Source organism: Gossypium raimondii, chromosome 2 (assembly GCF_025698545.1).
Source record: "Gossypium raimondii isolate GPD5lz chromosome 2, ASM2569854v1, whole genome shotgun sequence".
NCBI lineage: Eukaryota > Viridiplantae > Streptophyta > Magnoliopsida > Malvales > Malvaceae > Gossypium > Gossypium raimondii.
This window is the reverse complement of record NC_068566.1, coordinates 20,547,888-20,692,066: the sequence shown is the minus strand read 5'-3', so window position 1 is coordinate 20,692,066 and position 144,179 is coordinate 20,547,888. Positions and strand designations below refer to the sequence as shown.

The 144,179-nt window shown below is 34.9% G+C and overlaps 3 protein-coding genes, 1 long non-coding RNA gene and 1 other non-coding gene across 5 annotated transcripts in view; 2 read left to right on the top strand and 3 right to left on the bottom strand.

The window, feature by feature from the left end:
* The window catches only part of LOC105789618 (uncharacterized), a 20,506-nt gene extending 4,905 nt beyond the window's left edge, over positions 1 to 15,601 (bottom strand). The window contains exons 1-5 of the mRNA XM_052622441.1: positions 15,329 to 15,601; positions 14,743 to 15,136; positions 14,370 to 14,502; positions 13,389 to 14,273; positions 12,706 to 12,989 (exon numbers count right to left, since the gene is read on the bottom strand). Coding sequence (XP_052478401.1) covers positions 12,706 to 12,989; positions 13,389 to 14,273; positions 14,370 to 14,502; positions 14,743 to 15,136; positions 15,329 to 15,601 — 1,969 coding nt within the window. The remainder of the gene's footprint in view (positions 1 to 12,705; positions 12,990 to 13,388; positions 14,274 to 14,369; positions 14,503 to 14,742; positions 15,137 to 15,328) is intronic.
* Positions 15,602 to 46,502: 30,901 nt separating this feature from the next.
* On the top strand, positions 46,503 to 47,840 carry LOC105789619 (F-box/kelch-repeat protein At5g60570-like). Its single transcript, XM_052622437.1, has 3 exons — positions 46,503 to 46,553; positions 46,669 to 47,281; positions 47,319 to 47,840. The coding sequence occupies exons 1-3, from the start codon at positions 46,503 to 46,505 to the stop codon at positions 47,708 to 47,710; spliced, it is 1,056 nt and encodes a 351-aa protein (XP_052478397.1). The 3' UTR covers positions 47,711 to 47,840.
* A 6,840-nt stretch (positions 47,841 to 54,680) lies between these two features.
* On the bottom strand, positions 54,681 to 75,355 carry LOC105788376 (putative elongation factor TypA-like SVR3, chloroplastic). The gene is made up of 14 exons (XM_012615255.2): positions 75,058 to 75,355; positions 74,858 to 74,967; positions 73,386 to 73,589; positions 72,337 to 72,513; positions 71,829 to 71,981; positions 70,917 to 71,006; positions 70,466 to 70,600; positions 70,212 to 70,328; positions 69,746 to 69,897; positions 69,593 to 69,677; positions 57,973 to 58,067; positions 56,478 to 56,643; positions 55,990 to 56,185; positions 54,681 to 55,290 (listed from the first exon to the last, which is right to left on the bottom strand). The coding sequence occupies exons 1-14, from the start codon at positions 75,275 to 75,277 to the stop codon at positions 55,151 to 55,153; spliced, it is 2,040 nt and encodes a 679-aa protein (XP_012470709.1). The 5' UTR covers positions 75,278 to 75,355; the 3' UTR covers positions 54,681 to 55,150.
* LOC128036008 (uncharacterized) lies at positions 57,023 to 57,966 on the bottom strand. The gene is made up of 2 exons (XR_008192781.1): positions 57,698 to 57,966; positions 57,023 to 57,247 (listed from the first exon to the last, which is right to left on the bottom strand). It is a non-coding gene; the product is annotated as an uncharacterized LOC128036008 (long non-coding RNA).
* A 49,943-nt stretch (positions 75,356 to 125,298) lies between the features above and the next one.
* On the top strand, positions 125,299 to 125,405 carry LOC128039454 (small nucleolar RNA R71). The gene has a single exon (XR_008193958.1). It is a non-coding gene; the product is annotated as a small nucleolar RNA R71 (small nucleolar RNA).
* The last annotated feature ends 18,774 nt before the right edge of the window (positions 125,406 to 144,179 follow it).

Sequence of the window (144,179 nt, the reverse complement as noted above, 5' to 3'; positions counted from 1 at the left end):
GGCAGTACAGAAAACATCCCATGTAAGACTATGTCTGGGACATAGCTTTGGCATGTATTATCAGACAGGAGACCCGAGTATCCTTAGTATTCCAAGTGATTCAATGGGTTAGTAAATAGACCATGTTACATGAAAGTTCAGATAAAAGCATAATAATAAATTCAAGTGAGTTATAAGGATTGAGAATATCTCAGTTATCAGTTGAGAAACAAATTTCAGCAAGGGAGGAGTAAGTTATAATCATGAGTTATTTAAGTAAGCAAGTAAGTGAACAAGTAAGTGAGTAAGTAAAGAAGCGAGTAAAGATTCTAATGTTTGATGAAATTTATGAGTATGATTATTTATGATAAATGTTGTTATTTATTTACTTGTAAACTTACTAAGCTTGATGCTTATTTTTTTTATTTTCCTTATTTTTATAGTATTACCAAGTCAGTTCGAGGATCACAAGGACGTCGGAGTTCATCTCACACTATCTACAGACATCTCGGTATTATGTGATTTCGAAACGTGTAAAGCTATGGCATGTATAGAGACTTAGTCATTTTGAGTGTGTTTATATGATATGGCTAATGGTTAGCTATTGAAATGGCTAATTAAGAACATGTGTGGTGTTATGAATGCCTAGGTGATAGTTTATACCTAGAAAATATGAAAGAGTAAAAATTTGCAATGAACCAGTTTTGTGACAGCAGCAGTGACGTGACTTTGAAAAATTACCAAGGATAGTGTAAAATGAATTAGAGAGTGAATGATATATAGAATTAAATCTTATCGAGTCTGTTTTCTTCGAAAAATAACGGTATGGGTAAATGAATTTTATATTCTGAGATATTTGAATTTTGGTTAGATAGGGTCAAAATGGTTTTTGGAGTCCCCTATTCTGACTTTATAAAATCATTAAAAATTGTAAAAAAAATAATTATGAGTTATAATTTATATGTCTAGATTCCTTAGTGACTCTATTTTCTGTAGAAACAAGTGAGAACACCATATGAAAATCATACGATGAGAAAATTGATTTTTAGTGAATAAAGGTCAGAACCATCAGGTAGTGAAACAGGGGAGAATTTAAGGAATAAACTGTACTAATTAGCTAAACCAAAAATTTTGAAAATTTTATGGTGAGCTAATATATGAGTCTAGTTTTAGGAAAAAATTATGGATCTAAATTTTGAGTTTCGTAACTCGAGTTATAGTTAAATTAGTGAATGTTGCGCAGGTGCACAACATTATGATGAACAGTGAAATAAATTTTAAAAGCAAATTTTTATGCCCCGAACTAATAAGTTAAGTCAAGTAACGCCCCATGCTCAACTCCGGCAACGGTCTCGGGTAAGGGGTGTTACAAACAGAAATTGTTATTAGAACCCTTTAATTGTCATCTTATTGTGTAACAAGAACTTTTCATCAGAACTTGCTTACCTTAACTTTTTTATTTTATCATTATCTTTTATTATTCAAAAAAGGCTCAACATAGACTTAACAGAACGCATAGAATATACGAAAATAGTACAGTAATACACTGAAGTGAAAATATAGAATAGTAAAGCACCGAAGTGTGTATTTAAAACAGGACAACACCGAAGTGCGTATTTAGAACAGAGAGCACGCTAAATTTTTCTTAATGGCATGCCATCTATATCCTATTAGTTCCCGTCTCGTCTGCTCGGACAATTATATCATAATCAATTTCATTTCCTTATTTCAAAATAGAATTTAAATACTTTGGACTTATTTCAATTTAGTCCACATTGTAACAATTCAAAAATAGAATTTCCATCTTTCTTTAACACATATAAAATATCTCACTACTTAATAAAAATTTCATAATTCACTATTAAATGTTACCATATTTCTCATATGTCACTTTTGCTTATTTTGCAATTTATTCATTTTTCGTTTTCATAATTCTTTCATTTTACTAAAATAATTCACATAATAAATATAATTTAATATCTATTTCTATCATTCACTATTTTAGTAATTCAATCTCACTCTCACTTTTCATACATATACCATTTCATCACACTTTCTTACACATTCTATTTATCCATAATATATTTCACAATTTAACTACAATTTTACACCTTTTTTCAATTTAATCCTTATCTTTCCACAACTTAAAGAAAAATTGTAATTTGAATTACAACAATCATGAAAATTTTGCATTCTCTACTACCTTCTTCACTTATCAAATATTTTATTGTAAACTTTCATAAGTTTTCAATTTAGTCCCTTTTTCATAAAAGTTCAATATTCACTAATTAATCATATCAAATCAATTTTATTTCTAGTTACACTTTAATCACATAATTTAACTCAATATCTTGTTTCACATGTCAATTTTTTTATGTATTTTACTTCTATTATTTCATCCACATATTTTCTCAACTTTGGCAATTTAGTCCTTATCATCATAAAATTCCATATTTTTCCACAATTTCACTTTTATAATACTTTATGCATATTTCATCATCTCATAACACTTTCATTAAACTTTTAGCATATTTTTCTTATTTACATATTAAATTGATTTACACTTTATTTTACTAATTTACCACAAAATTTCGCTAAGTTTACATTTTAATCCTTAAATAACAAGAGAATTCATGGGTACTTACCTTTTCCAACTTCAAATCACTTGCTCTTCTTTTTTCCTCGTCACTTGATTCATTTTCTCAATATCTTTCTTCATCAACATGGCAAAAACATAAAAATTTCTATAAGTAAACTTTACTTTAACATCATTTCCATACTTTTTAACAATATGAAACTTGAAAATATATAAAACCTTAATATTCATACCTTGTTCTCTTGGAATTTAGTTTTAGCTTTATTTTCTCTCTCCAACTTTCTATTTTCTTGAATCTAAATTGATATTCTTACTCTCCATAGTCTCCTTATCATTTTCTCTCTTCATGATTATGGAAATTCCTTTGATTTCTAGGTGAAAATAATAGATTTTTTATGAAAGGACCAAATTGTAAAGAAAGTAAAACTTTCTTTCTTCTCTTTTCATGGATGTTGGAAGCCTTGGTGAAAGATGAAGAACTTTATTCATCTTTCTTTCATTTTATACCAATTTTAATTAAATAAAATATTAATAAATATCTTATAATAAAATAATAAAATATTCAACCAATCATGTTTCAACACTTTTCTTCCTTAATTATTACATCATATAATTATTTAATTTGGGTAATTATCATTTTACCCTTCATGTTTCTTCAAAGTTTTATTCTTGAATCATTACTCACTTTTGGTCAAATTGTGATTTAGTCCTTTGTATTTCTCCACTTATTTAATTTGGTCTCTACACACCAATTTCATGTCATAAGAAATTGGGTTATTTTCACTTTTTGGTCCTTAAATTTTCTCATGTTTATGCTTCAACCCCTCAAATTTTGAATTATTTTACTTGAACTTCAAAACTTTTTACATCTTTATGCCTTAGTCCTTACTTTAATTTAGTATACTAGAACATACTTCTCAATTCAACTTTCTTTGATACTCCTCAACTTTCTTTGATACTTTAGGTGAAAGGGTCACAAAGAAAAGCAAAGGTGCAAAATCACCAAATTACGCAATGTGTAAACATTGAGGTTTATTTTTTAGAAGCATGATTAAATTAATGCAAAGCATAAATAGTGAGGGTTAAAGTTGTTATCATGCAAATTTTAAAAGCTATCATATAATCTTTCCGTTGGCCATTTAATAAGTGGTGAGCAAAAATAAATAAATAGTCAAAAGAAACTTACTAATAGTTGGGCAACTACTATTGTAGTTTACCTTTGAATATTTTATATGTTTTGAATTTTCAATAAATTTTACAATTTAAAAATAAAAACCACTTAATCAATTACAGTTAAACAAGTTGAAAAATAAGAACATTTGTCTAGTCCAATCATTTGTACTCAATTGTAATTCTAAAATGCATTTAAATTAATTATAAAATATATAAAATAATATTTTTTTATATTCGATGAATTCTTAACCTAAACTAAGTCAAAATTTATTATTTAATTTTCAAGGTAAAGTACAAATATGATCATTAAACTATTGCCTGCGTTCTATTTTGGTCACTGAATTTTTAATATTTTTTATTTAGTCACTAAACTATTCGAAATCAAAATTTTTGGTCACAAAACGTTAACAGTCGCTTGAAATTTGACGAAAGTGTTGATGTGGGCTTTTTTATTGGTCTAATAGCAAATAAAGCCTTCTAATGTTTACACATTCTATCAATTTGATCCTAAATATAAAAAATTTAACAAATTTAGCCTTCAATATTTACAAATTTTTTCAATTTAACCCTAAATTATATATATTTCAAAAATTGAGTAAACTAATGTCGAACATATACCCGTATCCAACCCTCACCTCAAGCCCAAGTAGCCAAAGCTAAACAATGGAAGGAAAAAAATGTGAAATGTACAATGAAACAAACCAAGGAAAAATACGAGGAATGAAATTTAGTACCTTGCTAAAGAGCAACATTTTTGCATAATTGGTCCATCTAAGAGAAACTTACAGGGAAACAAATAATTTTTTCCCTGGCTAAAAGTGCTTCAAAATTAAATAAACCCACAAATATTATTTTTATATATACATGAATATCTATATTAAATTACATTTTGCTTCTTTAAAGGAGAATGTAAACTATAAATTATAATGCAATTATCAAAATTAAATTGATATTTTGATAAACTGAGTAAATTAATACTAAAAATGCACAAATAATTAAATCAAATTCAATCGTGAATGTTGAAAGTTCTTTGTAGGGTTGACCAATGAAGCAAATCATAAAATAATTACAAATTTCATTAAAAATTCAAATTAAATTATGCTAAAAACCCAAAAATATTATATATATATATACCCATATTAATTTACATTTTTCTTCTTTAAAGTTGAATATAAACTATAAAGTATAATGTAATTATCAAAAACTAAAATGATATTTTGATAAAAATAAGTAAATTAATACTATTTTTTAATTTCAATTAAATTCACTTTTTTTTAAAAAAAAATACACAAATAACTAAATCAAATTGAATCGTGGTTGTTGAAAGTTCTTTTAATTTATTGATTTTTTTTGGATTGAGCAATGAAGGAAATCCTACAATAATTACAAATTTCATTAAAAAATTTAAATTAAATTATACTAAAAGGAAGGTATTGTATTTTACTTTGACGAGGCGAGAACAAGTGGAGAAATTGAAGGCGAGATCATCGATGGAGGTCATTTGGGCTGTGGTGACTTGGACTGAGTTGGATGCTACCATGGTTGACTTGGCGCTTAACTATACCATTGAAGGGTTACATGGCTTGATCTAATTGAGCAAAAAGGGAATAAATTATAGAATTCTTAAAACATAAAAAGGGAATAAATCATTTTAGAGGACTCAAAAGAAAAGTTTGGTAAATATTGATTGCTAAATTTATTGGAATTTTAGAATTTGAACTAAAATGTCAAATTTTGTAAATTTTGATAATTAAATTTGTCAAAAATTTACATTTAAGATAAAATTGATAGAATGTGTAGACATTAGAGGTATAAATTTGTTATTAAACCAATAAATTTAATTTAGAATAGTTTAGTGATTAAATTTAAAAATTTAAAAGTCAAATAACCAAAATAAAACAGGGTAATAGTTTAGTGACATTTTTATACTTTACCCTAATTTTTAAATTGGAAAGGAGTGGAATTTCGTCATAATATAAAATATCGTGGTATTATTGTAAATATCTGTGTGTAATTTAGGACTTTGGTCAATGTCCTTTTCAATACGTTCGCTAAGCGCTCCGCAATTTGTTGGGCAAGCGGCCTTAGATACAGTGGCTCATAGTTTGGGCATCTAGAAAGCAATCAATTCCGAAAATTCCGTCAGAAGCAATGTTAAAATAATCCCCATTTTCGATTTAATAAATTGAATGGATTATATATATTTAACATAAAACAATAAAATGGTTAATAGTTAACAAAATATATATGTTTTAATGCTATCTTCATAACAAATTAAAGGTTTAGGATTTAAATATTATTAATTAAAACTAAATTATTTCAAAAATTATTTTATCCATTCAGTCTGATTCTTAATAATTTTTATCAGTTTAACTGATTCTTTACTAAATTCAAATTCCCCCGTTGATATATACCCTTTACATCATACAAATCATACTTTGTAATTCAACCAATTCCTAAAACTATTCCATCCATTTATTGAGAATTAAACTTATTCAAGTATCAAGGTATTTGCCTATAATCAAAGGGTCGTTTTGGACTATTAAATCTGAAAAATATATTTGAAAAAAATTTGTTAAAAATATGTGTTGGGTTTGGACTCGAACATTCATACTTAAGCTTAACTCAACTTATTTTTAATTTAATAATATTTATATTATATTATATTTAAATATCATGTAATTTATAACACTTAAAACATTAAAAAATTGTTAAGTTGTTTATATATAAAATTTTAATAAATGAAATTATTAAATTAAAATGTTAGAAATATTTTTTTAAAATACGAAGCGAACCTAAAATAAGTTTATAATAACTATTTACAAATATAAATGAGCTTGAGTAAAGTTTTAGAACCATATTTCAGGTCAATATAAACTAGCACATGTACACTTTTATTGTCAATAAGATAACTAAATGTATCTTATATAGAATAAAGTCAAAACCTTTGGTAAAAAGGAAAAGGATAATAATGTGACACGTGTCATTAGGAAATATATATTTGTTTATACCTAAAACATTGTTTAAGAATTTTCTTGCATTAAATAATATTTTTGAAATAAAATACACTTGTAAAAAATAAATTTCCTTTTAACGATAAATTTGAAGAACAAAAACTTAACTTTGTAATAAGGATTCAATTAAAAAAAAGAATATTTTTATGGTCAATGATTAAACTTTTTGTCCTTAATGTGAAATTGCCCATCACTTATGCAAACGATTCTAAAGTACTTGTCTCTGAAGATTTCAATGACACCACCCTTTAAAGTTGCACACTTCAAAAAAGGCCATGAACTTATGAAATTTTACTCAACTTTTTACTATACAATAAATGAATCTGAAGCTTTAGAGTAGAAAATGTCAATAGAACAAAAGGCTTAGAAAATTGGAACAACGAAGAAATAAATCTTAAGAATCTTGAAATGTTTGAATAAAATCTCTCATCTTTTCTAATCATTTCTTCTTTATCATTACAATATTAGGAGAGGGGGAGGAGGATAACATAGTTTGAACTCATTTCATTTAGGTGTTAGATGTGAGCTTTAACCACGACTCCAAGCAAATCTTGATCATCCTTTCTAATCACCTATTTATAGGATTTAAGGGATCGGAACATTAAAAATATATACATAATATTCATAATACATGAATGCACCTAATTCAGTAATATTCATTGTAATAGCTCGATTTTCAATAGTGCCAAAAAAAGCGATTTTGGAACCTAATTTCTATAAATCGGGTCTATAAATATTAAATATGAATATTTATGGAGTTGGTATAAAAAATATATTAGAGTTTGGACTCGTACTTTTTTAATTAATAGTTAATTTAGGTGTAGGGACTAAATTGTAAAATTTCAATCGCTATAGATTTTTAATTAGCTAAAGACTTAGGGACTTAAATTACAATTAGCAAAAGGTTTAAAATGGTAACTAAACAATTTTTCAGTAGGATTTTTTGGATGATGACACATCCCACTTAGGCTTTGTTGACACCATTTTTTTGACAAAGCGGGGTCGACTTGGATTTTGAAAACGAAAACGAAAACGGGAGTCGCCACCAATCCTTTTTGATAAGGTGTGATCGGATCACCTTGAAAAGTGGTTGTTTTTAATAAACGATTTAATTTTATTAAAACAACAATTTTGGTCCACGAAATTCAGAAAAACGGGTTCGGGATTCGGTTACGTACGAGGAAGGATTAGCACCCTCGTAACGCCCAAAAATTGGTACCTAGTTGATTAGTTAATATCTTAATGTCTAAAATTGAAAACTTTAAAGAGATTTAAAGTACGATCCTTAAAAACTCGAATGTCATGGATTAAGATTTAAGAGGATATTTGGCTATTTGGTCGAACGAGAAACCGAAACCCAGCACATTAGGGCACGTTTCTCAAATTTTCAAACGCAAAATATAGTCTTACTTTGAAATTTTAAAAGGTTATTTGACTATTTGGTCAAACAAAAAAATCGAAACTCAGCACATTAGGGCACGTTTTCTCAAATTTGCAAACGCAAAATATTACCTTACTTTGAAATTTTAAAAGGATATTTAGCTATTTGGTCGAACAAAAAAAATCGAAACCCAGTACATTAGGGCACGTTTTCTCGAATTTCCAAACGCAAAACATTCCTTACTTTGAAATTTTAATAGGATATTTTGCTATTTGGTCGAACGAAAAAAATCGAAACCCAGCACATTAAGACACGTTTTCTCAAATTTCCAAATGCAAAATATTTCCTTACTTTGAAAAATTTTCCTTTTTGAAGCATGGTGTTAATATGCATAATGTAATAATAAACATGATAATATGAATGAAAATAATATGAGCAAAAACTAAAAAAAAAAACAAATCAATCATGTATATACAATAACAAATAAATAAATAACTAAAACATAAAAAATGGACATATGAATAAATAAATAAATGAACATAAAGTAAAATACTAATAAAGAAAATAGATAAAAATACAAAATATGAAAATATGTATGTACATATAAAGGAAATATATATGTATCTATATACATAAAATTATAAAAATATGAAATATATATATGTTTTAAAGTTATTAAATATAAAAGGTTATGTAAGTATATATATATACATGTATATATATATAAAATTATAAAAATATATAAGTATGTATATATATGTATTCGTGAAAGAAAAAAATGTATATGGATTTATATATAGATATGTAGATAAATTATAAAATATATAAAAAAATATGAGTATGTATGTATATATTAAATAAGTTATAAAATATATACGTGTACATATATATAAGCAATTATATAATAATAATATAACAACAAGACACATATTTATTTTAATAATAAAATAAACAAAATAACAAAAAAAGGGCTAGATTAGATTTTAAAACCAAAATTCGGGGCCAAATCTATAAATAAATAAAAGAGGAGGGACTACGTTGAACGCGCGAATAACATAGAGGGACTGGAAGGGAAATTCTACCTTCTCCTCTAAAACGGCGTCGTTCAAATAGGACCAAATTGAAATCGAAAATAAACTAAAGGGGCAAATTTAAAAATACAAAAAAATTTGATTGAGAAAATATTAAAAAGCGGAGGGACTAAAACCGCAATTTACCCCTCCACATAAAAACACGCGGATCCTAGGCGGTTCGGGTCGGGTCAGGTCAGTCCAGGTCAAAACGACGTCGTTTTGGGTGTTTTGGTGCTGAGCCAAAACGGCGCCGTTTCACAAGGGTATAAAAATCAGTGTTTTGAGAAAAAAAACATTTAAACACTGAGAAGAAAAAAACAAAAAAAAAGTCCCTCTGGACAAGGTCTAGATTTCGGCCAAGGCCCGCCGCATCGGCGTCGTGCCGGCGTCGCGGCGGCCACCGTGAAATTTTAAAAAAAGGTAAATTTTTTTATACTTTTCTCTTTATATTTTTGCACGAATATGAAATGTTTTTTGGAGAGAAAAAAATAAAATAAAGATAAAAGTAAATGAGTAATAAAAAGAAAAAGAAATATAAATGAAAACCACCTTGGAGTAAATCTATTCATTTGTTTTTGAATCTGTTTTGTATTTTCTTGCTAAAATGTTCTTACAAAATCTAAAAAAAGAACCCCCCAAATTACAGAAAAATTTGGCTTTTATAGCCGATTCCCCTCCCCCTTTCTTTGTTTTGTTGCCTTCTTTTATTACTTGTAGGGACTTGAGGTGGTGCAAGTAGGGCATCGGTGGCAAGTGGGGTGCGCCGCTCACGTTGATGCGATAGAGGCGGCGCTGGCAGAAGACCAAAAGTCGTCTGAGCTAGGGACCCCTAGGTGCGGCGCACCTAGGGTTTGGTTTGACTCTGATGTATTTTTTTGGGCTAGGGTTAGGTTATTGGGCCTGTTGGGCTTCGGGTTTAGTCTTGGGGTTGATTTAGGTTGGTTTTGTAATGGGTTTTGGGCTGGGCAGAATATTGGGCTGTACAGCTACCCATCTTTGCTCGTTGTCGTGTAACGAGAACAGAGCAAAGACTTAGAAAGACCAATTTTGCCCAGCCCCGCCCAGTCTCGACTTCTTTTGACGCTTATCTTCTTCAAGTAGCCTCTTTCAGTCCATTATGTCTTGTTGCTTCAATCTGCTCTACTGCAACGTCTATGAGATAAGACTTGTTGTTTCAACTTGCTCCACTGTGACTTCAGAGAGATAAGATTTGTATCTCTTAGAGAAAACACTTGCTATCTTCAGTCTGTTACACTGCAACCTCAGTGAGATAAGACTGGATACGATCTGCTCTACTGCAACTTCAGAGAGATAAGATCTGTGGTTTTGATCCGCTCCACTGCAACTTCAGGGAGATAGGATTGTTTTCTTCTGTCTGCTCCACTGCAACTTCAGGGAGATAAGACTATATGTGATCTGCTCTACTGGAACTTCAGAGAGATAAGATCTGTGGTTTTAATCCGCTCCACTGCAACTCTAGGGAGATAGGATTGGTTTCTTCTGTCTCCTCCACTACTACTTCAGGGAGATAAGACTGGATGCTATCTACTCTACTGCAACTTCAGAGAGATAAGATCTGTGATTTTGATCCGCTCCACTGCAACTTCAGGGAGATAGGATTGGTTTCTTCTGTCTGCTCCACTGCAACTTCAGGGATATAAGACTGGATGCGATTTGCTCTATTGCAACTTCAGAGAGATAAGATCTGTGGTTTTAATCCGCTCCACTGCAACTTTAGGGAGATAGGATTTGCTAGCTTTGATCTACTTCGCTGCCAATACAGGAATACAAGATCTGCTATCTTTGATCTACTTCGCTGCCAATACAGGAAGACAAGATCTGCTATCTTCGATCTACTTCACTGCCAATACAGGAATACAAGATCTGCTATCTTCGATCTGCTTCACTGTCAGTACAAGAAGGTAAGATCTGCTATCTTCACTGATCTGTTCTCCGGGGAATATGACCTGTATAATCTACTTTTTGAACCTAATTATGCCTAGTGATTAGGATGGAATGATCAGAATGAATCAAATGCTCCTAACTAGACGTGTATGAATGACATTTGAATGAATGCAGAATGTCATTTTTTCGAGAATGACCCTTCTTTATCATTTAAGTTACCATTACTCAAACTTTTTTAAGGTTTTATCACTGACGTGCTACAACGCCTTCTTGCTACGCCGGCATGTCCAAAAAAAACACTTAATCAGATTGCCCCTCACTATGAACGTCAAAGTTCAATCCACTGTGATGTAAAATTTATACCATCATTCTCCCACTGTAACCCAATGGTAGAAAAATATGGCTCTTTCTCAAACTTCTTCTATCGCAATTCGAGGATACAGAATACGAAGCACTTTGGACTTTTACCTCATTCCCAGGTATCATACAAAACGCTCATACCCTAAATTTTCTTCTCCCAGGAAACCTCTTCTTATTGCTTGGTGAACACCGCCTGTCTGTTCATTGAAGCTCTAGCATCTTGTCATTTTGTTCAATCAATGTTTTGACAACAAAATCCAAAAGAATGGTCTTAATTTAGACTTTTCCTTCTTAGATATTTCAACCTTTAAACTTGGTGTTTTCTAAACAATAGTCCTATTTCAGGTTCCTGTATTATTTAGAAACTTCTAGAATAATATGCAAAACTTCCCTTGTGAAAGTATTATTAGTCCATTAATCATTATTCTAATGCAACATGCTTGCGAAAAGAATATAATGATAGATAAAATAGTATTGATTTAAGAGAATAGCTCGAAGTGAATAAATTAGCAAGGATATTAAGAATAAAAGAGGAATTTATTTGGAATATGTATTTTGAAAAAGAATGAAGTATTCCAAGAACAACAAATTTAATATAAATAGTATGAATACTAGGTGCCCCAGATATCGCAGCTTGAACTTCTTTGTACAAACTTTCTGAAGACCTTTCTAAGTTTGACATGTGTTTAAGAGATCTATAGTACTTTGTCGATGCCCCAAGATGTCGCCTACCCTTTCCTGTCGATTCAGGTATAGCAAGATCACCATATGCTCCCAATCTAATCAAAATTTGAGCTAAACTGATCACCTCCTGCCCCAATCTTGATTAAAATGTTGAGCCGCCCTTTTCGGGTTTTCAACTCAAATCCCCTTTGGTCTCAAGGCGCCCTTTACGGGTTTTCACCTTGGCCCTTGTTTTTTAGAGCTTAAAGTGCCCTTTGTGGGTTTTCACCTTAGTCCTCTTTCTTCAAGTGAAGTATTTCTTGACTGAACCCGAGTTTACATGATTTGGCAGGCTTTTACCATCCATCTCCCTCAAGATCAAAGCTCCTCCAGAAAAGGCCTTCTTTACAACATAAGGTCCTTCCCAATTTGGCATCCATTTCCCTCTAAAATTCTTTTGTAGAGGAAGAATATTTTTCAACACCAGGTCCCCTTCGTGAAATTCTCTGGGACAAACCTTTTTGTTATAGGCTCGCATCATTCGTTTCTGATACATCTGACCGTGACGAATAGCTTTTAGCCTCTTTTCTTCTATCAGGTTCAGCTGGTCATATCGAGATTGAATCCATTCGGGCTCATCTAACTTTAGCTCAGCTAACACCCGAAGAGAAGGGATCTCAACTTCAATTGGCAATACTGCCTCCATCCCGTAGACTAGAGAAAAAGATGTTGCCCTAGTTGAAGTCCTAATAGATGTTCGATATGCAAGGAGAGCAAAAGATAATTTCTCATGCGACGAATTATGGTGTCTGATCTTGAACTGATTACAAACTTCCGCTATTAAGCTGTTGTTCAAATTCAGCGCATTGTTAGATATGATCCTTTCAGGCATTCCATATCGACATATAATCTCCCTTTTCAAGAACTTGCTAACTGCTGGCTTCGTGACATTAGCATATGAAGTAGCTTCCACCCATTTAGTGAAATAGTCAATAACCACAAAAATAAAACGATGCCCATTAGAAGCCTTTGGTGATATTGGCCCGATGACATCCATTCCCCATATGGAGAAAGGCCATGGAGAAGTCATAACGTGAAGAGGTGAAGGAGGCATATGGATTTTGTCACCATAAATTTGTCATTTATGGCACTTTCTAGCATAATTAATGCAATCTCCTTCCATGGTGGACCAATAGTACCCAAATCTCATAATCTGTCTAGCCATTGTGAAGCCGTTGGCGTACGTTCCACAGATACCTTCATGAACCTCCTCCAAAATTTTTTTGGCCTCCCCAGCATCCACGCATTTTAACAGTACTTGATCCTTTCCCTTTTTATACAAAATCTCTCCATCTAGGACATAATCAATGGCCAGTCTCCTCAATGTCCTCTTATCATTTTCTGTCGCGTGGTTGGGGTATTCACGATTCTTTAGATATCGTAGTATGTCTTGATGCCATGGATAGTCATTGTTTTCCTCTTCGTCAATACTGTAACAAGGAGCTGGAGTCTCATAAATGCTGATTTGAATAGGCTTCATGTCTTCTGATTTGTTCACTTTGATCATACAGGCAAGAGTAGCCAAAGCATTATCGATCTGATTTTCGTCTCGTGGGAGATAACAGAAAGTGAAATTGTTAAACCCCACGATCAATTCTAGAACTAATTTTTGGTAGCGGATTAACTTTGGGTCTCTTGTTTTCCATTCCCCTTTGAGCTGGTATATTACCAATGCAGAGTCTCCGTATACCTCTAGTATCTTAATTTTTCGTTCTATGGCTGCCCGGATGCCCGTAATGCAAGCTTCATATTTTGCCATGTTATTGGTGCAATCAAAAACTAATTTGCTGGTAAAAGGATAATGATCTCCACTAGAGGACACAAGGACTGCCCCAATTCCATTGCCTATAGCATTCGAAGCTCCGTCAAAGTTTAGCTTCCAAGGGTGATTTTCGTGGGAATCTTCTTCAGCGATTGCCACATACATCAAATCTTCATTTGGGAAATCAAAATTCAGAGGTTCGTAGTCTTCTAAAGCTCTGTTGGCCAAAAATTCTGCTATCGCGCTCCTTTTGATGGCCTTTTGATTTACGTAGACTATATCAAACTCGGAGAGTAAGATCTGCCACCTAGCCATCCTCACATTCAACACAGTTGACTCCATCATATACTTTAGAGGGTCTAACTTTGAAATTAACCAAGTCGTATGATAGAGCATGTATTGCCTCAATCTACGTGTCGTCCAGATCAGGGCGCAACATAACTTTTCAATGGGCGAATATCTCATTTCACAGTCAGTAAATTTCTTACTGAGATAATAGATCGCCTTCTCCTTCTTCCCCGTCTCATCATGTTGACCTAGCAAACATCCTATGGAGTTGTCAAACACTGTTAAATATAGGATCAGTGGTTTATCTGGCCTAGGTGGCGACAACACTGGAGTATTGGACAAGTACTGTTTTATCTTGTCAAAAGCCTTCTGGCATTCTTCATTCCACACATCTGGATTATGTTTCTTCAGAAGACGGAATATGGGGTCACATTTCTCAGTCAGTTGCGAAATGAACCGAGCAATGTAATTCAATCTTCCTAAGAAACCTCGAACTTCTTTCTGGGTACGTGGTGGAGGCAAATCTCGAATTGCCTTGACTTTGTCTGGATCAATTTCAATCCCTTTTTCACTGACTACAAACCTCAGAAGTTTTCCTGACCTAGCTTCGAAGATACATTTGGCTGGATTAAGTTTGAGTTGGAACTTTCTTAATCTTAAGAACAACTTTCTTAAGACTCGCACATGTTCTCTTTCCGTCCGGGATTTTGCGATCATGTCGTCAACATATACTTCAATTTCCTTATGCATAATATCATGGAAGAGGGTCACCATGACTCTCTGGTATGTGGCTCCCGCATTTTTCACCCCGAATGGCATCACTTTATAACAGAAAGTCCCCCATAAGGTTATGAACGCGGTTTTCTTCATATCTTCAGGATGCTTCTTAATTTGGTTATATCCCGAGAAACCATCCATGAAGGAGAATAATGAGTGCCCTGCCGTGTTATCCATCAGGGTGTCGATGTGAGGCAAGGGAAAATTATCTTTCGGGCTAGCCTTATTCAAATCTCTATAGTCTACACACATTCGTACCTTCCCATCTTTCTTAGGGACGGGTACAATATTGGCTACCCATTCTGAGTATTTGACCGCATGTAGGAACCCAGCATCAAATTGGTTTTGAACCTCCTCTTTTATTTTTAGTACAACATCAAGCCTCATCCTCCGGAGTTTTTGCTGAAATGGCTTGCAATCCTCCTTTATAGGAAGAAGGTGAACTACGATATCGGTACTTAACCCAGGCATATCTTGGTATGACCATGCGAAGACGTCTTTGAACTCTCGAAGCAACTCAATAAAGTCTTGCTTTGCTTCTTCAGTCATGCATGTTCCAATCTTCACCATCTTTCCCTCCTCTAGGGTTACAGTCTCCACCTTCTCCTTGTGAGGTAGGATTTGTTTCTCCTCCCGCTATACCATCCTCAACAAGTCTGGAGATAGGTTACAATCTATGTTATCTTCAAAGTCATGAGATCCCTCTAAACACATATCCCGTTCAAAAGGATTTTCTGATTCCATAGTAGAGTCACTCATCTCATTGATATCTAGAGACCTGTTATAGGCACCAAAGAATATACAAAGAATGTATGAATTTAAGAATATTTATTTATATAGTATGTTTATGAGTTAATGAATGAATGACTTGGGAAGAAAATCCAAGAAAATGAAAGAATCCAAAATGACTATTAGTACAAAAATAATGAAAGAATCTTGAAACAATATCTGCTCAAAAATAATTGCAAAGACATATTCCATTAAAATAACGATGTTTAGACATATGCCCATTTCACAAAAAGTTTTCATTGTTCTCTAGGCTAAAACAACAAACATGTTTTGAATAATACTCTGAGAAAGCTCTAAAAACTTTAGGTATTTCTTCTACAGTCCAATTATTTAGAACACTCCTAGGTTTATAGGGACAGATATCTAACATAATCCCCTCTTCATTCGTATCTTCATGTATGGCATTATGCTCTCTTTCCTCAGCACACTTTTCTCAAGATGAATGATCCCCCCTGATACAAAGGTTTTGGATATGTGGGGAATTATCATTGGTTCCCATTTAATTTTCTCTCCATTTAGGCGTGCCTTTCTCCTTTCTTGCTTTTTTTTCTAGCTCATTCCTTCTTTGCTTTATGTCTGGCTTATATCCTAAGCCAAAGCGATCTTGTTTTTCCATCAACACTAGAGCCTCAGTTCTTCCTTGAAGACATCTCCCTAATCCTCTCCCGGGTAAGGCTCCTCTTCCCACTAACAATTGTAACCCCATCTTCGTGGTATTAGATATTTTCAGTAAATGAATTTTGCTCCCCTCAGAAATAAATGTTGCGTTTACAAACTCCAAAGATCGAAAAGAGCATTCAACTGCATCATCATTGGCTTCCACGTAAGGTGCGTCATTCGCTACAGCCGCTATGATATCTTCTTCGGCGTTTATTGTCACCAATCGACCCTCTGACACCAACTTCAGCTTCTAATGTAACGATGATGGTACAGCCCCCGCCGAATATATCCATGGCCTTCCTAATAGGCAATTATAGGAGGGCTTGATATCCATTACGAGAAAATCCACCTCGTAAATAGTTGGGCCGATCAACAAGGGTATTTCGATTCTTCCATGGCCTTTCTTTCTATGCCATCGAATGCCCTCACTCTATTTTGATATGTCTTCGTATGCGAACTATCCACAGGCAGCCTGTTAAGTGTGGATAGGGGTAATACATTCAATGCTGACCCGTTATTTATCAAAACTCCTGGCAAGGCATACTCTTTGCATCAGGTGGTAATATGCAAAGCTTTAGTGGACCCCATGCCTCTAGGTGGTATCTCGTCATAGTTAAAGAAGATAAAGTTATCGGTGCTTATGTTGTTGACCAACCGATCTAACTTGTTGACAGAGATGTCATTGGCCACATAGGTTTCATTCAACACTTTCATCAACGCCCTTCGATGCACTTCAGAACTTAAGAACAAGGCTAGCACGGATATGCGGGCTGGTTGTTTATGCAATTGCTCCACAACACTATATTCACTGTACTTCAGGAATTTGAAGAACTCCTTGGCTTCTTCCTCTTTCACTAGCTCGGTAATGGGTAACACAGGCTTGGCTATTTTTTCTTTCTCTTGCTCCGTCACTATGGCCTTTCTTTTTACCGGCTCGGCTGGAGGACTTATCAAGTCGTAGTGCTTCCCACTACACGTATAAGAACCCATGCCCTGATCATCTTTCACAGTACTGGCTAAAATTTCTTTTTCTTGGACAGTTGTGTTGCATTCATAGTTCCACGGGACTTTTTTGTTATCTTTGTAAGGGAAGGCTGTGAGCTTCTTAATTATTATCTTTAGCGTTACTGGTACTTCCACATCGTTCTTCCTTGGTTGTGAGATAATGACTACAGGATAGCTTATTTTTGGAACCCTTGTTGTTGGTTCTGACGAGCATATGCTTCCTCCTTCCTCGACTTCTTCATAGAACTCCACTTCTTTATCGTCCATCATGCTTTGAACTAAGGTTCTAAATTCTGTGCATTCCTGGATCTCGTGCCCTTCTTCGTGATGGAATTTACAATAATTTCTTGTCTCCCTGCATCTCTCCTCTATATTCGAATTGATTAACCTCCTTTCCACCATTTTCTTCCAGACCCATTTCAAAGGGGTTCTTACTTTCGCAATATCTGCCTTGACTTTCCTCTCTATGTTCCCACTTATCATGTTTACCCCTTTATCATCATGGTTAGGTAATGGATTTTCCACATTGGGAGAATCATCAATCTTGACAACGCCCATGCTAATTAGCCTTTCAACCAACTTTTTGAAGCCAGTGCAATTTTCTATTGAATGCCCCGTAATCCCCGCATGATAGTCGCATTGTGCATTTGCATCGTACCATTTGGGGTACGGAGGTTGTAGGGGTTTTAAATAGAAATGTGAAACAATATGTGCATCAAACAGGCTTTTATACAACTCCTTGTATGGTACCGGAATTGGCGTGTACTAAGGCTTTTCCGTGTTCTGTCTTGTGCTGGATTCTTGTCTTGATGAACCTCGTTGATTAGCAGCCACCTTTCCTGGTTTGTTCACCGTGATTGATTTTGAGTAACCCTTTTTATAGGTACTCACGTTGTTCACCTCATTCTCCTTTTTCCTCGGAGCCGCCTTTTAGTTACTTTCTCCAGCATCGATCCTCCCACTCCTTATGACGTTTTCAATCATTTCTCCATTCATAACTATGTCAGAGAAGCTTTTCGTGACACTTCCCAACATATGTGTGATAAATGGTGCCTTTAACGTGTTAATGAAGAGCATAGTCATCTCCCTTTCCAAGAGCAGTGGCTGGACTTGAACAGCAACCTCTCTCTATTTTTGTGCGTATTGTCTGAAACTTTCGTTAAGCTTTTTCTCCATATTTTACAGGGTAATTCTATCAGGGACCATATCGACTACATTACTGTATTGTTTCATAAATGCTTGTGCTAAGTCCCTCCATGAGCTAATCTGGGTACGACTTAATTGATTGTACCACTTAGATGCTGCCCCTGTGAGGCTATCTTGGAAGCAATGTATAAGCAGCTGGTCGTTGTTAACGTATCCAATCATACGCCTACAAAATATGGTAATATGTGCTTTCGAGCAACTAGTCCCATTGTATTTCTCAAATTCTGGCATTTTGAACTTATGGGGAAGTACTAGATCTGGGACCAAGCTTAGGTCTTTAGCATCAATTCTCCGATAATTCTCAATACTTTCCATTGCCCTAAATTTTTCATCTAGCCATTTACATCTTCCCTCCATCTATTTTGGCAATTCTTCTTTTGTTTTCTCTTTCTCAGCCACTTCGTCGAAATTGGGGACGATGGGATTGGTATGGTTCTCTCCGGGGTTAGAACCTACTCCAATTTGGAAGTTCATTGGCATTGAGGTGCCTGTCTCAAACTGCTGAGGTCTGATTGTAGCGGAGGATTTGTGTGGGTACACCTCATCTTGAGTCTACACATGCTGAGGGGTAAAGCCTGGAGGGAGAGGGGTCCATCATTATTTCCCACTTCAGCATTAACCACGGGGGCCTTTCTCTTGTCGTTTCTCACGGCCAACAGCTGCGTTAACCGAGCTATCATGTCATTCTGGGACTGCAGTATCTTTTCTGTCATATCTTACTGATTTTTTTCTAGCCGCTCTTGGATTTGGTCTTGCATCTCTTTTTGGAGCTGTTCGAGCCTTTCCATTGTTTGATCCATATTTTTTGATTTCGCTCGAGTACGGTAAGGATGTTGATTTTCCAGATTAACTGAAATAATTTTACTCAATTAGGGTCTTTTAATGGTCGTTAATGCGCATGATGTCATGTAATGCCAATGCGTGAAAGGAATGCAAGAAGACGTTGACTCTGATTCAATTCCATTTAGAAAAATCTACTAAAAACAAAATTCTTTACATAAAACAGATTACATATACGGTTGTACCCTAATGTTCAAAAATTTAATCTTCTTAAGTAGTGAAGCTAGCTCTTTCCCCCGGCTTGATTCCAGCTCATACTTCACACTTAGCGTATCAGCTTGCACTGCCAAAGTCTGCAGGTGATCAGCTAGCTCTCGGATTTGAGCCACGGCTTCTCCCATAATGTGATCTCTATCTCTAACCTGGCTCTGAAGAAGGTGAAGTTGTTCATTTTGACGATCTTCATTAGCCTCTAGGTATTTGATTGAGATCTCACAATTCCGCAATGCCGCTTCTAACTCTTCTGCTCTTTCTTTCATTTCTTCAATTTTACTTAAGCTTGCGTTCAATTCCATCACAGAATTTCAATTTTGATACCGATTAAGAAAGCCCTCCAATTCAGCCACTTTATCTTTTAGCTCGCCTTTTTCTTTTTGATTCTCTGACAAAATCTTCTCTAGAGCCTCATTTCGTGTCTGGACCTCTTGGGATCTCTTTTCCCATCTGTCGGTCTTGTTCCTTTCTTCTTGAATTTCTTCACGCCACTACTCTGAAGTTTTTCCCAACCCAGCAGTTCTCATCAATAGGCACAGCTTCTTATAATCTGTCTTCAAGCTGTCTAGATCCTCCTCAGCCATAATTTTCCCTTTTCTTAATCTTTCTGCCTCGAGTTTCTGAACATCTGCATCTAATCTCAAGTTCATCTTTTCTGCTTCTATTTGCTCTTTCTTCTTTTCTAATTCTGTATTTCTCTTTTCAAAATCTTACTTTATGATTTCTAATTCAGAAGGGACGACTCGTAAATGTTCCTCTATTGATCGGCTATTTTCGTAATTTGGCTCGGGGATATTGTCATTAATCCTCTTACTCCGCCACCCATGATATTCGGGAGTTATCGTTGCTCCTACGGTAAATCTTTTCATCTGGTGAATTTGTTTCCAAGCGTTAGATATTTCTCGAATCTTTCCCCTATAGTTATTCCCCCATAAGAAAACTCACACTCGACCAACCCTTGCGTTGCCGGTATGAACTGTCTTGATCTATATTATCTTAATACGAGTAGAGGAGTATATCTGATAGCTCCCCAAATTCCAAGTAAAGGGACCCAGTCGAAGTCCCCACATCGATACAAAATTTCGTTAGGCACCATCCAATGAGCTTTCCATTCAACATCTTCATCTCGGAGATTTTGAAGGATCGCCCTCCATCTTTCCCCTGTAATGTCATCACGTATCAGTGTCGCTGGTAATTCCTTCAACGGAGAATAATTTTCAGAGAATACTTTGTAAGAAACCTTATCCACCTTCCATAAGTGACTGTGGAACCAAACTAATAGGAGCTGTGCACAACCAATGAATCTTCCCTCACCCGTTCTCCGACACGCACTCAAAGATTTGAACGTTTTGGCCAAAATTGCTGGGACGGGTGTGACCCTCCTATCAAGTTGATCGAACAAATCTGTAATTGCTTCATCTATATGTCCTAACGCTTTAGGGAAAGTAACCATCCCGTAGATACTCAAAGCAAAAACATCGACCTTCTTCTTTGTATCAGGGTGTGCCAAAATCTGATCTCGCAAACTTTTCCAAGGGATACATTTGTTTTCTCCTTTTTTTTGATTCGTGCCGTGACCCATTGCCCGCTCATTCCGATGATTTTCGTAAACTTCTTTGTAAAAGTCAGAACATTGCCAGCTCTAGAATAAACTTTATCCACTTGGATTCTAGGACAACGAAGTAAAGCTGTATACTCCTCCACAGTAGGCACCATGTCTACCTCTCCAAAGGTGAAACAGCTATAAGCAGAGTTCTAAAATTGGACCAGAGCTCGAAATAAATGCTCATCCACCTTGATGTCGAGCAAATAGGGCAAATCACCATAACTATAATAAAACAACTATTTGACTTCATCATCCCATTGGACCCATATTTCTTTCAACTCTTCGTCAGGCTATCACCTTTCTCGAGTTGCATTTTTTCTGATCTTGTTCGGACAACCGCATTGTTTTCCACTTTATCAAGAAATTCGTTTTCCATGATAAGCTTTTTATCTAGTAATCGAATGTGAATCAACGCCTTTTATAATGAAATGCCATATAATCAGAATTCCATGCTACCAAAGCAAAAAACAAGTCAGTATCATGTATAACAATAAAATTTAATACAAACAGGGAATAATAGAGCACCTATCTGGGAAACTACTAGGGTTCGGCGCAGTTCTACCTAGGGCAAGTTCCTGAGGTTCACTATATGTGGTTTGGCTTCTAGACTAAAGGTACCTAAACCAGCAGATTCCTCAATCCTCACCCATTATAAGCTCATACGAACCGAGTTCAGTTCAAGGGAATACATTTCCTTATGGCTGCACGGAGATGAAAATCTCACGAAGACATAGGTACGGATGTATCCCGAAAGCGACCCACTATCCTACATGGAGGTGAAAACCTCATGAAGGAGTAGCTTCTCACTCCCACTTAGAAGGGTGTGACCAACGGTCATGCAATGCAATATGCAGAAAGATACCAAAACTTAGACTAACACAATAATTATAAACCACATTGATGAATATCGTAATAAAGACGGATGAAATGCAACAAAAGGATCGTATATTGAAATCAAGTTTTCAATTTTTGACAAAAAGACAAAAAATAATCAACACGTGGCTTGACTCTCTTATTTTGCAGTCCCCAGCGGAGTCGCCAAGCTGTTGACACCATTTTTTTGACAAAGCGGGGTCAACTTGGATTTTGAAAACGAAAACGAAAACGGGAGTCACCAACAATCCTTTTTGATAAGGTGTGATCGGATCACCTTGAAAAGTGGATGTTTTTAATAAACGATTTAATTTTATTAAAACAATGATTTTGGTCCACGAAATTCAGAAAAATAGGTTCGGGAGTCGGTTACGTACGAGGAAGGATTAACACCCTCGTAACGTCCAAAAATTGGTACCTAGTTGATTAATTAATTTTTAATTTCAAAAATTGAAAACTTTAAAGAAATTTAAAGTACAATCCTTAAAAAATCGAATGGCATGGATTAAGATTTAAGATGATATTTGGCTATTTGGTCGAACGAGAAATCAAAACCCATCACATTAGGGCACGTTCCTCGAATTTCCAAACGCAAAATAGTCTTACTTTGAAATTTTAAAAGGTTATTTGGCTATTTGGTCAAACGAAAAAATCGAAACCCAGCACATTAGGACACGTTTTCTCAAATTTCCAAACGCAAAATATTACCTTACTTTGAAAATTTAAAAGGATATTTAGCAATTTGGTCGAACGAAAAAAATCGAAACCCAGCACATTAGGGCACATTTTCTCAAATTTCCAAACGCAAAACATTGCCTGACTTTGAAATTTTAATAGGATATTTTGCTATTTGGTCGAACGAAAAAAATCGAAACCCAGCACATTAGGGCATGTTTTCTCGAATTTCCAAACGCAAAATATTGCCTTACTTTGAAAATTTTCCCTTTTTAAAGCATGATGTTAATATGCATAATGGAATAATAAATACGATAATATGAATGAAAATAATATGAGCAAAAACAAAAATAAAAAAAAGAATAAATCAATCATGTACATACAATAACAAATAAATAAATAAATAAACTAAAACATAAAAAATGGACATATGAATAAATAAATAAATGAACATAAAGTAAAATAATAATAATAAAGAAAATAGATAAAATTTATAAAATCAAAATATGTATGTACATATAAAGGAAATATATATGTATGTATATACATAAAATTATAAAAATATGAAATATATATATGTTTTAAAGTTATTAAATATAAAATGTTATGTAAGTATATATATATACATATGTATATATATATATAAATTATAAAAAATATATAAGTATGTATATATATGTATTCGTGAAAGAAAAAATGTATATGGATTTATATATAGATATGTAGATAAATTATAAAATATATAAAAAATATGAGTATGTATGTATATATTAAATAAGTTATAAAATATATACGTGTACATATATATAAGCAATTATATAATAATAATAATATAACAACAAGACACATATATTTATTTTAATAATAAAATAAACAAAATAACAAAAAAAAAGGGCTAGATTAGATTTTAAAACCAAAATTCGGGGCCAAATCTATAAATAAATAAAAGAGGAGGGACTACGTTGAACGCGCGAATAATATAGAGGGACTGGAAAGGAAATTCTACCTTCTCCTCTAAAATGGCGTCATTCAAATAGGACCAATTTGAAATTGAAAATAAACTAAAGGGGCAAATTTAAAAATACAAAAAAAACCTGATTGAGAAAACATTAAAAAGGGGAGGGGCTAAAAGCGCAATTTACCCCTCTGCATAAAAACACGCGGATCCTAGGCGGTTCAGGTCGGGTTGGGTCGGTCCAGGTCAAAACGATGTCGTTTTGGGTGTTTTGGAGCTGAGCCAAAACGGCGCCTTTCACAAGGGTATAAAAATCAGTGTTTTGAGAAAAAAATCATTTAAAAACTTGTGTCGCATCATCGTTTAGAAAACATGAGTTTTAAATTTAGCTATATGTTATACCTGACTAAGTGTATATTTTTTCAAATATCACATTAATTTTACCAAAATTCAAAAAAAGGAAAATTCTTCAAAATAAGGCCATATTATGCATTTTGGGAAATTCGAGACCCTAACTTACGGGGTTTCGATTTTCTCGTTAGACCTAAATAGCAAAATATCCTTTTAAAATTTCAAATAAAAATCTCGATAAGGCAATATTTCGCGTTTGGAACTTTGAGAAAACGTACCCTAACATGCTGGGTTTCAATTTCTCATTTGACCAAATAGCCAAATATCCTCTTAAAACTTCAAAGTATGGGTTTTTGAAACCATAAGGTGATCTTGGATTCGATGGTTTAAAGTATCGTGTCCTAACGTTTTGGATGTGATATTCCTTTGGAATAAGAGAATCTTAAATTTCAATCCATGTTATTCGAGTTTTTTTAAGGATCGTATTTTTAAAACTCTTCAAAGTTTTCAATCTTCGACACTAAGACATTAATTAATCAACTAGGCACCAATTTTGGGCGCATCGAGGGTGCTAATCCTTCCTTGTACGTAACCGACTCCCGAACCTATTTTTTCTAAATTTCACAGACCAAAAAATAATGTTTTAATAAACCAAACTATTTATTAAAATGACCAAATTGCGAGGTCATTCGATCACATCTCATTAAAAAAGGTTGGTGGCGACTCCCGTGTTCGTTTTAATTTTTAAAATCCAAGTTGACCCCGTTTTATCAAAAACGGTGTCAACAGCTTGGCGACTCCACTGGGGATGTTAAAAAGAGACTCAAGCCACGTGTTGATTATTTTGTCTTTTTTTCGAAAATTAAAAATTTGGTTTAAATTTACAATCCTTTTATTGCATTTCATTGTTTTAGTTAGCATCATTTTGTTATGTATGCTTTATTTGTTCGAATCTCGATATATTTTGGCATATTGCATTTGCATAATCCTTCAATTTACCCTTTTAAGTGGGAGTGAGAAAGTACGCCTTCGTGAGGTTTTCACCTCCGCATGGGATAGTGGATTGCTTTCGGGATGCATCCGTACCTATGTCTTCGTGAGATTTTCATCTCTGCATGCCCATAGGTAAATGTGTTCCCCTGAACTGAACTCAATTCGTATGAGCCTATAATGGGTGAGGATCGAGGAATCTGCTGGTTCAGGTACCTTTACTTTAGAACCGAACCACATGTAGCGAGCCATAAGAACCCACCTAGATAGAGCTATGTCAAACCTTAGTGCTTACCCGAATAGACGCTTTATTTATTATTGTTTACTTTAAATCCTAGCTCTGTGTCTAATACTGATTTGCTTTGTTTGTGATTGCATGACATTTTCATTCTAAAAGAGGTGTCGATTCACGTTCAGTATCTGGATAGAAAGCTTATCATGAAAAAGGGGTTTCTTGATAAAGTAGAAGATAATGCAACTGTCGAATATGGGTTGAGACTATACTGTAAGAGAAAGGCGATAGTCTTACAGAAGGGTATGCTTCAGAATTGTGGGACTTCATCCGTATCAGTGTAATCCAAAATGATCTTCGAGAAATGAAAGAAATATCGGATTAATGGGACGAAGAGACCAAGAAGCTGTTCTACTATAACTACGGTGACCTGCCTTACCTACTCAGTGTCAAAGTGGACAAGCATTTATTTCGAGCCCTTGCCCAATTTTGAAATCCTGCTTACAGCTATTTCACTTTCGGAATAGTAGAGTTGGTGCCTACTGTAGAAGAGTATACGACCTTGCTTCGGTGCCCAAAGGTTCAAGTTGACAAGGCCTATTCTAGAGCTGCTAGTGTCTCGACATTATTAAAAAAATTGATGAACATCACAGGGATGAGTGAGCAGTGGGTTGCTGCCCAAATCCAACAGAAAGGTGACAGTAAATGTGTTCCTTGGAAAAGCTTGCAAGATTTAGTACTAGTGCACCCTGATGTAAAGAAAAGAGTCGATGTCTTCGCTCTAGGTATCTATGGATTAGTAATCTTCCCCAAAGCTTTAGGGTACATCAATGAGGTTGTCTCTGATTTGTTTGATCGTCTTAGAAAAGGGGTTACGCCCGTTCCGGCAATAGTGGTTGAAACGTTCAGATCTTTGAATGCATGCTGAAGAGCAGGTGGAGGAAGGTTCATTGGATGTGCGCAGCTCATATTAGCATGGTTTCATAGCAACTTCTGGAAAATAGAAAAAGTCTCTTATCGAGTTTTCTCTGATAGCTACTCCCCTCTGGAGGAATTGGTGGCTACGCCAAGGCGAGATGATGTTTCGGAAGAAAAATGGATGGCAATACTTCAGAATCTCTGAGATGAAGACATCGAATGGAAAGCCCCTTGGATGATCCCCGATGAGATTTTATACCGGTGTGGAGATCTCAATTGGGTTCCTCTACTCGGGAAATGAGGGCTGTCGGATATGCTCCTCTACTCGTATCAAGATAGTATAAATCATGACAATTCATACCAGCAACGCAGGGGCTGCCCAATTAGAATTTTCCTATAAGGGTGACAATTATAAGAAAAAGGTCTGAGAAATGTCTAATGCCTGGAACCAAACCCGTCGAATGAAGATCTTGGCTGTGGGTCCGTCAATGACCCCCGAATATAGTCAGTGGCGTGATCAAAAGGTCAATGACAACATCCCTGTGTCCAATCTAGAAACTGCTTGATCTTTAAAGGAGCACCTACAAGTAATGCCCTCTGAGATGGAAATCATCAAACAAGATTTTGAAAAGAGGAGCTTGGAGTTAGGGAGGAAAATAGAGCAATTAGAAGAAGAAAAAATGAAATTAGGATTAGATGTTGATGTTCAAAAATCAAAGGCTGACAAACTGAGAAAAGGAAAGAATAGGGCCGAAGAAGATTTAGACAGCTTGAAGACAGATTACAAGAAGTTGCGTAGGTCAATGAGAATTGCCGGCTGGGGTAAAACGTTAGAGCAACGGCGATAGGAAATTCGGGAGGAAAGGACTAAAGTTGATCAATGGGAAAAGAAATTTCAGAATACTCGAGCTCGAGAAGTTGTTTTGGAAAAGAGTCTACTAGTCTGCCAAAATGGGAAGGCGGGGTTAAAAGTCCGAGTAACTGAGCTAGAAAAGTCGCTTCACCAGCACCGTAGTCGTAATTCTACGATTGAGTTAAAAGCAAGCTTAAGCAAAATCGAGGAATTGAGAGGAAAGATAGGAGAGCTTGAGGACTCGTTGCAAAATAGCAAACTCTGAATAGAGCTTCTTGAGAGGGGTAATGAACAGTGGCAAGAGCAGCTCCATCAGTCTCAAGACCAGATTAGAGAAATAGACTATATTTTGGGTGAGGCAGTAGCTCAAGTACGCGAAGTAGCCGATCACCTACAAACCTTAGCAATTTAGGCTGATGTATTAAGTTTGAAGATGAGTCTGAATCGGACCGAGGCAGAGAATTAGCTTGGCTTCTTAGAAAAGTTAAGGCTTTGAGTATAAGGGCAAAACTGTATATCTAATCTGTTTTATGTAAAGAAATTGCTTTTCTAGTAAAGTTTTCTAATGAAGTTGAATCAGAATCAATGCCTCTTTTTGCATTCATCTCATACATTGCATTACATCATATGCATTAAGTTTCATAAAATGACCCTAATAAATTAAAATTATGACAGTTACCTTGGAAACTAACAAAAATCCACCAACCAAATATCACTACGGTACTCGTCGTCAAACAAAAGCAATGGATCAGAGGTTAGAAAGATTTGAACAATTACAAAAGGAGATGCAAGATCAGATGCAAGGACGACTGGATAAAATCCAATAAGACATGCTAGAAGTCCAAAGAACTATGATTAACCAATTGACGCAGTTATTGGCTGGAGGGAATGATAAAGGAAAAAGCCCTGTAGTTGATTCTAGGTTGATCATGAGAACCCTGTTTATCCTCCAGGTTTCACCCCGAAAAGTACCCAAGCACAACCAGATATGTGCCCACAAAGAGTACCTGTCAATATTAGACCTCAATATCTGGTTGGTGCCTCGGTACCAATGCACTTTCAAACGGGCTCGGGTTCTAATCCCGGGGACAACCCTACCAATCCTATGGTCCCTGATCTCGATGATGTGGCAAAAATGGAAAAAGCAATAATAGACCTGCCAAAACAACTTGAGGACCGGTGTAGATGGCTAGAGGAAAAATTTAGAGCCATGGAGAACATTGACTACCATTGCGGAGTTGACGCCAAGGATTTGAGTTTGGTCCCTGATTTAGTACTCCCGCCTAAGTTCAAGATGCAGGAGTTCGAAAAGTATAACGGGACTAGCTGTCCTAAAGCTCATATCACCATGTTCTGTCGAAGGATGACAGGATACGTTAATAATGATCAACTATTAATCCACTGCTTCCAGGACAGTTTGACCGGGTCTGTAGCCAAGTGGTACAACCAGCTGAGTCGTGCTAAAGTTAGTTCATGGAAAGACTTGGCGCAAGCTTTCATGAAGCAATACAGTCATGTGACGAATATGACACCCGATAGAATTACGTTACAGAACATGGAGAAGAAACAAAATGAGAGTTTCAGGCAGTACGTACAACGATGGAGGGAGGTGGCATCGCAAGTCCGACCACCCCTTTTGAAAAAAGAGGTCACCATGCTTTTTATCAATACTTTGAAAGCCCCATTCATCAACCACATGTTAGGGAGTGCTACCAAGAGCTTCTCAGATATGGTAATGTCCTGTGAAATGATTGAAAATGCAATAAGAAGCAGTAAAATAGACGCGGGGGAAAGCTCCAAAAGACCAGCCCCAAGAAAAAAGGAAAGCGGGTGAACAACATAAACACATACAACAAAAGTTATTCGAAACCGATCACTATTGGCCCTCCAAGAACGATAGCCACTAGTCACCAGGGCCCCTCAAGGCAAGAGCCCAACACAAGGCCTAACACGGAAAGACTTCAATCCACGCCCATTCAAATAACATATAGGGAGTTGTATCAGAATCTATTCAATGCACACGTGGTGTCTCCATTTTATCTGAAACCCATGCAACCTCCATACCCCAAATGGTACGACGTGAATACCCAATGTGAATACCATGCAGGGATAATAGGGCACTCGATTGAGAACTGCACTGCGTTTAAAAAGGTGGTGGAAATATTCATTAATATGGGGATTGTAAAGTTTGACGACCCATCAGGACCAAACGTGGCAGGGAAGCCGTTAATCATTCTGACAAAGGGGTAAACGCGATAATTGAGAGTGGGGGAGGGAGAATCAAAGATGACATTGCGAAGATAAAGACCCCACTGAAATGGGTTTGGAGACGAATGATAAATGGAGGTTTAATCAAGCAAGAATCAAAATAAACACCCGAATGAGTAGGGAAATATTACGAGTTCCATGCTAAAGAGGACCATGACATTCAAAATTGCACTGAGTTCAGGACCATGGTGCAATATTTAATGGACAACAAAGAGTTAGAGTTTTATGAAGAGATCAAAGCACTAGAAGAGGGAGAAGTTTATTCCTCGGAGGAAGGATCTACGAGAAAGGCCCAAAGACTTAATCACCCGGTGGTGATTATTTCGCGGCCAAGGAGCACAGAAGCTGGAGTACAAATGGCACCGAGGGTCACAATCCAAAAACCGATATCCTTTCCTTACAAGGATAGTAAAAGGGTTCCTAAGAATTATGATTGCAACATTACAATCTCGGGAGAGGAGAACCCAGTAAACACTTCAGAAGAGGGCAATGATGTAGGATTCTATACTCGTAGTGGAAAACACTACGATCCAGCAAATGCAAGAGTGGAGCCTGTAACAGGAAAAACCTTAGCGGTTGAGCGAGGAGCAAAGACGGCCAGAATTGAACCAAATGTTAACAAACTAGTGACTGAAAACGAGGCTAGAGAATTCATAAAATTTTTAAAGCATAGCGAGTATAGCTTGGTGGAACAACTGCATAAGCAACCGGCTCGCATCTCAGTGCTCGAGTTACTTCTAAGTTCAGAGACACATTGTAATGCGTTGACAAAAGTGCTAAATGAGACTTATGTTCCTAACAATATCTCAGTGAACAAGTTGGATCGCCTGGTTAACAATTTAAGTGCTGTCAACTTCATCTTCTTTAATGATGATGAAATACCGCCGGGAGGAAGAGGAGCCACCAAAGCCCTACATATCACCATTCGCTGCAAGGGATACACGTTGCCAGGAGTGTGAATCGATAATGGATCGGCCTTGAATATCTTACCCTTATCCACTTTAAACAGATTGTCGGTGGATGGCTCTCACATGAAATCATGCCAGAATGTAGTAAGAGCATTTGATGGCACTGAAAGGAGGGTAATGGGAAGAATTGAAATACCCCTTTTGATTGGCCCAAATACCTACGAGGTAGATTTTCTGGTAATAGACATCAAACCTTCATATAATTGCTTGTTGGGAAGACCCTGAATTCACTCAGCAGGGGCAGTGCTTTCATCATTGCACCAAAAATTGAAGTTGGTTACAGAGGGTCGGTTGGTTACGAAAAGCGCGGAAGAAGACATTATTGCATCGGTAACCAGTGACGTTCCATATTTAGGGATAGATGATGAGGCGATCGAATGTTCCTTTCGGTCTTTGGAATTCGTAAGCACAACCTTTGTTGTTGAAGGGAATAAGATCCCAAGGCCCAGCATATCTAAAACCACGAGGATGAGACTGCAGTTGACAATTGGGAAGGGAGCCTTACCCGGGAGAGGACTCGGAACATGTCTTCAAGGAAGGATGAAGGCACTAGTGCTGAAGGATAAACGAGACCGCTTTGGCTTAAGATTTAAGCTAGACGCGAGGCAAAGGAAGAAAGAGCTAGAAAAAAAGCAAGAAAGGAGAAAGGCGCGTTTGAGCGGAGGAGAAATTGATTGGGAACCTATGACCTTCCCCCACATATCCAGGACTTTCGTATCAGGGGGAACCATTTATCCTAAACGACGGACACCAAGAAGGGATACTACGAAAGAAATGTTAAGAAACTTGAACATTAATGCCATATTCTAAGAAGAACTCGAAGACGAAAATATATCAGGCATCCGCCCTTACGAACCTGGAAGTGTTCTAGACAACTAGACTATAGAAGAGATCCCTGTAACATTTAGAACTAATTCAGAAAAATATTCAGAACACTTGTTGCCCTAGGCCTGGGGGTAATAAGAATCTTTTGTAAAAGGCACATGTCCAAAATCTTATTTCAATGAAAACGTATCATTCAGTCTCACTTTGAGCAAATATTCTTTTCATTCCATTTATAATCATACTGTGTATACAATTATTCTTAGATTATTTTCCTTAGAACTCCCTTCGTCCCAATAACAGGTCCTCAGATATCAATGATGTGATCGACGTTGCTACTAGCTCAGAGTCCCTATTTGAACAGGACATGTGTACAGATGATCTTCAGGATTTTAAAGATGACCAAGACAGCGTCTTATCTCCTCATTTGTTAAGAATGGTGGAGAAAGAAGAAAAACGAATCCTTCCGTATAAGAAGTCCGTGGAAGTGGTGAGTTTAGGAGAAGGGAAAGAAATAAAAATTGGCACTTGCGTTACTGAGGAAACAAAGCGAGACCTTGTTGGGTTGCTTTAAGAGTTCAAAGATTTCTTCGCAACGTCTTATCAAGACATGCCTGGCCTGAATACTGATATTGTGGCACACCGACTGCCTATAAAGAAATAATGTAAACCGGTGCAACAGAAGCTACGAAGGATGAGGCCCGATGTTTTGTTGAAAATAAAAGATGAGGTCAAGAAGCAATTCGATACGGGGTTCTTACAAGTGGTCAAGTACTCTGATTGGGTAGCCAACATAGTCCTTGTCCCTGAGAAAGATGGAAAGGTGCAGACGTGTGTGGATTACAGAGATTTGAATAAAGTTAGTCCGAAAGATAACTTCCCATTACCCTATATCGACATTTTGGTGGATAATACAGCAAGTTACTCACTCTTCTCCTTCATGGATGGCTTCTCGGGGTACAGTCAAATAAAAATGCATCCCGAAGACATAGAAAAGACCACGTTCGTAACTATGTGGGGAACATTTTGCTATAAGGTGATTCCATTTGGATTGAAGAATGCAGGGGCAACATACCAAAGAGCCATGGTAACCTTGTTCCATGATATGATGCATAAAGAGATAGAAGTCTATGTTGATGACATGATGGCAAAGTCCAAAACAGAAGAGAAACATGTGCAAGTCCTGAGAAACTATTCCTAAGGTTAAGAAAGTTCCAGCTAAAGCTTAACCCAGCCTAATGCACTTTCAGGGCTAGATCAGGAAAGTTTCTAGGATTAATAGTTAGTGAAAAGGGAGTTGAGACCCAGACAAAGTTAAGGCCATACAAGAATTGCCTCGGACACGTACTCAGAAAGAAGTTTGGGGTTTTCTAGGGAGACTAAATTACATCACTCGGTTTATTTCACAGTTAACTGAGAAATGTGACCCCATCTTCCGTCTCCTTAAGAAACACAATCCAGGTGTATGGGATGAGGAGTGCCAGAAGACTTTTGAAAAAATCAAACATTACCTGTCCAACGCCCCAGTGCTGATGCCATATTGCCCAAACAAGCCACTGATACTATACCTGGCCGTATTCAAGAATTCCATGGGGTGCATACTCGGCCAACATGATGAGTTAAAACAGAAAGAAAGAGCGATCTACTATCTCAGCAAAAAGTTAACTGAATGCGAATCGAGATATTCGCCAATTGAAAAATTATGTTGTGCCTTGGTTTGGACTACTCAAAGATTGAGACAATACATGTTATATCATATGACTTGGTTAATCTCAAAGTTGGACCCTCTGAAATACATGATGGAGTCAACTACTCTAAACGGAAGGATGGCCCGATGGCAAATTCTACTGTCTGAATTCGACATAGCCTATGTGAATCAAAAGGCCATAAAAGGGAGTGCTATAGCAGATTTTCTGGCTAGTAGAGCTCTAGAAGATTATGAACCTTTGAACTTTGACTTCCCAAATAAGGATTTGATGTATGTGGCAACTGTTGAAACGAACACACAAAAAGGCAACACTTGGAAATTAAACTTCGACGGAGCTTCAAATGCTGTTGGCAACAGAATTGGGGTAGTTCTGGTATCCCCAAACGGAGATCATTATCCATTTACCTGTAAATTAGATTTTGATTGCACAAACAATATGGTCGAATAAGAAGCATGTATTATAGGGATTCGTGCAGCCATGAAACATAAGATTAAAGTATTGAAGGTATATGGAGACTCTACACTGGTGATCTATCAGCTCAAAGGGGAGTGGGAGACAAGAGATCCCAAATTGGTCAATTACTGAAAGCTGGTTATGAAGCTAATTGATGAATTTTATGGCATCACCTTTTCTTACCTTCCACGAGAAGAAAATCAGATGGCCGACGCTTTGGCTACCTTGGCTTCTATGATCAAAATAAATAAACCGGAAGAAGTGAGGCCCATCCGAATGAGCATTTATGAAACACCAGCCCACTGTTGTAATATCAATGAAGAAGAGGAAAAAGATGATCACCCTTGGTATCGCTATATATTGCAATACATGAAGAGTTGCAAATACCCAGAGCAAGCAACTGAGAACGACAAGAGAACGTTGAGGAGGCAAGCTAATGACTACGTCTTGGATAGAGAGATCCTATATAAAAGAGGAAAGGATCAGGTGCTGTTAAGATGCGTAGACACTATTGAGGCTAAGCAAATCTTAGAAGAAGTCCACGATGGTGCATGTGGAACACACGCTAATGGTTTTACAATGGCCAGGCAAATAATGAGATTCGGATATTATTGGTCCACCATGGAAGGGGACTGCATCAACTATGCCAAGAAATGCCATAAGTGCCAAATTTATGGGGACAAAATTCATGTGCCTCCCTCACCTCTTCATGCCATGACTTCTCCATGGCCTTTTTCCATATGGGGCATGGACGTCATTGGACCGATATCACTAAAAACTTCAAACGGATATCACTTCATTTTTGTAGTGATTGACTACTTTACTAAGTTGGTAGAAGCTACTTCTTACGCCAACGTCACGAAATCGGCAGTCAGTAAATTTTTAGAAAAGGAGATCATATGTCGGTATGGGATGCCCGAAAGGATTATATCTGACAACGCGTTGAATTTGAACAATAGCATGATAGCAGAGGTCTGTAGTCAATTCAAGATCAAGCACCACAACTCATCACCATACCACCCAAAAATGAATGGCGCGATGGAGGCAGCCAATAAAAACATCAAGAAAATTGTGGGGAAAATGACTGAGACCAATAGAGATTGGCATGAGAAGTTACCATTTGCCCTCTATGCTTATCATACGTCTGTCAGGACTTTTACCAGGGCAACGCCGTTCCCTTTGGCTTATAGAATGGAGGCGATGCTGCCAATTGAGGTTGAAATTCCCTCTCTCTGAGTTTTTTCAGAACTAAAGTTAGACGAAGCTGAATGGATTCAATCCCGATATGATCAGCTAAACTTGATCGAAGAAAAAAGGTTGAAAGCTATCCTTCATGGTCAAATGTACCAAAAGCGAATGATACGAGCTTACAATAGAAAATTTCGCCCTAGGGAATTCCATGAAGGGGATTTGGTACTAAAGAATATCCTTCCCATACAAAAAGACTTCAGGGGAAAGTGGATGTCAAACTGGGAAGGACCTTATGTAGTAAAGAAGGCCTTTTTTGGAGGAGCGTTAATTTTGACTGAGATGGATGGAAAAAGCCTGCCTAATCCTGTCAATTCGGATTCAGTGAAGAAGTACTTCGCCTAAAAAAATGAAAAAGGAAAAGGAGAGGCCAAGGTGAAAACCCGCAAAGGGCGCCTTGAGACCAAAGGGGTTTTGAATTGATAACCTGGGAATTGACAGTTCACATTTTGATCGAAGGTGGGGCATGCAGTAGTCTTGTCCTCTTCGAATTAATAAGAAGGAGAGATGCTACATCTTGGGGAATCAACAAAGCCTTCTAGGACTTCTAAACACATATCATGTTCAAAAGGGTCCTCAAGAAGTTTGGGGCAGAGAAGCTCATGCTACGATATCTGGGGCACCTATTTCCATTTTATTCATCTTTTATATTTTTGACAAAATACGCCATCTTGATTAATTTATTCTCATTCTATATTCTAGCAAAATTTGCTATCTTGATTAATTTATTCATTTCGAGCTTTGTTCTCGACAAAATTTCATCTTGTCCATTATGATAATCTTTTTGAAGCGTTTTTCATTGAAATAATGATTAATGGACTGATAATACTTTCATTAAAGAAGTTTTGCATATTACTCTGAAAGCTTTTAAATTGTACGAGGACTTGAAATATGACTTGTTTAGAACTAACCAAACTAAATGGTTGGAAACATTTGAGAAAGAATAGTCTAAAAGGTGACTATTCTGGATTTTCTGTCAGAGATACCAGCGGGCGTGATAACACATCAATAACAGAACCTTGATGAACAAAGAGTAATGACAACCTAAGCATTAAAGAAGGATCATTCTCGAAAGATGACATTCTGCATTCATCATTCATACAAATCTAGTTAGGAGCATTTGATTCACTCTGATCATAACATCCTAATCATTAGGCATAAATAAGCCATAAAATGGATTCTACAGGTCATGTTCCCCAGAGAACAAATCAGAAACCAATCCTATCTCCCTGAAGTTGAAGTGGAGCGGATTAAAACCACAGATCTTATATCTCTGAAGTTGCAGTAGATCAGATCACATCCAGTCTTATCTCTTTGAAATTGCAGTAGAGCAGACAAAAGAAACCAATCTTATCTCCCTGAAGTTGCAGTGGAGCGGATTAAAACCACAAATCTTATCTCTCTGAAGTTGCAGTAGAGTAGATCGCATCCAGTTTTATCTCCCTGAAGTTGCAGCAGAGCAGACAGAAGAAACCAATCTTATCTCCCTGAAGTTGTAATGGAGCGGATTAAAACCACATATCTTATCCCCATTGAGTTACAGTAGAGTAGATCGCATCAAGCCTTATCTCCCTGAATTTGCAGTGGAGCAGGTTGAAGATACCAATCTCATCCCCATGGAGTTACAGTAGAGTAGATTGAAGTTACAAGTTGTATCTGAAGTTGCAACAGAGTGGATAGAAGCAACAAGGCGCAGTGGATTAGAGTAGTACCAAGAAATAAAGACTCGACGAGACTGGGAAATTTTGGCATTTCTTAAAAGTCTTTGCTTTATTCCCGTTGCACGACAATGAGCAAAGAGGGGCAACTGTAAAGCCAAAAATCTGCCTGGGCCCAACACACTCAAAACAGTCCAATTACAAAAAAAACAAACCCAAAACTCCAGCCCAAATTAAGTCTAAGCCCAATGGCAAAAAACTATACCAACTTTCAGCCAAAGAGAAAACCCTAGCCACATGCTTTGCTGCTGCCGCCGCTTCACCTCCTCTCACGCACGCGCCCTACCACCGCCGTCGGTCTGACACCTGTAAAATGAAAACCCACACGCAACAGTAAGACAGCCAAATAGCAAGGCGACAAAAAAATAAAAATAGAGGGTTGTGACTTGGCTATAAAAGCCGAAATAATCTCGTTGTCATTTTTTTACACACATCAGAAAATCAAAATATAACAACAGTTTTAAAAGGCTGAGATCTTGTTGTTTTTTTCATTTTTTTTCCTTTCTCCTTTTATTTTTTATTTCATTTCTTTTACAAATCTATTTTAATAAATAATAAAAAGAAAAAGGAAGGAATACTTACCTAAAACGCCCCTCGGCCACATCATAGGGGTCTCTCCGTCATCGGAGTCAGACTTAAAGGACAGTGCGAAGAGTCCCCTCTTTCGGCTCTTTCTCTCTCTTGGGCTAAGAAGGCTATGCCTTCGGGTCATTGAGCGAGGGCTAAAAAGCCCATCTTTTCTGTCGCCGGTAGTTGGCCACGGCGACGACGTAGCCGTTTATCCGCGGTGGCCGTTGCCAGATATGGGGGCGTATTTGAGAGACTTCTCTCTGCTTTTTAAGGAAAAGGGTTTGAAAATGACTTTTTTTAAAAAAAATTGGCTTTTAAAGAGGCAAGAAACGAAGCCGAGGTGCCAAAACAGCATCGTTTTGGGGATACCGACCCGTGACCCAACCTGCAGCCCACATGATCCACATATTTCTGTGGTGAATGGGCAAATTACGCGCGGGGTCCCTTCATTTTGCGCCATAGTGCAATCTAATCCTTTTTGTTTTTTTGATTTGGGCCGCGAATTCTGTGTCTGTTTCAATTCGGTCCTTTGACCATATGCGGTCATTCGCACTGAAACGATTTGCATAAGGGGCCTGGGGCATTTTCCCTTTCGCTCCCTAGTAATTTCAGCGAGTTGCGAATTAGCCTGTTACTCCATTTTTGTTATTTCGATTGCTCATCCCTAAATTTTATTTGGTTATCAATTTAATCCTTTTTATACTTGCGTTTTCATTTTAATTTGGACTCTTTATACCTTTTTTTATTTTATTTCTACTTTATTTTACTTATTTACTTATTTATATCATATTTTTCTTATTTGGTGTTTTTAATTTATGGTGCATTTCATGCTTTCATTATCGTTCTTATCATTGTTATTAATGTTGGTTTCGTTATTATTAGTAGTATTTTATATTATTGTCATCATTATTATTATTCTGATACACATATTATATCTTTACTGCTAGCAATTTGTGTCGCATCATCGTTTAGAAAACATGAGTTTTAAATTTAGCTATATGTTATACCTGACTAAGTGTATATTTTTTCAAATATCACATTAATTTTACCAAAATTCAAAAAAGAAAAATTCTTCAAAATAAGGCCATATTATGCATTTTGGGAAATTCGAGACCTTAACTTATAGGGTTTCGATTTTCTCGTTAGACCTAAATAGCAAAATATCCTTTTAAAATTTCAAATAAGAATCCCGATAAGGCAATATTTCGCGTTTGGAACTTCGAGAAAACGTACCCTAATGTGCTAGGTTTCGATTTCTCGTTTGACCAAATAGCCAAATATCCTATTAAAACTTCAAAGTATGGGTTTTTGAAACCATAAGGTGATCTTGGTTTCGATGGTTTAAAGTATCGTGTCCTAACGTGCTGGATGTGATATTCCTTCGGAATAAGAGAATCTTAAATTTCAATCCATGTTATTCAAGTTTTTTTAAAAATCGTATTTTTAAAACTCTTCAAAGTTTTCAATCTTCGACACTAAGACATTAATTAATCAACTAGGTACCAATTTTGGGCGCATCGAGGGTGATAATCCTTCCTTGTGCGTAACCGACTCCCGAACCTATTTTTTCTGAATTTCGCAGACCGAAAAATAATTTTTTAATAAATCAAACTATTTATTAAAACGACCAAATTGCGAGGTGATCCGATCACACCTCATTAAAAAAGGTTGGTGGCGACTCCCGTGTTCGTTTTCATTTTTAAAATCCAAGTCGACCCCGTTTTATCAAAAATGGTGTCAACAATCACAACATTTAAACATGTAACATATGAATATATCATCCATCTCAACTTACATTTATCCATGTTTACCAATTCAATGCAATTCATATGTGAACTTGTCTTAGTTCGTATCGAACTCTTACCATTTCCTTACAAATCATGCCTGTTGAACTGTTTAGAATATCGTTGGATACCCGGGATAGCTCACACATAGTGTGCTAGCTTATATAACTGTAATTCATCAATTCCTATACATGTATGCTCACACGAGCTGTGAATCAGAATGCTCACACGAGTTGTGGGTCACTACGTAGCTACACGATGCTACTCACACGAGCTATGGAGTATCCGCAACACATGTCAGACCTCAACCATCGGTAGGACATTCAAGACCAACACCCGAATCATGTAAACCCTAATGACATGTCATTTTTATCTTACGAATTCCTAAGGTTCAAACGGGGCTTGATAGTCGTCGAAACATCATTGGATTTTCAATCATTTCATTATAAGATAAATTGCATAAAAATACATATATATTGATTTAATAACAATATAATCACATATTAACATTCAATTTAATAAAAATTATACAAAATAAGCTCATACGAACTTACCTGGCTAAATTGCAGAAATGTCAAAGTATAGGGGCATTTTTGTAATTTTTTATTTTCCTCAATTTTCCACCTGATCTTGATCTAAATTAATAATTTCATTCAATCTATCAATTTAGACAGTAAAAGAATGTATTTTATACAATTTATTCATTTTTGATATTTTTACAAAATTACCCTAAAGTTTTACTTTTATTCAATTTAGTCTCTAAGCCTAAAACATGCAAATTAACCATTCTTACCCAAAATTAAGCCTAGACGAATACTTATGGCATCCAAAACAGCCCATTCATGCAAAAATTTCACATCAAATCCTTGTACATTTACTATTTTAACAATTTAGTCCCTAATCAAAAAATTCATCAAACATCACTTAATAAAATACTTTTAAATAACAACTAATATTTCAAATTCATCATTTAACATCTAAAATCACAAGTTTCATCAATGGTAACATTCAAAATCTTTAACAGTTTTAAAATCAAAGGTACGGGCTAGCTGGACCTAGTTGCAATGATATCAAAAACATAAAAATTATTAAAAACGAGACTAAAATGGACTTACATGTATCTTCAACATGAAAGCTGAAGCTTCAAGCATCTCCCTTTCTATTTCCATGGCAAATTCAGTGATTAAAGTAAAATGGGGAAGAAAACATTTTGTTTTCTTTATTTTATTAACCTTTTATTTTATTTTATTAAATAAATAATATATAAAAATTATAATTAAAAGAAACTAAGCATCCAACCACCCCAATAATATATAATATGGTATATTTACCACATTAATTCATATTATTTCATTGATTAAGTCATTTAATCACTCAAATCAAATAGCGATCAAATTTTCCATCTTTTACGATCTAGTCCTTTTTAATTAATTAACTATTGAAATATTGAAATTTTTCAATGAAATACCACCTTAATGACACTCCGTAAATATTTATAAAAAATTTACGGCTTGGTTTATCGAAACGAGGTCCCGATACCTCATTTTCTAAAACCACTTGACTTTAGGGTCTTACTACTTGAATTTAATAAATCACTTATATAACAAAAATAACTATATCAAAAACCTTTTTAAAACCATGTTTGACTTGTAAATATTAAATAATAATATTTATAAACTTACTCGTCGAATTTGGTGGCCCCAAAACGGGCTATTACAACTCACATGCCCTACCAGTGGTCTATCATATCTACCAATCTGGTTAGCAACTAACATGCCCTACCAGTGGCTTATCTTATATGCCAAAGGAAAATTGAGTCTGCGATTTATCTGACTGTATGAGATTATTGAAAGAATAGGGCCAGCGCAGTATCGACTTGATTTACCGTTAGAACTGGATAAGATTCATAATGTGGTCTATGTATCTATGTTACGACGGTACAGATCGGATCCTTCCATATAATCTCTCTGAAAAAAATTGAGGTTCAGCCCGACATGTCGTATAATAAAGAATCTATCAAAATTTTAGCACGAGAGATCAAAGAGTTGAGAAATAAAAGAATAGCCTTAGTAAAGGTTCTTTGGCATCGTCACGGGATTGAGGAGGCTACTTGGGAACCCGAGGAAGCTATGAGAAAATAATACCCTAACCTATTTTCTGGTAAGATTTTCGGGGACGAAAATTCTTAAGGGGAAAGAGTTGTAACGACCCGTTTTAAGTGAAATCGGAACAATGGTTTTGGGACTAAAAATTCAAAGTCAAAAAATTTATTTTAATATTATTTTAATATATATAGCATGATAATATGATAGTATAAAAATTTCTTTAAGAAATTTTACCGTTTGTATGCTCAATTTGTGAAAAGGACTAAATTGTGTAAAGTGTGAAAGTTGTGTTCTATTAGCTAAAGTTGTTAAATAGCGATAGAACTTTAAATTGGAGGTCCTTATATGGTAATTAGACCATTAAAGGTGATAGTGGATGTGCATGGCTTGACAATTTTGTTATTTTTAAAGTTAGGTAAGGTTAAAATAGTAAAAAGTCAATTAATGAATAAATTAAATAAAAAGGCATCATTTTCTTTCTTCAACCTACCAAAATTTTTAGCAAATATTGAGGTTTTGAAGCTTGAAAATTCAGCCAAGAGAAGTCATTACATGTAAGTGAATTTGGGGTTTGTTTTTGTTGATTTTTATGCTTTTGGAATCGTTGTTACTTAACCTAGCTACCTAGGAGACTAATTTAAAAAACTATTGAATAATTTGAGATTTTCCATTGATGAAAATTCTAGGGTTGTGAAGTTTAATGGAAGAAAATAAATCTTTGTTGTTAGTTAAACAACTTTTGTTAAGAGATTTTTAATGAAATTGTCATTTAGGGGTTAAATTGAGAAATGTGTAAATTATGTGGTAAATGTGTGAAATTGTGAAATATTTCGGGTGCTATGCATGTATAGAAATCGGCTAGGCTTGGGTATGGACGAAATTGCATGAATTTTATTTTCCGAGCCTAGGGACTAAATTGTAGAAACGTCAAAAGTATATGGGTAAAATAGTAATTTTGGTAAAACATGAATTTTGGATTGAATTAAATAGGGTGAGGTTTGAATTTGTTAAATTTGATTATATAGATCAAGAAAAGCAAAATTCGGAATTAAATCGGGGAAAAGACAAAGTAGTAGACTAATCGATCGTTTTATATTCGTACGAGTTTGAGGTAAGTTCGTGTAATTAAATTGCATATTTATATGCTTTAATTGAAATATATGTATGTGAATGGTTTAATTATTATCTATAATTATCGAGCACATAACCGATGACATACGAATAATACCGAGCCCTGTTTGAACCTTAGGAATTCGTAGGATACAAATGACATGTCATTAGGGTTACTGATTTGATTGTAGTCCTGCATGTGTTGTGAACACACCATAGTTCGTATGATCTTACCGATTTCAGCTCGTTAGAGCTTACCGATTCTCAGCTTTTATGAGCTTACCGTATTTCAGCTCAATGGAGCTTACCAATTATGGTTCGTAAGAGCATACATGTACAAAAATTGAAGGACTTACAGTTCAATACACCTCATATGTACTACCTGCGTATCTAACGATGGACTTACAGTTCAATACACCTCATATGTACTACCTGCCTATCTAACGATATTCTAAGCGATTCAACGGGCTTAGTGTTATTACGAGATTACACATGTTCAATACCAACTAGTACAGGTATTTACATGGAAATGGTTTATATATGATATACAGATACATAGTATAGATGGTACATGTACATGGAATTTAATAATTGTTAAATTCATACATGATTCTCGGTTTTATATGAATACATGACTAACTTGGTTAATGGTTATGTGATAAGCTTTGGCCAAATTGAATTATGTTATACTTTGAGTTACTTACCTAACTTTGTGGTTAAATGGTAAGTTTAATTCTATATTATACGAACTTACTAAGCTTAATTACTCTGTTTATTTCCCGTGTTTTATAGTGATTCAGAAGCTCGTTCGAATTGGAAGTTGTCGAAGACCGCATCACACTACCAAACTTTATTTTGATACTTTTGACTTTATATTTTAGGTTAAACGGCATGTATAGGTCATTTGGCTAATGGTAGCCTATATGTCTTGTTTTGTTTTGGCCATTTGTGTTGGCTTGTTTTGTGAACATATTTTGGTTATCCAAATATGTAAATAGCCTTTGTATATGGTGTACATTTTCCATGTGAATGCCTTGTTTGTGAATTGGTATTTTGGGTACGAAATGGTTGAAATGGATAAGTGACATATATGTTATGTTTCAGGCACAATGATGAATGTAGGTATTTTGACCATTTAGGTATGTTTGAGATACATAGATTGCATGAATATATGTGGTCAATTGAAGTGCTTATGGATATCATGATGGTGTGTGATATTTTAACATGTTACAAACTTCATATTGGTTGGTTTTGAATGCCTATTTATGTCATGGTTGTATGTACATTGTTGAGCTTAGAATGGGAACATTTTGGGTGAGAAATATGGCTTGGAAAATGACCTATTTTTGTCCACACGAGCATGTGTCTCAGCCGTGTGTGACACATGGCCAGGTGGCACGACCGTGTGTCCCTTGATACTTTTATACAAAATAAGTCAGTAGCTTTACATGGCCTAGCACATGGGCGTATGGATTGGCCGTGTGGCACAAGTCAGTATACCCTCTAGTTTTCATACGGCCTGACACACAGGTGTGTGCAGCCTTTTCGAAAGATACACGGCTGGGCACACGCGCTTGTGGTCTGGTCGTGTGACCTAAGTCAGTGAGTTACACGGGCTAGAATACGAGCAAGGACACGGGCGTGTGGCCCATTTCAAATGCTCACACGGGCGTGTCTCTTGGCCGTTTGAGACACACGGTCTAACCACACGGGCTTATGTCCCCTGCACTTTGAAAAAATTTCAATGTTTTCATAAAAATTTCTTGAGTACTCAGATTAGTCCCAAACCATTTTTAATGTCTATTTGGGGCCTTGAGGGCTCATATTAGGGACAATTTGATTGATTATGAAGGGTTTTTGATTTGAATGAGAAATCTACATGAAATGTTTGATTGATTGAGCTATAAGTCCGGTAATGCTCCGTAACCCTGTTCTGGCATCGGATACGGGTTAGGGGTGTTACATTTGTAGAACATCCCGTGAAGGTCAACTAATCAAATGGGGCTCGTTTAATCCACTTGAAATGGCCTTATTTGTGGAACATATGGAGAAGCCCATCTACTTGAAACCTTGGTGGCCCAATAAAACACTTTAGTAAAACTAGAGTTACCAAGGTAATTAATGTAAATTCTAAGGGATAAAGATGTATAGAGTTTAAATCCCTTAGGAATCTTATCTTGTAGATAGACACAAACCTCAATTGTTGGATATGAGGAAGCTCAACTATAAATAGAGGTTTTCCCCCTTATTTGTAATCACTTAGTTGTAAACCTTCAAAGTAATAAAATACTTTTGAGAGCATTTACTCAAACACTTAGTGTGCACTATTTTTCTTATGGTTTTTCTGTTCATTCATGGCTTCTTTCTCTTTTGAGTTTGCTTATGCTTTGCTTCGGTGTCTTAGAAAACTTCTACAATAATTCTCATTTTTTGAGTGTTAGGTTAACTTAGGCGAATTTTAACCTAAAAAATCGCCAAAGGCCATGCGGTTTGCCAAACTAAAATTCTAGCCCTATGACAGTTGCATGAGCTTGGAGTATTTATAATAGTTGTAAATAGTGTCGAGATTATGGGGAAATGGTTTATCCTAGACATGTATGTTGAGGTATTGATGGTTATTCTTCAATAAGGGTGGGGTAACGGAGTGGGACAATTTTCCCCGAGTTTGACTTAATATACTCTTAGTTTATTCTGACTGGATTTAGAAAAAAAATGATAATTTATTCGCTTCAAACTTGTCTTAAAAAATTAAAAGCATACCTGAATTTGAATCAACCCTATATATCAAAATTTTCAATTAAAAATAAAAATAATGATCTTTCCATCAATGAATGAAAAGAAAAATAGTAAATTTTCACAAAAATATTTTTTTGTATAAACCACAGGTATACTCTTCATTTTATGGTTTATTATAGTCCTATTTGAGTCACAGGTAAAGCCCTCTCAATAATGTCGATTTTAAGAGTTTAACTTGATTCAAATATCTGAAGAAAAAGTTCACTTCCTCTTCTTCCAACTATTGTTGATTCCATAAAAATAAATTTAACAATATTGTAACAATGGATTTTTTTGGTTGAACCCACTAAAATGGTTCACTATAAATAGTGATTTCTTTTTATGGTCATTCAATACGGAATGAATTTAAAAACCATGTTCTAGAGAAGTAAAATGAAGGGGCTGGGAAATGAGATGAAAGAGAAAAAAAAAGGGGGAACTTTTGGGTGGAATTAAAGTAGATAGAAGAGTCGCAAGTAAGGGGTAAGGAGAGTTTTAAAAGAAAGCCTAAAACGATATATTCGGAAAACATTTTGATACTAAGGGTCTATTTGATTGTAGTAGAACATTTTCCAGAAAAGGTTTTCAGCCTTTTCTAGTGTTTGTTTGGCTGAAAATATTTTCCTCACGTAAAATCAATTACAAACACGAGAAAAAGAAGCCTTTATATTTGGAAAATGTCTTATCGTTTCTAATTCGGTAAGACATTTTCAGGAAAATTTTAGACACTGATCGTCCATTTCCCTTCCACTTCCCCTATCCTTCACACCTGATCTTCTGCTTGCCATCAGCCAACACCGATTCTTAACACCAGACACCGGCGTTCATCAACCTTTTTTCTATGTTTTGATTTCGGAGCAATAATTGAGGGAATCAAAAAATGGAGAAAACTGATGGAATTGGGAAAGAAAATGGAAGCACAGAAGAAAAGCAAAGTTTCAAAGATGGATCAATTTGTGGGTATAATTCGCTTCACCACCTCTTGAGCGTAAATCTCAAGCCTCAACTCTACCAGGTCTTTTCTTTTTCTTTTTTCCCACTTTCCGGGTTGTAATTTATCTGTCTTCACTTTGTTGATTTAATTGGGTATTTTTGTTTTTCTTAATCTGGCCATGCACTGGGCAAAAAATTCCAATCTTTCCTGTTATTTTTCTTTCAGATTTCAAGAAAGGAAGATTGAAAGGATTACTTAGGCAAAGTGTGAATGACCTCTCAATGGAAGTTGATGAGGTATAGATTTTTGTTGTCTTTTGAATAAAAAAGGGACATTAATGGGCTGAAGCTTTGATTTGAGTTAGTCTTAGGCAATATTGCTTGCATTCTTGATACTACTTTCATGCAGATTTTGTTGCAACATCTACTCATTTTTGGTTTTCCTGGGTATATTCGTATCAATGGCAGTGCAATCTCAGGCTTGATCTTTTTATGAGTCTATATGATCTGTTAATTTGCCCATAAGAAGATGGTACTAAAATGATGCATTGTTAATTTATTAAACCATACTGTGTTGTCAAGGTGTGCCTATGCTTTTGCACCTTAGCTTCAGACAACCAAAGGACCTCAGACCCTTTTAGGCGAGGCACATTTGATTAGGCGCTCGCCTAGTGTGCGTAGGCGTGCTTTTTTGTAAGGCGATGGGCATATAAAATCCGCCTAATTGAAGTTTTCTTTAATTGCTTTTGTTTTCAACTTTTTCATTAGATGTACCTTTACTTGTAAGAAATGGGATATTATCAAAACTCTAGTTTGTAATATTTTTGTATTGAACAGGAGACATGGAACCAATAGGAACTTTTGCATATTGGCCAACAATAAAAAAGTTCCTTGTTTTGTAGATAAATTGGATAAAAGTGTTTTATCATAATTATATTGCTTAACCTTACATATACGCACCACATATACATATGCATATGCATGCATATTGCACCTTACTTCAATTAGGGGAACGCTTTTTTGCCTCTTCTGCCTGAGGCAATACAAGGGTTTTTAGCACCTGGAGTGTACCTTTATCCCTTGGCAATACAAGGGTTTGAACACTGGGTTTACTTGGCTTGTAATATGATGCCTTGGGAAGCTTTTGATCCTATGAGACAGAAATGGATGAGATTACCTAGAATTCCATGTGATGATTGTTTTACTTGTGCTGACAAGGAGTCTCTTGCAGTGGGGAGTGAATTACTTGTATTTGGTCATGAATTGTCAGGATTTGCTATTTGGATGTATAGTTTGGTTACCCACAATTGGTCTAAATGTCTCCTAATGAATTTGCCTCGTTGTCTGTTTGGTTCTAGCAGCCTTGGGGAGATAGCCATTGTTGCTGGGGGAAGTGATAAGAATGGCAATGTTCTACAATCTGTTGAACTCTACAATTCTAAAGTAGGTACTTGGCAAACATTGCCCGACATGAACTTCCTGCGTAAACTATGTCCGAGATTTTTTATGGATGGGAAGTTTTATGTGATTGGGGGCATGTCAAGTGATACAGATTGTTTGACTTGTGGTGAAGAGTACAATATTGAGACAAGGTCATGGAGGAGGATAGAAAATATGTACCTCGTCGCGATGCGTGTACGTTTCATCATGCTATCGTTCACCTCCTTTAGTTCTTGTTGTAAATAATCGATTTACTCACGATCAAGCAACTAATGAAGTTAAGAAATATGATAAGGTTAATAACTCATGGAGTGTTGTGAAGAGACTACCTGTGAGGGCGGACTCTTCCTACGGTTGGGGGTTGGCATTTAAAGCATGCGGAAATAGTTTACTAGTAATAGGAGCTGGAGGTCATGGAAGGCATGATGATGGAGTAATTGTTCTTCATTCTTGGAATCCAGATGAGGGAAACAGGGATGGACAAGAGTGGAATGTGCTTGCTGTCAAGGCACGGGCAGGTGCTTTTGTGTATAATTGTGCGGTAATGGACTGTTATAATTTTTATTGTCTCAGTATCATTAATTTTATTGTTCTTTTTCCCATTTTATGATTCAGAAGAATAATTGACCTCGAATCAATTTCTTAAAGTTACCAACTGATTGTGTTGATCCCTCTATTGCAAGCATTAACCTCATACCAAGTAATGACTGGTTCCATTTATCTTGTACTTTGGCATTGAATTCATTTCTCATAATTGCTTTTATGCTGAGCGTAATTTCATCAGGAGATCACTACAATTGATTCACTACTAATTAGCAAATTTCGGAAGTAGTTTGCAATGCTTTTATATTTTAATAATTGAGTATTATTATATATTTAATTTGAATAAATAAATCATTGCAATATATGTAAAAATAATTTAAAATATAAAAATTTATTAATATATATTAATATATGTAAAACAACTTTTCCGGAAAATATTTTCAAGAAATCGCCAAAATGCAGAAAATATTTTACATGATTCAATCAAACACCGAAAAATATTTTCCAAGAAATCATTTTACGAAAAGTAAAACATTTTCCGAAATCATTTTACGGAAAACATTTTACTGGCAATCAAACGGACCCTAAAGTCCATTACTCTTGAATCAGTTCTAATATCAGACGACTTTGGCCATCTTTATTCTTAATATATCACATACAACGAAATAAAACGCAATAGCAATTAGAATATGAGTCAAAGAATGAAATGTCTGACTTGAGCTTTATGATATTGAAGATTTATCCACCCGTTATGGTTAAAAAGTTGTGATTTTATTTGTATTAGTTAATATGCCAAATTTGGTGCTAATTTAAATGTTTATTATCTTAAGTTTAGTTGGAAATGGAAATATGTATATATGGTACTCTGCCTACCATTCTCCAACTTGATGCTTTTTAGACGTGAGATTATTAATTTGTTCAAGTTCCCTTACCTACCCGCCATGCCAATCCAAACCAATGATGCATGTGAACCAATTAAGACGAAATACAACTTGTTTGCCTCAGGTCGCCCTCTTGATTTCGCTTCTATTATTGTTTTTAATAATAATATTTTTGAATAAAAAAGAAAAAGATGAAAATTTGAGGTTGGGAGGAAGCCTCCATTCTTTTACTTGGTGGTTGTTTACATGAGTGTGCGAGCCATTTGCATGGTTCTAAGAATAAATTTGGTTATGTATCTTAAGATTGTTGACGTGAAAGTCTGGTGATGTTCTAGGATGAGACATGCATGTTAAGGTGACTAACATTTAATTACTCTGAATTTCTACATGATCCTCACGTAGCTTTAGCGTAAATAGAGATGCATAATTTGTCAAATTGAGGTTCGCAGAACTAACCATAACAGAGATGCAAAATTTCTACCAGTATTCTTAGAATGAACTCAAGTGATTTTGAGTGAATTTTATATTTTAAAATTTAAATGAATGAGACCTTTTTAGTGAATTTAAAATGATAAAAAATAATTAAATGAAATGCTTATGTGTCATTATAAATCTACTGTGAAAATTTTCCATTGCGAGTTTACCTTTTAGAAAAATAGTGGGTATAGAAGAAAAACTATATGTTAATGGTAGTTTTAGAGATAGTTTTAGAAGACTAGGTTAGTTTTTCGAGAAATAAATTATCTTTTGAAAATTATTACATAAAAATTTTAAATTGTGTTGTTATCCTGATGCTATATTCTTTAAAATTTTAATCAGCAAGGAATTATAAATTTTTTAATAATTAAATTAGTGTTAAGAGTTTTATAAGATATTAAATTATGATATGCTTATAAAGTGAGAGGAAAAATTCATATAAAAACAAATATAACTTTAGTTGAAATGATAAAATTAAAAGTTTAAGATTCATTGTGGCTCAAGTTCAATTCTCATTATATGATTTTGTTTTATTGACTTATAAAAATATAGAAAGGAAAAAACACTCGTATTCATTGTCAAAATCGAGTCGTAAGTTGCCCGATCATTAAATTAAGTAACTACGTTTTCAGTTTAACAAAAGGCTGTTTTTAAAAGAAGATAGTTTAAAACAAAGAACGAAAATAAAAGATAGGTTGATAGAATGATGAGAAAACGAACTTAACAGCAAGAAAGAACCTCTATTAGCAAATAGAGATCCGAATCTTATATGCTATCAAGGGGAACAATGGAAAGTTGAATAGGACTGTGACCTTCTATCTAGAAAGATAGGAACCAATCGGCATGTATGGTGAATGCCACACTCGAAGAGTGATAAGTTCAGAATGGAGATAAGATGATGCCACTAGCAAGCTAGATAAGTTAGATCGAATCACCAAGAACAATGAGAGTTGAACAACTCACAAATACGCTATATTTCATAAAAGATCAGAAGTTAAGTAACCTTCCAAATGTTTGCAAAACAACCATTTATAGGAAACTATAAAAGAAGATGAATGACCAACAGTCAGCCATTAATGTAGTTCAAGTACACAAACCATACAATGAACCGAATGATTCATGAACTCCCTTAAATGCATATAAATGGCTGTTCACTCCCCTTTGTTGGTTCATGGACGTTCATCCCCTGTATTGGTATGTATTTGGACGTTCATGCACCTCATTGAATGGTATTCATGCATGAACTTTAACTTGAATCGTCACATTCTTCCTCCCTTTGCTATGCATGAATTCTTAGCATAGAAGAAAGCTTCAAGTGCCTTATATGATCACCAAAAGTCTCAATCATCTCATTAATTTAACAACTGTTTTAGTGTTTGGTTGATTTATGACACCAATCTAAATAAAGTACACATATTGGTGTAGCTACAGAGAATTAGAGACTTTTAACTCCTTAATTAAATAAAAGAATACCTTTCTAACTCTTAAACAATCAAGAATTTAATTTACCAAATTTTTTAACTTTCTCCTAAATAAAATTCATGGGTTCTCTCTATATAGAATGAGACTTAGGAGAGAATACAATAAAATATGTAATTTGCATAAGCCATTCATATGAAATGGACATTAAAACTAAATATATTATGTTATACGCAAACAAAATTCAACGGAGACTTATATATATTGACTTATTTTTCATCTCTCAGTTTTTTTTTTCATTCTCCTTTATTCTGTATTTTCTTTTCATCTTTTATTTCTTAAGATTATATTGTATAATAAATTGAAAAGACTGATAATCAACTTATAATATGAAAATAAAATCAATGGTATTATAAAAAATTTAAACCGGCAACACGTTCATTTTTCTGGTCAAATTGTTACAATTGAAGGTAGCATTTTGCCGCATCATCCCATGGAACATCTCAATGGTTAAAGCAGGACGAAATCAATTCATTTTAGAAGAAAATCGACCAAACAAATTGTAGCTTTCTTCCTTAGAAGCATCCCTATATATATAAACGCACAAATGATTGAGGTACGTGCAAATTATATAATATATATTATGGTAAACTACATCCAAGATTACTAAACTATTAGTAAGTTTATGTTTTCGGTCATTCAATTTTAAAAGGTTACAAAATAATCATTGAATTATTCAAAAAAAATTATTTAAGTCACCAGGTTGTTAAAATCGCTATTGTACAACCTTCTTTGTTTCCACTGCATGCATTAATTGAAAGTTCCCTTTCTCTTTTTCTTCTACAGTTCAATTTTTTCATGAAACAGTTTTGAATGTCATGAATTTGCGAGACAATTCATACAGCTTTCTTCTCCAATCTCCAACACGGATCTGATCAACTAGGATTTAAAGTATGTTCTTCTACCCATCAATGGGTACTCATCATTAGGCAAATTTAAAAAATAACAATCTAATGACTTAAATAAAAAAAACTTTCAAATAATTTAGTGACTATCTTTGTAACTTTTTAAAATTAAACAATCAAAATGTAAACTTATTAATAATTTACTAAACTTGAATGTGGTTTAACTTTGTATGAATGATAAGAATGATTAAATTTACATATACATATATGTAAGTGACATGTAATTCAATCATTAATTCATGAATTTTTTAAAGAGAGATGTTTGAAGGTGCGAAGGGAGACAGAAAAGTAAACAAGTGCAACTATCTAGAATAATAAGATAATTGCCAAGTTGACCTTGCCCACTCGTCCGCCCTTATTTAACGACTACTCTACATTCCATACTTTGTCTTCGGCTTGTTTTAGTAACCTAATAGTATTTAATATAGAGTTCCACTTCTAGTTTGACCCAATTTCTCCGCATAAATTACGTGAATATCAATTACTCATTTGATAATTAAATTAATTATAAATAGGAGATTTATATGATTTTTTATTCAATTTTGATATGACCCAAAAAATTAATGGGTTTGGGGACGAAGAAAGGTTTAAAGACAAATTGCATTATGTTTTAAACAACCAAATTCCATTTACATCACATATCTTTTTACTTTTTCAATATTTAGGATTCTGAACTAATTTACGATTCCCAAATACATTTTTAACTTTATATATAGCTGGTGTTTACGTAAGCATTTCTTTTAAAATAAGAAATAGAAAAAAATCAATGACCCATGTTATAATAATTAATTTTTTAACATGTTATAATAATTATTTAATTATTTAAAGTTCAACCTCAACTTATAAGATATAAACCCTAACACTACATTTGATTAGCATGAATGACTTTATTCAGCACAACATTATTATTTCATTATTTGGTTTGACTGGATGAGTGAAACGATCGAATAGTATTGCGGCCTCTCACGGAATAGCCATCAATTTTTTTCCCAAGAACATCGATGGATTATAGTCATGGAAGAAAAATCAAGAAGAAACAAAAATTGAAACCCAATCATTAAACAAACTTCGATTCAATGCTTCCCCAACTTCGATTTCATCCAACAATGTTGTTTTCACAATATCAACGTCTCCTCCACTTTACCATGTTCCAAGCCCAATAACAAGGATTTTAGCTCAAGTGTTCATTACATGGAAATTCTCTGGTATCCCAAATTTTCCTTGATTTTCTCACCCACCAAACAAGCAAAAAGTGACAAGCTTTTCAACTATATATTCACTTCTGTTTTGGTATTTGAATTATCAGAAATACTCTCCCAAACCCAAAATCTCAGTTTTGCACTAGAAAATGCAAATTAAACTTAAAACCTAGTAATGAAATTTAGAAAACAAAAACAAAACAACCCAAATCAAAAGAAAAAAAGATCATGATGGACGGTGGGAGATTAACAGAGGGGAGATTTGCATGTATGGATCTATGGGTTTTGGTGGGATTTAGGACAAACTAACCAAAAAAATTAGAAAGAGGAGGTAGGCTTAAAGCTTTGGATGATCATTTAAAAAGCAGGTGGAGATAAAGCTTTGGAGAGGAAGATACCTTAAGAGAGAGAGAGGACTAGAGAAAAAGAAGAAGAGAGACCTAAATAGAACTCCAAAGAAAAGAAAGAGAAAAGGTGATATTTAAATAAAATTTTAACTTTTATAGGTAGGTTTCTTTCTAATAATATTTTTGAATATTTAAATATAATAAAATAAAATAATTTTTTTTATATTTAAAAAATTAAATTTATTGTTAAATATTGTTATTATCATTAAATATAAAATGTTAAATTATTTGTTTTCAAATATTATTTTTTGACATAATTTTATAAAATTATTAAGAAATAAATCATATTTTTATAAATAATATATTAATTACTAGTTTTTCACTAGAAAATGCAAATTGTATTTAATAATAATTATATTAAAATATGGTTAAGTTATTTATTATTTATTATTAAATTATATTTAATAATAATCCTATTAAAATTTAATAACAATAACAATAATCATCTACCTACACGTAATTTCTATTAAAGGTATTTTGGTCACTTCACTTTTTTATTATATTATTACAATATCTATTCCATTCAACCAAATACAATAATATTATTCCTATTTAATTTTTAGTCTCTTTTAGTCTTTGAACTTGCATTGTTTGTCAAATAACCTCAAATGGATGAAAAGTTAACGATGTTAACTTTGCTAATATGGCATACTTGTGCATTGCCATATGAATGCTACATCAACATTTAATCAATTTTTAATTTTTAAAAATTCAAAAAGTTATAAAATTATTTTAGAATTAAATATTATTAAAATATATATAAAATTATAAAAAATATTTTTAAAATTTTAAAAATTAATTAATTGTTAACTTAACATACACCACATGGACTGTCACATGAATGTCACATCAACAAAATTAACAGATTAACTTTTCCATTCGTTTTGGGAGTGATTTAACAAACAATACAAGTTCAATGACTAAAAGAGACAAAAAATAAATAAATAGAGAACTAAAATAATTATATATATATATATATATATAAAATTAGAGACCAAATAATTCATTTATCCCTAAAAATTGATTTTATCTATTTAAACCCTTTTGGCCGAGAAACCGACAGCATCCACATTCATCTTGATATGGGTGACAAAGCTTGAAGAGCATAGAATATGGCATATTGCTAATCCTCAAATTTGTACTAAAGCAGAAAGCTAGGTTTGCAAATTACATCCTCAGCTGTGATCTATGTTATCTAAACTTAATGTGGAGTTACTTAAACTTAATGTCGAGCATAGAAAAAATATTATGAATTTAAATTAACTCTATCTAAATTAATATTTATACTTAATTATAAAATATATAATAGATGATTTTTTAACAGTGCACCAATCATCAGCCTGATCCAAAGTCCGGCTTGGTTAGAGAATTGAAAATATTTCTTTGTCCAATTCAAGCATATTCAGAGTATGTTTAACATTAAAGTTAAAAATCACTTTTCTAACTTAAACCATAATTTCAAATCAAAAGATTTGGTAAAAGGAAAAAGCTTTTCAAAATCTTGATTTTAAGCTTAGTCAAAAACCAAATCTTTTTATTTTTGAAAAATGTTTTTAATAAAATTACATTTTATCCCCTTATTATACTTTACATTATGTCTAAAATAGACATTTTATTTTCCCAAAACACTTACGAATAACAATGATAAACACCATCAAAATTTTCTAAAATACTTTCTAACCTCAATAGTAAACAATGCTTCTAAATTGTTTTATATATATTTAGAGACTTGATACCCATGTATCTTATAACATATATTGGGAGAATAACTTTTCACTGCCTTGCTAAATTCAGATAAAAAGTAAAAAATTGTCAATGAATAAATCTAGTTTCAAAATGTTGAAACAGCTGATAAAATTTTTAATCACATGAGGCTCAGGCCACTAAAACCTTAAGCAGGTGGTTCTTTTGTTTGTATTCCTCTCCAGCCTATATCATCCTATATAGCTGCTATATACCCGGAAGCCAAAAACTTGAAATAGCTTCCCTGAACCAATATGAATTGCATGAAGGGGGACTTCATACGCTCAAGAGAGATTCACATAGCTTGAAATTTGAAATAAGGTATATTTAAATTCAGAAACGTGGACCTTGCCGGTAGAGATTCAGATGGCAAGAAAGCTTTGCTCATGGTCCAACAATCTCGGAAAAGGCTGGATTTACCGACTTTTCTTCGCAGCTGCAAACTTTGGATTTTTGCACATTCTGATGCTTGAGGGAGTAACCTCCACCAACTCATCTTCTTGGATATACTCGATGCAGTCGTCCAGACTATAGTCCAATGGTGTATCAAGAACCACTGCATAATGAAGAAAAAAGAAGAAAGAGGGAAAATGAGAAACCATCATCTTATTTATTTTGATACTCGTACCCATGTCACCAATCTATGTAAGGACAAATCTGAGAAGTGACAAATAGAAACACAGCAAACATGGCTGATTGTTAAGCAGTCAGTTAAAACAATAGTAATGTTTCCGGGTATCTTATCAGCAAGAAACTTAGGCCTATTATATACTAGAGTTGATCATAACTTGGAGTGAATTTTCAAAGTTACTGGCACAATCAACAAGTGACCTGTAATGGAACACTTCTTCCTTCATTGTTATGTAAGTTGGGAAAAGGTAAACTTTTTCTAAGGACAAGAATCTTTCTTAGTTTTTAAAGAATTTGCAACGCTTTAGTGAATGCCTTTCAATTTTTACCGTCTTTTATTAATTTTACTGTAGTAATTAAACATTCATCAATGTTTGTGTTGTTATATGCAACATAAATCATTTCAAAGAATATAGGTTGATGAGGTCAATGATTAAATATTAAATTAAATGATGATTCATCATTTTTGGTAATAAGCAGAGTGATTCATTAATCATTAGTATCCATTTCCCATCCTTCTCTCTATGCTAATTAATTCAGCTCAATTGCCATTCAGTTAACATCAAGCAGAAAAGTAGTTAGCATAAAGTAGAAATGAACAGAGAAGAAACTAGAATGTTCGAACCTGTTTGTTCTTTATTGGAGCGTACATTGGTTGCAGCCTTTTTCTTGCAAACATTAAGGGATAAGTCCCCAGGGCGCTGATGGATGCCGACTATTTGACCTTTATAAACTTCAGTCCCAGGACCAATAAACATCTGCCCCCTCTCCTGAGAACTAGCAATTGCATAAGAAGTACTGCTTCCATCCTCGAAGGCAACCTGAAAACCAATCTCATGAGAGTCAATCATTCAATAACTGTTCAACAAAGAAAATTCAAACTTCTAAAAAAAGCAGAAACCAGGAACTGTTTGAGATGTGCTTGTTTGTTATAGGAAAATAAAGCTGCAAACTCAAATTGTATCTCATCAATGAAGGATAAAGGTAAAACTGTCTTAGCACAATATGCCTAATATAACCACTACGGATATGGTCCAGGAACTACAACATAGCAAGAATGATGACTTGTGCTCAGCCTCCCAATATTTCGATGATTAGATAAAAAATTATTACCAATGAACCCTGATCCCGGGTAACAATATCACCAGCCCAAGGTCCATAACTATCAAATATTGTGTTCAAGATAGCCGTTCCACGAGAAGCTGTCAAGATTGCATTCCGCAATCCAAGAAGGCCACGTGTTGGGATCTTATATTTCAGAAGTGTTGTACCTTCGGCCCTAGAAAACATAATCAGAAGTATTAGATGGATGACAGAAGAAATAATGTGCAAATTCAAGAATGGACTGCCATAAATTCTTGGAGGAGATATTTATAGCTGAAATAGGCAGCAGAAGGACAAAACAATTGCCATAAAATTAGAATACTTTCCGCTATATTTTCACTTCATAAATTTCACTTAAATTTTATATCTAACAGACTGCAACAAGTATTTGGATAGCATAATCAGTTCATGATTTAAAGGAGGAAGTCCATCTTGTTAATAACAAGGGTAAATTACACCACAGTTCATCCAACTATTGTGCCTTTTATTTTTTGGTCACCCAACTATCAAATTTTTTAATTTGGTCACTCAACTAATCGAGATTTTTTTTCCCAATTTCATTAACTGCCGTTAAATATTTGACAAAAGGGTGACGTGGCAATTAAAAATCAGTATAATAACAAATTTAGCCTCAACTTTTACATATTATATCAATTTAGTCATAAGTTAAAAAAATTAACCCTCAAAATTTACAAATTGTCTCAATTTGATCCTCAAAATTTATTTTCCTCCTCCGCTTCCCCCACTGCCACTACCATCATTGCTTCCACCTCCTCCACCTTTCTCCAAAAAAAGTTTAAATAATCACCAGTAATGTTGATTTAGAAATGGAAAAGGAAATTCAAGAACAAACTAATTAATTTCAGTTCTTTCAACAAGTGTACCAATTCCGCTAGAACCCATTACTCACAACTTACTCCATAAGAAATTATCGGATAAATTAAATTTATTTCAAAGTCATAAGAAATTCAGATATATTAGCAGACTAATTATGAACCAGAAAATAAAACCTATTTCCAAGGGAAAAGGGTCCCTAACGTTAAAAAAAAACCCCAAATCCTACACAGATTTAATCAATTCCAACGTAAATTCTAAAAAACACCTAAAATTCGCAGACTGCAAAAGGCATTAAATTTACCAAATCCTCACGGGTTAAGTAATTCTGATCAGAACAAAATCAGCAGTTTTTTAAGAGAATAATGAAAAGATAGAAAGTTCAAGTGTTGAACCTGTTGTTGGATCCTGGCTAACTCAGCAGGTGACATAAGACTAATTTGTTCCCAAGCGATTCTAAACAATTCAGGATCCATCATTCCATCGAACATTACTGGTGATTATTTAACCCTTTTTTTTTTTTTGTAGAAAGGTGGAGGTGGAGGTGGCAGCAACGATGGTGATTATTTAACCCACTTGTTCTTTCATTTAAATGTTGTTCTATCTAATAACTTAAAGGAGAGTTATTGAAACATAATGGGAAATGTAAATAAAAGAAAAAGTCACATACCCAACTCCTTGCATATCTATCATCTGTCCACGCCTTCTCCCAAGAAGTTCAACCACAGCCCCCATGTGTTCTTCGGGCACTTCCACCGTGGCAATCTATAAAGAATCCACATATTGGGGGGGGGGGGGACAAGTTAATTATATAATAAAAAAGGCACAATATGATCAAATATTAATAGAAACATTTTATCCCATCATATTTAATGATACTATCAGGACATGGCTTTATAATTCATAAGAATCAGCAAACATGATCTTAAGTGAACTGTAGTATCCCATCTATGAACAAAAGTTCTCCCTCTAGCCTCACTAGCATTCATTATGCATGCTAGCCGTTCTATTAATGAATACAAAGAAAATGACCAGAAAATATCAATTAGTGTGATTTTATGACATTATGCATCAATTATAGTGATTTTAGGACCTTAGTTTTAGGAATTATTTTACCTTGATAGGACTGGTTTAGAGGATTGTTTCCAAGTTTATAGTCTCTCGTTATATATAAATTACATAGGCTTGTACCACTGTTATATGCTAGTCATTCAAGAATATATTCTTCTTTTAACCATCCTCCCTTCCTTTCACATGGTATCAAAGCCAAATTTGGGTTTTTTCGGAGTTTGCTTTTGACCTTTATTTCTGTTTTTTTTTTTTTTCATTTTCAGCCTTCACTGCTCGATTTTTCTGGTGCTTCTTTCTTTTTTTTCCTTCCTCTGAATTTTCAGCCTACATTTTTTAATTTTAGGGCATTTCTTTTGCTTGTCCTCTTCCTTCAACCGAAGTTCATGATGTCTGTGACCTCTAACATGTTTGACAGCCAAGTGACTGAATCTTTGAGTAGGAGATTGGCAGAATATTCAACCGAGTTATGAATGAATGGGAAAATTTACCTAAAGTGGTCCTAGCTCAAACATTCTTAAAGGTGATAGGAAATTTGACTTATCTTCTTGGAACTAAATGGTTTGATGCGTAGGACAAAGAGGATTCTATGATTATGTCACGGCTATGGAATTTCATGACTCTAAAAGTTAGTGACACATTCATGTTCTCATCCACTACAAAGGATGCATGGATGTGGTTCGAACAAGGATATAAATAGCGTTAGTGGTTGTGTTTTCAATCGCATCACATTTATTGTGATTGTGGCCTTAACAGACGCTATTGCGGCCATCGCAGTTGTGAATTTATTTCATTTTGCATAATTTATAGTAAATTTAATAATTATGATGCAATCATGGTCCAAGACCCTTCCAAAGCTGCCGAAGAACCCATGGAGTTATCAATGGGGCCGATTACTCGAGCTTGAGCTAAGAGGTTCAAGGAAGCTGTTGCGGGCCTTATTGATTGAATTTGGGGTGAAGCCGTTGCGGGGTTCATTGATCAATCATGGACATGCACTCCATGCGTGACATGCAACTTGCTTCAAGCTCAACTTTAGCTTTCTTCAGCTTGTGGTTCAGTTATTTAGTTAAATTAGTTTAAGTCTTTAATTATGTCATAATTTGAACATCATTAATATGAGTTTTAATTATGTCATAATCTGAACATCTTTAATAATGGTTTTTAATTATGTCATAGTTTAGGACATTTAAAACATATTTTAAATGTCTTAGTTTAGACGTCATTAATACATGTCTTTAGTTCAGACCAATTAAATTATGTTTAAACTGTGTTCAATGTGTCTTGTAGGGTGTTCAATGGACGGCATTAAAGAGGGAAACATGCATTTTGACGTGCATGCATGGGGGAGCTGCTGGTTGCTCTCTTCCAAGCAACCTTTCGTGGAATGCAATGGACACAAGTGTTTTCACATTAGTCCAATCAGCTAGTTGCTAAGTTCACACCAAGTGACCGTTCAATTTTGGCTTTTCACACTTGAAGGTTGTTTGTGTGCCCTTAGCAACATTAAAAGGAAGAATGCACATTCAGCTTCCCTAGAAGGCATCAGCCCATGTTCACACCTTCAAAAATCGATCAGCTACTTGAACAATCAGCTTAAATTTGGCTGTTTGGGGAATGAAATTGACATGACTGTTGGCGTCATCTATGCCTAGGAGTCTTCAAGAGCCTTGTTGGATAGTTCAATGGTCATTCAGCTCAATTAAGTTGAATTAGTCCATTCGGATGAACATTTGTACAAGCTATAAATATTAAGCTTACATCTTGTATTCCGGACTTTTTAAACCTTTGATGAATTTATATCTAATTGTGAGTCATTCAACTCTCTTTGTTCTTTTGAGACTCAAATTGACTTATCTCCAATAGATAGTGGGTCATGGTTCAATCTATCAGCCACTTCCACCTTAGTGTCACGGGCCGCAGTTCAAAGCCCGTGACCATCGCACCAAATGTATCCAATGAAGGTCTATCGTTTAGATAGGAATCATTTAGCCCACGAGAACTGGCTCGATTTAAAGAACTGTTAAAGAAGCCTGTCAGGTTGAAGTCTGGTTGGCCCGATAATGAAGATATGACAACTTAGGCTAATTTGGTAACTAATCTTAGAAGATTGAGGGAATCATATCTTGTAAAGATTAAATTTGATATGACATCTTGTAAATCCCTAAAATAAAAGGATATGGTTAATCTCGTCCGTCGATATAAATGTATCTTCACCGTCGGTTTTGGGGGAGCTCAACTAAATAAAGAGCCTCCCCCTCATTTGTATTCACTTCATTTATGTTTAATTATTATTTGTGAATAAGAGAGCATTTACTCAAACACTTTATGTGCGCTCTTTCTATTATTCTTTATTGTTCTTTGTTGTTCTTCTTTTGGCATAAATCACTTCCGCTCTTTAATTTGGTGCCTTGGAGGAGTTCTTAAAGAATCCTCACTTGAGTAAAGGCTGACTTAGGTGAGTTTGGACGAACGGATCGCGAGACGAAAGGTTTAGCCCCTTGACAAGTGGCATCCGAGCTGTTGGTTTAAACTAAGTGATATTCAAGTTATTCGTTCGAAGGCACCGGTGGGATGTTCAAAGGTGAGCGAGAAAGTCTTTGAGGGAGATGTCGGCTGTTGAGGAACGCCTGGGTAAACTTGAGGAGTCCATGGAGGATGCAAAAGAGTCGGACAATGCGCTTGGGGAAAGCATTAAACACTTGAGGGAGCAGTCCAGGGACTTTGTGACCATTTGTCTCACTTCCCAAAGGGATAGCGTGCAAGAGTTGTTAGATTCCCAAAGGAAAAGACTGACGAAGAGGAATGATGCTCTCGAGGCCATGATGATGACTTTGAAGGAGGAAACAATGGTCACGACGAGGGCTTTGAGCACAAGAATAGGAGAGCTCGAGGGAAAGCTGGCCTTGTGCCGAGAAGCCTTGGAGAAAGGAGTGTCAAGTGCAGCACTCAGTAACGAGGATGTCCCAAAGCCGAAAGAGTTTGTGAAGAAAAAGTCTGCATGCGATGTGGACAATTTCTTGTGGAGGATAGAAAACTACTTCCGTGCCAAAGGCATCGTGGATGATGCGGTTAAGGTAAACACTGCTTCAATGTTTCTTACTGATATTGCGCTTCTATGGTGGTGAGGCAGGACCACAGATAAAAGGTAAGGTGAGATTGGGACGTGGCAAAAGTTTAAATGCGAGTTGAAGGGACAGTTTTACCCAGAATTTGTCGAGGAAGAAGCTCTGGCAAAGTTGCAAGGGATAACGCAACGAGGCACAGTGGGGGAGTATGTTTAAGAGTTCAAGGAACTCATGCTTCAAGTTTCAGATATGACCGAGAAAGAAGCATTGCTTGCTTTTCAAAATGGATTGAAGCCGTGGGTCAGACAGGAGGTGGAACAAAGAGGTGTCCAAAAGCTATCGGATGCCATGACGGTAGTAGAGTCCGTAGTCAAGCTTGGTCTAGAAAAAGACAAGCTTGGGTCTTCCAAGTCTGAAGAAAGGGGCATATGTGAAGAGAATTACAAGGAAGATGTTGATGACAATAGCAACGGCAACAGTAGTGGTAATGAGAAACCACAAGTTGGGAAGAAGAAACCCAAAAGAAAAAAGGACAAGCTGAAATACTTTCTCTGCAACGGTCCACACATGTTAAAGAAATATCCGAAGAAATCCACGCTTAAGGAGAAACCTGTGGGTAAGGCCTTGGTACTTGGTTCGAGCACAAGAGGTGTCGAAGCCAAAGAGGCCGAAAATGAAAAGTTAGTGGAATGCTTCTTATGTCATGGTCCGCATAGGTTGCGAAAGCGTCCGAGGAAGTCTATCATCGAAGGGAATGATAAAGCAGACAATGAGCCCAAGAAGCTCGGTTTGAGCAAGGGAAAAGCCGAAACCAAGAGGGTAAAGAGGAACAAAAAGAAGCGAGTAAAGTGCTTCTTGTGCCATGGTCCGCATGAGTTGCGAAACTGTCCAAAGCAAGCCGGAGTCAAAAGAAAGGCAACGTGTGAGCTTGGTGAGTCATCAGAGAGGCTTTTACCCAATGAAGAGGTGAGTTTGTCATCGAACTTAGAGGGAAAAGTTGCGATAAAAATAGTGAAGCTGGGACCAATGAGGCTCAAATTAAGTAAAGCGTCGGAGTTGACCGAGTTATCAACAAGGCTTCCACCTATGGGAGAGGTAGGTGGTGCATTGGACTTTAAGGAAAAAGAAGTGATGCATGTGAGACAATTGACCAAAGTAAATGCAAAGGTACATTCCAAACACTTTGATAGTGTGTTGCATTCTTACTTGTTGACTTGGCAAGAACGTAAGGGCCATTTCGAAGTTTTTGAGCAAAGAGGCCGAAAGACTGTAAGCAAAGCGAAGCCAAGTGTTGTGAATCAAGAGGATTCTGTTTGAGTCAAGCTAGAATATGGGCAAGAGAGTGACATAACTTCTTATCGAGATGTACAAACGAGTAGGACAGGTTTGAGTTAGGAAGCGACGTAAGCCAAGGCGAAAGTCTCCAAGGAAGGGAAAAGCTAAGGCGTCGAGACGAGACCGAGGCGAATCAAGTTAGTGCCATTCGAAAGTCGCAACAAGGGCGTTGCAAGAATGGGTGGGGGAGCATGTCACAGGCCGCAGTTTAAAGCCCGTGACCATCACACCAAATGCATCAAATAAATGTCTATTGTTTAGATAGGGATCATTTAACTCACGAGAACTGGCCCGATTCAAAGAACTGTTGGAGAAGCCTGTTAGATTGAAGTCTAGTTGACCAGAAAATGAAAATATAACAACTTAAGCTAATTTAGTAACTAATCTTAGAAGATTGAGGGAATTATATCTTGTAAATATTAGATTAGATTTGATATGACATATATTGTAAATCCCTAAAATAAAAGAATATGGTTATTCTAGTCCGTCGATGTAAATGTATCTTCACCGTTAGTTTTGAGGGAGCTCAACTATAAATAGAGAGCCTCCCCCTCATTTGTACTCACTTCATTTATTGTTTCATTATTCTGTGTATAAGAGAATTGAGAGCATTTACTCAAACACTTTGTGTGTGCTCTTTCTGTTGTTTTTTATTGTTCTTCTTTTGACATAAATCGCTTCCGCTCTTCAGTTTGGTGCCTTGGAGGAGTTCTTAAGGAATCATCACTTGAGTAAAGGCTGACTTAGATGAGTTTGGACGAACGGATCGCCTAAGGCTGCACGGATCGCGAGACGAAAGGTCTAGCCCTGTGACATTAGGAGCATCATAAGAATCGGGCCAATATTCCCTTTTTAATATTGGTTCATTCTTTAGCTTTTAAGCCTATCCTTCATCGATCCCTTTGCTAAACAAACAAATGATCTTTTGTTAAACCTATCTTTGTCCAAATTCAGTCTTTTGACAAACTAGACCGAATACTACTTAATTTTACGATCGGAAACACAAACGACTCGAATCAACCGAGTATGAGATTGCATCAAATTATAATTATAAAAAAATTATATTACATGATTTTTTTAGTACTTTATGATATTCTATAATCTTTTACTTGATTTAATGTTTTATTACATTTTTATGATATTTAAAATAATTCAAGATATTTTAATTTATTTCTTTTTAAGTTAAAATGATTTATTTCTCAACATAAATATAGATACAAATGAGATACTTTTTAAAAGAAATTATATTATTTAAAAAAATTTCAGAAATAAATTTTATTTTTCTATATTTAAACATAAGCATATCTAACAATATTAAAATAAATATACTAAAAATATATAAAAATACAATAACTAATATTGTAACTTTTTTTCCCATTCCCTTTTTTTTTGCCAAATTCCTATTCCTTCTCCTTATTTTACTCTTTTTTCCTTATTTTGCACCCAAACTTGAGACTGCCACATGGCCATTGCTCATATACTCATTGAAATGGTGCACTAAACATAAAAAAGAATACTTTTTTTTAAATTTAATTTTCCAACATTTTTTCACCTCCATCTTCTCTCGTCCTGTGTACTTTTTCTTTCTAATTGTAGCTCCTTTGTCACTCCATCTTATCTCCTTCAAAAACTTCTCATATTCTTCACAATGCTAGTAGTTCCTCATTTTTTCTTTGTTCTTAAAATACTGAGAATTAGAGTGAAAATGGGATTAGTGGCATTCACAACCATTTTTTCCCAAATAGCGGTGACTGTTATATCGTTATTTGAATCCTTGGGTTAGACATTCAAAGGCCCAAGATGCTACTTTGGTGTATATGACATAAAAAGCAAGGTCAATGCAACCAAACAAGGTAACAAAACTATCGGAGTATGTTAAACTCCTAAAAAACTCTTCGATAAGAGATAATTATTAGATGCATTGAGATGTGTGGTGAGGCAGTAGTGATTTTAAAGAACTTTATTGAAAAGGAACAGATCTATGACTTTCTTATTGGTCTTAGTTCTACGAGGCATTTGCAAGTGTACAAGGACAGCTCCAATTTTAGAACTAATGCAAGTTCAAGAGTCCAACACTAACTTTAGAACCAAAGAAAAGGAACCAAAAAGTGTACAAAACACCCATTATATCTCCTATCCCATTCTGTATCATTTCAAAAATTCTCTCCATCCCTTAAAAGATTTTGTTACAGATTTTTAAGCTTAACACTAGGATTTTATTTTCTTTCCTTATTCACACTATATAGACTTGTATATAAATACACTAGCTCTAGAGATGAAAAATGTGTGACTTTTCATTAGTCTATTCTTTGCTTTCAATTTTTTCTTCATTTCAGTTAACACGGTGGTATCAAAGCCTCTTCTCTTGATTTACTAAATTTAGGTTTCATTGTTTTGAACACGAACCATTGGGGTATTTTATGCGTTATTTTTTTCAATGTGGTTTTTTGGATACATTGCTGGCACAAGGTGGTGAATTTTATCATTACTAATTAAAATTTTTATGAATTATAAAATAGCCTAATTAGAAAATTTTTCATTTTAGGGGGATCCGAAACCCTTGCCACCCCCTAGCTTCGCCACTAATCTCCATGGCCAATCTGCACTTTTCGAGGACTGAAGACCCTACACGTGAAGCTCACATGCTGCTTGAAGATCCACAACCCTACTTCACGCGCCAACGCGTGGAGCACGGTGTTGCCATCGGCTTCCGTCTTTGACATCAATTCCCTTGTTCAACCCTAGTCTAATGGTTGGTTGTTTAATCGGAGGAGGTTTCGTGGGTTTGTTCATATTTTTAGATTTGGTACTGTTTTCAACACTATTTAAATATTGTTTGAGTACTATTTCAACACCATTTTGGGTTGTTTGTAATCTTCTTTTTGCAAGATTTGCTACTTTTCATCATATCATGGGTCACTTTACTTTTGCAAATTCAAGTAAATCTAATATATGTTTTATTTCATCTTCATCCAAATGGGCCATTGATTTAAAAGCTACAGATCATATGACAAGTAATCCCAACCTTTTCTCTACTTTTCAATCACATAATTCACCTTCTCCTATTACTATCGTTGATGGATCTACCTATAAAGATGGTTCTAAAAGTATTAACCTAACTTCATTTGTCGCCTTATCATCGATATTAAATTTACCTAACCTCACCTTTAATTTAATCTTTGTTAGTAAACTTACCCGTGACTTAAATTGCTTCATTTTGCTTCGTGACGAAGCACACTATTAGTAAAGGACACATATCTAATGGTCTTTATATTTTTGACTCGTGCATTCCTCGATCTGTGGTTTGTCCTACTGTTCTATCTCTGATAAAGCACATTGTCGATTGAGACATCCTTCTCTTTCTTTGTTGAAGTTATGTCCGCAATTTCAAGACTTACCTTCATTGGAATGAGAAGCATGTCACTTTGCGAAGCACTGATAGGGCCCCTTAAAACCGAGATCTAACAAATGAGCTAGTTTTGTTTTTAAGTTACTACAATTGGATGTTTGGAGGCAATGTACAGTAGCATCTAAACCTGGATTTAGATATTTTGTTATGTTTGTGAATGATCATTCTCGAGTGACTTAGATATATATTTTATAAAAAATCGATCAAAGATGTTTTCTCATTTTCGTACTTTTTCGAACTCCATTTGGTTGGCTTGTCCAAATTTTGCGAAGCAATAATGTTAAAGAATATTTTTCCAACTCTTGCAAGGCCTTTAGTACCAAAACTGGGATTCTTCATCAATCCTCTTATGTTAACGCGCCATCTTAGAATGGGGTAGTTGAACAGAAGAACAGCTATCCCCTTGAGACAACCAGAGTTCTTTTATTTCAAACGAAAGTTCTTAAATAATTTTGGGTTGATGCTCTTTCGACGATATTCTTTCTGATCAATCGCATGTCTTCCTCCATGCTTGATGGAAATAACTCATATGTTCTATTTTCATCTTAACCATTATTTTTAGTGGAACCAAGAATTTTCGGGTACGCCTGTTTTGTTCCAAATGTTTGACCTCGTTTCACTGAGTTGGACCCAAAATCCTTAAATTCTCCGACTCCTGCTCCAACAAAACCACCTCTCAAGTTTATCCCAAACAAAAAAAGATTCACGATACATGTCCTACACCGATGTCTTCATCATCAAATCCATCCCCAATGACGTTGACTTTCTCATTGCTCTATGTAAACGTAAACATTAATGTACCTATCCTATATATAGTTTCGTTTCATATAACCATTTGTTTCCCTGCTCTTTAATTGCATCCTTAGATTTCGTTTCTATTCCTAGGACAGTTTGAAAGGCTTTGAGTCATCCTAGTTGGCATGATGCGATGTTAGAGAAAATACATACATTAGACAAAAATGATACTTGAAACCTAGTGGATTTACTTGTTGGTAAACAAGCTATTGGTTGCAAATGGGGTATTCAAGGTTAAAATTAATCCAAATGGCTTAGTGGCTAGACTTAAAGCTAGATTAGTTGTAAAAGGATATGCTCAGACTTATGGGATGGATTATTCAAATACTTTCTCTCTTGTGGCAAAACTCACATTTGTTCATCTATTCATCTCACTAGCCGTTTCTCATAATTGGCTTTCACATCAATTAGATATCCAGAACGTCTATCTTCATAGGGATCTCTAAGAAGAAGTTTATATGGAGTAACCACCTAATTTGTTGCCCAGGGGAGTATGGAAAGGTTGTCATCTAAAGTATTCCCTTTATAGATTGAAACAAAGCCCTCATGCTTGGTTTGGAATTTCAGTGAGGTAGTTCAACAATTTGGACTAAACAAAAGCGATTGTGATCATTCAATGTTTTTTATAAACAATCAAACTAAACAAAAGCGATTGTGATCATTCAATGTTTTTTATAAACAATCAAAGGCTGAAGTTATTCTTCATATAGTATATGTTGATGATATTGTTATTATAGGAGATGATGATGTAGGAATCTTCTCTAAATTCTTTCTTGCATACTATGTTCCACATCAAACACTTGGGTCAGTTGAAATACTTTTTAGGGATAGAAATGTCAAGAAGAAAGGAATTTTTCTGGCTCAAAAAAAATGTTCTTGATCTACTAGCAGAAATTGGAAAAGTGGCAACTAAACCTTGTATTACTCCAATGGTTCCAAATGTACATCTTACAATAGATGAGTATTGTTACTTGAAATTAAACTCGTCCTGATATTACATTTGTTGTGGGTATTGTTAGCCAGTTTATGTCCACACCCAAAATCAAACATCGGGCAACCCTATAGCAGATCCTATGCTACTTGAAAGGAGCTCTTGGACTTGGCATATTATACAACAATCATGGGCATTTTTGTATTGAGTGTTTTGAAGATGTTGATTGGGTCGTATCTAAGATAGATAGGTCTACTACTAGGTACTTTGTTTTAGTTGGTGAAAACTTAGTTTCATGGTGAAGCAAGAAGCAAAATGTTGTATCTCAATCTAATGCAGAATCGGAATACAGGGCTATGGCACAATGCTTGCGTGAAATTATGTGGATATGACAACTATTAACTAAAATTGGGTTGGAGTATTCGTCATCAACGAAACTCTTGTGTGATAATCAAGTTGCTCTTCATATCGCCTCAAATCCAGTTTAGTATGAAAGAACCAAAAACATCAAGGTTGATTATCACTTTATTCAAGAGAAAATTTTAGATAATTCAATCTCCACGAGTTATGTAAAGATAGGAGAACAACTTTTTGATTTGTTCACAAACATACTAAATGAGAATTGGGTTGACTATCTATGTAACAAGTTGGGCATGAACAATATCTATGCTCCAACTTGAGGGGAAGTGTTACATATTATTAAGCTTTACACAAGGATTTTATTTTATTTCTTTATTTACATTATGTAGGCTTGTATAAATACACTAACTCTAGAGATGAAAGAAATGTGACTTTTCATCAGTCTATTCTTTTCTTTGGTTCCATTCTTTTCTACGTTTCTATTAACAGTATTTCTATTCCAATGACATATTCAAGGTGTTATCTAACAAGGAATTTAAACATGCCATGAAAACAAAAATGTAGGCTTTAGAGGAAAATAAGACATGGGAGTTGGTAGAATTGCCTAAAGGGAAAAGCACGGTTTGACACAATCGGATGTTCCCAATAAAGTACAAGGCAGATGGTTCTCTTGGTAGGTATAAAGCTCGACTAATTGCTTAGTGTTGCTCTAAAACTTATGGAGTGAATTTTCAAGAGGCGTTTGCTCTAGTTGCTGAAATGAATGTAGTTAGTGTTTCGTTATCTTTAGCTGCAAAGTACATTGGCCTCTTGAACAAATCGATGTGAAGAACACCTTTCCATATGGGGATTTTGTGGAAGAGATATACATACACTGTTATGTCCTGACTTACGAGTCGAGTTTCTTTAGAAAGGCTACTACAAATGAGAGTCCCTTACCTTAAACTCATTAATAGAGAATCTTAGGCCTCTTAAATATTGGAATAAATACTGACTTAATTTATTGCTGCCAATCAACCTTTTAAATAGAGGTTACATGGGTTTACTTGTTTGAATAAAAGATTTACAAGCTAAGGAAATTAAAACAAGGGGAAAACAAATAAGAGATTTGAGAATCTATAAGACCTAAAATTTTAAGTTAATTGCCCATTTGCATGCCTGATTTCGTGGTTTAACTATTAATGGAATAAATATGATAAAACCATGAGGAATAAAAACAAATCACCCTAATTAAAGGAAACTCAAATACATCCATTCCATGTCAAATAGGGTCTAATTATAAACAAGGTAAATGAAATTTAGGAAATTAGAATTAAAATATCACCTCGTATGGTTCAAGCAACTTGTCAGCAACCTTTTTGTTAATAACTTTGGGAGGTCCCACCATAAATTCATACCCTTCTCTTCGCCTGGAAAGCAGCTCCGCTTAATAATATGCACAATGAACATCAAAAAGAAACAAAAAAGCTTAACTTACATGTTTTCTATCAATATGGTAATATGTAAAGTACCACGCCCACTAACAATAAATGTATCGGCAGTTTCACCGTCTTCTACTCTCATTGCTAAATTTCGCTCAAGCTCGTGATAGAGTCGATCTCGTAGGTTCCTGCTAGTAACATACTTTCCCTAAAAAAGAAACGGAGAAAGGGATATCAGTTAACTTCTTTATTCACTGAATTGTAAATTAAATAACGGAGTTTCAATGACTAGAAAGAGATAGTCATGTTAATTAGTCAAACATGGATCACAATATGCAAGCAAACATTGGGTGGAAAGAACCAATATTTTTCACTCAAAGGCAAAGGCTTAAGAAAGCTTTCTTTACTTAGCATAGAATTCAGTTGAAGCAATGTTGAGACAAATAACTAATCAGTGAAAGATATATAGAGAAAGCCACTTTCAAGACTCATAGGTTCTTAGTTAGTTGACACTTGGCATACCTCACGGCCAACAAATGGTGAAGTGTTGATAGAGAAAGCCATTTTCACAGTTGGTTCTTCCACCTTAATGGCAGGTAATGGCTTTCCAAATGCTTTATCTGCAATAGTCTCTCCAATCTGATCAAAGAAACTAAATTAGTTATCATGAACTTTAAAGCATAAAGAAAAAAAGGTTTGAAGAAATAAACATTAATACATTATAAAATAACGGTAACATCAATTTATCAATTAATCCATGAGAAATAGGAACTTACCTGAATATCTTCAATTCCACAAACGGCACAAATGTCACCAGCTTCTACTCTCTCAACAGGGGTCTTACTAAATTTCTCATAGACAAAAAGTTCAGAAATTCTTGCATATCTACATGAATCTTCTGAGGTGCAAACCTGAAAATTTTCATGCCACACAATTTAAAAGAGAAAAAAAAAAAAGTTCAGTTTCTTCTTCATAGCAAATCCTTACAAATAACTGAAAGTGGTTTGTCTATTATAAATTATGATGAAATTAACAATAGAGATAGGCAGTGATCATCAAGGATTATGAAATTTCGTTCTGTCCTTAAAAGTTGCTTATTATTTCGTGGATATTCTTAACATCCTACCTCTCTTTCATTTGGATAGTCAAAATTATCCTCAATTCCATATATATACATGTTAAGCAGAAAGATGTGCAAACCAGAGTCCAGAAAAGAATCAAACTTACCCTTACTTCCATTCCTTTCAGAAGTACCCCAGCATGCAAGCGCCCAATAGCTATTCGTCCTTTATGTTCATCATATTCAATATTTGTAGCCTGCAACACATTCACAGAACTTTCCGGTTATAAACTTGTGCTGAAAATATATATATTTAGAAAAAAACTCAGACACAACAGAGTTAAATGGAGAATGCATGTATATTTCATTATTTTTCCCAGGCGAGAATAAAATGTTTCCTCCTACACTTCAATATGTTTTGATTTGTTCATGATAATCAATTGGATTCTAATATTCAACGCAAGTTTTTCTTAAGTCAATCCTGTAGCTTGGGCTTTCTCAGTTTCCTAGACAGATAATGTTCATGAAATTAACAACAAGAATGTCCTTTTAGTTACAAATTCTGGTCTCATCCAATAAAGATTCATTATTGGAACTAAAAGAAATATATCTCATTACTAAGTTGATACAGATGTATGTAAATTGCTAAATGTAGCATATTGAAAAAGGCAAACATTGTAATCTGTCAATTTTATCCATTCATATTTTACCATTATATCTATTCACATATCACATATCATCTATTTCTTTTTTCTGTTTTTTTTTTCCTCCTTTCTTGACAGAACATATCACCTATTTCTAGGCATATGGACAGTGATAATCACCTTTCTTGTCAAAAAGTTCTAGATTAGTCTAGTTTGGCCAAAAAAGGTGTTGGTGGGGAAAAGATATAATCAAAGACTTCTAAGTATAAAATTTAATTAAACATACCCATAGCAACATTTTAACCTTATCTCTGTTGAAAGCAAGTGGTTATAGCATAGTTTTACGTGCTATAACCAAACTTAACCAGGAAAACAGGATATAAACGAATGCCATGTAAGGGTCAACTAAATAAAGTAAAATAAACAACTACTGACAAGCATTTGCAGTGCACCATCTTTGTCAATATGTGGACCAGGTATACGTCTGATTATAGACTCAAAGAGAGGCCCAAGATCTTCTGCCAAATTGTCAGCAGATAGTCCTGCCTTTCCTTTTATACCACTTGCATATATTGCTTGAAAATCACACTGCATACAGAGAAAATTTAACACAAGATTTATGTTTAGATGGAATATCTCAAGGACCTTGAGATATCAGCAAAGATTCAAAGATAAAAACAGAAAATACCAAGAGGCTATTACTTGCAGAAATCTTTCATTCAAATTTATCTTTGGATAAAAAACCAAGGAAAAGAAAAGAACAATTCTAATCATATCGTTTCTTTTTCTTTTTCTTTGTAATACTAAACAGTAATTCCTACTATTTAAGAGATCATGTTCAGAAATGTTGTCAAAATATTGGTCTGTGTGGTCGAACTATTGCATTGATGCAACATGGCATGTGACCTGCATGCTAGTCACTCTTTACAAACATAATCAATACCTGCTCATCTGAAGCATTTAGTTCGATAAACAGTTCAAATGTGGAATTGATAACAAAATCAGGACGAGCAGATGGTCTGTCAATCTTATTGACAACAACGACGACGGCATGCCCAAACTCTAGAGCCTTCTTCAAAACAAACCTTGTTTGTGGCATTGGACCCTCAACAGAATCCACCTAAAAGCAAGAAGAAAATGCTTTAGTTCATAATTAAGAAAATCCCGTCTTGGATACAGCTTACAAGAGAAGGCTCCCAAAAGAAATAAGTTGGGGCAAACCTCCAACGAACCTTATTTGACAACCAATTATATTTGAATGTGATCGAAAAATTAGTGGTTAGAAGGGGGGGGGGGGGAAGGAAGTGGATTCATGAACAGGGGAAAAGGAAAACTAGACCAGTTTCATTAAAGGAAGAACAATATGTTTCTCAGACAAATATTAAGCCCAACACCTAACACATATAACGTATGCTCCATACAAACCTTTTACAGGTTATAAGGACCTCAATCATTTGAACTGGGTTGCTTAAGGAGAAGGAGAAACTCACATATTTTCCTTATCTCAATTGACTCTTTCAAAAAATAAATAAATGTTCTACAGCTCTACATTAATGGAAAATACTTGCAACAATCAATTCAAGGATATGAAAAAGGCAGCATCAACTTGATATTTTACCTATAAATTTCTCAAAAAAAAAAACATATATCTTAGGTTATTAACAAAAATTTCCCTAAAGACTCAATAACTGAGAAAATATGCAAGTTTAATACTAAAATAATAATATGTTTTATCTCTTCTACATAAAAAGTGCTTCATAACATATGTATTTTAATGGTGAAGGTCCCTAGTGAAAACTTTTGAATGCACTGTTGGCATGAGGGACCCGTATAAAATAAAGATATAAAAAACTGTATGGCTTTAGACAAACAATTTTATGAATCTAAATTTTATTTTTTTATTTTATACTATTCACTAGAAAAAAAAATTACTTTACAGGAGCACCACTTGAAAAGATGAAATTCCAAAAAAGAGAAAGTGAGAAGCACTACCACTAGAAGAACTCCTTCAACCATATTGAGGATGCGTTCAACTTCACCTCCAAAGTCAGAATGTCCAGGAGTATCTATTATATTAATTTTTGTGTCCTTATATGTGATAGATGTATTTTTGCTAAGAATTGTAATACCCCTTTCCCGTTCAAGATCATTTGAGTCCATTACCCTCTCTTGTACGAATTGATTATCCCGAAAAACCTACAAGAGAAAATCAGTAATGAGAATTAGCATTACAACTCGCATAATGCTACAAGTTTTATTATCAACATAGGCAATTTCAAATAGAGACCACGGGACATCTTTTGTCCTCATAGAATTTCAGATTATATAGAATCCACCTCTATCAGATAAAGGGTATGGTAACATATATATATAAATCTGTATATTTTTTGGGTAATGAAAGACAAAACACAAGCTAAGCAGCAACCATTCTCATCATCCCTACATCTCTTTCATCATCTTGGAGAAGTTGCAACACTTCATTAGGTGGTTCTTGGAAAACACACATGCCGTATTGTCTCCCCAGGGCAATAGGAGTGATATTGGTCAAAAGGGATGAGTACCAAAATATCATACAAAAAGTTCCCCTTCTATCCAATCCTAGAGCCTTTCTCCCTCATTAATCTCAAGACATCCATTCAGCCCAGCTCTCATGTCATTTATCAATCCTTTGAGACATAAACTGCAACAAATTCAATTAATGGCTCTAATCAACCCCTAAGGTTGAACCCTAGTAAATTGGAAGATGAAGAGTTCACAAGAAGTAAAATATCCTAAAATTCGATATAAATAAATAGTAAAATAATAAAACCTAATATATACAACATTGGGCTCATATATCATGAAAATTAAGCCTAAAAATCGAACCTAATATGATTTAAACTCGAATTAAAATCCAAAACTCGTAAATTCCCGCAATAATCACGTCCAAAAATTTTGTTCGCGCAGTGTTCAGTAAAATAGTCATAACTTGAGCTCCCGGACTCAAAATCGAGTGATTCAAAGTGCCTGGATTCAATCCAAATAGTCACAAATTAACTAATCTTTTGAGCTTGAAAATTGACAGCTTGTTTGAATTGTCACAAATTGAGTAATCTTTTGAGATTGAAAATTGACAGCTTTATTGAATTGTCACTAATAAATTTCACCCCATTCATGTATATATCATCAAAGCTAGGCCAAACAAGGGTTTTCAACTCCAACTTTTAGCTTAAATTAAAGCGCCCAAAAAAATGAGTATTTTAGACTAAACTGAAGCTCCGGATGAGATGATAGACTCTTGCAATAAATTTAATCTAAGAGTAGTCTTCACTGCAACTCTAATGGCACGAAACAAACTCTTATCCCGATCCAAATTCAGAAATTATAATAATAAATAGGCACAAAGCAAACAGAAAAGAAACAATACATAAAGAAACTGAAACAATTATGAACGACTTAAGCGGATAGAAACCACATTCGTTCACCTTTGACTGTTTCAACATTGCATCGACCAAAGTAGTCTTTCCATGGTCAACATGCGCCACGATTGCTATGTTCCTTATATCGCTTCGCCTCTTTAACTGACTCCTCTTCTCTAGTAATCAACCACAAACTTTAAAATAATAATAAAAAGGATCTCAGAGAAAAAAAAAACCAACTTAAAACTAAAAAAGAAATAAAATACCGATTGCAGGTTTAGCCGCCTGAGAAACAGAGCACTTGACCGGTTTAGTGAAAGTCCTAGAACCAAATTTGAGACATGTTTTGGAGTTGAAGGAAGAAAGTGGAGAAGAGATGAGACCGGAAAGCTGCGTGGGAAATAGAAATTTAGGCTTAGGGTTAGAGCTAGGGTTAATGAAAGGAGATTTGAAGGAAGAGTTATGGAAGGTAATTGCCATCTCCATTTCTCCTTTCCTTTCTCAGTTCAGCGAGTGAGTGAAAGGAAAAAGAAAAATGAAAGGATTGGGCAGATAAGGCTGGTATTGAAACTAACCGAAACTTTTATTTGGGTACTCCTAGGCCCGATTTCATCCACGTCATCATCTGTGGGTCCAAATTTTGAGGGATCTATTTTTAAGCCTAGATCCTAATCTTAGCCCCAAAATGTATATGTGGCCTGTTTTTTTTTCCCTTAAATACGGGAAAAGCAGCTCTAGAGTAATGGTTAGCATTTGAAGACCCCAGTTCAAGTTTACATATACTGTAGAAGATTAAATTTTGTAATTATGTATTTAATTTGTTGAAAAATTACAGCTTTTGGAAGTAAATAAATTTCAACAAAAAAACAATAACCAGGTCATTATTTAAATTTTTTTAATGGAATAAATAGTTAATAGTAGAGTTGAAAAATGGGCAAGTTCGGATTGGATTTACTTTAGATTTGGATTTTCTTGAGTTCAAACCCTTTCAAATTCGGATTTTCTCAAGCTTTGATTTTTTCAGATTTGGGTTCGGATAGAGTCAGGCAAGTTGTGATGTATTCAAATAATTTTGAATTTTATAAGTTATAATATTTTAATTTCGAATGTAATAATTCATTTTACTTTTATACAATGACAACGCAATTCAAATTTGACTCGTAGAAAACATAAATTCTATATATAATAGAGTTCTTTTATATAAAATAATTAAAATGCTTATTGGCTGTAAAATTATTATTCTATTATATTATACGAATTAACAAAAATATCTTTTATTGCTCATTATTATATTATATTGACAATTGAATAAATTTTATCTTTCTTATTAAATTTATAAACCTAATACTTGTATTCTAAAATATTTATTCAAATACAAATATATTATACTAAACCCAAATTCAAATAATATACTCATCATTATCCCAAACTCAAAATAAACTAATTATAGCTCAAATCTCAAGTCCAAAATAAAAAGAAATTAAAACCCAATATCCAAATAAATTCATAATAGCTAGGATGAGAAAAATAAATAAAATAAAATATAAGGGAATTTGAACATGAGACCTCTAGCAATTAATTAACACACTAAACCACTAAACATTTTTCTTCCTTATGTTACAAATTTGCATAATTTAATAAATAAATTCTAGGGCGTGATAACTCTACCCCCCTTAAAGAAAATTTCGTCCTCGAAATTTACCTGATCCAAATAAGTGATGAGATTGTTGACAGTGGCACATCCTCTCTTCAAGTTCCCAAGTGGCTTTGCTATAACCATGATTCCTCCACAAGACTTTCACTAGAGGAATTTGCTTCTTCCTTAATTTCCTGACCTCGTGGTCTAAAATCTGTACTGGCTCTTCCTCATAAGTCAAATCGCGTCTCACCTCAATCTCATTAATCGAAATCACATGCGAAGGATCAGAACGATATCTCCTCAACATAGGCACATGAAATACATCATGTATGTGATCCAACTTCGGAGGTAACTCTAATTGATAAGCCATTGGTCTAATCCTCTTAAGAACTTTATATGGCCCAATGAACCTCGAACTCAACTTTTCTTTGTGTCTAAATCTCAATATGTTCTTCCATGGTGAAACATTTAGGAAGACTTGGTCCTCAACACTGAACTCAACGTCTCTTCACCTTAAGTCAGCGTAGGACTTCTGTCGATCAGATGCTACTCTCAAGAGATTTCGAATCAGCTTTACCACATTCTCAATCTCTTGCACCAAATTTAGACCCAATATCTTATTTTCTCCTAACTCAGCCCAACATAGAGGTGTATGACATTTGCGACCATACAGTGCTTTATAAGGAGCCATCTGAATGCTCGATTAAAAATTGTTATTATACGCAAACTCGGCCAACGACAAGTGTTCCTTCCAAATGCCATTGAAGCCTATTAGACAACCTCTCAACATGTCCTCTAGAACTTGTATAACCCACTTAGATTGCCCATCAGACTATGGATGAAAAGCTATACTAAAATTCAATCGTGTCTCCAAAGCCTCATGCAACTTTTTCCAAAATCAAGATGTGAATCAAGGGTCCTGATCATACATAATGGACAACGGTACACCATGAAGTCTCGCAATCTCTAAAATATATAACCTCGCCAACTTATGTAAGGAATAATCAGTACGGACAGGCATAAGATGGGCTGACTTGGTCAGTCGATCCACTATAACTCAAACTGAATCTTTCTTAGTAGGCGTCAAAGGAAACCCACTAACAAAATCCATGGTCACATGCTTCCATTTCCATTGAGGGATCTGAATTGGCTGTAACAGTCCCAAAGGAAATTGGTGCTCAGTTTTAACCTGCTGGCACGTCAAACACTTACTTATATATTCAACCAAATCTCGCTTAAGTCCTAGATACCTAGATACCAATACAACTCTATCAAGTCTCGATACATCTTATTCCCTTCAAGATGCATAACATACGGGCTATTATGCACTTTTCGAAGTATGGACTACTTTAACTCTCGATCATCGGGCACATAGTACCTTCCACGGGAACACAAAATTCTAGGAGCATTAATGTTAAAATCAGTAGTCTTACCTTCCTCAACCTGTCTGAAACTGTTGCGTGTAAATATGATATACGAATTATGCAAGTATACACATCGAATCAAATAATAAAGTGGTAAGTGAGATCGTCTCCACAGGGATCGAATTAGGTATAGAAATGGTCAAGTTATGATAATGATTAATGTTACGGCAAAACCAAGTTAAGTACACAGTGGTAAATTGAAATAATAAGGATAAGTACAAAATGTATACTGACTAATATTGGAAAATGTTAAGGCAAAACAAGAGTAAAAATGCAATGGCAATTACAAAAATAATTACGTGAATAAAATGCAAGTGAATAAATAAATAACTAAGAATGCTATGGCGAAGATACTACGACAAATGATAGAATTTCTATGTTATTGATTGGAAGGCTAGGATTACTAAGACTCTACCCTTACTTTTAATAATGCCTCAGCAAAATCGTACTTAACCTACTGCTTAGAAGAGAACTAAAGTACCCTGCTTCAGATCTAAAGTTACTTGGCCTGTGTCTATAGGCCTTAGCATGACACCTTACACTATTTTATCTTTATTCTATACAAGCGTTGCTCTATGTCTAGAGTCTACTGTAGGTATTCGGTCGAATACCCATTTGTATCATTCAATTTTAGTCCAACTAATCCCACCTTTTCAGAATTATATTTAGTTTATGTGTATATTGCACACTCATCTATGTCTAAAAAATGTACGTATATAGTTAGGAAATAAAATAAAATAAATTAAATAGTATATTAAATCAAATATATGCTTCAACCATTAAAAAAACAAAAGTTTCATCATGTAACCCCAACGCTATGAGATTTAATCTATGGGTTGTGATTACAATTCAAGTTTAAAATAACATCCAACATCGTTTCAATCAAGTTAATTTATTGGAGAACAGATTAAGAAATAATATAAGAACTTAGGAAGATGGTTGTCGCCAAACCAATCCATAATCCAGCAGCATAGTGTCCTGTGGTGGTTGAGAGGGACTACCTGTAGCTACCTTTTTCCATCTCTACTCAGCCGCTACCCTCTATTGTTGCCTTCAGATCTCCATACCCGTTAGGGTTTCCACCTTTGGCTTTTTATAAGCTTTTCTTCCTAGGATAGCTCCAACAGCCCACGATATCCTCTTTTCTTTTCTAGGCAAATTTTTCCGGTACAAGTAGAGTTGGGCTGAGACTGGTATGCTTTGAGTGTTGACTCAGCCATATTCCTAACTTACCATGGCATACAAGGTGGCAAACTGTTTAACCTTTTGCCTTGACAAACCTTCACTCCTTTATTTATTTCTCTACATTTTACACCTGTCAAACCACCAAACACAACCCTTCCACATGCAGTTAAAAGTATCTAACATGTAAACACAGTCTAAGCTCCTAATGCAAATGATAAAAATACTAATAAAATTCCCTTACATACCACTAAATGTACCCAAGTACAAGCAATTAGTTAGGTCTAAAGGCATGAAATATAACTTTTTTCAAGAGTTATCATACTGCCAAACCTGAGCTATTGCTTGTCCTCAAGCAAAATATGCATAAATGCATGTATACAACAATATTTCTAGTGCATGTACCCATCTTGTACTATCAATCTATTTGGAGACCAATATATACATCAGCTCTCAGTCATCTTCTCTAGTTAAAAACCTGTTCGAATTTCAAAGTTTTGAGTTAACAAAGGTAGTGCAGAAATTTGCTCCCTAAGAACAAGATTTCCTAAGTTTCATGTATATTCTGGCCATAGCAAATATCTCCTAGCATACTTAGTTCATTTGTTACCTAAACTCAAATCACTCTTTCTCTAGCATACTTGTATAAACTATTTACATTTGTGTTTTTTTGTTTTGTTTTTTCTTCATATAATATTAGTATATTAAGGGACTTAGCATGTCACAAAATTCTTTAACTTGATAATCACAATGGAGCATACACCGAATTACTTAGTACTCAATCATGTCACAATTTAAACAGAAATCACTCTTGAAGCTAAGACTTTTGACTTAGAAGATGGATGGAGCAAACAACTACCTCCTTAGCTACTCAGCCTGTTACTACAGCGGGGTGCCGCTAATTTATTTACTTTCTATTACACACTCTTACTTAAACTCATCTTTCTAGTTAACAACACGATGAAACAAACAAAGTTGTGCTAACTTACTCGACAATTCTAAGTATTGGAGTGCTTACTATCTTTTATTTAATAATGTCAAGGTAAAATGACTAAATTTTGGCTTCAAAAGTCCCTAAGTTCACTAAAAGATACTCACTACAACACGAAAAAAACTGAGTATAGGACATCTCAATTTTAGAAATTAATTTTCAAGCAACCAGTCCTGAGCTAAATTCACCTAATCCACTACCACATGTTCCAAGTATATTGAAGAATCTTAGCTCATCATAGAACATCATACGTATAGATTGTACTCTTTATAGGCCAATAGAATGTAATAGTTACATTGTTGTGGCAAAATAGGTTCAATTAAACTAGAATGACTATACTAAAATGATCATACATACTAAATATAACATGCAACCTAAATGCGCAACACACCCGCAAACCTAAGGGATGTATTATCCTTAATACATGATCAGATATGTAAGAGAACAACTAAAAGAGAAAATTTTACAACAAATGTCATGGCAAAAGAAAATGAAATGCAAGATGTATGCAAGAAAGAAGAAAAGTTAGCTGACTTAGACTAGCTAGTAGATACTTCATTCTACTTGACGAGAGGATTTTTGGGCACTGATTTTGTATCACCACTTCCTCTATTTAGGGGTCATTTCTTCCCCTTCCTTGTTAATTTTTGTGAGTTCATCGATCAGACGATTAATGTCATAGTCTTGTGCAGATACTGAAGCTGGTGGCGAAGGTGGAACATGGTTTTTCCCTTTGGTGATGGTAGTGGTGGCAGTATCCTCCTTTTCTCTATCTCCTTCTTTCTCAACATTTAGGGATGCCATTTTATTGGGCTCTTTTACGGTAGTTTGAGTAGGTGCCTCGATAGCAGGTTGAGTGGGTGCTTCAGCAGCAGCTTGAATGGGCTCATTGGCAACATCAGCAAATGAGAGCAAGGTGGCTAGGAAGATAGGAAATTCTGGCATTAGCTTTGTAAAATTATTTTGTAAGGATTTCCTTAGAGCCAAATCCCTACTCCTCACATAAGCCCAATATTCAACTTGCTACTACTGGGCTTGTGCCATCTCCTTAGCCAGGTTAAATTGCTGGATTTTAAAAAGGGACATCCTCTACTCTAACTGCTTCAAGGAGTGCACTATTTTTTGTTCAAGGGAGCTACAAGAAATTGAGGGTACTGTCGTGGGAGTATGCGCTACAGAGAAAGTGGTGGCATGACTATGCTGAGTTTTCCTTATAGCATTAGTGCCTTGGATCTTGGTAAAGATGGTCCTCGTCAACCCACCCTTGTTAGGGATGATATCTTCCTTCGTATTGAGAGAGACTCGAACAGTTCGCCATAGAGTAGTAATAAGTGAGGGAAAATTTAAAATACTCGCATTCTTCTCAGCACGCCAATATACTTCTTGAAAAATGATCCTCCTGACTTAATCTTTCTCCCTTTTATAATGAAGTGCAGCAAAAGCATTCATTATTTTTCCAAATAGTTATATTGTATATAGATAGTATAAGTCGGCTCCTCAGGAAATGATACCAAATTTTCCCAATAGGCTTCAACAAAGTCTTCTCAACAATATAACACTCATGACTGGAAACAGTCCATCGTGTTCCTGCGATACATAAATCATCCAACACTTGGGCTAAACCTTCAATGGTAATACTTTCAGTAAACAACGTGTGTTTATCCTGTATTCATGTAAGATTAAACTGTGCATTAATATGGTATTCATCAAAAGGAACGAAAGTACCTCTTATGTAGATAAAAAGGGAATTTAGATAGTTGACATAGGCATAAAATTCTCGAACAATTTTTCTTAAAACGTCCTCGGGGTGCAAACAAAAAATATTCCACCCATGTTTTTCTACTATAGAGGATACAAATTCATCGTAACCCATATATGGTTCATCTTTAAATAAGAACCCTTACTCAAAACAGAAATGGCGCTTCACGATGTTGCTATTGTATCTCGTGGCTGCGACACTGTTAAAGAACATCTTTGGCTAAGTAGCACCAGCCCTTGATGATTCAGCAGTTTTGGAGGTAGTTTTGACGCGAGCCATTGGAGAAAACTGGAAGAAATCTTGAAAAATGTAGTGGAAGAAAAGATAGGAGAGATTGAAGAAAAAACGTAATAAAAATGAAAACTTTAAGGGAACGTAAGAAACGTGAGCAGTTGAGGAGAGAAAAATAAGGGAGATAGCGATAAGAGTTCAGTAAAAGTGAAATGTGCTAGAGAATTTGTGTGACGTAAATGAAGAAAGAAGAAAATTAAGTGGATTTTGGAGGGGATTATGAAGTGGCCTAATCCATAAATAAAAAGTTTAACTGCTCTTCCATGGGCTCACCAAGTAACAAAAATCGACCTAGCTAACAAAAGAATGAATCTCTCCCTTTGAACTTATCTGCCCGGTCATCCTCAAATTACCCATTTCCCTGTTTGTCGCAATGCTACGACAAACTTCACTTACTATCGTAATTGCTCAGTTCATATTCTTTATTCTGTCTCTAGAAAAAAAACTATTCAAAAATAAAAACAGAAATGGAAATAGTATTAAATAAGTAATAAAAATAAAAGTAAAGTAATTAAAGAAAAGACAGATAAGAGAAATTTTTAGCTCAAACATCCTGGAGATCAATAGAGTGCTTTTCTCAACCCACATTGGCACTCAGTAGTGTTTTAAGCATTGCCTATTAACTTTAAATATTACCCCCGTTTTTAAATCTTTGATATTAACAGTTTCATGATGATACACCTGGGCTACTTCAAAAGGACTTGCCTAGTGAGACTTTAATTTACCAAGAAACAATTTGAGCTTAGACTTAAATAACAACACCTTTTGTCCTGGTTCAAATTGTCACGGCATGATTCTTTTATCGTTCCAATGCTTGGTCTTTTCCTTGTATAGCTTAGCATTCTCATATGCTTATGCTCAAAACTCCTCCATTTCATTCAATTCTAAAAACATTTTATGGCCAACAGTGACCCAATCCATGTTCAGCTTCTTGATAGCCCAAAATGCTTTGTGCTCAAGCTCAATAGGAAGGTGACATGGCTCTCCATAGACAAGCTTAAAAGGTGACATACCCAATAGAGTTTTGTATGCGATACGATATGCCCACAAAGCTTTATCCAATCTAGTGGACCAATCCTTATGACTAGGATTCACCATTTTTTAAAAAAAAAATTAATTTCTCTGTTTGAAATTTCAGCTTGTTCGTTTGTTTGGGGATGATATGCTGTGGCAATATTATGTTTCACCCCATAACGCTGCAAAGCATTTGCTATCAACTTACAATCAAAAGGAGACCTTTCATTACTAATAATGGCTCTAGGTGCACCAAATCTTGTGAAAATGTTCTTGTGTTAAAACTTTATTACTGACCTCGCATTATTAGTGGGAAGGCCAACAACCTTAACCTATTTAAGGACATAGTCTACTGCTAATAGTACGTATACCTTTCCCATTGATGGTGGAAATGGACCCATAAAGTTTATTCCCTATACATCAAACAACTTAATCTCTAGAATACTATGCAATGGCATTTCGTGTCTCCTAGATAGATTTCCTGTTCTCTGACAATGGTCGAATGATTGATAGAATTTATGAGCATCCTTGAACAGATTTGGCCAATAAAATTCAGATTGAAGTACTTAGGCAGCAGTCCTCATCCCTCCAAAATGTCTTCCGTATGGAGCTGAATGACAATGTTGTAGAATGCTATGTATTTCATCATCAGGAACACATTTCCTAATCATTTGATCAGAATAATGTTTAAACAAGAAAGGTTCATCCCAATAACAGTGTTTAGCATCATGAAAAAATTTATGTCTTCTCTAACTGTTAAGATCAAGTGGCAACACATCGCTCACTAAATAGTTCACTATGTTAGTATACCAAGGTAATGTCATGGCAACTAACTGCTGCTCGTCTGGAAATTCTTCTTTAATAAGTGTATCATGATCACCTTTATTTCCAGATTCTAACCTCGACAAATGATCAGCCACTTGATTCTCAGTCCCTTTCTGATCTCTAATTTCTAATTCAAACTCCTACAACAATAGTATCCAACTAATCAACCTCATCTTAGCATTTTTTTTACTCATTAGATACTTAATAGTAGAGTGATCTGTGTAGACTATGGCTTTTATACCAATGAGATCAGAACGAAATTTATTGAGTGCAAACACCACAACCAATAACTCATTTTTTGTGGTGGTGTAGTTAAGTTGAGCTTCCAATAAAGTTCTCCTAGCATAGTATATTGCCTATAGTATTTGTCTTTTCTTTTGCCTAACATGACTCACATAGCATAATCGTTGGAATCACATATGAGTTCAAAAGGCAGTATCCATTCTGGAGCTACTACAATTGGTGTAGCTTAATCAGTTGTTTAACGTCACAGAAATAATGTGCAAGCGTACACTATCAATGCAAGTATAGTAGACAGATGTGAGTCGGTCGGATATCGATCCCATAGGGATGGTAGTCTTTTGTTTATTAATGTCGATGTAACAACTAGATATAAACGAGATAAATTGTGAGAATAGTTGTCAATGTAATAACTTGAAAACAATAAAATAAAATATGATAATGATAAACTGGGATCCCCAACATGAATCTTCAGCAGAATACTAAGTACTCACTTGGTATAAAAAGATAGGTGATTGTCGAGGAAATAAAATTCAATGTATTTATTACCCAGCGTCACTTCCCTAATTAATCTGAGACCTAAACATGCATACTAACCTCACCTTTTGATGATGGCAATATGAAACTATTAAGAACAAGTGGACTAAATTCCTCTAATCCTCACTCAACTTCCATTGTAATACTTGTTGGCTCAAACTGTCACTACACTTTGTAGTGTCAGTGACTGCAATAACACTTCCGTGTTAAAAAAATTCAAACCCCAAAATTAAACAATAAAAGTAAGATTTAATAAGATAACATTTAACCAAGAATTCATGTGTACTTCCATACAAACAGAAAATAGAGAATAATCACCAACATTTAAAAAGAAATAAGAAAGAATCGAGTGGAGAATACTATCCCTAGACAACTCGATTGAATCTCTATATTCCCTCTTGTCTCGCACTTAGGTCTCTTCGTCAGAAGCTAGTCTGCATCTGGTTTTCACGTTGGCCACCCATGAGAGGCTTAAGGTGCCATGGCCGCAAGCTTCAAGGTAGGATGATGAAGATCATGATCCGTAGAAAAAGATCTCTTTTTCTTCTCACGTCCACCTTTTATGTCCTCCTCCAACAATACATGTGTCCTTTCCTCAGAATTATTCTGTCCTTGTACATACAGGTTGGTCATACTAGACTGGATAGCTCACACAATTTTAATTCTTATCCGGACAGCTGTCAGGTGCGGCAATAATTCTGGACACAATCTGGAATTAACTCATGCAGCGATATTAATGCAAAAAGATAGAAAAATTAAGGATAAAATAGGCTAGAATTCATTGAGTTGTAAAATGGAATTTACTAAACTGAAAATGCTAAAATGTATGCTAAGGATAATTGAATGGGGACAATTTAACCAATAAGTAAGAGGGAAAACCTATGTTCTTTTTAGATCTATCACACCTCCAAACTTCAGTTTTTACTTGTTCTTAAGTAAAACGAAAACTAGCAAGGCTACAAAAAATTTTACTGAGGCAAATGATCATTCTAGCAACTTGAACCCTCTAAATTCTCAATGGATGAATCACATTCAGATGAAAGAATATTGCATCGAAAATTCATAAGCATGAATGAATAAAGTTGTAACTTCATGAATGCTAGCATCACGCTTCAAACCCTAAGTTCTATATACCATTACAACATTTATTGTACAATACTAAGTATTTATATACATTATATATATGTATACATATTTTTTTCAGAATAAGGGATATCATTGCATTACTGTACCCTTATTTCTAAGAAGTAACGGTGGAGTACAACAAACCCCTAGTGAGTACGTAATTACGCCGACAGATACTTATGCAGTGACAGCCTTTGGCTAGTTTGATTTTTGTAACGCTAGTATTAGAGTGTTCCCTCTTTAACATTCCACACTACACCCACTTTGGAGTGTCTCTAATTTATAACTATATATACATATATAAGCAGCCGTAAAAAGCAGATTCATTCAAGATTTAAGGAATGATAGTAGTCATCCATTACTCATCCATTGATAATTTACATGATTCAAGAATTAAGCATCGAATGTAAAAAAAAAATCGAACAATTTTCATTATCTATAGTTGAACCCTACATGCTTCATTTCCAATTTTTTTTGAAATATGGGTGCATTTCCAAGCCCCACGTACATTCCCCCAAACTTAAAGTTTGCATTGTCCCCAATGTACTAACATGAAAATGTAATGATAAGAAAAAATGCAATGACAAAGTATACTTATCAAAATAAAACTTACAACTACATGCAATGCATGAATATTACAACTAAAGCTTAAAATAAACTAACGCAGTTATTTGCGACCGTCGATGTGGCTGTATGATGTTTTTTTCTCCTCCTTCTTTCATTTTCTATCTTTGGAGTGCTTCTTTTTCTTTTCCTTGGGCTTTGCACGGTCCTCGGATTTCTCCTTAGTTCCCGGCTCTGCCTCAGTATCATCGATTGCTTCCTGTGTAAGAGAGGCCAACTAGAGTGGTCCAGTGTAGACCACTATTTCCAATGAATTGCATTGCTCCTCACTAGTTACCTCAGTAATTTCTGCCAGTCTCGCTCCAGCACGTTCCTAATGATCAATATTTGCACTTACAAATTCGGGTGCGGTGACAATCTTCCCAACATAATCTTCTTCTTCTTTTTTCTTTCTTATTTTCAGCAACTTCTTCTTCTTCAGTAACAACTTCTTCTATAGCAGCAACTTCCTTCTCAACAACAGTGTCCTCTTGATCAGCAAAAATAACATCATCAAACAAGCTATCAATCTTTCGAAAACATTCCTTAATGTCCTTAGATTCCTCGTCTTTTTCATTATCAAACACTTGCACAATGGGTGGGGATGCCACCGATTTGCCTCGGTCTTCTAAGTCGTCATCCGAGAAAGAGAGTTCATAATTTTGAATGATTGATGGAAACACTGGGAATTTCGGTAATGGGGATGGGCTTAGTTGGCCTAATGTGGCTACAATAGAACTTTTCCATGCTTTGGTATAAGCATAAAGCAAAATCTGGGATTTCTCCATATCTTCTACTATAGCTACAAGCCTGATCTGCCTATTGTTGATGAAATTTACCATTTTTTCGACATTCTTTAGTTTGCGCCATAATGATATCTCTAAATTCAGGTTTGTTCCTTTGTTGTTGGCTTTGGTTTTGCCTTTTCTTGTCTTGCTGGTCTTCTACCTCCTTCAGTATCTGCGTGTCCTTGCCATAAGTCATTCTTTCTACAGAGGCTTCATTGATTGGACCCTTATTTTCCAATACTTCCTCACCAGCACGAGGTACGATTCCTCTTTGCTGGAACAATAACATCACCAGTGATGGGAAAACCAAGATCCCAGTCTGCCTTATGGCACAATCAGTAATTTCTTGGTGAAGTATTACACCTACATCAATTTTCTGCCCTAGATGATAGAATGTATCAGACACGTTCTGTTGAGGGCAACTGTGGTGCTGTGAGTGGAGGGTTTGAGCCTGTAGTTGACAAAATAAAACCAAATCTTGCCTTAGAGTGTCAGGAAGTGACGGTATATCATATAATTCTTTTGATGGGAACCCGTCTACACTGCTCACTCGACACACAAGTCTCTCACCAACAGGTCTCATTTTTTATCTATGATGTTATCAATGAACTCGAAGTGTTTGTCGACATCGACCTTGGTGTTGTATAGCTCGTTGATTTTTACAGCGCCCTATGATATTAAACCTTCTTAAAAAAAATGAACTCTAACTCATGATCATAGAGATTAGCATAAGACTCGCATACTAGTGAAGGAGAGTAGCTGCCAGGATGGGTGCAAAAAGTTTCCCACTTTAACTTTTAGATGGTTTTGGAGACTTGCTTACCCAAGTCTTGTTGTGGCGAAAGGGAAATGTCCTGTTCGGGATGGAAGTTTTACTTCAATATATTGTCGCTAAATAATTTATTTGCCACTTTATTCAAAAAAGATTACTGGCTCCTTTGTTTGCACTAGCCTGGGGGATTTCGATTCACGGACTGTGGTAGCAGAGGATACATGTTCTGTAGCAGATTTAGTGGCTTGCTTGACCAAGTCTCTTGTTTTTGCCATCTTTTGTTGAGGGAGAATGGTTTAAAGTTAAAAAGATATGACCATGAGAAGAGAAAAGAAATAAAAATGATTGTTTGAATGTGTTATAGTCGGTACAGTGGGAGAGGATTTATAGTGGGTGAAAAAGGAATATGAAGAGGCGTGTTGTTTTGTGGAGAGGTATAAGACTGGCGGGAAGAGTTGTGTCCAATAAAATTGTGCCAGTTTAGAAGGATCAAACGACTGGGTGATTTTTGATCCAACAGTGGAATCTAAAATTCCCTGAATTCTAATGAGTTATAAATGGTAGTACAAAATTTTGGAATGCGTTGACAGTAAAATTTTAATTCGTCGACAATGGTACCTAATTATTTTGCAAAAAAAAGGAAAATAAACTTTAACAAAACATCAATAAAATAAACTAAAATCAATGTGTACTAATTAAAAATTAAAACTTTTCGACCAATTTAATGGTCTCTGCTTGCTTTTGGTCATTGTTGCCAAAATACGGTTTCAGCCTCTATCCATTTACTTTGAACCGGTGTCCATTATGTAAATCTTGAATTTTGACTGCACCATAAGGAAATACGCCGACAACTTCAAAAGGTCTAGACCAACATGAACGCAATTTACCTGGGTGCAATTTGAGTCGAGAATTGAATAATAAAACCTGTTGACCCGCGATAAATTGTTGCTGCAAAATAATCTTCTCATGCCATCGTTTGGTCTTTTCCTTTTACATTGCAATGTTTTCATAGGCATTTCTCCTAATCTCCTTTAGTTCAGTGATATCCAACAGTCTTTTCATTCTAGCCACTTCATAGTCCATGTTCACTTGCTTAATTACCCATATTGCTTTGTGTTCCAGTTCGACTGGCAAGTGACATGCTTTCCCAAAAACCAATTGATACGGTGACATCCCTAATGAAGTTTTGTATGCTGTCCGTAATGCCCATAAAGCGTCATCCAATTGGAAATGTAACACCCCAAACCCGGTCTAAATGTTATGACTGAATCTAGCGATGTCATATTGTAACACCCCTTACTTGTATTCGACGACGGAATAGGGTACGAGGCATTACTAGAAGACATACATTTGCATACGTATTAAACCGAGTTACAGAATTTCATCCTAATTAAAACTTTTAAATTATTAACGTGCTTTTATAATTCTTTACAACATATCCTCGAAAGATTATATTCATAACAAATAGGGCCTACGAGACTCGATATTTACTCATGTAACTCAAAGCTTCATTTCCATTTCATTCAATTCAGAATTTCTCATGTTCACAATTCAAATCAATTTCTCAATCCAATATATATATTTAAATCATCTAAGAATATAATTCAAGTTACATGAACTTTCCAGGCTAAATTGCAGAAATACCAAAATTCAAGGACATTTTGGTAATTTTCTATTTTCCTCAAATTTCCACCCAATCTTGATATAAATTAATATTTCATTCAATTTATTAATTTAAATAATAAAAAATTCATTTCATGCAATTTGGTCACTTTTGACATTTTACAAATTTACCTTTAAAATATTACTTTTATTCAATTTAGTCCCTAAACCTAAAACATGCAAATTAACCATTTTTAACGAAAACTCATGCTAGTTGAATAATCATATATTTTCATCCTCCTCCTCTCCATTCCACATCCTTAATGTATATAACATGCTTATATGTAATATTATCTATAATTTCACTATTTATTTATTTCTTCATTCAAAGTCATCCACTTGAGTCATTGTCACAAAATTATTTATATCTTGAGCTATGTAACTCCGAATTGAGATCCGTTAATTTTATCTGAAACTATACTCACATATATTCTTACTATAAAATTTTTATAATTTTTGGTTTAGCCAATAAGTACATTTTATCCTTTAAAGTCATCACAGTTCTGCTGTCTGACAGTTCCGACCCTTCTTCACTAAAAATTAATTATCTCCTCATACAGGATTCAGATGATGTTTCCGTTTGTTTCAATTGAAAATAGAATCATTCAAGATTTTAAAGATATAAATTTAAGCCCATAATTATTTTTCTCCAATTTTTTATAATTTTCCAAATTCAGAACAGGGGAACCGGAATTCATTTTGACCTTGTCTCACATAATTTATTATATCTCATGATTTACAATTCCATTACTTACACCGTTTATTCTATATGAAACTAGACTTAATAAGCTTCAATTCCATATTGTTTTTCACCCTCTAATTCGATTTTCATAATTTATGGTGATTTTTTGAAGTTAGCCTACTGCTGCTATTCAAAACTGTTTTAGTGCAAAATGTTGATTACTAAGTTTATAACTTCCGTATTCATTTTCTCTATAATATTTTCCATCACATTCTCTTATTTCCTTCACTAATATATCAAGAACATAAGAATTTATTTAAGAAAACTCTACTATAACATCATTTTCATGCTTTTTCAATAATTACAAACTTAAAAATATATTGAAATCTTGATGTTCTTACCTTGTCCTATTGATTTCAATCTTTAACTTGATTTTCTCTCTCCTCTAGCTTCTATTTCTTGAATCTAACTTGATATTATATCTCCCCGTTGTCTCCTTATTATCTTTCTCTCTTGATGGATATGAAAATTCTTTTGATCTTTAAGTGAAATGGTGAATTTTTGGTGAAAGAACCAAATTGTAAAGAAAAGAAAGTTTCTTTCTTTCTTTTCTCTTCATACGTTGGATGCATGGGAAGAAGATAAAGATTCTTCATCTTTCCTTCCATATATATACTAAATATAATAATAATAAAATAATAAAATATCATTTAAAAATCAAATTAAAATATAAATAAACTAATATTTAATTAATTAATTAATCTAAAATATCACCAACATCATCATTGCCTTCTAGATTTCTCTCTCTTCTAATTGACCCTTTTGCCCTTTATAATCTTTAAAAATTCCATCATTGAGTCATCACTTAATTTGGTAAAATTGTGATTTAGTCCCTCAAAATTCTTCACCTTTTCAATTTGGTCCTAATTCATCCATTTTCCTTAGTTTTTAGATTATTCCACCCTTAAAATATTTACACTATTGGTCCTTCAACTTTTTTGTATTTACACTTTAACCCCTCAAATTTTGAGTTTTTTCTCTTAGGCGACAAAACTTTTCTCACTTTTGCGATTTAATCCTTTCTTGAGTTAATATGTCATAATATAATTCCCAATGTTGCCATAACTCAAAATTTCACTTTTTGTCACATTATTTCCTTATTTTACTATCAAGGATACCTACTTTCTTACTGTAGTGATTTTTGGGTTGTTACAGTAGTAATTTTCGGGATATTACAGGAAAGACGAATATTTCTTCGAAGGGTTTACAACCTTCTCAAGAATGTTCTTAATTTGTCGATTCAAGACTTCGGCTTGTCCATTGGTTGGCGGATGATAGGTAGTAACCATTATATGATTAACTCCATATCTCTTTAGGGCGATCGCCACTTGGTTGCAATGAAAGTGTGTACCCTGATCACTAATCAATGCCTTTGGTGTGCCAAAGCAGGTGAGTATATGCTTGTGAAAAAAATTAGCATTGCCTTTGCATCATCCTTTGGAACTGCAACAGCTTCAACCACTTTGAGACGTAGTCAATAGCTACTAATATATAAAGATTTCTAAACGAACTCGAAAATGGTCCCATAAAATCCATACCCCAAACATCAAATAATTCAACCTCTATATTGGCTGTTGCAACATTTCATTACGTGGGATATAGAACCGGTGTGCTGACACCTATCGCATTGATTCACAAAATTGTGAGCATGTTTGAATAATTTCGGCCAATAGAATCCTGATTGGAGAACTTTAGCATTAGTTATCATACCACCAAAATGACCTCTATAAGGAGCATCATGACAATGCTTCAGGATTGAAAACATCTCCTCTTCCAGAACATAATGTCGGATCATGTTGTCATTGCTTACCTTGAATAAATATGACTCATTCAAATGATTCTTCACTATGTTTCCGTCTTCGCTACCAACTTCCAATCGAGACAGATGGTCTGTAACTTGATTCTCTAGACCCTTATGGTATTTTATCTCAATATTAAATTCTTGCAACAGTAATATCCAGCGTATCAGTCTTGGTTTAGTATCCTTTTTCGTAAAGAGATATCTCAACACCGATTGGTCAGTGAATACAGTAATCTTTGTGTCGACAAGATAGGAATGAAACTTATCAAAAGCAAAGACTATAACTAGCAATTCTTTCTCTGTGGTTGTATAATTGGAGTGAGCCACTGTAAGAGTTTTGCTAGCATAATAGATGGCATGAAATATTTTTCTCTTCTGTTGTCCTAGAACTGCACCCAAAGCAAAGTCGATTGTATCGCACAGAACTTCAAAAGGTCGAGACCAATCTGGTGCAACGACAATGGGTGCATTCACTAGCTTCTTTTTTAACTGAATAAAGGCATCCAGACATGCATCATCAAAGAAGAATTTTCGATTCTGTTCCAGTAATGAGCACAAGGGCTTTGCAATTTTCAAAAAATCTCTAATAAACCTTCAGTAAAACCTTGTATGTCCTAGAAAACTACGAATAACTTTCACATTTATTGGTGAATGTAATTTGTCAATGATTTCGACCTTAGCTTTGTCTACTTGAATACCTTGACTGGAGATGCGATGTCCTAACACAATGCCTTTAGTTTCCGTGAAATGACATTTTTCCCAATTCAGAACAAGATGTGTGTCCTTAAATTGCTTTAGTATTTTATCCAAATTGTCAATGCAATATTCAAAATCATTCCCATAGACTAAGAAATTATCCATAAACACCTCTAAAGAGTCTTCGATCATATTTGAGAATATTGCCATTATGCACTTTTAAAAAGTGGCCGGTGCATTGCAAAGACCGAAAGACATATGACGAAAAGCAAAAGTACGAAAGGGGCAGGTGAAGGTTGTTTTCTCCTGATCCTCTGGTGTAATAGTAATTTGATTGTACCTAGAATAGTTATCTAAAAAACAATAATAGGCCTTTCCAGCAAGCCAGTCCAACATTTGGTTGATGAAGGGGAGTGGGAAGCGATCCTTCTTTGTGGCCACATTCAATTTGCTATAATCCATACAAACTCGCCATCCCGTGATAATGCGTTTAAGAATTAATTCGTCCTTATCATTATGAACCACAGTGATGCCACTCTTTTTAGGCACGCATTGCACTGGTCTTACCCAATTGCTATCAGGAATAAGGTAAATAATTCCAACATCAAACAATTTTATGAGTTCCTTCTTGATAACTCTTTCATCTTCTCGATTAATCTTCTTTATTGTTCAATCGATTGCTTGCCTTCATCTTCCAACTTGATCTTGTTCATGCAAAAAGAAGGACTAATACCTTGAATATCGACAATACTCTAAGCAATAGCTCGTTTATGTTACTTGAGAATATGAAGCAATTTCTCTTCTTGAGTTACATCTAGTGTTGCAGAGACAATAATTGGGAGAGTATTGTGATCACGTAGAAAGACATTTAAGATGGGGAGGTAGTGGATTCAATTCCAGAGTAGGAGCTTTCTTAATAGATGGTTTAAAAATTGGGGTTGTTTTGTTGACTAGGTCTAAGGATTCAATCTGCCACCCATGCTTGAGTTCAAGATTATTAGCTTCAACCATGCTGTCACAATCGTCTAAGGATTCGACATCATATGTCATTGCAAACTCTTTAGAAAGTACTGTGCTTTGGTCATTGAATTCTTCCTCAATTAGATCATCTAGCACATCAACATTATGGCATTCTTATTTGTCCGTGCATTGAATAGATTCAAAAACACTGAAGGTGACTTGTTCATCATTAATTTGCATGGCTAGTTCATCTTTATAAACATAAAAAAGAGTTCAGCTGGTGGCTAAAAATGGTCGTCCCAAGATTATGGGAACATCCTTGTCTGCCTCGCAGTCCAGTATGATAAAATCAACTGGAAAAATGAATTTATCCACACGAACTAAGATGTCTTTTATTTGCCATTTAGGTTGAGCCAAGGATCAATGAACTAGTTGTAATGTCACTGCAATAGATTTCATGTGACCAATTCCCAACTTTCTAAAAGTAGATAGTGGCATTAGGTTAATGCTAGCTCCTAAGTCACATAAAGCCTTACCCAAATAATAATTTCCATTTGAACATGGGATGGTAAAGCTCCTAAGATCTTTCAATTTAGGGGGCAACTTGTTTGTCAAAACAACACTACAGCCTTCTATGAATGCAATAGTTTCAATATCAGTGAGCTTCTTCTTCTTGGACAAGAGGTCTTTCATAAATTTCCCATAACTCTGAATTTGTACTAGAGCGTCTACTAAAGGAATGTTGATCTGCAGTTGCTTCAGTGTGTCCAGGAACTGTTGATACTGCTTGTCATGCTCATTCTTTTCCAATCTTTGTGGGAAGGGTAAAGGTTGAGATATATCTGCTTGCCCCAAGTTCTTTGATTGCGTTGATAGTTTCGAAGGTCAAACATTAGACATATGAGTGATAATTTGTGGGACTTCTTTGTCTGATGCATCTACAAATTCTTCATATTCAACCTTCTCACTAGTGATCACGCCATCCATATCTTTACGTGGTACAGTAAAGTCTAGAAATAGTTCGCCAGTTTGTTTACCACTCCTAAGAGTGGTAGCCTTACAATGTTCTTTCCCCCTCGGACTAGGATTTTTTGTGTCACTAGGTAATGAGCCTGGTGGTCAAGTATTCAGATTTGTAGCAAGTTATCCTAATTGTGCTTCTAATGCTCAAATAGAAGATGAATTCCCTTGTACGATAACTCCCGTATGAGTAATATGCCCCCGTATTAACGCCTCAAGAGTTGCTAATGGGTCAAAAGTGGAAGCTTGAGTATACGGCTGCTGCCGATGTCCTTAAACATGTTGATTTGGTATTAAAGAGTGTTGTAGTTGCATCAAATTTTGGTGTGGACATGTCTGGCCTTGTTGCGGATGTATCTAAGTGTGCTAACTATAGTTCTGTTGTTGTGGATTGTAATTCCCCTACCTGGGATTATAATTGCCCTGGGTAGATGTATTCCCATATCTGAATGTCATAACATTTGGTCCAGCATTTTGAGTTCCCCAAAACTGTTGGTTGCGAGCAGAGTTGTTGTAAGAGTTACCATAAGAATTGTTGCGAATGTTACTAATATAACAGGCATTCTCTACATGTTGTGGACAATTTTCATAGATATGGTTGTCACTACAAATCTCACAACAAAAAGTAGGAACATCAACTTGCTGAGCGACTTGTATAGGTGCAACTCCACTAGTCCCTTGCATATTTTTAATCATGTTTGTGAGAGAAGAAACTTGAGCATTTAGTTCGATTATTACATCCAATTCAAGAACTCCTGGAGTAGTTTTTGCTTATGCCGCTCTAGAGATAGGGTATTTATAACCATTCTGAGCAATTCTCTCAAGAATTCTCACAACATCATTATAAGTACAATCCAAAAAAGGTCCATTGGCTGATGTGTCGACAAGATGTGAATTCAGCCCATTATAAAAAAAAAATCTCAATTTGTGTTTCTGGTTGAATGCCGTGCATGGGACAATGTTGGAGTAAAGATTTATAACGTTCCCAGGTGGTGTGTAGATTTTCATCATCCATCTGATGATAAGCAGTAATACCATTTTGAAGACGAGCATTCATTATCGGCGGGTTAAATTGTAAAACAAACTGTGTTGCTAGTGCATCCCAAGAAGTGATTGATACGACAAGTCATCCTAAAAACCAAGTACGGGCTCTTCCCTGTAAGGAATAAGTAAATAATTGCATCTTCAAGGCATCATCTGGAACACCTTGTTGACTAAAGGAAGCACAGATCAATAAAAAGGATTTAAGATGTTCTCTCGCATCTTCATGTGGCAGTCCAGCATATTACCTATTAGATTCAACATTTGAAACATTACTGGCTCAAAGTTCAAAATTCCCAGCTTGGATTATTGGCCTAACAACTCCTGGTTGTAAATCATCCAAGAGAAGCACTACAAAATCTCGTATAGTTCTATTTTGTATGCGAGCATATTGCGGCAACAATGGGTTACTAATATTTTGCTGTTGCATCATGGGTATGTATGCATTATTCCCTAGTATAGCAATATTTCTTTGTTCCCGAAGTCTACTTCAAACACTCTTGTCAATTTTTGGATCAAAATTGACAAGAAAAACCGAATTTCTTCGGGTTATAAAACACCTAAAATGAAGTTAAAGAAATAGCAACAAAGAAAAACCAGTTAGTGAATATTAAATATTATATAAGGAAAATAAAGTGCTATAAGTTTTTTCCTTTACTCTTCAAAGGCTACCAAACAATGTTCATTGAAATTGAAAGGTCTATTTTGCTCCAACAAAGTGCACAAGGGTTTAGATATCTTCGAAAAATCGTTAATGAATCTTTTATAAAAACCTGCATGACCTAAAAAACTTCTAATACCCTTAACACTGGTGGGAGGTGGCAATTTTTCTCTCACTTCAATTTTTTCTCTATCTACTTCATTTCCTCTTTGTGATATCCTATGTCATAGGACAATTCCTCCACGAACCATGAAGTGACATTTCTCCTAATTTAAAATAGAATTCGTTTTTTCACAGCGGCACAAAACCAAATCTAGATTTTTTAAACAATCTTCAAAATCATTCTCGAACACAGAAAAATTATCCATGAAAACTTTAAGAAAATTTTCCACCATGTCAAAAAATATGGCCATCATACAACATTGAAAAGTTGCTAGGGCATTACATAACCCGAACAACATCCGTCTGAACGCAAAAGTACCATTTAGACATGTGAAAGTTATCTTCTCTTGGTCATTAGGGGATATGGCAATTTGATTATATCCCAAATAACCATCCAAAAAATAGTAGAAAGCTTTCCCAACTAATCTAGCCAACATTTGATCAATGGATGGTAGGGGAAATGGTCCTTCTTAGTTACCTTGTTAAGCTTGCGGTAATCCATACATACTCTTCATCCCATGACAGTATGAGATGGTATAAGCTTATTGTTGTCATTACTTACTGTTGTGACACATTCTTTCTTGGGCACACATTGCACAGAACTCACCTATGAGCTGTCTGAAATCAGGTAAATTATATTAGTATCAAGCCACTAAATGATCTCTTTCTTGACAACTTTTTTCATGATCAAATTCATTCTGTTCAATGGAATTGCTAGGGCAATCCTCCAACAAAATCTTATGCATGCAATATGCAGGGCTAATTCCCTTTATATCGGCCAGGGTCAATCCCAATACCTTCCTAAATCATTGAAGAACTTCTAACAACCTTGCCTCTTACTCAGGTGTCAACTCCGTAGAAATTATTATTGGCAAAGTACCGTTTTCGCCCAAATATGCATACTTCAAATGCTACAGCAAATGTTTTAACTCTAGTGGAGGAGGTTCCTCTATAGAAGGTTTAGGAGGATTGAAAGATCAATTTGATAGATAGAAGGGTTGAAACCTCTTCCCTAAGAGAGCTAAGGCCGACCATGGGTAGTCAACAACTCATTTTGGGTAAAATTGGGGACAAAGGGAGTAAAAAGGGAAATTTTGCACAAAAATGAAAGTAAAAAGAGGCTTTGGAAGGAAAGTTTGATTCAACAAAAGGAAGGAGAATCCCCCTCTTTTATGGAAAGACTTGGACGAAAGGGGGTGTTGACCTTCTAGAATGGTCAACAATTGCTGCTAGGATGAGAAAAATAAATAAAATGGACTATAGGGGAATTCGAACATAGGACTTCTAGTAATTAATTAACATATTAAACCATTAGGTCTTTTTCTTCCTTGTGTTACAAATTTGCACAATTTAATAAATAAATTCTAAGGCGTGACAATTTTGTTGGAAGCTTGGTTGTTAGATGTGATTAAATTGTAAAGTGATTTCCATTAATTTTGAGTTTAGGGATTAAATAGATGAATGTTTGATAGGATACAATTGTCTTGCCAATAGGTTTTAAATGCGTGCGATATGGGTTTGGCTTGTGATGAGATGGTTATTATTATTTGTTACTATTCATGGAATATATTGCATTCCAGTATTTGTTGTGGCCTATCGTGCTATATTTACAGTGATTCTAGTGTGTTACTGGGGGCAAATGTAAGGCCTTCAGGCATGACATTTAGTGCCCAGGTGTGTTTCGAAGGGATGTTAGCCTACAGGCTAGGTACTTGGTGCCCAGGTGTGTTCTCGATTGGCTAAGATCATTTGAACATTTTGGTGTGTTCTGGATGGTTAACCACGTATCTGAATCTGTTATATCGTTCTTCGGGTAGATTTTATAAATGGTTATATAATTTTTTGATTGGCTAAAACGAGTTGATATTGAATGATGTATTATAATTGAATAGATTATTTATTATGAGTATTGATATAAAGACTCACTTGTAAAATGGTTGTGATTGACATGATTATAGCTTGTTAACAAATACTGTGTGATTTATATGTTTTTACGGTAAGCTTATCGTTTTAACCGTTGAACTTATTAAGCTCTAGTAAAGCTTACTTGTGTCATTTCTTCTGTTTCTTTGTATATTATGTTTTGTGGAATCGAGCGATTGGATCAACTAAAAGAATCACACTATCCAAATATCTTTTGGTAGTTTTTAAAATGCTTACATGTAGGTTAGAAATTACATGCCATATAAACCTTTGATAGTGTGATATTGATTGATCTGACCCAACCCTTATTTCTCTTTTAGATTTGAAAGATGTTGGCAGAATCTGATCATACCAACACTGATGAAGTGAATAGTAATGTTCTGACTAATGAACAAGAAGCAAGACTTGGTTTACCGATTCCTCAAATGTCTAAAAATAAAGTTAAAAATGATTTCTTCAATTTAGTGGGTCGGTAGTTCAAGAAATTTATGCGAACCAACCCTGTGGGTCAACAACCTCCACCACTTGTTGTACCTTTTATGGTACCCCTACCTCCTCAAAAAATTGAAACAGTCGGTGGATTCCTGTTGATAAAGTCAAAAATATGGTGCTGAAGAGTTTCAGGGTAGAACGAAGGATGATCTGACTAAAGCTGTGTATTGTCTCAAAAATATTTAGCGAGTCTTTGACGAAATGGCCTATTCTCCTAATGATTATCTTAGATATGTTGTACCCTTACTTAAAGATGAAGCTTATAGTTGGTGGTCAACGTTAACAACGGTAGTACCAAAAGATAACGTCAATTGGGATTTCTTCAAAATAGAGTTTAAAAAGAAGTATGTCAGCAAACGATACCTAAATCAGAAAAAGAAAGAATTTCTTGAATTGAAGTAAGGTAACAAATCATTACCTGATTATGAAAGGGAGTTTGTACATCTTAAAAATTATGCTTGTGAAATTGTACCAAACGAGCAAGAAATATGCATATATTTCAATTATAGATTAAATGATGAAATTAAAATGTTGATTGGAGGGACAAAAATACTAGAGTTCCTTGTTTTATTTGATCATGCTCAAAAGATGGGAGAAATTTATAACCACAAGAAACAGAGACATAGGAAGGCTCAAAATTTTGGTAAAAGAAGCTTTTCTAAGTCATTTTCTACACCACCGTCAAAGAAATCAAAAGAAGATTCTAATCCTGTCACTTTACCATCAGTGTTCTCAAGTAAAACCACATCGAGGCAACATGATTCAAAATTGTAGGTTAAACCTATTGATAGTGTGGGAATTGTTATTAATACTCTAAAACCAGTGTGTGACCATTGTGGAAAACCACATGCTGGTGAATGCAGGGCCAGATCAGGTGCTTGTTATAAATGTGATTCAACAGATTATTTTGTGCGAAGCTGCTCGAGATTAGTGGGAGATAATGAAGAAAAGAACGAAAAATAGTTGTCTATACCTCAGAAAAGTAGATGTCCTGGCCAGAGTAGCAATATTGGAGCAAATTGCAATGAGACTATAGATACAACTGTCATATCTGAAGCTAGAGCATCTACGTGAGCATATGCTATCCGAGCTAGAGAGAAAGCTACGACACCTATTGTTATTTCTAGTACATTCTATCTCTTTGATGCTACTGTGTATACAGTGATTGACCTTAGGTTAACTCACTCATATATTTCCATGACATTAGTAACGGATAAGAATTTACCTGTTGAGTAAAGTGAGTTTGATGTTCGAGTTACTAATCCACTGGGCTAGAGTGTGTTAGTTAATTTAATATGTCGTAAATGTTCACTGAGAAATTAGGGCTATGATTTCCTTATTGATTTAATGTTGTTGCCCTTTCAAGAATTTGATATCATTTTGGGAATAGATTGGTTAACACTTCATGATGATGTGGTAAACTGTAAACTGAAGCGGATTGATTTAAGATGTCAAACGGGTGAAATTATTACAATTGAGTTAGACAGATCAAACAGTATTGCCAAATTTATTTAAGCTATTTCGACACAAAAATTGATTCACAAAGGTTGTGAGGCATTTTTGGCCTATATACTTGATACTAGAGATCCAGAGTCAAAACTTGATGAAGTACCAATTGTGAATTAGTTTACAAACGTGTTTCTTAAAGAGTTACCGGGATTGCCGCCAGAATGTGAAGTTAAATTTCTAATTGATCTAATGCCTGGCACTGCTCTAATATCGATTGCACCTTACCCAACGACACTAGCTGAGTTGAAAGAACTTAAAGCACAGTTGCAAGAATTGTTAAACAGAGGTTTTATTTGGTCGAGTGTGTCTCCTTGTGGTGCACCTATGTTATTTGTGAAAAAGAAAGATCGGTCGTTGAGATTGTGTATTGTTTATATGCAATTAAATAAAGTTACAATAAAGTGTAAATATCCTTTGCCTCGTATCCCCGATTTGTTTGATAAGTTAAAAGGTACGATAGTGTTTTCTCAAATAGATCTCAGATTGAGATATTATTAGTTGCAAGTTAAAGATGTTGATATACTGATTTATTCAAAAAAAATATCGAGCATGTTCAGTATTTAAGATTTGTTTTACAAATTTTACACGAGAAATAGTTGTACACAAAATTCAATAAATGTGAGTTCTAGCTTAGAGAGGTTGGATTTCATGGTCACGTAATTTATGCGGATGGAATTCGTGTAGATATGAGCAAAATTTCTACCATTGTCAACTGGAAAGCTCTGAAGAATGTTTCTGAGGTACGTAGTTTCCTTGGCTTAGCTGGTTATTACCGTCGATTCTTCAAGAATTTCTTGATAATTGCTTAATCAATGACCAAGTTATTATATAAAAATGTTGAGTTTATTTGGTCAGATAAATGCCAACAGAGTTTTGATCAGCTAAAAAATATGTTGGCGGAAGCTTATGTACTGACTTAACCTGAATCCAGAAAAGAGTATGTTGTTTATAGTGATGCACCACTCAATGGATTAGGTTGTGTATTGATGCAAGCTGGAAAACTAATAGCATACGCTTCTTGACAATTAAAGCCACGGGAGAAATTACGCAACTCACGATTTAGAATTGGCTGCAATTGTCTTTGCTTTGATGATTTGGTGACACTATTTGTACGGTGAGAGATGTCACATTTATACCTATCATAAAAAACTGAAATATTTGATGACTGAAAAAGAATTGAACTTGAGGCAACGACGATGGCTCGAATTATTAAAAGATTATGATTTGGTGATTGATTATCATCTAGAAAAGGCTATTGAGGTTGCAGACGCACTAAGTCAAAAATCGTTGTTTACCTTGAGAGCGTTAAATGCTCATTTAACTATGAATGTTGATGGTTCTATTTTAGTAGAATTAAAAGATAGACCATTGTTCCTTCAATGAATTTGGGGGTTGCAAAATGATGATTCAAAGTTGTTAGCTAAAAGAGAACAAATTTAGAGTGATCAATCTAATGGAATGATGGTATGACGTACTTTCATAATAGATTATGTTTTCCAAATAATCTGGAATTGAAATGAGACGTTTTATCTGAGGCTCACAGTAGTACGTGCTCTATTCATCCGGGTAGTACTAAAATGTTTGGTGATTTACAACATATATATTAGTGGTTGGGTATGACATCAGATATTTCAGAGTTTGTGGCGAAATGTTTGGTTTGTCACAAAGTGAAAGCCAAGCATCAGATTCCGTTTGGGTTATTACAGCCTATTATGACTCTAAAGTGGAAATGAGAGCGATTTACAATGGATTTCGTATCAGGGTTTCCAGTGACGCCGAAAAAGAAAGACTCGATCTGGGTTATTGTTGACAAATTAACGAAATTAGCTCATTTTATTTCGGTAAGAATGGATTATATACTTAAAAAACTAGCCGAGTTATATGTATCTGAGATTGTTAGATTGGATGGAGTGTCTACATCTATTATTGGAGTTTAATGATGGGAAAACATTATTACAATGATTTAGATGGTAATTAGGCCATTATTAAAGTTAGTGGCTGGCTATGTTAATATTAATGGAAATTATAGTTTAAAATATTATTAAAATTAACATTAAATTAATAAAACCAAAATTAAAATAATATTCATCTTCTCTATTCACCAAATTGAGAACCGAAACACCATTTTAGCACCTTAAAGTTTTGGCTTTCCTTTTCTCCCATGCATGTAAGTGTTTTATTGACTTATTTTTCATGAATTTTGTATTTTTGTGATTATTGTCTTGATATCTATCTAAATTAAGGGTTAAATTGTGAAACCGTCAAATGTTTAAAAATTTACCATTAATGATTTTGAATGTTTTTTTTATGTTAATTGGTTTTGTTGGAAGCTTGGTTGTTAGAAGTGATAAAATTGTAAAGTGATTTTTATTAATTTTGAGTTTAGGGATTAAATAGATCAAATGTGAAATTAGATCGAGTTTATTGAAAATTTTTTGAATCTAGGGTTGTTTATATATGGTTAAATTTTCGATAAAATTGGGTATTTGAGGTAATTGGAAAAATTGGCTTGTTTTAATATTATGAATAAAATTGAATGAAATGTAAAAGTTTGGGTAAAATGTGAAAATTTGTAAATAGGAAATCATGTGTACTAAATTAAGTATTAAATGAAATTGAAGCTAATAAATTGAAATAAACTATTTTATAGATCAAGAACATGTAGATAATCGAGGAAAAGGGAAGTTATTGAGTAGTCCCTGAATTGTCATTGTCTTTGTAGTTTAGCCCTGATAAGTTCGTATGGTTTAGTTTTGTATAAATTAAAATGTTATATTAATTGTGAAATGAGATTGTTGAATATTTTGAAATTATTGAATTGTAGTAAATGGATGTGAGTCAAGAAAGTAATTGATTTGAGCATTATTACTCGATAATAAATTTAGCCGATGAACATAGGATAGGATACAATTACCATGCCAACATGTTTTTAACACGTGCGATACAGGTTTAACTTGTGATGAGATGGTGATTATTGATTCCTTACTGTTCACAAAATATACCGAAGTATAGCATTCATTGCGGGCTATCGTGTTATATTTACAGTGATTTTGGTGTGTTACCTAGGGTGGATGTAAGGCCTTCGGGCATGGCACTTAGTGCCTAGGTGTGTTTCGGAGGGATGTTAGCCTACGGGCTAGGCACTTGGTGTGTTCTCAGTTGGCTAAGCTCATTTGAGCGTTCTGGTGTATTCTGGATGGTTAACCACGTATCCAAATCAGTTATATCATTCATCGGACAAAATTTTTAAATGGTTATATGAGTTTTTGATAGGTTAAAACGAGTTAATATTGAATGATGTATTATAATTGAATAGATTATTTATTATGAGTATTGATATAAAGAATCACATGTAAAATGGTTGTGATTGACATGATTATAGTTTATTAACTAATACTGTGTGATTTATATGTTTTTACATTAAGTTTATTGTTTTAATACTAAGCTCTAGTAAACCTTACTTGTGTCATTTCTTCTATTTCTTTGTAGATTACGTTTTATGGAATTGGGCAACCGGATCAACTCAAAGAATCACACTATCAAGATATCTTTTGGTAGTTTTTAAAATGTTTATCTTTGGGTTATATGGCATGTAATAGGTGTGTTATGTGCATGTTTTGGATAATGACTTCTTGTGATGCAACTTTGGTTAGTATAAAGTTGGATGAGCTTGTTTGTGTATGTAGCTTTGGGTTTAGGTATATAAATGTCCATGTAAAGTTGTTTTAATATTTGATGTGAATTTTATTAAGGCATTTGAAATACGGTAAGTTTTGATATATGTTTTATGTATGGATATGTGAACATTAATCCTATTAGTTTGGTGTGAAATGTGGATAGTTTTGATAATTAAATTGTGTTGTTAATGAGCACACATTGGTCAGACACTTAAGATCTTGGTTTTGGTAGGTTTTAAGCCTATTTGAATATATTTTTGATGTATGGAAATGATTGATATTGGGTTAGCATGGTACCTAAGTTTTGTTTAAAAAGATGCCTTGTTTTGAAAGCCTTTTAAGGAGCACACGGCCTGTGTCACACCCTAGAATTTAATTATTAAATTGTGCAAAATTTATTACAAGGAAGAAAAAGGCTTAGTGGTTTAGTGTGTTAATTAATTGTTAAAGGTCCCATGTTCAAATTCCCCTACACTTATTTTATTTATTTTTCTCATCCTAACCGCAATTGTTGACCATTCTAGAAGGTCAACACTCCACCTTGTCATCCAAGTCTTTCCATAAAAGGGGAAGATTCTCCTTTCTTTTGTTGAGTCAAACTTTCCTTCCAAAGCTTTTTTCTACTTTCCTTTTTGTGCAAAATCTCCCATTTTACTCCCTCTGTCCCCAAATTTACCCAAAATGAGTTCTTGACTACCCATGGCTAGCCCTAGGTCCCCCTAAACCTCATTTTTTCAATTTTGTTACTCCCTATTTTTCTCTCCTCTCCTCCTTTTTCGTGCACCACCTTCTCCTCCACCATTTTTGGCTTTTTCTATTATTTTTCAACACTTTTGAAGCCATTTTTCTTTAAATCTCTCCCCCTCTTCCATCATACTCGACTACCGCACCTCTTTTTTTCCCCATTGCCGTACCGTCACCACTGTCGCCGCTATGTCGCCGCCATCTGCCATTGCAGGTTTTTCTTGTATTTCTTCTTTTATTCTCCTCTTTTTGAAAATCCTCTAATAAGCCCTTGAATATGATTTTTCATTATTAAAAGCCATTTTTCAAATTATTATTTTATTTAAACTCTTTTATTTTTCAATTATAGGGCCTCATTGATCCTTTTTTTGGGATTTTGTTGCCAAGCCCTTTTCTCTATGTTTAATTGTAAGTATGAAGTATCATAATCATTATACTTTCGTAGTATTATTTTTGATTTAACAAGGATCTAACTATTTAGTTTCGTTCCTTGTTGAAGAGTATTCGTAAATCCAAGAATGCGCGCATCAACTATAGAAATCGGTGATAGTTGATGATCTTTTTGCGTAAGTAGTGTTGAATTACTGTTATTTTATTAAAGGAATGTTATTATTTTTTTAGATCGGTACTAACAAGTATTTTAATTTAACATAGTGACTTAAGGAAATCAGATTCATCTCTTTCGAAATGGAATCGAGATCTAATCCCTCAAATCTAAGGTGTGGGGATTTAAGTGATATTATACGATATTAGTGATTAAATTAATAATAATGAAAATTTTTTAAGTGTATTATTTAAGGATAATTGATATTTAATATATGTGACTATGCGAATACAAGTGTATTGTTAGAGATCAGTAAAAATCGATAAGCGAGGATCACAAGTAAATCCCGAAATTATGTAATCTATGATGTGATTAGTTTATTGGATGATTCTGTGATGTATGATAACATATGATTTCCATCACTCGTGTCATGTGATTTATAGCTCATAAAAATATGATTTATATGAATATAATATATGTTACTAAATTTTGATGTGAGGATTTTTATTTTTATTATGCCCTAATATGATGTTCTAATTTACATGTAAAACATGCTACTGAAAAATCTGTTCTTTTGCCATAACATATGCATGGGGCTGGAAAAATGTACGGAGGGCGTATCTTGCAGTAGATATTCATTTTTGGTGATTTGTGTTCATGCTATATGGACTTTAATTTTGGGACTTTGGTTTGGATTTTGATTTGGGAACTGTGGATAATGTTTCGGGGTTGTTTTTGCATGATTTGTAATGTTAAATTATGATTTGAATAATTTGAAGAAATAAAACTAAAACAACGGATTATTTTTATAATAAAGTTTATTAGACTCCAAGTAAGGATTTTTTAACTCAATACTAAATTTTTTAAACCCATCACAACATGTTTGCAAAATCAATGATTACCAAAGTATTAATATCAGACTTATGGTTTTCAAAATGACATTTTCCACTGCGATGTTTTAGTTGAATCTTGACATTTTTATTTTAAACATAAGATTGGACAATTAAACAACACAACCTTTAGTTTTCTCAAAGGGATTTTGAAGAGATAATTTCTAAAATGTTTTATTGTGCCATCGTTGTGGCCAATGTAATATTCAAGATTTGGTCATAACGTTTAGGCTGGGTTTAGGGGTTACATTTAGTGGTATCAGAGCCTAGTTAAAAAACTTGGACTATAGAAAAAACTTTGCAATGCATACATATACTTAAAATGGCATTTTGGGGAAACATCCATACTTAGTTAAAATTTCATATTTGATTTTGTTATGAAAAATACCGAGACTCCGAAGCTGGTCCCAGATAAATATTTCTTCTCTACTAAACTTTGATATGAGACTATAGTATATTTTAGATTTTGAAAACTATATTGTTGAAACTATATACTTTGAAATACATAATGTGAGATTATAGATTCTGAAAATTATAAATACTGATACTTAGAGACAAAGTTTTAAAAACTGAAACATTCTGAATTGATAAATAAAACCTATTTCAAATTGCCAAATAAAAATGCATAAAACTTTAGACTGCAATTAATAAAGATGAGTTCATAAGGTGTGCGTACTAGAGGAATGAGAGCTTGTGGAGAATGGGGTCTAGGGACCTAGGTAGATTCATCTGCGTCATGAGTGCGTTCACCTGAACTCGCAACTGAACCCAAATCTATGGCTGATCAGGTTGAGAATACTCGTACTATGGAGGAGGATCTTCTGGAGCCCGCTATGTTGTGTCACAGGCCATGTTAAGGGTGCTACAACGAGTTGTTAGGGCCCAAGAAGGATTTCGAAACCGCGAGACCATTGCTGAAAGGCTTCATGCAAATAGAGTCAAGTTATTCAGGGGTATTGCTGGGATGACCCCTACCGTGGTAGAATACTAGCTTGAGGCTACAGAGAGAATTTTAGATGACATGGAATGTACCCCAAAGCAGAAACTGAGGGGAACGATCTCGCTACTGAGGGATGAGAGTTATCATTGGTGGCAAGTCGTTGTGAGGGGTACCCAAGCTAATAGATTGACTTGTGAATATTTTCTTGATGATTTCCAAAACAAGTATGTAGGGAAGTGTTATGTTGAGGCCCATCGACTGAAGTTCATTGAGCTCAAACAGAGGGAGAGATCCATGGCTGAGTATGAGGTCGAGATTCTACGGTTAAGTTTCTATGCCTAATGGATGGTTGCCACCGAGCAAGACAAGCATGTTTGATTTGAGGACAAGTTGAGGTATGAGCTAATGATACAAGTGGTCGCTCTGTAAGAAAGGTTTTTCGAAGCGTTAGTGGAGAAAACCAAGATTGTGAAGAAGGTAAAGCGTTTGGAACACGAATCGAGGGATAGGGATAGAATCCCTGCCAAGAGAGATGCCGGTCTCGCTATTTATGATTTGCGATCTATTAAGTGAGTCCAAGATGATCGACCTAGGCTAAATGGTGCTGTTGTTGCTAACGGTGGGAGAGCCCCTTACTATGCCACTTGTGGAAAAAGGCATCCGGGAGATTGTTGGAGTTTGGGTGCATGCTTAAGATGTGGATCTCTGCAGCATAGGATCAAGGATTGTCTACATTGTAATGAAAAGATACCGGCATCGAATAAGAACAATGCGTAGAACCCGAGAGTTGGACAGCAGCCTTCGAGAGGACAAGGTCCGAATAGGGGCGTAATGGTGAGCAGAGACAAAAAGCTCAAGGTTAATGTGGTAATCGAGTTGATGCTAGACAACTGACACTAGTGTACACAGCTAGGCACAGAAAGGACCGCGACACTACTAACATCATAACATGTACCTTTATTGTTAATACCGTACCATATTTCGCTCTAATTGATATTAAGTTAATTCATTCGTATGTATCTGTGAAATGGTTGATAAATTGGGTATTAAGGCAGAGGATGCTGTTAGTAATGTGACTATCTTTAACCCTTTAAGACAATGTATTTTTGTTAACAAAGTGTATAAGCAATGTCCGTTGGAGATCCAAGGAGAAGTATTTTTGGTAGATATGATGGAATTACCCTTTGGGGAATTTGATCTCATTCTGGGGATGGACTGGTTGGTAGAACATCAAGTCGTATTGGATTGCGCTACTAAGAGGGTCACTTTGAAGACTTTAGGTGGTAAGGAGATAGTTATGATTGGAGAGCATAGAGATTACTTATGCAACGTGATCTCCGTTCTAATGGCTGAAAAATTGGTACATAAGGGATGCAAAGCATACTTGACATATATTTTGATACAAGTGTTAGTGGGTTATCGGTTGAGAGCATTCGTACTGTGAGGGACTATTCCGATGTCTTTCCAGAGGAATTACCAGGGTTACCTTCGTAGTGCGAGGTAGAATTTAGCATAGACTTACTATCAGGAACAACTCCGGTGTCCATCGCCCTATATCGTATGGCACCTAAGGAGTTAGTGGAGCTGAAGGCATAGTTGTAGGAGCTTTTGGATAGAGGTTTTATTAAACCAAGTCTGCCGCCATGAGGAGCCCTAGTTTTGTTTGTCAAGAAGAAAGATGGGTCTATGAGGTTATGCATTGATTATCAGTAACTAAACAAGTTGACAATAAAGAATTGATACCCTTTACCGAGGATCAATGACTTATTCGATTAGTTTAGGAGTATGAAAGTGCTCTCCAAGATTGATGTGAGGTCTAGTTATTCTCAGTTGAAGGTGAAAGAGACTGACATTCCTAAGACCACTTTCAGGACTCAGTATGGCCACTACGAGTTCCTAGTGATGGCTTTTAGTCTCACGAACACTCAGACCGCTTTTATAGACCTTATGAATTGGGTGTTTCAGCCCTATCTCGATCAATTTGTTATTGTTTTCACTGACGACATATTGATATATTACAAGTCCAAGGAGGAGCATGACGAACATTGAAGGGTGGTACTGCAAAATCTTCGAGAGAAGCAATTGTATGCTAAGCTTAGTAAGTGTGAGTTTTGACTTCATGAAGTGATGTTTCTGGGACACATGGTATCTACTGAAGGTATCTGTGTCGATCTGAAGAAAATAGAGGCAATCCTAGATAGGAAACAACCTAAGAATTTTAGTGAAATTTAAAGTTTCTTAGGTTTGGCCCGTTATTATAGAAGGTTTTTGGAAGGGTTTTCTCCGATTGTAGCTCCATTGACCAAGTTGTTGAGAAAAAGTGCCTCTTTTAAGTGGACTAAAGAATAGCAAGAGAGTTTTAACAAACTTAAATCTGCACTGACCTAAGCACCTGTTCTGATTCAACCAGGTTCTGGGATGGATTATGTAGTGTAAAGTGATGCGTCTCATACCGATCATGGATGTGTTTTGATGCAACACAGTAAGGTTGTGACCTACGCCTCGAGATAACTTAAACCTCATGAACGTAACTATCCAACCCATTAACTTGAACTTGCTGCTGTGGTTTGTGCCCTCAAGATATGGAGACATTACCTTTATGGTGAGAAGTGTATCATCTACACTGATCAAAAGAGTCTAAAGTATCTCTTCGCCCAAAAAGAGTTGAACTTGAGACAAAGGAGGTGGATTGAACTACTGAAAGACTACGATTGTACCATTGAGTACCATCCTGGTAAGGCGAATGTGATTGCCGATGCACTGAGTAGAAAGTCAATGACCGATTTGAGGGCAATGTTCACAAAGCTGAGTTTGACTAAAGGTGGGGGTTTACTCATGGAATTGCAAGTAAGGCCTCCCTTAAAGGATGATATTCGATCAAAGCAATCTGCTGATGAGTCTATCACAACTCATCTCATATTGGTTGAGGAAGGTAAGACTACTGACTTTAGCCTTAATTTTGTGGGAGTTTTGTGTTTTCATGGGAGGTACTGCATGCCCGATGATCGTGATTTGAGGTAGTCTATACTTCAAGAAGCGCATAGTAGCTCATACACTATACATTCTTAAGGGAATAAGATGTACCAAGACTTGAGAGAGTTGTATATGTGGCCAAGGCTTAAGCGAGATGTGACTGAATTTTTGAGTGAGTGCTTGACGTGCTAGCAGGTTAAGGTTGAGCACCAATTTCCTTTGGGTTTGTTACAGCCTATATAAACCCCTCAGTGGTAATGGGAGTGTGTGACCATGGACTTTTTTAGTGGGTTGCCTTTGACACCTACTAAGAAAGATTCAGTTTAGGTTATAGTGGATCGACTAACCAGGTCAGCCTATTTTTTGCCTATCTGTACTGATTATTCACTGCATAAGTATGCGAGGTTGCGTATTTCAGAGATTGTGACACTTTATGGTGTACCGTTGTCCATTATATCTAATCGGGACCCTCAATTCACATCTCAATTTCGGAAAAAGTTGCATGAGGCTTTGGGGATGCGATTGAATTTTAGTACGACTTTTTATCCACAATCTGATGGGCAATCTGAGCAGGTTATACAAATTCTAGAGGACATGTTGAGGGGTTGTGTGATAAAATTCAGTGACAGTTGGAAGCAACACTTGCCGTTGGCCAAGTTTGCATACAATAATAGTTTTTAATCAAGCATTCAAATGGCTCATTATAAAGCACTCTATGGCTGCAAATGTTATACACCTCTATGTTGGGCTGAGTTAGGGAAAAATAATGTATTGGTTCTAGATTTGGTGCAAGAGACTAAGGATATGGTGAAGCTAATTCGAGATCGCTTAAGAGCAGCATCGGATCGACAAAATTCTTACGCCGACTTGAGACGAAGAGACATTGTGTTTAGTGTTGGGGATAAAGTCTTCCTAAAGGTTTCACCGTGGAAGAAAGTATTGATATTTTGACGCAAAGTTAAGTTGAGTTCGAGGTTCATTGGGCCATATAGAGTTCGTAAGAGGGTTGGACTAGTGGCTTATCAGTCAGAGTTACCTCTGAAATTGGATTACATACATGATGTATTCCATGTTTCTATGTTGAAGAGATATCATTCTAATCCATCTCACGTGATTCTGATAGAGGAATTCAAAGTGAGACCCGGTTTGACTTATGAGGAAGAGCTAGTGCAGATTTTGGACAATGAGGTCAGGAAATTAAAGAAGGAGAAGATTCCTCATGTGAAAGTCTTGCGGCAAAATCATGGTGACAGTGAAGCCACTTAGGAACCCGAAGAGATGATACGTTAGCAATATCCTCACTTGATTGGATTAGAATTGTCACGCCCTAGAATTTATTGATTAAATTGTGCAAATTTATATCATAAGGAAGAAAAAGGCCTAGTGGTTTAGTGTATTATTTAATTGTTAGAGGTCCTATGATTCAATTCCCCAACATTCATTTTATTTATTATTCTCATCCTAGCCTCAATTGTTGACCATTCTAGAAGGTCCTCGCTCCCCCTTGCCGTCTAAGTCTTTCCATAAAAGGTGGAGATTCTCCTTCCAAAGCCACTATTTACATTCCTTTTTGTGCAAAATCCCACTTTTCACTCCCTCTGTCCCTAAATTTACAAAAAATGAGTTTTTGACTACCAATGGCCGGCCCTAGCTCTCTTTAAACCTCATCTTTTTCATTTTTTACTCCCTCTTTTTCTCTCCTCTCCTCCTTTGCCGACTTCTACCTTATCCTCCACTGTTTTTGGCTTTTTCTATTCTTTTTCAACACTTTTGAAGCCATTTTTATTCAAATCTCTTCTCCTCCTCCACCATACTCAGCTGCCATAGTTCTTCCCTTCCCCATCGCTGCACTACCACCACCGTCAACTATCGTTGCTTTTTTCAATTTTTCTCGTTTTCTTCTTCTTTTTCTAAAAATCCTCTCGTAAACTCCTGAATATGATTTTTCATTATTAAAAGCCATCTTTTGAATTATTATTTTATTTAAACTCTTCTATTTTCCGATTATAAGGCCTTATTGATCAGTTTTTTGGGATTTCATTGCCAGGGCCTTTTCTCTCTGTTTAATCGTAAGTATGAAGAATTATTGTAATCATTATAATTTTGTAGTATTATTTTTTATTTAACAAGGATCTAACTATTCAGTTTCGTGCGTTATTGAAGAGTACTCGTAAATCTCAGAATACACGCATCAACTGTAGAAAGTGGTAATAGTACTTGACGATCTTTTTGCGTAAGTAATGTTGAATCAGTGTTATTTTATTAAGGGAATGTTATTATTTCGTTAGATCAATACTAACATGTATTTTGATTTAACATAGTGACTCAAAGAAACTGGATTCATTTCTTTCGAAGTGGAATTGAGATCTAATCCATCAAATCTAAGGTGTGGGGATTTAAGTGATATTATACGATATTAATGATTAAATTAATAATAATGAAAATACTTTTAACGTGTATTACTTATGGATATTTAACAATTAATATATGTGACTATCTGAATACAAGTGTATTATTAGAAATCAATAAAACCGATGCGAGGATAACATGTATGCAAATCCTAAAATTTTGTGATCGTGATATGATTGATTTATTGGATGATTTTTTGATGTATGATAATATATGATTTCCATCACTCATGTCATGTGATTTATGGCTCATACAAATATGGTATACTAACCTATATGAAAATAATATATGTTACTAAATTTTGATATGAGAATTTGTATATTTATTATGCCCTACTATGATGTTCTGATTTGCTTGAAAAAGAATGCTATTGTGAAATTATATGTAAAAATGGGAACTCTGATTCGCACGTTAAGCATGCCATATTCTAATAATCTGGTTTGCACGTAAAGCATGCTACTGAAAAATCTGTTTTGTTGCCATAATGATGTGTGTTCGTATTCGTGAATTCGATTACAAGACGTTGAATTTCCTGATCTTCTAATTTCGGTTTCGTTTCAAGTTGGTATTCAAAGTGAAATTGCGAGTAATAGAATAAAGGATGAATAAAAATATCAAAGAAGGTTTTGGAAGGATGACTTGCACGAATCAAACACATAGAAAAGAACCATCGATATAAATGATTGTGACCCAATTTCTCTATAGTGAAATAACAAACAAGTGTTTGAAGAAGAAGAAGTAAATTGTGACCCACTATTTAGCAAAATAGGAACCAACAGTATGTTCGAATGCCACACTTCAGAAAATAAGGAAAGAATGAAAGTGATAAGTTCAAAAAGAAAGGGTTTGATTCCATAAGGAGAACCTTGATAAGTCTAGGTAAGTTAGACCAAGAACAAAGAGATATAATTCTCACACAAAACTCAGAAATATTCATTAGCCAATAAAAGTTCTGTTTATAGGATATTTATAGGCACTTTTGTGACTATTCAAATGCCTATGTGAGACTTTTCATATTTGACCATTAAGTAGTATTATTATAAGAACTAATTTTATTTTTAACTCTTGTAAGGAAGCCAATGAGTCATGTCTCTTCATTGGAATTTGATGTAGTTGAAAAGGAATGTCAATTCTCCTTAATGAAGACTTAATGTTTCCTTAATGTGTTTAATTGATGTCCCTTCAGCTCCCTTGAAACCAAATTATAAAAACTTGTGTAACATCCTTTTAAGTGGCACCATGATGAAGGTTTAAGACTCCAAAAACGTTTAGACTTGAAGAGTCTCCTTTGATCCATTAAACAACCTCATTAATGTTCTTTAAACAGTTTTGAAACCGTCCAATTTGAAGTGTCTTTAATCATATGAATAGTTACCTACAAAATATATATTTAAGATTAAACAATAACACTCATAAAAACAACATATTTAATAACACTCATGCACACAAGTTAAATGAGCATGCAACTTAAACCATACTTGAAGTAAATTAACAAATGAGATGATTTAATGCATGATTTATTAAATATGAAAAATACATAATGCAGGTCTGAAAAGACACATTCAATAAACAAGAAACATAATACACATTTTAAAAGATGTAAATGTGTTAATGCAAAACATTAAATAAAGATGCATTTAACAAACAAAACACATAATTAAAAAATTGAAGAGTTTGTTCAAGCTAATCAAACTGTCATATGCAACACATTGCTCAGCCCAAACTTGTTGAATCAACCCTAACATCGCCTCTTTGAGCTTCTTGGATCTAGCTCGAGTCATAGACCCAATAGGAATTTCAATTGGATTTCTTCTTGAATTCTCCTCAACTTTAAACTCGATTGGTATTGACAAGAACAACTTTGATTTTGTTCCAATTGATTCTTCATCAAACGCTCTAATGCATGTATCATCCCCACCTTCTTCAAAACGATTTGTCCTCAAATCGTCACCTGCATCATAAGAAGATAAATCAGATACATTAAAGCTAGCACTAATGTTGAACTCACTTGGAAGGTATAGCTTATTGAAGTTGTTATTAATCCTCTTAATATCTTGTAAAGGTCTGTCTCCTCTTGGAAGGAGCTTTAATCGTCGTTGGGCTGGAAATCTTTCTTTACGCATGCGCACTGGAATGACGGAAATATGCAAGTGTACACAATCGCAACAAGTAATAAAGTGACAAGTACATGTCGAGTTATCGTACCCACAGGGACTATGAAAAGAATTATTTATGAATGCTATTTAAAACACTTCGGTGAAGAAAAATACTTTGTTTGAAGAAGGTGAATAAAAACTAAGATTTTAAACTAAGTAAACTAAATAAATAAATCTCAAATGCATGATTTCAAAATACGATTTTAATCAAGATGACATAATTGTGTTAGATTAATTACATTTCTTAACTTAGAATTATTAAACTCATGTTTATATTGTTACGAATAAGTTCACAACAACTAAATAATTTGCTAACTTATGAACATAATCACCTACCAAAATCCATTTATCTCTTGACTATATCCCTATGTCAGTTCAATCGATTAAACAAATCTTAATAGGAAAATATGTTATTGCAAATACATACTTATTAAATCAAAATAACCTCTTGTATATATCCTTATGTCAATTCAAACAATTAACTCGATTTAATAAGCACATAAAAGACTATGTGAGGTAACAAAGTATCCTTACCTTGAAATAGTTTAATCACAATAATCTTGCAAGTTATGTAAGGCAAATGAATCGTTAGATACTGTTGCTAATCTAACCCTTAGCTACCTTAGATGATTTAAGCATGCACTAATTAAGTGCTGTGTCCATTAATTACAATTTCAATCTATTTAAATAATTAATTCATTAGTTACCTAACAATTGTAATGGAAAAATAACTTAGTCAGGATTTTACTTAATCAAGCATGTTACCCAGGCCTATAACAACATAAACACAATTTCAATAATTCTAACAAACAAAATGCAAACAACCTAACACAAATTGAATTCAAGCTAAATTGATTAAATTAACCATTCCAACAACATAAATATTCATATATATATTCAACATAACAACAACAGAAATTAAAGAGATAGAGAACAAGAAACAAATTCGGTGTTTTTTTATGGCTTGACTAGTTGCTCCGTTATTCCTTCTCCGTTGTCCTCATCGACCAAGGATGCTATGAACACTTAATTGCTACTCCAAATAGCTGATGAATCCCCCTTTCCCAATAGGAGAAATCGGCAAGAGAGTAAGGGAATTTTGGAATGGAAAAGAAGAGAGAAAGTGGAGAGAAGAGAGGAAATATGTGAATGCTTGAGGTGTGTTTTCAAAATGACCAACCTAAAGGGGTTTTTATAGCTGAGGAGGGATGCTAAAAATAGCTAAAATTATCAGCCAAAGAGCCCTCCCTTGGCCGGTCACACATGTGGCAAGGTTTATAGTTTCTACTTTGCTAATTTAGGCTCGGGGCAAATCTATAAAGCCACCAATTGTGGAGGGGTTTCAATGCAACTTGAACAAGTAATCAAGGGCCTCTTTGCAAGCTTAAATAATCAGCTATTAAGCTGATTTGGGTCAGCTCTTGGGACAGTTTTTGGGCTGTCCATTTCTTGGTCGGTTCAGTTCAATTGGACCACCTTTTCATAATAAATTAATAATAGATTATTAACCCAAATTAAATTGAATATAAATTAAAATTAATTATATTACGAATTAATACATATAATTTTGGACCGTCTTAGGTTGAAATTTAGTTCGCCTCGATACTTCAAATTGCTTCTCAATTTTGTGCTTCTAGTAGTGTTTGCCGAGCCATTTTTTGCTCTTTATACAAATCTGTCGAAAATAACCAAAATTCATCAAAATTAATTATAAAATTAAATAAAATTCAACATGTTCATATTTTAAGTGCAGTTTAATTATTTTGTAAAAATAATTATTTTTTCGACAAGAATGTTATCGGAACTGTATGATTTTAAGTGAAAAAGGGTATGTAAAAATGTGTAAATTTCCGTGTTTCCACACCCCAAACTTAATTCATTGCTTGCCCCGAGTAATGAACAAATTAAAAAGAATTACTCAGAAAACACCTATGAAAAATTCCTTCAGAATAGCATTCTTCCCAAAATTATGAATTTAATATACTTATACTCAAAAATATGAAATTTGATAGTTATGCTTCTTAAGTATACATATCATTCAAATTAATCTCAACAACTATTATGATAGCACAATTAGACTAAATGTTTCCTTAACAAGACATGCTAACCCTTACCAATTTGATTTTATTTCCTTATTCAAGATTAAGCTGCAATCATTAAGTTTAACTTATGCCTTTATATGTTGAACATAGCAATTTCTCTCCACTAATGTAGGTAGCATAGAAAACTTGAATCAATAGGTCTTTAAAAAGGTTGTAATGTAGCTAGGCTAGAGGTCCGTAAAAGATAGATAAATTTAGGCTTTTAAACCTTAGACTTAGCTTCAATTGGACCTTTGGAATAATTTCTCTCAATACACCAACTTATTTTGCTTTCACATGCTCCTTTGTACATCTATTTTCTTTCAAGTACATGTGCTCTTTTTTTTTTGAACATTTTACTATATGTACTACAAATTTTAAAGCATTTGATACCTCTTTCAACTCCCCCAAACTTATTTTCAAAGAATATTCTGAATAGTTCTGAGTCTAATGTTTGGGAAATTTAAAGATAATTAAGAGAGAAGTGATGGCTAAATATTGCAAGGGTTCAAATAAAATTAAGCCATATAGTCTCAAAGTTGGGTTTCAAAGGATAAAATTTCATCAAGGTTGGCTTGAAAGGCTCAAACGGTTCAAACAAGAGTTGCTTAAATCATTTTCAACATTCCATGCTTCCTAGGATTTTGCCTCAAGAAACTACTAAGTCAATTCTAGAGACTTAAAATTTCATGCATACCTACCTTTTTTAACGAACTAAAAGTTTTATGGTACGATTTTTATGCTTTATTAAAAATACATTTATATCATTATTCAGCTAACATAACAATTGATTGAAATAATAGAACTTTATTTATACTGAAGTTTAACATTTCAAATTATTGAACAAAATATATCCTAATCATAATTAAAAGAACTATTTATTCTGAGTGGAAATAATTTCAATTTTTCAATCCCTCCTACTTAAAATGAACAATGTCCTCATTGTTTAAGGTGAGTCAATTTGACTGCTTAAGTACCAAGCTCTTTCTAAATCCAATCCTAGACATGTATATATCTATTGCCACACTTTATACTTCGCAACTTGTTCAATTTTATTAATGATTTCCATCTCTTGTTTTATTATACAAAAATTCCTAATAACTTTATCCTAAAATATCCTAAGAACATAAATAAATTAAACTCGAGATCTCCCCTTTATTTATTTACAGATCCTTCCGAATTCGACTCATCTTTTGCTCAATCATTATTATCTTTGCATGAATTGCTTCGCTCCTTTTTCGATAATAGGCTCCATGGTTCAAATATGTAATCTCGAAACTCAGGCACAAAAATCAATGGGTCATTGTAAATTTTCGTAAGATCACTTCTCATTGAGTCATACCTTATTTTTGAGTATTTCCAGTAAGCTTGTTGCTGCCATTGCATATCCTGCATTATGTCCATTAACTTTGACAGCTCATCTCGAAGATCTGGGTGAGGCAGTTGAGCTCTGAACATTGAAGTCTTGATATTAGGTTCAGCTTCTGGTTCTATTGGTTCCACCTTATCAGGGACTTCAGCCGATTGCACTGGCTCGATCTCTGTGAAATCTTCTTCTTCTTCTTTTTTGGGATCCTCACTTTCTTCAACTCGTTGCTGTAGAACAGAGTCTCCAGCTATTCCATAGAGGTCCCAATCTATGATTGTGCCCTGGCTATAGCCTGTCTTCTTTACGTTTGCAAGAATTTTAGCTTTCAAGAACATAATTGTTATCGTAAAGGGAAAGTAAGCTGGGCCAGAACGTGAACGTCTAACGGCACAATTCCTCATTTCCCTCAGGATGATATTTCCCACATCAATTGTTTTCCTAGTTAGAATCGAGTATAATAAGAGCATTTGCTCTAATGAGATTGTAGTCCTATATGAGCTAGGCATAAGGCTGAATCAAATGAAGTAGAACCATACTTATGCGAGTGGTGTCAAATATTCTCTCCGACAAGTGTGGATTCCTTGCTTTGACACAGTCCACTTAGAACCTGGAACTGTAAGTTCCTCGAGAATTTCTTACAAATTTTTAAACTCTATATTGCTCATCAAGGAGGAATATTCGTCGTTTTCAAAATCAGGTAATTTAAAGAACTCATTAATAGCGTTTGAAGTTATTGGTACCTTGGTTCCGCAAACTAGAACTTCCATCAACTTGCTTGAGGTTAAATTTGCATAGAATTTGCGTACTAACTCCTCATCCACACTAGGTCTCTTCTCACAAAACAACTCCCAATTGAGAGTTTCAACAACCTGACAAATACGCGCCATAAAACCAATATAGCTACTTTCTTTCAATGTGCAACCTTTCTCTGGATGCATCTGTTGATTCTTGAAGATACTTTCATATCTTGCTTTGGCTTCTTCATAGTGGAACTTGTTTTGTGATTCATAAATTTAGGCAGATGCACGAGTTCTCTTGCGACGCATGATTAACCTGATCATAAGATGGTAAGAATTATTTTCTCAAAAAATTAATAAATATAAAATATTAATAATTCAATAAATTGAAAAATTAGATAATTAAATTAAAATTTAGGAGAAAAATTGGTCTTACCACCTTTTTTGTAAAAATTAAGTGCTCTTAAGAAAAATAATTTTGAATCAAAAGATGGCAAATTAAAATAGGTTGAGGGGTTTTTGGCTAAGGATGGGTGAAAGGGTGGTGTGCTGCTCGAGTATGCAAGGCAGCAGCCCGTAGCATGGGATGGATATGAGCAGCATGCGGATCATTGAGCAGGCCCGGTGTGGGCGCGCGTGGGGTGCTGCTGACCGATCAGCTGGGCGATGCTGTGGTTAGGGAATTGTTAGGAGGTTTTGGCGCTTAAGGGTTTTGGTGTTTTTGGAGGGAATGGTGTATGAATGAAAAAAAACATATGAATAGATGGGTGGAATTTATAGTGAAAGTAGGAGCTAGAGTAGAATTCTTAAAAATTCTAAGTTCTAATTCTACTCAAAGTAAATAAAAATTAACATTTAATATAATGCATATTAAATTATAATTTGCTATTAATTTATTAAGATAAAAACTTATCGAATAATATATCATTAAATTAAAACTAGTCCTAACTCTAAATAAAGTCGATAATAATACTATAATGGATATAATTATATATTAATAATTATCATCTTTTTTATTGAACTAAAACATTTATTCTAGATGCTTTTTGAAAATATTTACAAAAAAAGGCATCTAATTTTTAATATTTACAAAAGAGCAACCAAATTTTTAAAAATAATTCAATTAAGTTCCTAGACTTAATGAAAATTCAAAATTGAGTTGCAACATAAAAATTGGATCAAAATTGACCCTTTTATTTGAAAAACTAAAAAATTATTTTGTCATTTAGGGAATAATTTCTTGGGAAATTATGTTAAAATCAATTCCCAGGAAAGATTGGAGAGGTCATAAGCGGTCCCGCTTAAGTTCCAATCTCCTACACAGAATTTATTTAAACATACTAATCTCGAAAATATACCCTAAATCATTTATTCAAACAGAAGAATAAGAAAAATTAAATATCTGATCAAATGAATGAGATTTGATTCTATTCAATTTTATCTCCCAATAATGTTTCAAACGTTGAGCATTAAGTCAAAAATTACCTCTCTTACCTTGAAGTTCAACAGCTCTGTATGGATAGACTCGATGAATCATAAATGGACCGAACCAATGTGATTTTAACTTACCTGGAAAGAACCTTAATCTGGAATTGAATAACAAGACTTGTTGACCTGCTTCAAATTCTCGAACTCGAATGTGCTTGTCATGCCATTTCTTAAGTCTCTCCTTAAGTAATTTGGCATTCTTGTATGAAGACATTCGAAATTCTTCTAACTCGTTAAGTTGAAGCATCCGTTTCTCTTTGGCACTTTTAAGATCCAAGTTGAGTCGTTGGAGAGCCCAGTAAGCTTTGTGTTCTAACTCCAAGGGTAGATGGTAGGCTTTCCCAAAGACTAAACTATAGGGTGACATCCCTAAAGGTGTCTTGTATGCTGTCCTGTAAGCCCATAAAGCATCATCCAGTCTCTTGGACCAATCTTATCGGTTCAGGCAAACTACCATCTCAAGTATGCCTTTGATCTCCTTTTTTGCCAGTTCAGCTTGCCCATTCGTCTACGGATGGTAAGCTGTAGCGACCTTGTGTTTCACTCCATGTTTATCTAATAACCATTTCAACCACTTGTTCACAAAATGGGACCCTTCACCACTGATGATGGCTCTTGGGGTTCCAAACCTTGTGAACCCATGTTTTTGCAAAAACTTTATTACAACCTTAGCATTGTTTGTCAGATATGCCTCTGCCTTAGCCCACTTAGACATATAGTCTACTGCTACTAATATGTACTTGTTACCAAAAGATGGAGGGAAAGGACCGAGAAAGGCAATACCCAAAACATCAAATAATTCTACCTCAATGATGTTTGTTCGAGGCATCTCATTTCTGTTGGTGACATTTTCGACCCTTTGACATCGATCACAACTCTTTACGCAAGCATATGCATCTTTGAATAGTGTTGGCCAAAAGAATCCGGCTTGTAATACCTTGGCTGCAATACGTGTACCTCTGAAGTGTCCCCCACTCGGAGCTGATTGACAATGGTATAAAATCTTATGTACTTCATCTTCTGCCAAGCATCTCCTAATCATTTGATCTGCACACTTTTTAAACAAATACGGTTCTTCCCGAAAATAGTACTTCACATCGTGAATAAAATTTTTCTTTTGATGATACGTCTTATCATTCGACATCAAACCACATGCTAAAAAGGTAGCAATATCAGTAAACTAAGGGGTATTATGAACAAGATTTACCTTCAGTATGTTTTCATCTGGACAAGTGGTCTACTACTTGGTTTTTCACTCTCTTTCGATCTTGAATTTCTAGATCGAACTCTTAAAGTAGAAGTACCCATCGGATCAGTCTCGACTTAGCGTCTTTCTTGGCAAGTAAATACTTAATTCCTGAGTGGTTCATATAAACAGTCACTTTGGTACCTACAAGATAAGATCGAAACTTGTCAAAAGCAAACACAATAGCAAGTAACTCTTTTTCTATTACTGTGTAATTTAGTTGAGCTCCTGTCAGAGTCTGACTCGCATAGTAGATGGGATAAAAACTTTGTTCCTTCGCTGACCCATGAAAGCTCCGACCGCGAAGTCACTTGTGTCACATATCAATTCAAATGGCAAATCCCAGTCTGGTGTGACTATTATGGGTGCCGAGACTAACCGACTCTTCAAATCATTGAAAGCTTTTAAGCACTCATCATCAAATTTAAACACTGTGTCCTTCTCCAATAATTTGTATAAGGGTTTAGCAGCTTTAGAGAAGTCCTTGATGAATCTTCGATAGAAACCAGTGTGGCCCAAAAAGCTCCTAACACCCATTACAGATATTGGAGGTGGGAGTTTTTCAATAACATCTACCTTTCCTTTATCTACCTCGATTCCATGTCTTGTTATCCGATGCCCTAGAACAATACCTTCTCATACCATGAAATGACACTTTTCCCAATTAAGTACAAGGTTTGTTTCTTCGCATCGCCTTAGTACCTTGGCTAGATTGGCTAGGCAATCATCATATGTCTCTCCGAATACTGAAAAATCATCCATAAAAGGTTCCAAATATTTCTCAACCATGTCAGTGAAAATAGACATCATACATCTTTGAAATGTAGCAGGTGCATTACATAAACTAAATGGCATGCGCCTAAATGCAAATGTACCGTACGGGCAGGTGAATGTTGTCTTGTGCTGATCTTCTGGTGCTACTGTAATCTGATTATTCCCTGAGTATCCATCGAGAAAATAGTAATAGTCTCACCCTGCGAGTCTATCCAGCATCTGGTCCAAAAACGGCAAAGGAAAGTGATCTTTCCTGGTTTCCTTGTTCAGCTTCTGGTAACCGATGCAAATTCTCCATCCCGTAATCGTTCTAGTCGGTATCAAATCATTATTCTCATGTTCAATGATCGTGATACCTCCTTTCTTTGGCACGCACTGGACCAGACTTACCCATGAACTATCTGAGATGGGGTAAATTATACTCGCATCTAACCACTTGATGATTTCTTTCTTGACTATGTCCTTCATGATGGGGTTCAGTCTTTGTTGTTCATCAATCGTCCATTTTTTGCCATCTTCTAAGATAATCTTGTGCATGCATACAAATAGACTAATTTTGCAAATATTGGCTATGGTCCATCTGATAGCCTTCTTGAATTGTTTCAACAACAGGATGAGTTTCTCTTCTTGCTCAGTAGTTAATTCTGCTGAAACAATCACAGGTAGAGTAGAAGAGTTACCTAAATAAACATCTTTCAAATGTGAGGGAAGTACCTTCAGTTCTAATTTAGGTGGTTCCTCGATTAACACTTTTGGTTGGGCATAATCCCTTATCTCTAACTCTAAAGATTCAAAGCGGGATTGCGAATTAAATCCCCTTTGATTAGCTTCTAACAAAGCTAAGTATTCATCCTCCTCTTTATCATTAGGAGGATCTGATGTCAAAAGTTGTTCCAATGGGTCCATAACATAATTGAGTTCATTCTCCACGATTAAATCCTCTAAATCGGGCACTGCAGAACAATTATCAATTGTGTCAGGAAATCGCGTGGACTTAAAAAGTTAAATGTTACCTGATCATCCTGAACACGCATAGTAAGCTCGCCCTTTTGCACATTAATAAGGGTCCTTCTGGTTGCTAAGAATGGTCTTCCTAGGATGATTGACACCTCTTTGTCTGCTTCAAAGTCTAGAATCACAAAGTCAGCAAGAAAGATAAATTTGTCTACACGTACCAATACATCCTCAATTTTTCCTTCTGGATGTGCTAAGGATCGATCTGCTAATTGAAGTGTAACCATAGTAGGTCTAACTTCACCTATCCCCAACTTCCTAAATATTGACATGGGTATCAAGTTGATACTCGCACCCAAGCCACATAGTGCCTTACCATAATATGTTGCTCCAATATTGCAAGGTATGGTAAAACATCTAGGATCCTTCAATTTTAGGGGTAGTTTGTCTTGAAGATATGCATTGCATTCCTCTGTTAGGGCTACCGTCTCAAATTCTCCAAGCCTTCATTTTTTAGACAGGCTATCCTTCATGAATTTGACATAGTTCGGCATTTGTTCAACTGCTTCGCCCAATGGGATGTTGATATGAAGTTGCTTGAGTACGTCTAGGAACTTCTTGAATTGAATTTCCTACTTCTGCTTCTAAAGTCTTTGAGGGTAGGGTGGTGGAGGTTTCTTTACTAGAACTGGTTGATTCATTTTCTGTGGCAATTCTTCACCTAACAAGGTTATTAGTTGATCATAATTAGCTGGTTCAGAAGTTACCTTGTCAGATTTTGTAGATTCAATTTCTGATGAAACTCAAATTTTAACACTTGGTTGAACTTCCTTTGAGTCTTGAGTGTTAGCTGGCTCCTTCTAAACTTCAACGGGATTGGGCTCTAAAGTCTTTCCACTCCTCAATGTTAACGCTTTACAATGCTCCTTCCTTGGATTCCTCGGATTCTCCGTATCACTAGGTAAAGCACCCTGTGGTTGGTTTCTGAGTTCAGCTGCAAGCTGGCCCACTTGATTCTCCAAATTCCTTAGAGAGGCATCATTTGTCACCATGTATGCCTTCAATAGATTCTCTAGGCTATTGGATGGTTCAACTTGGGTTGGTTTTTGAGCTTTTTGGGAAAAACTAGGTGGCTGGGTCGATCTAGGTTGGATATAATTGTTACTGGTTCCTGCTCCTTGGTTACTCCAGGAAAAATCCGGGTGGTTTCGTCATGATAGGTTACAAAAATTGGATTGCAACCCTTGCCTTCCTTGATTTTGGTTCTAGTTACCCATGTAATACACAGATTCTGGGTTCAATGGACATTCTTCGAACAAATGTCCTTCCCACAATAAACACAAGCTACATTTTCAAATTGATTCAGTGGCTGTGCTGCAAAACTATTGCACCCACTAGTAGTAAAATTTTTTAACATTGAGGATATTGATGATACTTGAGATGTGAGTGAAGTAAGAGCGTCTACTTCATGTATTCTAGCGACTCGTCTTCCTGACGCTACTTGATTGGTTGGCCATTGATAATTATTGCGGCAATCCTCTCAATTATTTCATAAGCCTCATTATAAGACTTAGAAAGGAGAGGACCATTAGCAGAAGTGTCCACTACCATCCTCGTGTGAGCATTGTGACCATTATAAAATGTCTCAAGTTGTATGCAATGTGGGATTCCGTGACGAGGGCACTTCCGTCATAATTTTTTGTACCTTTCCCATGCCTCATACAATGACTCATCATCCATTTGTTGGAAAGCAGTGATCTCGTTCCTCAACTTAGCATTCTTGCTAGGCGAGAAGTACTTCATAAGGAATTTTTCTGCTAACTCTTGCCATGTTGAAATTGAGTTTGTTTGTAATGAGTTCAACCAAGTTTGAGCTCTGTCCCTCAGTGAATATGGGAACAACTTCAATCGTAATGCATCTTTGGGTACTCCGACTAACTTGAAAGAATCGCTCACCTCCATAAACAGTCTCAAGTGTAGGTGAGGATCTTCAGTAAGCATTCCACTAAATTGGCCCACTGTCTGAGGCATATGGAACTTGACTGGATTCAACTCAAATTGTTGTGCCTCAATTTCGGGTCTCCTAATACCTGGATTAAGATCATGAAATACTGGCACGACAAACTGTCTCAAAGCTCTATCCCTATCATTAGCAATAAGGATAGGATTTTGATCAAGGTTTGCTCCGTTTCCTTGATTCAGATTTTCGAAGTTCATCTCTTTAGTTCTTCTTTGACTTGCTTGTCTTCTTCGCTGTCATAAAATTTGTTCAATCTCAGGGTCTACAAGGAGTAAATCGATGATTCGGTCAATATTCATAAACACCTGAAATAATCACAAAAAATTAACTAAGTTAATATTTGAACAGAAAAATAAACCAAAATGCAAAACTAACAACTTCACAAATAATGACTTTTTTTAAAACATAGTCCCCGGCAACGCGCAAAAAACTTGGAACGACGGAACTGTGCAAGAGTACACAATCGCAACAAGTAATAAAGTGACAAGTAAATGTCGAGTAATCGTACCCACAGGGACTGTGAAAAGAATTATTTATGAATGCTATTTAAAACACTTTGGTGAAGAAAAATACTTTGTTTGAAAAGGGTGATTAAAAAATAAGACTTTAAACTAAGTAAACTAAATAAATAAATCTCAAATGCACGATTTCAAAATACGATTTTAATCAAGATGACATAATTGTGTTAGATTAATTACATTTCTTAATTTAGAATTATTAAACTCGTGTCTATATTGTTACGAATAAGTTCACAGCAACTCGGTAATTTGCTAACTTAAGAACATCCACACCTACCAAAATTCATTTATCTCTTGACTATATCCATATGTCAATTCAACCGATTAAACAAATCTTAATAGGAAAATATGTTATTGCACATACATACTTATTAAATTGAAATAATTTCTTGTACATATCCCTATGTCAATTCAAACAATTAACTCAATTTAATAAGCACATAAAAGACTATGTAAGGTAACAAAGTATCTTTACCTTGAAACAATTTAATCACAATAATCTTACAAGTTATGCAAGGCAAATGTATCGTTAGATACCGTTGCTAACATAACCCTCAGCTACCTTAGATGATTAAACATGCACTGATTAAGTACTGTGTCCATTAATTACAATTTCAATCCGTTTAAATAATTAATTCATTAGTTACCTAACAATTGTAATGCAAGAATAACTTAGTCATGATTTTACTTAATCAAGCATCTTACCGAGGCCTATAACAATATAAACACAATTTCAATAATTTTAATAAATGAAATGCAATTAACCTAACACGAATTGAATTCAAGCTAAATTGATTTAATTAACCATTCCAACAACATAAATATTCATAGATATGTTCAGCATGACAACAACATAAATTAAAGAGATAGGGAACTAGAATCAAATCCAGTGTTTTTTTGTGGCTTAACTAGTTGCTCCGTTCTTCCTTCTCCATTCTCCTCATCAACCAAGGCTGCTATGGACACTTAATTACTACCCCCAAATAGCTGATGTCCCTTTCCCAAGAGGAGAAATCGGCAAGAGAGTACGAGAATTTTGGAATGGAAAAGAAGAGAGAAAGTGGAGAGAAGAGAGGGAATATGTGAATGCTTGAGGTGTGTTTTTAAAATGACCAGCCTAAGGGAGTTTTTATAGCTGAGGAGGGCTGCTAAAAATAGCTAAAATTATTAGCCAAAGAACCCTCCCTTGGCCGTCCACACATGTGGCAAGGTTGATAGTTTCAACTTTGCTAATTTAGGCTTGGGGCAAATCTACAAAGCCACCAATTGTAGAGGGGTTTAAATGCAACTTGAACAAGTCTACAAGGGTCTCTTTGCAAGCTTAAATAATCAGCTAATAAGTTGATTTGGGTAAGCTCTTGGGACGATTTTTGGGCTATCCATTTCCTGGTCGATTTAATTCACTCGGTTCAGTTCAACTGGACCACTTTTTCATAATTAATTAATAATAATTTATTAACCCAAATTAAATTGGATATAAATTAAAATTAATTATATTATGAATTAATACATATAATTTTGGACCATCTTAGGCTAACATTTAGTTCTCCTCGATACTTCAAATTTCTTCTTGGTTTTGTGCTTCTAGCAGTGTCTACCGAGCCATTTTTCGCCTTTTGTGTAAATCTGTCGAAAATAACAAAAATTTATCAAAATTAATTATAAAATTAACTAAAATTCAACATGTTCATATTTTAAGTGCACTTTAATTATTTTTTTGACAAGAATTTTATCAAAACTGTATGATTTTAAGTTAAAAAGGGTATGTAAAAATGTGTAAATTTCTGTGCTTCCATGCACCCAGACCTAATCTTCGGGATCAAAGAAAATTTTCTTACGACCCTTGTTTGCCTTCGTCTCATATTGCCTAGTTCTTCTCTCGATATTTTCTTGCACCTTTTGATGCAATTCCTTAACAAATTCTGTTTTCTTGTTACCATCTAAATTAACAATCTCAACAGAAGGTAAAGGCATTAAATCTAAAGGTGTAAGAGGATTAAAACCATATACAACCTTGAATGGTGAAAACTTCGTAGCAGAATGAACGATGCGGTTATAAGCAAACTCAACATGGGGTAGACAATCTTCCCACATCTTCAAGTTCATTTGTATGATCGTTCTCAACAATGTAGAAAAAGTTTGATAAACTACTTCGGTTTGTCCATTCGTTTGTGGATGAAAAGTAGTTGAGAACATCAACTTTATGCCTAACGTACTCCACAAGGTCTTCCAGAAGTAACTCAAAAACTTAGCATCTCGATCTGAAACTATACTTCTCAGAATCCCATGCAATCGAACTACCTCCCTGAAAAACAAGTTTGCTACTTGCATAGCATCATCAGTTTTGTGGCAAGGTATGAAGTGTGCATTTTAGAGGATCTATCAACCACCACAAAAATAGAATCTCTACCATTTTTTGATCTTGGCAATCCTCACACAATGTCCATCGATAAATCAACCCAATAGGTATGGGTAAGGACGTATACAAACCATGAGCTTTAAGTCTAGACTTAGCCTTTTTGCAAGTGATACACCGTTCACAAATTATTTCAACATCTCATCTCAAGTATGGCCAAAAGAAATGTTCTTACAGCATATCTAAAGTTTTGATCATGCCAAAATGACCTATAAGTCCTCTCTATGTGCTTCCTTCACAAACAACTTACGAATGGATCCTAGAGGAACACAAAGCTTGTTTTCTTTAAAAAGAAAATTGTCATGTTTGAAAATTTTTCCAAAATCTCCTTTTTCACAAGCTTGATATACATTTCCAAAATCAACATTAGAATCATATAAGTCTTTAATATACTCAAATCCAAGCAATTTTGTATTCAAAGTTGATAACAGAGTATACCTACTTGACAACGCATCAACAATAATGTTTTCTTTACCTTGTTTGTACTTGATGACATAGGGAAAAGTTTTAAGAAACTCTACCCATTTCACATGTCATTTTTTCAACTTATATGCCCCTTGAAATACTTCAATGACTAATGATCAGTGTGAATAACGAATACTTTCGGCCAAAGGTAATGTTGCCATGTTTCCAATGTTCGTACTAAGGCATACATTTCTTTGTCATAAGTCATAAGTCTCGCTAAGTACGCTACAAGATGTCCTTCTTGCATCAACACAGCACCAATATCTAAGCCTAAAGCATTACACTCAACTTCATAGGTTTTAGTAAAATCAGGTAAAGCTAATAACAGAGCATTGGTGAGTTGTTCTTTTATCAAATTAAAGCACTTTTCTTGCTCATCTCCCCAATGGAAGTTCGGATTCTTTTTAATGACTCCAGTTAAAGGTGCGGCTAAAGTACTAAAATTCTTAACAAACCTTCGATAGAAGCTAACTTGTCCATGAAAGCTTCTAACTTGACTTACACTTGTCGGTCTTAACCAATCTTGAATTGTTAAAATACCGATACCCCATGGCGCGGCAAAAATTAATAATAAAAATAAATAGTTCCAGGGATCCAACCCATGGATCCATCTGCGAGGAACGAATCGGGGTGAAATAATGGTTTTAAAATGACCGCAATTTCAATCTGAGTAGATAGCGACGCCTCGGCAATGAGATCTCTGATCTACTATCGAACCAAGTCGCAACCTTTTATGATTCCGACCTCTACGTAATCCACCCAGTTTGACAATGAACGGAAGAAAATCTCCAAAATTGTTTTGGAGAATACTTTGCTTGACGGCTGCTAGACCTTACAAGCAAAAAAAACATTATATTTAGGGTTTTTAATTGGTATATATATAAAATTTTTATCCGAACATAATAATCATAATTAAAAATAAATAAATAAATATAATAATTTTTTAAATCAAAAATTATAATTACATTAATTATAAGAATGATTTCGGTAAACTATATTTATTTAAATTTATATGCGAACCAAATTCATATATTAATAGAACTATGTTCTCATTATGTGTACAACAACCTTGTACATATAATATGTTCGATATTTGATTACCCAGTAAAATTAATTCTTTAATTAATTTAATTCATGTGACAACCAAACATAATGCCAACTATGTTTTATTCTGTTCATTTCAACCATAGGGTGTGACCCTGTAGGTTCTTGTAATGTTAGTAGTAATACTAGAACGATTCTAATGTTACAAACAATGAGTGGCATCTAACAATGCATCATTGCTACCTAAGTTACAAGAAATCATGATTCGACATAACCTTTTTGCGATTAACCTTTCATGCATTAATCCTTAAGTCCTTTATCTCTGGATTGGACACAAGTCATGGAATAGTCACACTTGCATAGTCTATCGCATGTTCCTTGATATCTTGAGTAGATTATGATATACAAATAAGTATGACATCTCATATCAACTTATTTGAGCATGGCCATGCATTTCTAGTCTCACTCAATCAAGTGGCCTAAGATATTACTCCCATTATGTAGGAGGGACTTATCCTATATTGATCAACCATATCCCTCTACATAGATTGTGCTATATCCAACATCAGCCTTTATAGAACAACCAGTTACGGTGAATATTTGACTGTATCAAAATATACAACTCACGACGTTGGGACAATGATGATCTCAAGTCTGAGGATCATATACATATTAATCACTATGAGTAATGTTGTGACAATTACATAATAATCCAAGAAACATACTCATAGCGGGTCAGTCCAATATGTTGTTCTCTAACACACATATTCATGCATTGATTTTGACACTCCATATCAATGACAACTCTTTATCATCAATCAACTATATGTTAGTCTTAATGCACTATTGTTGTCCTAGCCAACAATAATACTTGACTAAGGACCTTTTAAGAATAATCATATTATTCTCAGGACATTATTATAAAATAGTTTATTTATACACAGAGAAGAAACTGAAATAATAATGGTAAGGCCTTATATTAATAAACATGATAAATCAAGTATGTTATTACAGCCATTTCATGATTGATCTTTGGGCATACTCTTACACGAATAGCACTCACTTTTTCTTGATCAAATTTGAGGCCTTTGGAAGTCACTACAAAACCTAAGAAAACAAGTTTTTCAGTACAAAATGAGCATTTCTTAAGATTAGCAAATAACTTCTCATTGCCTAAAACCTATAAAATTGAACCTAAGTGTTGCACATGTTCATTTAAATTCTTGCTATTAATCAAAATACCGTCAAAATAAACAACACAAAATTTACCAATGAAGTGCTACAACACATGATTCATCAACCTCATGAAAGTGCTTGGTGTTTTAGTTAGGCCAAATGGCATGACTAACCACTCATACAAACCATATTGTGTTTTGAAGGCTGTCTTCCAGTTATCGTCTTCTCGCATTCGAATCTAGTGGTAGCCGCTTTTCAAATCAATCTTAGAAAAAATGCACGAACCACTCAACTCGTCTAACATGTCATCAAGTCGGAGTATCGGCTGCCTATATTTAATAGTTATCTTATTGATAGCTCGACAATTGACCCACATATGCGACGTACCATCTTTATTTAGAACCAACAACACAGGTACAACACAAGGGCTTAGACTCTCATGAGCATAACCTTTCTCCATTAATGCTTCAACTTGTCTTTGTAACTCCTTAGTTTCTTCAGGATTGCTTCGATATGCCAGTCGATTCGGTATAATGGCACTAGGAGTAAAGTCAATTTGGTGCCCAATTCCTTAAAGGGGTGGCAATCCATTCGGCACATCATCAGGAAAGACATCTTGGAATTCCTGTAACAATGAAACAATAGAAGATGGAAAAGTCTCATCGAGTTTGTTAGTATTAAACAAGGCTTCCTTGTACACAAGTACAAGTAGTGGATGTCTAAGAACTAGAGTTCTCCTAATCTCTCTTATTGACATAAAAACTTACTTTTTCAAATTCTTTCTCCTCTTTTCTCTTGATTTCTTTTGATTTTACCTCATACTCTTTTTTCTTTTCATTGTTCTTTTCTTTTTCACTCTCTTCACTCTTTTCTTTTTCTTTTGATTTTTTTCACTCTCTTCTTTCAAACAAATCTGATATTTGTAGACTTGTTTTGGTGTCATTAGAGCTAAGGTAATAGCTTTCTCGTTATGCTTGAATGAATAGCGATTGGTGTATCCATCATGCACCACTCGTTGATCGTATTGCAAAGGCCTCCCTAGCAAAAGATGTCCAGCATAGATGGAAACAACATCACAAAACACTTCATTGCTATACTTTCCAAAGGAAAAAGGAACTAGAACTTGCTTGGTCACCTTGATCTCCCTACCATTGTTCAATCATTGCAACTTATATGGCTGAGGGTGTTTAAGTGTTGGCATTCCAAGTTTTTCCACCATTGCATTACTTGTGACATTAGTGCAACTCCCCCCATTAATGATTACACTACATAACTTTCCTTAAACATGGAATCGGGAGTGAAAGATGTTTTTCCGTTGCTGTTCATCTTTCGAGACATGAATGTTCAAACTCCTTTTTACCATAAGAAGTTCACCACTGACATCATATTCCATTTCATTTGCAACATCTAGTGGCCGTAAAGACTCATCATCAGATTCATCTTCAATCTTTATTTCTCTATTATCTCTAAGGACCATCCTACTTTGATTGGGAAAATTGCTAGCAATATGCCCTCGGCCCAAACACTTGAAGCACTTCATATCTCGCAAACAATTTTGTTACTTTTCTGCCTTTCCTTTATATGCAACGTCACTTGGCTTTTGGAATTTGGGTAGTCTAGATTTGTCTTTTTCTGGCATGGTTACATCCTTTTTGAAATATGTTTGGCCCCATTTTAAAGTAGAACCAATGTTGGATGTTGTTCGAAACACTTCTTTCTTCTTGAGTTATTGCTCAATTTTTATGGCCATATGAACCATATTCGTCAATTCAACATAATGTTGTAGTTCAACAACATTAGCTATTTCTCGATTTAAGCTGGACAAAAACCTCACCATGGTAGCCTTTCGGCTTTCATCAATATTGGCTCGGATCATAGCTATCTCTATCTCCTTAAAATGATCTTCCACACTCCGATTTCCTTGTGAAAGATTTTAGAGTTTCTAGAACAAGTCTCACTGGTAATGACTAGGAACAAATCTTTTTCGCATGAGTGCCTTCATTTCAGCCCATGTTTCCACGGGTCGTTCTCCATTTCATCTCCTATTCATGGTTAGTTGATCCCACCATATAATTGCATAATCTAAAAATTTGATGGTTGCAATTTTTACCTTTTTCAGTTTTGAATAATTATGGTACTCAAATACTAACTCCATCTTCTTTTCCCATTCCAAATAAGCTTCAGGATTAGTTCTTCCTTGGAATGAAGGAATACGCACCTTAATATTTTTAAGATTGTTATCAACTTGCTCTCACCCCCTTGGCTCTTGATTTCTATGATCATTTCATCTCACATTTAGTTTTGACACTTGATCGCTTTCCACTTCACTATTACCATAGTAGTCATCTCAATAATTTTTTACAGGTGCTTGTTGCTATTGAACATTTAGGAACATGAGGTGATTAGTCTTGAGGTGGAGGTGAACGACCTCGTTGTGGAGGTAAACGTCCTCGTTGTAGTTGTAAAAAAGCTCGTTATAGAGGTGAACGCCTTGTTGTGGTCTCTCCTCTAACTAATCAAGCCACTCTTGGATGGGCTCCAATTGATTTTATATCATGCGTTCCATCTCCCTTAGCAACGCTTGATAAGCCAAGTCTTGGATTATTCCTTACAGGACTCTTGACACGATTTCTATTAGTCACAAAAGAATGTTAATAATGAAATATTCCTCACCAAATCAAACCTCACAATTTTCTCTCGCAAAAGAAAAATCACTCTTCTAGTGTTTGCACTTAGTTTGGATTTTTCTCGCTCCTTTTTCCACTCAGGTTCTTCTCTAAGTTCTTAATCGAACTTGTTAGGACCTGATCAAAGAACACTTGCAACAGTCGGTTAGCAACAAACGGGTTGATATGTGGTAGGATAGGTTCAAAAAAAAAAGAAAAAAATGTAACATTTTTTTAATCGAAAAATTTCAGTAGTGTGAAAACTTGTAGGAAAATATAAGATATACTCTAGGATATGACTCAATTTTTTTCTTCTTTTTTTCAACTTCAAATTTTTTTTTCACGAAATTTCACTTCGTATTTTCTTTAAAATTTTTTAATATTTTAAAATTTTTTTCACTATTTTGAAACTTCTAATACGATAACCAAATTAGATTTTCGTAGCTTTGATACCAAATGATGTGTGCTCGTCTAATTACAATACACTAAATTTTTTGATCGTCTAATTCAGTATCATTTCAAGTTGGTATTCAAAGTGAAATTGCAAGTAATGGAAAACAGGTTGAATAATCAAAGAAGGTTTTGGAAGGATGACTTGTAATAGCCTGATTTTGGGCTTAGTCGGAACAGTGGTTTCGAGGCCACTAATCTGAGGAGGAAATTTTTAATACTCTTATATTTCTATGATCTATAGATGTACGGAATGATTTCGTGAAAATTTTGTTCTAAAATTTTGACGTTTGGGCATTCAATTTAGTCGAAAGGACTAAAAAAGTGCAAAACTTGGGTTCTAGAAGTTAGAGGTGTCTAATTGCTATGAAATTTTAAATTGGAGGTTCATAAAAGGTAATTAGACCATTGGTTAATTTGTTGGACAAAAATGGACATGAAATAGGTGAAATAGAATATTTTTAAGTTAAGGGCATTTTAGTAATTTAATGATTAAATGAATTAAAAAGTCAAATTAAAAGCCAATTTTTGCTCATCTTCAACCCCTTGGCTGAATTTCACATGAGAAAGACATAGCTAGGGTTTCTCAAGCTTTTAAGCTCGATTGTAAGTCCATTTTAGCCCTGTTTTTAATGTTCTTTATATTTTTGAGATCATCGTAACTTGGTTTAGCTATTTCTACCATTATTTTGAGCTAGGGTTTGTGTTTAAAAATTTTACCCATGGATGAATTGCATGTGTTTTGATTTTTTATGGTAGAATATGAAAGTTTAAAGTGTAATAAACAACTTTTATTAAGTGATTTTTAGTGAAATTGCATAAAAGGACTTATTTGTAAAAGTTGTAAAATATGTGTAAAAAAAAAGAAAAACATGTGATTTAGAAAATTATGGGCTGCTATAAGAGGGAATATGAATCGACTTGGCTTGAGTAAGGAGAAAAATGAGTACTTTTCATTTTACGAGCCTAGGGGCAAAATTGTAAATATTTGAAAAGTTAAGGGAAAATGTAATTTTTGCCATAAGGTGTTTTTGGGGATGAATTGAAAACATGTGTATTAAATGAGTTAAATGTGTTATTATAAATCAAGAAAGACGAGGAACTGACCTTGACCGGGGAAAAGGCAAGGTTGTAGACTAAGACGCAAACATTTGATCTTTTGGACCGAGGTAAGCTTGCATGTGCATAATGCATCATTTTTACTTATTCTTTCATATTTTGATATATTTTGTGAAATGTGGCTGAATGTTTGATGTATTTGACAAAATATCGACAAGTGAGAAATTTCCTGGTTGAACCTTAAGAATAGAATAGGATACAAGTGACATGTCACTAGGAACCTATGTGAAAACTATGTGAAATTGTGACTAAGTGTATCCGGGTGATGGTCTTATAAGTTCAACCAGTGGCTTGGTAATCCAGCATGTGTTGCAGATACTTGATAGCTTGTGTGAGTAGCATTGAGTAGTTACGAATGACTGACAGCTTGTGTGAGCAGACCCGCGAATGTGAATAGCTTAAGAACGAGTCTTTGTGTGATAAGGGATGTGAAGTAGCTTTGGCTACAAGTGTGGCACTATGTGCAATATTCTAATGTATCCGTTAATATTCTGATGTGTTCAACGGGAAATGACTAAGTGTAAATGATTGTGATTATGTGATGAATGAGTGCAGGTACATGTGTATATATATATTTAAGAGCAATGTGCTTGATATGTGATCAAATTTTGGTAAGGTTGATGTGGAGTAAGTATGACTATGAAGACTTGTAAGTATTTGATAACGACTAGCTATTGGAATGGCTAGCTATGGACATGCTTGGTGTTATGTGTGTGTAAATGAAAGTTAATACAAAGAAAACATGAAAGAGTAAAATTTTTAATAAAACAGTTTCGGACAACAGTCGTTGTATAACTTTGAAAAATCACCAAAAATTGTGAAAATCAAATTAGAGGTTGAATAAGATATGAAATTAAAGCTTATTGAGTCTAGTGTTACATAGAAGAACCGGTGTAAGTAAGAGAATTTTATATTATGAGATATTTGAATTTTTATGAGATAGGGTCAAAGTGATTTTGGAATCCTCTGTTCTGACTTTGGATACTCATTAAAAATTGTATAAAAATATTTATTAGTTAGAATTTATATATTTAAATTTCTTAATGAGTCTACTTTCAATATAAATAAACGGTAACATCATCCAAATTCTGTACGAGGAGATAATTAATTTTTAGTGAAGAAGGGTCGAATCTGTCAGACGGTAGAATAGAGATGATTTTAAAGAATAAACTATACTTATTGGATAAAACATAAATTTTAAAAATTTTATGGTAAGAAGATATGTGAGTATAGTTTCAAAGAAATTTAGTGGATCTTAATTCGATGTTCTGTAGCTCAAGATATAAATGATTTATTGACTATGACTCACATAGACAACTTGTATGAACATGAGTGAATAGTGAAACTATGTGCAAATATGATTGTTTTATCTTGAGAACACATTATGAGGATTGATAAAAGCATGTTAATAAATTATTTATTATTTACATACCACCTTACTAAGCTATATGCTTACTCCCTTTTCTTTCCCTTGTGTTATAATGTCACCAAGCTAGCTCAGGGTTCGGAGATCGTCGGAGATCCATCCACACTATCAACACTCTTTTGGTATTTTGAAAGCAATATTAAGAATTATGGCATGTATAGAGGAGTTGTTGATTTTGTTATGTGTCATAATTGATTTGGCCTAAAATGTTGGCCTATGTTATTTGATAGTTCATTTTCTATAAGGCTATTGATGTTGGCTATTATTGGTTAAGTTTTACATTTATGATAATGCCATGTTGTGTGTTGATAAATTTAGTATAAGTGTGTAAATGTTTGGATGGAAAAAGGCTTGGTAAATAGCCTAACTTTCGTCCACACGGCTGGCCACATGGCCATGTGCTCAGGGCGTGTGCCCCTATTTTTCAAGAAAATTTTCAAAGTTTTCAAAAGTTCTCGGTTTGGTCCCGAACCACTTTCAAAGTATGTATTAGGTCTCGTAAGCCCATTTAGGGACTTTATGATGAAATATGAAAAGTTTTAATTTGGATGAAATTTTGTATGATTGGTTATGTTTAAGTTCGGTAATGCCTCGTACCCTGTCCCGACGTCTGACACGGATAAGGGGTGTTACATTTAATGGTATCAGAACCATGGTTTAGTTAGTTCTTGGACTAACATAGAGTGTGTAAGAGTCTAGCTATACATGCCATAAATATATTGTGATAATGTGATGACTCCTGACAATTTAAATTGTGTTTTTACATAGTAAATGGATCCCGACCGAGCTGTAACTGATGACATAGAGAGTAACACCCCGACTCCTGCGCAAGGGACCGCACTAGTTGAAAGTAGATCTGAAACACATAGTTAGGAAGATGGGGGTCGGGAAGTCTTCCTCCATATGATGAATAATTGGTACACAGAAGTTATTATCTGAGCGCCCAACCTCCTCCACCCCTCCTATTCCCCAACCGGTTCCCATAGTTCCTCAAGGTATAAAAATGGCAAGACTAACAAAGCCTCCTGTTAATAAGATCCGAAAGCAAGGGGCTGAAGAGTTTAGGGCTAATATAGATGATGGTTTTGAGAAAGCAGAGTTTTGGCTTGAAAATTCTATTCGGGTATTTGATGAACTTTCTTGTACTCTCGAAGAATATTTAAAGTGTGCTATATCTTTATTTAAGGACTCGGCATATCACTGGTGGAAGACACTGGTATCCACGGTTCCGAAAGAAAGGGTTACATAGGGTTTTTTCTAGGAGGAATTCAGAAACAAGTACATAAGCCAGCGAATCATTAATCAAAAATGCAAAGAGTTTCATGAGTTAAAGCAAGGTCGAATGTCTGTGGTAGAATATGAAAGAGAGTTTGTTAGACTCAGTAAATATGCCTAGGAATGATTGTCTACTGAGGCTATTCTGTGTAAGAGATTTGAAGATGGGCTGAACGAGGATATCCGACTGCTAGTTGGAATATTAGAGTTGAAAGAATTTATGGTACTAGTTGATCAAGCTTGCAAAGCCGAAGAGCTGAACAAAGAAAAAAAAATGTGATTGAGGCCGGAGATGCAAGAAAAAGGCCAATGAGTAAGTCAATCCAATCTCAGTCAAAGAAGTGCAAAGAGATGAATCCTTGATTGACTGTTTCAGCTAGGTATTCACATCGAGACCGTGGGAGATCATATTCGGGTTCTAAAACCCAAGCTACTTCAATGGCAAGTGTGGGTAATGTTAAATCCAATAGACCTGAATGTCAACATTGTGGCAGATGACACCCCGGCGAGTGTTATATGGTTAGCCATGCTTGTTTTAACTGTGGTTCTCAAAAGCATTATATTAAAGATTGTCCTGAGAGGGCTGAGGAAGAAAAATTTTAGAGTGTTAGACTGGGTAATACTGCCAGTAGAGGTAGACCACTAAGAAATGCCAGAAGTGGAGCTAGCAGTAAAATTGTAGTGAAAGATTCAGCTGTGAGGCCAGAAGCTAGAGCACCTGCTAGAGCTTATGCCATACGTGCTCGTGAGGATGTGTCATCTCCCGATGTGATTATTGGTACATTTTCTCTTTATGATATTAATGTTATTGCATTGATTGATCCTGGGTATACTCATTCCTATATTTGTGTGAATTTAGTATCTAGTAAGAGTTTTCCTGTTGAACTTACTGAATTTGTGATTAAAGTGTCAAACCCTTTAAGCAAATATGTGTTAGTTGATAAGGTTTGCAAGAATTTCCCTTTGATGATTCAAGGTCACTGTTTTCTGGCTAATCTGGTGTTGTTGCCATTTGATAAGTTTGATGTTATTCTGGGTATGGATTGGTTGACATTGCATGATGCCAAGGTAAATTATAGATGGAAAACCCTTGAGTTGAAATGTGAAAATGGTGAGATTTTTTGGGTTGAAACAGATGAATCAAATAAATTGCCTATGGTGATTTTGCACATGTCTGCTCAGACATGAGGAAAATGTGTGAAGCTTATCTTGCATACGTGTTGAATACAGAGATGCCTGAGTCAAAACTTGAATTAGTGCCGGTAGTTTGTGAATTCTCAGATGTGTTTCTGAAAGAATTGTCTGGGTTACCTCCGATTAGAGAGATTGAATTTGCTATTGATTTATTACCTGCGACTGCACCAATCTCGATTGCTCTGTACAAAATGGCTCTGACTAAATTGAAAGAATTAAAAGCTCAGTTGCAAGAATTGACAGATAAGAGATTTGTGAGACTGAGTTTTTCTCCTTGGGGTGCTCCCGTACTGTTTGTAAATAAGAAAGACGGATCTATGAGACTTTATATTGACTACCGTCAGCTCAACAAAGTGACTATAAAGAACAAGTATCCGTTAAATTGATGATTTTTTTGACCAGTTGAAAGGGGCGACAGTGTTTTCAAAGGTCAATTTGAGATCCGATTACTATCAGTTGAGAGTTAAAGAGTCAGATGTGCCAAAAACGGCTTTCAGAACGAGGTATGGACACTATGAATTTCTTGTGATGCCTTTCGATTTAACTAATGCTCCGAGTATTTTTATGGACTTGATGAATCGAAATTTTCAACCGTATTTGGATAAGTTTGTAGTTGTGTTTATAGATGACATCTTGATTTACTCCCGAGATGAGTCTGAGCATGCCGAACACTTAAGAACTGTGTTGCAGATTTTATAACATCCCCAAATAGGGCTTAAATGGAACAGTGGTTGTGAAACCACAAATTTGAGATAGAAAAGTTTATTGTTATTAATTTTTATGATTTATCGATTGATTGGATGCATGTGTTAGAATACCGATAAGAAATTTCAGCGATTGCATGTCTAAATTGCATATTAGGGTTTAATTGCAAAAGTGGGAAAATATGAGTTTTAGATGATAAAGGATTTAATAGAAGTGCATAATTGAAGTGTAGGTCCTTAAATGGTAATTAGACTATTAGATTTTTATGGACAAAAATGGGCATGCATAGATAAAAATATCTAAAGTTTTAATGAAGGGCATTTTAGTCATTTGGTAATAAAAAGAATTAAAGGGAAAAAGATGGCAAAATGTGCTCATCTTCTCCATAAGGCCAGAAACTTCAAGGACACCATAGCTAGGGTTTCTTCACTTTCTCAAGCTCATAGTAAGTGCATCCAAGCCCCGTTTTTAATGTTTTTTTACGTTTTTGGGGTCTTCGTAGCTCGATTCAGATTATTCTACCATTAATTCATATTAGGGTTCATATTTGGAAAAATACCCATAGGTGAAATGTGTTTATTTTAATGTTTTATGGTAGAATATGAAGTTTTAAATTATGTTAAACAACTTTGCTAGGCGATTTTAAGTGAAAACGAGTAAAACGACATAATCGATAAAAATACCTAATGTTCATAAGTAAATGTTAGAGTGGGAATTTGATGTTTCCATAGAAGGGAAAGATGTTCAGCATGTCATAAAACATAAGAATAAGGGATGAAGTTTAATTTTCGAGCTTTGGGGAAAAAGTGTAAATATGCAAAAGTTTAGGGGCAAAATCATAATTTTGACAAAGTTCGAGTCAAGGACTATTTTTATGAATGTGAGTATTAAATAAGCTAAATTTGCTATTATAGATCAAGAGGAACAAAATCCAGAGTTAGACCGGGGAAAGAAAAAGGTTGAGGATTAAGTTGCTAGATTTGATCGTATTTTGTACCGAGGTAAGTTTACGGTAAATAAATAAAATATTTCAATAATTATTATTTTATTTTCCATCAATTATGTACTTATTTCATGAAATTATTTAATGTTGACTCAAGTATGAGATGATAGAGAATCAGTGTTAAAAAGTCCCGTTGAAACATTAGGAATGTATCAGATACAAATGTCATGACATTAGGGTGATGAGACCCCATGTAAGACCATGTATGGGACATGGAATTGGCATTATTGAGGTTACGAGATGTCCCACGTAAGACCATGTCTGGGACATGGTGTTGGCACCGAGAAGAGAGGTCCCCTGTAAGACCATGTCTTGGACATGGCATGGGCACTGATATGAGAACTTTCATGTAAGACCATATCTGGGATGTGGCATTTGCAGTACAGGAAACATCCCATGTAAGACCATGTCTGGGACATGGCTTTGGCATGTTATTATCAGACAGGAGACCCGAGTATCCTTAGTATTCTAAATGGTTCAACGGGCTAGTAAATAGACTATGTTATATGAAAGTTCAGGTAAAAGCATAATAAATAGATTTAGGTGAGTTATAAAGGTTAAGAATATCTTAGTTATCAGTTGAGAAAGACAATTTCAGCACGGGAGGAGTAAGTTATAATCATGAGTTATTTAAGTAAGCAAGTAAGTAAACAAGTAAGAGAGTACGTAAAGAAGAAAGTAAAGATTATGATACTTGTAAACTTACTAAGCTTTATGCTTACCCCCTTTGTTTTCCTATTTTTTTTATAGTATTGCCAAGACAATTCAGGGACCGTAAGGGCGTCGGAGATTGTTTCACACTATCAATAGATCCTCTCGGTATTTTGTGGTTTGAAACGTTTTAAGCTATGGCATGTATAGGGACTTAGTCATTTTTTGTGTGTGTCCTTATGATTTGGCTAATGAATAGCATGTAAATGCTCAATAATGATTAGCTATTGAATTGGCTATTTAACAACATGTTTTGGTGTTATGTATGCCCAAATGATAGTTAATACAAAGAAATTATAAAAGAGTAAAAGTTTGTAATGGAATAGTTTTTGGACAGCAACATTGACGTGATTTTGAAAAATCACCAAGGATAGTAGAAATGGAATTAGAGAGTGAATGAGATATATAATTAAATATTATCAAGTCTATTTTCACATGAAAGAATCGATGTAGGAAAAGGAATTTTATATTATGAGATATTTGAATTTTAGTGAGATAAGATCAGAATGGTTTTTGAAGTCCCCTGTTCTAAATTTAAAAAATCATTAAAAATTGTATAGAAATAATTATGAGTTATAATTTATATATATAGATTCCTTAGTGAGTCTATTTTCAAAAGAAACAAACGAGAACATTATCCGAATTCTGTACAATGAGATAATTGATTTTTAGTGAAGAGGGGTCAGAACTATCGAGCAGTGAAACATGGGAGCCTTTAATGAATAAACGGTACTATTTGGCTAAATCAAAAATTCTAAAAACTTTATGGTAAGAAGATATATGAGTCTAGTTTTGGAGAAATTTTACGGATCTAAATTTTGAGTTTTGTAACTTGAGTTATAATTAAATTAGTGACTGTCATGCAACCGGAAAATTTTATTGTGAACAGTGGAATAAATTATTTTAATTTGTTTAAGTATTCGAAAATTTTTTAATGTTCCCGGTTTGGACTCGAACCGTTTCTGTTGCATGTTTTAGGGTCTCAAGGGTCCATTTTAGGGACATATTGATTGAACGTGAGTGGATTAATGTTAAAAGAAAATTTTTATGCTCCAAATTAGTAAGTTAAATCAGTTAACGCCTCGTGCTCGACTCCGGCAATGGTCTTGGGTAAGGGGTGTTACAGATTTTGAGAGAAAATAAGATGTTTGCAAAGTTCAGTCAAAGTGAGTTTTGGCTTCGTGAAGTTGGATTTTTGGGTCACATAGTTTCAAGTGATGGTATTCAGGTTGATCCGAGCAAAATTTAGGCAATTGTTGATTGGAAACCGCCAGAGAATGTATCCGAGGTTAGAAGCTTTTTGGGCTTAGCCGGGTATTATAGACATTTTTTCGAGGGATTCTCGATGATTTCCTCTCCTATGACTAAGTTTCTGCAAAAGAATGTTCGATTTGAATGGACCAATAAATGTCACCAAAGTTTTGAGAAATTAAAAGCATTATTGACTGAGGTGCTGGTTTTGGTGCAACCGGAGACGGGGAAAGAGTTCGTGATTAATAGTGATGCGTCATTGAATGATCTTGGTTGTATGTTGATGCAAGAGGGGAAAGTGGTAGCTTTTGCCTTGAGATAGTTGAAACCACACGAAGAGAATTATCCGACGCATGACTTGGAATTAGCTGCCATCATCTTTGCTTTGAAAATTTGGCGTCATTATTTGTATAGTGAGAAATGCTGAAACTTTACCGATTACAAGATTTTGAAGTATTTGATGAATCAAAAGGATTTGAATTTGTGACAACGGAGATGGCTCGAATTAATAAAAGATTATGAGCTATTGATTGATTACCACCCAGGAAAAGCGAATGTAGTCACTGATGTTTTGAGCAGAAAATCCTTATTTGCTTTGAGAGCTATGAGTACGAGTTTGGCTTTGTCTCATGATGGTTCGATTTTGGCCGAGTCAAGGGCTAGACTATTATTTCTTCAACAAATTTGTGAAGCTCAGAAGAATGACAGTGAATTGCAAGCCAAGAGAGCTTAGTGTGAATCAGGTTGTGATTCGGATTTGCGAATCGAATCAGATGACTGCTTGACATTCCGTGATAGGGAATGTGTACCGAAAGATGATGAGCTGATTCAAAAAATTTTACATCAGGCACACAGTGGTTGTTTATTAGTTCATCCAGGTAGTACGAAAATGTATAATAATTTGAAGAAATTGTATTGGTGGTCAGGTATGAAAAGAGATATTTCTGAATTTGTATAAAAGTGTTTGATTTGCCAACAAGTGAAAGCCGAGCATCAGGTACCTTCGGGTTTACTTCAGCCAGTGATGGTTCCCGAGTGGAAATGGGACGAAATCACGATGGATTTTGTGACAGGTTTGCCTCTAACTCCGAAAAAGAAAGATGCCGTT

Coding starts and splice junctions, on each gene's coding strand:
- LOC105789619 (XM_052622437.1), top strand. CDS start 46,503: ATGGAACCAATAGGAACTTTTGCATATTGGCCAACAATAAAAAAGTTC. Junction 46,554..46,668: donor CAACAATAAAAAAGTTCCTT/GTTTTGTAGATA, acceptor TACTTCAATTAG/GGGAACGCTTTTTTGCCTCT. Junction 47,282..47,318: donor GAGGATAGAAAATATGTACC/TCGTCGCGATGC, acceptor CATGCTATCGTT/CACCTCCTTTAGTTCTTGTT.
- LOC105788376 (XM_012615255.2), bottom strand. CDS start 75,277: ATGGAGATGGCAATTACCTTCCATAACTCTTCCTTCAAATCTCCTTTC. Junction 70,329..70,465: donor GTGGAATTGAAGATATTCAG/GTAAGTTCCTAT, acceptor TTCTTTGATCAG/ATTGGAGAGACTATTGCAGA. Junction 55,291..55,989: donor CTCCAATAAAGAACAAACAG/GTTCGAACATTC, acceptor TTCATTATGCAG/TGGTTCTTGATACACCATTG.